Source organism: Capra hircus, chromosome 17 (genome assembly GCF_001704415.2).
Source record: "Capra hircus breed San Clemente chromosome 17, ASM170441v1, whole genome shotgun sequence".
Classification (NCBI taxonomy): Eukaryota; Metazoa; Chordata; class Mammalia; order Artiodactyla; family Bovidae; genus Capra; species Capra hircus.
In genome coordinates, this window is record NC_030824.1 from 16659002 (window position 1) to 16802816 (window position 143815).

Below are 143815 nucleotides of genomic sequence, written 5' to 3' on the forward strand. Positions count from 1 at the left end.
AAACACTGATTGAGAGGGAGAGATCCTGAGCATTTCCAATCTCGTATTTTAAAACAAGGACTTGTTAGAACTGACTAAGTAACATGACAGTCTCTAAGACCTCCTGCTCTACAAATACTAATTCATTTATAAGGCTGGAGAAGAGAAGATGATGGGAGGCAAAAAGAGCTGATCTGGTGAGTGGGCTGCAGGTGAACAAGGCCAATTGTTACAAGTGTCCTGAAGATTACACCTGAAAGCCTATGTTCTTGTCTCCTCTTTATTTAAAGCTTGTGCCTTTTCATATATGTTTAATTTTTATATGAAATCTTACTTTGACTTCACTTGACTAAATTGGGGTTTTTCTCCCCCTACAGTGAGAGGGTCCAAGCCTGGTAAGAATGTCCAGCTACAGGAGAATGAAATCAGAGGACTGTGCTTAAAGTCCCGAGAGATCTTTCTCAGTCAGCCTATCCTGCTAGAACTTGAAGCACCACTCAAGATATGTGGTAAGTTTCGGTGCACCGTTTCCTTTGGTTATGTGATTAATTGACTGAGTCAAGGGTATACATAGATGGTGTATAGATGATATTATGTTAGCCAGTAGAATCATGTACTATTTATGAATAACCTAGAATTACATTATATAATTGTAGCTTTAGAATAAATCCCTCTAATGGACCGAGTTTACTTAGATGTGCTTCAAAATTTCTTAAAATTATTTTGCTAAAGAAATACAAACATTGCAGAAGAAAGGAACGGAAACAGAATGGAGAGCTAGGAAAAGGCCTGAACCTATGTATAAGCTTAAAGCAAAGGAACATTCTCTGGCAGTATGTAGCAGGGAGACATAGAAAGCCAGATGTGTTGGTGGGTGTAGTGTGTGTGTGTGTACACCTTTGTTCACGTGGGGTCAGGGCTTGTTAAGAGTGCATCACTTCTGCTGGCACGGTCCCTAGAGACAGAGCTGTTGGACATCTGATACTGATCAGCCAGCCTGAAAGGGAAACCGTGTTACTTGGCATGAAGGCCTGCCTAACCATTAATAATCCGCTCTGCAAAATAAATTATTAATTACTTGAGTTTTGTGTGTGATTCTGATATACACTTAAAATTTTCACTAAGCTCTGTTGGACTAAATAAATACTACACAACAGTGGAAATTAGTTATGTGGGTGGTTTGAACTATACAAATGAAGACACTGTATAATAAAATTCTTGCTTCTAGGTGATATCCATGGGCAATACTATGATTTGCTTCGACTTTTTGAGTATGGTGGTTTCCCGCCAGAAAGCAATTACCTGTTTCTTGGGGACTATGTGGACAGGGGAAAACAATCACTGGAGACTATCTGCCTCTTGTTGGCTTACAAAATCAAATATCCCGAGAATTTTTTTCTTCTCAGAGGAAACCACGAATGTGCCAGCATCAATAGAATTTATGGATTTTATGATGAATGTAAGTACTTTCTACAGGAAGATTTACTTATATTGAGATAGATGGTCATAAACTGAACATGTTTCTGTTAGGATTTGTGAGAGTTTAGATGTAGTGTTGCCATTTTTCATGCTTACTATTTCGTTGACTAGTTTTTGTCCTGGCTTCTTTCTTGTGTTAAAAAAATTAACATTCATTACAGTATGATAATGCCCTGGATTCTTATATGATGTGATGATTAGATTAGGAAATAGTGATAACAGTGGTGATTTCTTTTAAGGTAATTGTTGTGAATAGTTGCTGATAATTTAATTTTTAGTACAACTCTGAGAACCTGTCCAAATAGATAGCTTTGTTTTTGATAACTTTATTGAGATAAAATTTCATCCATTGTAAGTGTACAGTTGTGTGAATTAAATTGATAGAATGACACAAGCATCACCACAGTCCTGTGTAAGCAGTAAACTACTTTCTGTCTCTGTAGGTTTGCCTTTCCTAGATGTTGCATATAAATGGAAACTGGAATGTACAGATGACTTTTGTAGTTTGTAATATAGTTCTTTTTCCTTTGGCACACCCACACCCAAGAAAAACAGTACTCACTGAAATTGTGTGCTGAAAGGAGAAAACAGGGCAGCAAGGGGAAGCTAATTAAAAATATTTGAATAATTTATACATTGTTTGGCCCATTTTGAAGGTGCACTTTGAGTTGATAATTGACAGGAACAAGATTCCTAAAGCCTTGAAAATAATCAGTTTCAGTGGAGTTTTTATTGATGCTGCTATTTAAGTAATTATAAATTAAAGAATTTTTTTTAATCCTTATCTCCATCTTCCTTTTGTATTCATCATTTCTGTGAGTGGGAGTGGTTAAGGAATTTGAATTACTAGCACTTGGCAGTATAATTACAAGACTGGTTTTGTCTCTGTGGCCGTACCCTAGACTATAATCATAACCTATAGTCTCGCAAGGTGTGGTGTTACTCCGTGTCAGTTTCACTTGGATGTGTTCATCTAGTTTATTTGTTAGAAGTACACTGCTAGAAAGGTTACCTTCATAATAAACATGGTCCTCGTACTCACAGCCTCTCCCTTGACTGTATGTATGTGTGTAGTCCAACACCCAGTTCATAAGATGAGGCGGGAGAAAATTGACTCTACTTCAGTAAAATTTAAAAAAAAAAAGAATGAAGTGGGCGAGAAAGATATTTGATATTGACAACGAGTCAGAGAAGTGCTAGTAAGGCAGTCACTATTTAGGTAATGAAATGAGAGGCAGAGAATTTTATAACATTGTGTTTTAGGAATTCATTACAGGTACTACTATTTAGAACAGTTTCCTTTTTATATAGCGGTTAGCCAATATTCTGAGGTTTTATTTGATAAAGTTCAAATTCACAGGTTCTCTTTGTTGTGATATACTTCCTAGTGTGTTGGCTACATCACTTTTGGTTTCTTTTTTATTAGAAGCCTTAATCATTGAGAAGGTCAGCATTGAATAGTATCAATTTTGACTCTTTGTCTTTAAGACTCATGTAATGAATGACCTTGTACTGCAGCTTTCCCCTCTCCCATCAGGGAGGTATAGTTTGCCACCCAGTCTGTGGGCCTGAAAGTATCCTGACATAGGTGGCTTTCAGTGGATGGTTTACCAACGTAAGAAAACTTTGATGATTTTGTTAAAATTGTACTGTATTAGAATTTTTTATTCAAATGTAGGTTTCCATGAAGGGATTTTATTTTATTTATTATTATTTTTTTCCATGAAGGGATTTTAAAGCCACTGCTGAACGTGGTACTTTTTTCCTAAGTGTAGCAGGCACTCTGTGCTACCATTTCCTCCATTCCCCCTGCCCATGTTGTGACTATAGTCCTGGAAAAGCTGAGGTATCTGTTGCTGGATAAAATGTGAATGTGTGTTACACTTTTCTGATGCCAGAGCTGTCTGGTCTGTGGTAATAGGAAACTGCATTAGGGGTTCTGGCTCAGAATCTGAGGATTTGGAAGCTTGAAGAGACCTTGGCAGTTATCCAGGAATCTTTCTGGAGCCAGATGCTCCTGGCGGTCTGAGGTGGCCTTAGTGGGGAAATGTACAGAGGAAAGAAAGCAGCAGCCCGGGACTAAGTTAATAAGATGCTCAGGCAACAGGAGGAAGAATCTTAATTTTTGATGAAGAAGCCGACAGAGTGAGTTGTGAGCTGTTTCTTGGTCGCCTTTGGAAATGGAACCCACCTATGGTTTGAGAGTGGACAGAACAGACTATATTGCAGACAGAGTTGGTGCTGTCAAATAATTAACTGTTGAGGCTTCATGATAGTCCTTAATCAGTATATCTGGAATTCTGTTTTCAGACTATTTTAAAATAGTGCATATGAAACTAAGTTGTTGCTTATAAATCATAGATCTCTTAAATATTACATATATCTAATTCTCTCTTTTTTAATAAAAGCATGGTTTTTGAATATTGCCTTGGAGGACTTATCTTGAGGGTATGTATCTGCAGAACACCAGTCTCTCTTTTAACCATCCCAAAATTTTCTCAGGTAAAAGAAGATATAACATTAAACTATGGAAAACTTTCACAGACTGCTTTAACTGTTTACCGATAGCAGCCATCGTGGATGAGAAAATATTCTGCTGTCATGGAGGTATGTGGGCTGATTTTAATTCCATGTAGATTTGGATTCTTCTAAAGGGTATACACTTTGACATTGATGAATTAACATTCGGATGACTTCCTCTGTGAGGTGACTCTCCTGTACTGCTGTGTTAAACCAGGAGTCCACTCTGGCACATCCAGGATCATCCGGATACAAGTCCAAAGTATGCAGTTGATTTGCTACAAAGACTGCTAGGCTCTGTAACAGTCTTGAAACTAGAGTAGAAAGTATTTTCGAATATAAAATAAACAATGTGCTATACCATAGACCCTGTAGGATACTGAAAATGTGAATATACTTTCCCTTGGACTGTTTTTGGTCTTTTCCTTTCAGAAATTTCTCTGACTTAGATGTTAAAAGTTATTTTGCTTGGTGATTGTACTTTATATGATGTAATTAAAATAGTAATGGCAAAGAGGATATCTTTTCATCTGTGTCAGAAGTTAGACAACCATCAAAAAGCCAACTCGACTATATTTTAATAAAACCACTATCCTTGCCCTCCTTAGGTACTTTTATACTGGTTTTGGTAGAGTTGGACATGGGATTTTTAAAGTCAGATTGAGAGCCAGTTATATCTGAGCTGGTTTGACTTTACAGTCCTTGGCCAGTGCACATTTCCTAGAAAGCTTCATCACCTGAATGTCTGCATCTTCTACACCCGGTCACTACAGTGGTCATTAGGGTGCTCTGAATGTTGAAGTAACTTTCCTTGTCCTGTTCGGGCCCACACTGTCCCACAAATTAGTGCATGTAACAAGTTCCAGTGTCCCCCACCCCCCGCCCCTTTTTAACAAAAGCTAATAGGTAAGAAAAGATAACCAAAGAATTCATGATTGAGTCTCTCTGAAGAGAAAGGGAAATATTAAAGTGCTGACTTCCCTTTTTAAATTGTGTTTTCTTCCATTTTGGTTTTTTTCCCCCTCATTTAATAGGTTTATCACCAGATCTTCAATCTATGGAGCAGATTCGGCGAATTATGCGACCAACTGATGTACCAGATCAAGGTCTTCTTTGTGATCTTTTGTGGTCTGACCCCGATAAAGATGTCTTAGGCTGGGGTGAAAATGACAGAGGAGTGTCCTTCACATTTGGTGCAGAAGTGGTTGCAAAATTTCTCCATAAGCATGATTTGGATCTTATATGTAGAGCCCATCAGGTATTGATTTTGAATTTTACATGTACACTTAAGAGCATGTGTGTGAGCACAGATTCTCCTTGTTGATTTTGGTGGGTAGGTATTGCTTATTTATACAAAATGTCTCTGGAAATGACCTACAGGATATCAGGCTCAATGGGAAACTGAAGAGTGGTTTTACTCACCTAAAGTTTGCACCCGTTCACATTGAAAACATTTTCTCTCCAAGGTGGTTGAAGATGGATATGAATTTTTTGCAAAGAGGCAGTTGGTCACTCTGTTTTCTGCACCCAATTATTGTGGAGAGTTTGACAATGCAGGTGCCATGATGAGTGTGGACGAAACACTAATGTGTTCTTTTCAGGTAGAGGATGTTTTCAGCATTATTTCCTTTTATTATGTCTGCATTTTATTGATTTTTTTAAAGTGCTAATTTCTGCCTATATTCATTTATGTGGAATAGACTGAAAAATTATTATTTTCCCTTAATTGGTGTTTGTCCTAGTTCAGTAATGAGTGAATTCCTTTTAAAAGAATGAAATGATCATAGAACTTTTGCCCCAAGTATTGAATTTAACTTTTTTCATATTATTTGAATACATTAAAATCATGAGACATTAAGTCTAAAGCTACAGTGTTCCGCTGAAATTAAACCACATGAAAGTAGCCCTCGCTGCCGTGCGCCAGGTGTGCCACATGATGACTCAGTTCTCCCTCCATGTCTCTTTCTAAAAAACCTCTAGTGATTGACCATGACATCATTTGGCCGTCACTTGGCACAAAAGAATCATTTACACATAAAGTCTGCACTTTTTTCCTCATTCAATTACTATGATTAAACTTATACGACTTCAGGCTTACCCAATCATAAACAAAAACACAGCCACTGAAGTCAAGTCATCAGTTAACTGAATTAAAACAAGTGTTTTTGACTTTTTTTATTTTTAAATTATCAGGTCTTGCAACCCCCAGAGATTATGACATGATCCCCTAGGGGTTTGAGAAACACTATTCTAAAGAACTTTATCCCCTGGGTCAGAAGGGATACCTAAAGATGTGACTTCAAAAAACTGTCATTTTATCCAGAGGCGAAACAGTTTGTCCAGATCATATATCATAGCGGTTTACCAAAATGTTTGTCAGCTTGGTTTGTGTTAATATGCCAGTGGAGCTTTCAGAGTTGTTGGGTCAATTTTAAACAAACTTTCTGAACAAAAGATTTGAGTGAAATGTAAGACTTGAGGTTAAGTGTATTTCCTAAAATACACTGTCTTGAATCTTTGCAGATTTTAAAGCCTGCAGAGAAAAAGAAGCCGAATGCCACAAGACCCGTCACACCTCCAAGGGGTATGATCACAAAGCAAGCAAAGAAATAGATGTCATTTTGATACTGCCTAGTTGGGACTTGTAACATATAGTACATAACCTTCATTTTTAAAACTGTAATGTGTATTGGTCAGCTTGCTTAAATAGTGTTTGTGGGGCTCCCCTTTCCATTTTTGACTTAATGAATGGTATTTGCTGGTTATAGCAGCAAAGGAAAGATTCTCCACTCCCAAGGAAAATGTTTTGTTTAGTTCCCTGTTCCTTTTACAGACAACGTTAATGGTGTTAAAGCTGTACACTCAGGACAGTGTCCCCTGTCTAAGGGGTGAGTGTGCAACTGATCTTTTTTTAATTCAGTACAGCCCATAAATAATGTAAATGCTCATTTTCTTTAGGATATAAAGAGAGCCCTAGGGTGCTCAATCTGTACATGTTATTGTCATAAAATGCATACTGTTGGATACAAACCACTGTGAACTTTTTTGTTTCAAAGGGATTGCTTTTTTTTTTTCATTGTCTTATGTACAAACTAGTTTTTATAGCTATCAACATTAGGAGTAACTTTCAACTTTGCCAGCATCACTGGTATGTATATTTAATTAAAGCACACTTTCCCCTACGGTATACTTAAAATGACGATTAAAGCCATTATTTTAAATGTTTGTGACTTTTTTCCTGAAGCCAAAGTTTCTGTTGAAATATATATTGACACTCCCCTAAGTAAGTACAAGGTGGCATGGTTGTGTACACCTGTCACCTTTATGGGGATTCAAAAACAGGTTTTTGAGTTTGAATAGCAGTTAGTAACATAGTGCTGTTTAAGCTATTAATAATTAAAGTTAATTACATTTTGTATGATTTCCATATAGTCTATTCATTAAGTAATCTTTTTACAGTTACATCAGGCCTGAACCCGTCCATTCAGAAAGCTTCAAATTATAGAAACAATACTGTTCTATACGAGTGACCGATTATGCATTCTTTGGCCTACATTCTTTATTCTGCGATGAAGTTGAGGCTTATAAGTCAAAACAAAGGAACTAACTTACTATCCACCAGTTTATACAGAACTCACAGTATATGACTTTTTTAAACTAAGATCTGTTAAAAAGAAATCTGTTTCAACAGATGACCGTGTACAATACCATGTGGTGAAAATTAATTCAGACTTATTAAATGATGAACTTGTTAAATCCTCTCAGTGTCAATTTATCAGCACAATACACACAGGAGAACTGTTGATGGCATATTGAATAGATTTTAATGAATAAATTGCTCTGGAAACCACACAGTTTCAATTTGGATTTGTCTTCCTTCAAATAGTCTGTTTTCCAAAGATGGATTGTAATATGGATGCTCATTCTTCAAATTCTTATTGGATATAACTAAGTTTCTGAAGTAGAGAGATGAGATTGAACTATTTAGGGAGATGTGGGACTTGGTGAGTTGTGTGACATCATCTGTATCCATATTTTTTGTCTGGGTTTATTTGAACTTGGCAATAAAATTCAAGAGCTACTTTTTGAATTATTCTAAGTCAACCACCAGTGTTTTTATACACAAACCTTTGCTCTTTTCTCTCTTCCCTAATTCATATGAAACACAATGTTGTGTCCTACATTTTTCACAAGTGTGTTGAATGCATATTCATTTCTCTGGTGCATTAAAAGTGGATGGAGAGTGTGTCATTTGAAAAGCACATTCTTCTTTCAAAAACTGGTTGTCTCTTAGGGAGCTGGAAGAGGACCACCTAGTGGGGATTGTTTGAACCAACATTTGCTTGTGGGAGAAAAGAGCATAGTTTGTACTGCAAGCCCTGGCCCTGGGGCATTGGCCGTGTCTGTGCCCCCAGTGTGCTCCTGGGTGACCTTGTGACGTCTAGCTGCTTCTCGCTCCTTCCTGCTCTACATTTGTGACAAATTCTGAGTTTCTTATTCCACTTTACGATATTCTCCCAGGTCTCTAATGGAAGAAGATGAACAAGAAGTTGTATCAGTTTCATAAATCTTTAATCTGTGCCTTGGACATTATCAATTTTATCATTTCCAGGATTTCAAAATCCTATAGGATTGTAGAATTGAGCCATTTGTAACCCATTGGGCTTGGGTTATAAAGTGTGGAGTATAGTTCCTAGCTCAAAATTCTTCTGAAAAGAAGCACAGCACTGGTTAAGTAGAGAACAAAATCAACCTTTGGTTTTAGGACATGAGATCTTAGGAGAGACTCAAATAACTTGAACTTAATATGTGAAGATACAACTTCATATTTTCCCTTGTAGATCCCCGTCTGCACTAACCTTACTCTCTCATTTGTCCTTATCACCATGTGCAGCGCAGGGAACATCTGCCTTTATACATAGTCAAGGTCCTGGCTCCTAGCTGTGTGATTTGAGTGAGTAACTTAAATGCAGTATCCCTAGCTATGAAAACAGGGACAATATCTAATATCTCTCATAGCGAATCACTGAAGTAATGAGATCTGTTCAGAAGAATGCCTGACTCAGTATTCAGTAAATGTTTACTATTTGTTACCTTATAATTAATCCTGGTTGTTTCTTATGTTTGAATATCTCAATTGGCTAAGTTCTAAGAAGTATCTGCCTTTTATGTGTAGCCCCTGTTAAGACCTGATACTGAGCCATGGCTAGCTAAGCATTTCTGAGCAGTGATTACATGCAGGATAGATATTTTCAGCAGATATGAAAGAAGTAACTAGGAAATGAAGTTCTTGCGATTATTAGTGTAATTTTTCCATTCTAGTTTCAAGTGATTATGAAGTATTTTAGCTCTCAAGATGACGACACCATTACAGAACCATTCAGATACACAGGTATTGCCATCCTTATTTAACATGATACACATTATACATGATATGATATATATCCAAATAGTTAACATAATACTATTTGAACTCATTCACAGAAATTACTGATAGGTATCTTCTGTACTATACTTGCACACATCAAACATATCGTCTTGTTTTTCAAGCCCCTTGATTTAAGACTAGAGGCTTTAAAAGGAACATACACACGTGGAGTATGAGACAGGGGAGCTGGGGGCAAATGAATGCTGCTTCATGAAGGCGCAGGATTTAGACTGATGGGAAAGGAGAGAACCTACGGTTCCCAACGTGGAGCCATGATGAAAAGTTGAAAGAAAACTCAAGTTTGTGCGAGAGTGAAGATGTATATCAGCCAGTACAACTACAGTAAGGTGGGCATCTTGGTACCCAAGTAAGACTAAAGAGCCATTGTAGGGAGGTGCTTCATGGAAAATGTTAAGGTTTATTTTGGCAGAAAGAGACCCTCCAGATAAGAGAGATCATCATATCATGAATGTAGTAGAAGAGAAGATTAAACTGGTGGAGGGCAAAGAATGCTTTGTTCATGTCTGGTTACAATAGAAGATATTAAATGCTCCTTCAAAAAATAGAGAAGGGGCCCCTAGGGCTCAGTGGTAAGGAACCTAGCTGCCAGTGCAGGGGACGTGGATTTCATCCCTGGTCTGGGAAGATCCCACATTCCCTGGAGTGACTAAGCCTGGAAACTACAGCTAGTGAGCTCACGCTAAAACTACTGAAGCTGGTCCACCTTGAGCCCATGCTCTGCCACAAGAGAAGCCCTGGCACCGCAACTAGAGAAAAATCCTCACAGCAATGAAAACCCAGCACAGCCAGAAATAAATACAATTTAAAAAAATTAAACTCATTTAAAAAAATCAGAGAGGTTTCAAGTTCTATATGCCAGCTTTGCACATCAGCTAGTTTGAATCTACAAGGGTGGTTCTTCGTTTCTTTTTTTAAAGTCATGTAAGGAAAATATGAACAGATAGAGGCAAAAGCCAGTTTTCGTTCATCTTTGCTGGATTAAGTACGTGAACTTCTGATGAGTGAAAATGAAGATGTACTATCAGTGCCTTCAGCCTCAACCCAAGAAATTGATTTACTTAAATTTTCTGCATCCATAAATTAGTACATGATTATGATTGTGTGAACAGAAAGATGACTGCTACCCATTTGATCAGCAGTTAGCTCCCATCACCCAAACAGGCATGGCATTTGGATTTATTGCAGACACTTGAGTCATTTCAAGTACAGGTAAGCATTTTAGTTGTGAGAATTATGTGTGTTGCCAGTTATTTGAATTATATGTTACAGAATAAAACTTAATTATAAGCACTTCTGTAACTAAAAAATTATAACTAAGAAACTTAGCAATAATTATGTAGGGAAATAGATTATTACCTAGGTAAGGATGAACTTTATATTTGAGCTAACATTTATAAGGCATGCAAAATATTGGAAATTAATCAGTATAGCAATCTTGTAAATGCTTTTAAAATCTTTATCTTACTGTTTTAGGGCACAGCACTCAATTTGGTTGTAGCACCAGCCAAACGACTTCCACCAGCTTCAAGTAGAAGTGAGCATCTGCTTAATACTAAACAGATGTACAGATACTGACCGTAGGAGCAGTAAAGCAGATGTTGCTGAGTATCATTCCTGCCCAGTATCTACTTTGGAAAATTCGACAATTCTAATAAAAATTTAAAACTTAGATTTTCAGGGCATAAATTTCAAATTCATTCTTAAGCCCCTAACAACCACTTCTCTAGTGGTGATTTGACTGTAACCAACTACTGAATTTTAATAATCATTTAGCCAAGATGTGTATTTGATGTAATTATAGAAAAATTACTAAGCAGCCACATGAAAAACATGCATTCCTTTTTTTCTTCTAGCCACCCAAATAGCACATTATCAAATACCGTGTTTCCCAGGGATGACCAGCCCACACACCAGTTGTTCAGGGCTGATGAATAAGAGAACAGTAACCAGTCATGTTCTGGGACAGACTGGCTGCCTGGCCTTTCCAGCAAAACCCTGGTGAGTTAGGTAGGTGCTGCAGGAGAGCGGGTGGGATTAGGGATGTTCTTGCTGAGGTTGGCAGAAGTTCACATGCCATCTGCTGGAGACGTGCTTATTCACACCCCCCCCATGAGCATTTAGTGGAGACAAATTCTATACCTTTTATTTACCAAAATAAGCCACGTCCCAGGTTTTTATGTCTCACCAACAAACACCAGCATCTTCCTTCTTATGTTTAGGTTTAATCTTTCTGAGTAGGGGAGTTGATTCTAACAGATCGTAGACTTGATTCCCCAGTTGGGAGGCTGTACAGTGTAAATAAGATGCACAGGTCCAGTGTGGTGGATCAGGGGTTTACTGGGTTTTTTGCTCACCACCTTTGCTTAGATTGACTTGAGGTCTGTTTCGCTGTTCTAGGACCATTGGGTATTTCTAATGATGGTGGACTAAGGAGAGGAAAGAAAACCAGTGATCCTAAGTTTTGCTGCAGTGCAGGTTGCTTATTGGGTGCACATTTTGGTCACCATGATTTATTTTGATAAGATTATTTTTTTAATCCATAATCTTGCTCAGGTTAACACAATTTCATTTATATAGAGAGTTAAGAAAGGTGATCTGCGTTCTCTTCCAACTCGAGGAAGCTTAGATTCCTGACAGTGCTGTTCAAACTTTTTTTTGCCAGGTGGAGCCCTTCAAACAAAAAACATCAAAGGTGGCATATGTAAAATGAATAAAATCAGAAAGGCCCTGTTAGAAGCAGAGGCTTATCATTCTACTTACAGACCTGTAAGCATGGGTAGGGTGTCAGTATAACCTGCTACTGTTAGAGGCTTTCCAACTTTGTGATGCTGTGTCTAACGTCTGATTAGCTAAGTAGGCTTTGGGTAGAGAGTCAGAAACAAGTTACGGCTTTCAGAGTGATTTAGCTGCCTTTCATTTCTTAGTGTTGCATTATGGGACACAGTAGATCAGGAAAGCATTCTGCAGATTCTAATGAAACATCGTTTAGGAGACCAGTGTATTTCCTTGAGGATGTACCAGGGCCACTTTTTTGTATCTTGAGAGAGTGTGTGTCCCAGTGTGTGTATATGATCGATCCTTCCTTTTCTTTACTGTGCATGTCCCTGAACTGTATGTTAAATTTTTGCCAGTTTTTGAACACTATTCTGTAAATGGTTTCTTTCAGCGTATTTTGTTTTAGGGATTTATCCATGTTGACATGCTTGATGCTGTTTTTTGGAGAGATGCAGTAAAGGGTTTCCCTCCTTTCTTGCTTTTTTCCGCCCTCCACTTTTTTTCTGTTTGAAGTCTTATCTTTTATAATTTATTGTTACTGTTCTTTTAGTGGTGATTCTAACAAATTTAAATTACCAGTGTTAGTAGTTATCTTTGCTCTTCTTCCCATTCTCCTTTGGGGTTTATAGCAAGATGTGTCTTAGACCTTATTTTTCCATTTAACCTCTCACCTTTTTCCATCTCTGACCCTTTGCTTTGCATTCTCAGAGATGGCTTCAGCTCTGTCTTATAGTTTACTCATTTTCTCCTCAGTCATGCCTAATCTGTCTAAAACATCCGCTGAATTTTTTATTTTAATTACTGTACTTTTATTTCAAGTTTTTTTTTGTTTTGATTTCAAAAATCTGCTTAGTTCTTCTTTGTTGTCATTTACTCCCTCCCAGTCACTTGAACTTAAGTGTGATTTATCTAAATGTGGTAAACGTTATTTTACATTTCGTCTGATTATTCCAGTATCTGAAATCTTTGGGAGTTTCTTTGTTGTTCCTACTGGTCCTATTTCTGTGTGTTTTGTGATCTTTTCATTGCAGTTGCCCATTTTACTTGCCCGTTTATCTTTACCTGTGGGAAGTCTCTGCAGGCTGAGTTGGAGTTCCCCTAGAGAAGATAAGAGTTTGCCTCTCTGGGTAGACTGGGGCAGTAACAACATAGAATCTTTAAATTCATCATTTGATGTTTTTCACATTATACAGGTATTATAAAATTAAGCTAATTATGAATTTGTAGGAAAGAGCTTTTTACTCCCCTCTAAGAGTTGACTCATTGGAAGAGACTCTGATGCTGGGAGGGATTGGGGGCAGGAGGAGAAGGGGATGACAGAGGATGAGATGGCTGGATGGCATCACGGACTCGATGGACGTGAGTCTGAGTGAACTTTGGGAGTTGGTGATGGACAGGAAGGCCTGGCGTGCTGCGATTCATGGGGTTGCAAAGAGTCAGACACAACTGAGCAAGTGAACTGAACTGAACCCAAAGCCAGGGTCATGATAGACAAGCTTCTTCGCCTTTCTGCCTAGAAAGGTATTTCCTCTTTGTTTTTAATGCCATATACCCAGCTGTAATTGAGGTCTACTATCATTAGGTTGAGTCAAGTGGGGATGCCGCCATAATTCATCAATGTTATAAAGTTCAGTTCAGTCCCTCCGTCGTGTCTGACTCTTTGTGACCCCATGAACTGCAGCACGCCAGGCCTCCCTGTCCATCACCAACTCCTGGAGTTCACCCAAACCCATGTCCATTGAGTCAGCGATGCCATCCAACCATCTCATCCTCTGTTGTCCCCTTCCCCTGCCCTCAATCTTTCCCAGCATCAGGGTCTTTTCAAATGAGTCAACTCTTCGCATTAGGTGGCCAAAGTATTGGAGTTTCAGCTTAAGCGTCAGTCCTTCCAGTAAACACCCAGGACTAATCTCCTTTGGGATGGACTGGTTGGATCTCCTTGCAGTCCAAGGGACTCTGAAGAGTCTTCTCCAACACCACAGTTCAAAAGCATCAATTCTTCGGTGCTCAGCTTTCTTTATGGTCCAACTCTCAACATCCATACCTGGCTACTGGAAAAACCATAGCTTGGACTAGACAGACCTTTGTTGACAAAGTAATGTCTCTGCTTTTTAATATACTGTCTAGGTTGGTCATAACTTTGCTTTCAAGAAGTAAGCATCTTTTAATTTCATGACTGCAGTCACCATCTGCAGTGATTTTGGAGACCCCCAAAATAAAGTCAGCCACTGTTTCCACTGTTTCCCCATCTATTTCCCATGAAGTGATGGGACCAGATGCCATGACCTTAGTTTTCTGAATGTTGAGCTTTAAACCAACTTTTTCACTCTCCTCTTTCACTTTCATCAAGAGGCTTTTTAGCTCTTCTTCACTTTCTGCCATAAGGGTGGTATTATCTGCATATCTGAGGTTATTGATATTTCTCCCAGCAATCTTGATTCCAGCTTGTATTTCTTCCAGCCCAGCGTTTCTCATTATGTACTCTGCATATAAGTTAAATAAGCAGGGTGACAATATACAGCCTTGACATACTCCTTTTCCTATTTGGAAGCAGTCTGTTGTTCCATGTCCAGTTCTAACTGTTGCTTCCTGACCTGCATACAGGTTTCTCAAAAGGCAGGTCAGGTGGTCTGGTATTCACATCTCTTTCAGAATTTTCCACAGTTTCTTGTGATCCACACAGTCAAAGGCTTTGGCATAGTCAATAAAGCAGAAATAGATGTTTTTCTGGAAATTGCTTGCTTTTTCGATGATCCAGAGGATGTTGGCAATCTGATCTCTGGTTCCTCTGCCTTTTCTAAAACCAGCTTGAACATCTGGAAGTTCACAGTTCACATATTGCTGAAGCCTGGCTTGGAGAATTTTGAGCATTACTTTACTAACGTGAGTTGAGTGCAATTGTGCTGTGCGGTAGTTTGAGCATTTTTTGGCATCGCCTTTCTTTAGGATTGGACTGAAAACTGACCTTTTCCAGTCCTATGGCCACTGCTGAGTTTTCCAAATTTGCTGGCATATTAAGTGCAGCACTTTCACAGCATCATCTTTCAGGGTTTGAAATAGCTCAACTGGAATTCCATCACCTCCACTAGCTTTGTTTGTAGTGATGCTTCCTAAGGCCCACTTGACTTCCACATTCAAGGATGTCTGGCTTGAGGTGAGTGATGTGATTATCTGGGTCATGAAGATCTTTTTTGTACAGTTCTTCCGTGTATTCTTACCACCTCTTCTTAATATCTTCTGCTTCTGTTAGTTCCATACCATTTCTGTCCTTTATCGAGCCCATCTTTGCATGAAATATTCCCTTAGTATCTCTAATTTTCTTGAAGAGATCTCTAGTCTTTCCCATTCTGTTGTTTTCCTCTATTTCTTTGCATTGATCGCTGAGGAAGGCTTTCTTATCTCTCCTTGCTATTCTTTGGAACTCTGCATTCAGATGCTTACATCTTTCCTTTTTTCCTTTGCTTTTTGCTTCTCTTCTTTTCACAGCTATTTGTAAGTCCTCCTCAGACAGCCATTTTGCCATTTTGCATGTATTTTGGGGGGGATGGTCTTGATCCCTGTCTCCTGTACAATGTCAAAAATCTCCGTCCATAGTTCATCAGGCACTCTGTCTATCAGATCTAGTCCCTTAAATCTATTTCTCACTTCCACTGTATAATCAAAGGGATTTGATTTAGGTCATACCTGAAGGGTCTAGTGGTTTCCCCACTTTCTTCAATTAGATGCCTTTAAAAAAGGGGTGGGGGGCAGCCTTCTAATAGAATAGATTCCTTTCCTTGAGTAGGTTCTGGGCTTTATCTCCTTCCCCAGCGCCCTCAGAGAGTCATAAAAACCGAAGTGGAAGGGTTTTGGGCTGTTGAAAAAGCCTTTAAGACAGGCTTCCCAGGTGGCTCAGTGGTAAGGAATCTGCCTACCAGCACAGGAGACATGGGTTTGATACCTGGGTTGGGAAGATTCCCTGGAGTAGAAAATGGCAACTTGCTCCAATGTTCTTTCCTGGAAAGCTCCATGGACAGAGGAGTGTGGCAGTCTACAGTCCATGGGACACAATTGAGCACACACGCACTGCTGAAGACAAAGCCATGTTGGTGCCCACTTGCCTCCCAAAGTTCAAGGTTCCTATTTGCACTTTGTTTAGGTATCCGTCTGCTAATCTGTTTCCTGCAGGCCCTATAATTTGTTTTAACATAGTTTTTACATTTCATTTAGCATTTTAGTTATGAGGATCTTTCAGGTTCTTTCTCCATCGTTTGTTCTCTCCAAGTCCCTTAACTCATTTCTGTTTCAGTAGTTGATCTAATTAAGTTGAATCCCTGGCATTGTTTTATGAATTCAAACATAAATATGTAAACCCAGAGACGTAAGTAGTTGGGTGCCTGTCAGATTTCTCTTTGATCCTGGATGCCATTTCAAGTGGGGTTTTTTACTTTAAAATTGTTTGAAGTTACCACCTGCAGATCCTTTTAAGATCAGAGTTTGATGTAGGAAATAATTTCCTGGGTTGGGTGTATCACTGCTGTCCTAAAGACCCTTGTTGATTTGCTGTGCCGTTTTGCTTCTATCAGAATTCATTATACACTTGGATTCCACACCAGAAAGTGAAACGACTGTGGTGGAAAGACTATAAGGACTTAGGCCAAAGAAATTGAGCAGCAAGACCAGGCAGCAGAGGTTGGTCTCACTCCATAATGCCCTAATTCAGCCTAGCAGGTTATTGATCTGGGTCTGTGAGTGCCCTGAAAGTCTATGCCGTTAAGTTACTGTGAGTGTATATGTGACTTTTTCTAAGGAAAGGATTTACAGCATCATCAAGTTTGCATAATTTAGAGGGGGTGAGTAGACCCAGGTTCTACCTCAGACTTCATTTGGCTTGAAGGTGGCCATTCTCATAATGGCTACTTGAATTCTAGAGCGTTTTTAAAATACAAAAATAATTCTCAGGCCTAGAATTTAATTCTTGCTTTTTTTTTTAACTTCATGTTTTGAAATGGTATTTATGCACTCTTGTTAGTAATTATCTCGCTCATGGTTTCTTTGCCAAGACTAACAGAAATCCCACTGGTAATAACTTTTTTATTTATGTTGAACACATCTGTGTTCATTTTGATGAAAAAACAGCAGAATCATACATCTTCCAGCCATAAGGGAACTTTCTGAGTTGTTAATAGTTTCTTTACAATATAGATGGGTGAGATTCAATTTAGGCTGTCTATTCCTTCAGGAGTCATTTGTTGCAAAGAAGTAGAAAAACTAACTCAAAATCACAAGGTTCTCTGTAAACTGCTGCTCCAGCTAGTTCTTACATAAACAGAGGTGCCCATTTCTATAATGAGTGTGTGGATGTTTGCAGAAGCCCACATAGGCAGCAGCTTGCAGCTCCTCCCCTTCCTGAGGGCTGGAGCGGCAGTGGTTAAAGAATGGACTCCGCAGCCAAGGGCCAAGATGGGAACCCTGGCTGTCACTGCCAGGTGTGTGGTCTTGATCAGGTCATTTAACCTTAGTGCCTCAGCCTTTCCCTTGCTGAAAATGGGGATGGTAACTTATATCAATGGTTGCTATGAAGATTTTAAGCAGTGATGCGTGGGAAGAATTGAGACCCAGAGCCATAAGAGCTGTATGGTAAATATGAGGTGTTACTGTTATTACTGGGTTTCCTTGATGGCTCAGATGATAAAGAATCTGCCTGCAATGTAGGAGACCTGGGTTCGATCCCTAGGTTGGGACGATAACCTGGAGAAGGGAACGGCTACCCACTCCAGTATTCTGGCCTGGGGAATCCCATGAACAGAGGAGCCTAGCAGGCTACAGTCCATGGGGTCGCAAAGAATCGGAATGACTGAGTGACTAACACTTTAACTTTCACGATTATTACTGGACTGTTCACTGCCATCAAACCAAGTAGCATTAAATGAAAGGTATAAAACAATTTAAAAATTCGGTCCACACCCCCTACCATTATAACCAAAAATGGAATTGCTTTGCAAAATGCACTGTTGTGAAATTCTGTTCTATGAAGCTCCACAAGCTGTCTGTACATCACGTGAAGCCAGCCAATTTCACAGTCTCAGCAAAGCAAATACTAGTTAATTATTTTTTACTCTGAAATGTTAAAGTTAGACCTCACATTTTCCCTGACCCTTCGGCCACCCTCCCCAGGTGAACCTATTCCTGTTTTTTGTGCACTTTTCAGGAATATGCTTGCATATGCCAGCATGTATGAGTATATATCTTACACCATCTTTTTTTTTTTATGTGAATGGTATTGGAACACTGTTTTCATTATGGTAGACTTTTTCATATTACTACATTATACAGCTACCACGTCACTTTGCCAGCAAAGTTTCATCTAGTCAAAGCTATAGTGTTTCCAGTAGTCATGTATAGATGTGAGAGTTGAACCATAAAGAAGGCTAACTGCCAAAGAATTAATGCTTTCGAGTCATGGTGCTGGAGAAGACTCTTTTTGAGAGTCCCTTGGACTGCAGGGAGATCAAACCAGTCAATCCTAAGGGAAATCAACCCTGAATATTCATTGGAAGAGCTGATGCCAAAGCTGAAGCTCCAGTACTTTGGCCACCTGATGCAAAGAGCCAACTCATTGAAAAAGACTCTGATTCTGGGAAGGATTGATGGGAATAGGAAAAGGAGGCAGCAGAGGATGAGACGGTTAGACAGCATCACCGACTCAATGGACATGAATTTGAGCAAACTCTAAGAGATAGTGGGTGACAAAGCAGCCTGATGTTCTGCAGTCCATGGGGTTGCATAGAGTCAGACACAACCTAGCGACTGAACAGCACAGCCACCACATTCTTTGAACTCAGCCCCTGATCCTAATTTTTTTAAAAGTGTATAAGAGAATATTCTTCCTCTCTTTGTTGAAAATAGAGAAGTGTGAAGTCAGAAATACAGTAGTAAATTGTGGGGAGGAAAACCCTATCACAGTCAGACACAGAGACCCTGTTTTATGCCAAGAGAACTGACAGTATTTACCTGGAAACATTTATTGTTTTTAACAAGCCACGTTCCCAGCTCTGGTTTGAAAGGTTGTTGCTGTCCCGTGGAAGACGCCGGGATTCTTGGCCTCTGGAGAAGAGGAATTCAATCCAGGGCCAGTGACGGGGCTTGATGACTCAGAGCTTTTGTGTGATAAAGTTTTATTACAGTATAAAAAAGATAGAGAAAGCTTCTGACATAGACATCAGAAGAGGGCAGAAAGAGTGCCCCCCCCACCCACCCGCTGTTATATAGCTACTAGCAGGCTGCTAATTAGAGAAAGGAAATGTCTCAAAACTCAAGAGTGGCACCAGGCCCCTCACCCACAACATGTATTTTGAGATAACATTGGCACAAGGTGAGTCATCCCGGGCCATAAAATGAATGACATGAACCTTGAAGAAAGGCAGGTTTCCAAGCAAATACATAGTCTCATTAGCATAGCTTAAGAGAATATTTGCATGAGTAAAACACACTGGTTTGTCAAGGCAGTTCTGAGTCTTAGGCAAACTGACTTTGAAGAAAGTCAGAGTCTAGGGTAAATACGTAGTTTATTAACATAGCTTAAGAAAAATATTTCCATAAGAAAAATGCATTGGTTAGCTCAAGGTTTGAGAAAAGTTCAGGTGGAACCAGGTGTTGTCATGGCAACACAATTTTAAAAGAAGCCACCTTTTGATTTTGTATAGAGAAGGGGAAAATATCTGACACTTTAGTTTGTTTGCTCCTGCCACTTCAATAGTACCTGAACCGTGAACTTCCAGATGTTCAAGCTGGATTTAGAAAAGGCAGAGGAACCAGTGAAGGAGGAAACAGAACAGGCTCCATCTTGAGAGCAGGACTCTATCTTGGGCTGGAGTGTGGACTTTGAGCTATATGCCCAGCATCTATGGAAACGACATACCAACTGGAAAACCAGACCCCCTGGATGAAAGAGCCCAAGGGCTCGTACCTAGACTCTCCGCCACCTAAAAGAATAGCCTAATTATCTGTGTAGCCGAATAGAATCATAAATTCTATTATGCTTGTTGGAGTATGACCACAGGCCTATTGATAATTGTCCACTGTTAACTACCGGACTTAAGGCATATGAATCATGGATTAACTTTGATTGTATCTTTCTTTTCCTTTGTTCAGACTAGTTTCGGGGAGTTTGGGGAGATGGGTTTGGGCATGTACACTTAGAGTATATAAGGTTTTCACAAAAACTGATCAGGGTCCTTGGCTAAGAGGAGACTGCCTTGGGCCCGCCAGTGTAATGCTCTCCACTATCTGCATTGTCCTTCTGAGTGAGTTTGTTTCCCAGAATGCATGGCTACAACACCAGAGATCAAATTGCCAACATCTGCTGGATCATCGAAAAAGCAAGAGTTCCAGAAAAACATCTACTTGATGCGAAGAACCAACTCATTGGAAAAGACTCTGATGCTGGGAAAGATTGAAGGTGGGAGGAGAAGGGGACGACAGAGGATGAGATGGTTGGATGGCATCACCGAAGTGATGGACATGAGTTTGAGTAAGTTCTAGAAGTTGGTGATGGACAGGGAAGCCTGGCGTGCTGCAGTCCATGGGGTCACAAAGAGTTGGACACGACTGAGTGAGTGAACTGAACTGAACTGCCGCTTAAGAGAGAGAAAAAAACGACTGACTCTTGCAGCCTATTTCCTCAGTTTGGAGACCCCTAGCCTTCCTGCCCGGAGAAGGCGATGGCACCCCACTCCAGTACTCTTGCCTGGAAAATCCCATGGACGGAGGAGGCTGGTAGGCTGCAGTCTGTGGGGTTGCAAAGAGTCGGACACGACTGAGCGACTTCACTTTCACTTTTCACTTTCATGCATTGGAGAAGGAAATGGCAACCCACTCCAGTGTTCTTGCCTGGAGAATCCCAGGGACGGGGGAGCCTAGTGGGCTGCCGTCTCTGGGGTCGCACAGAGTCGGACACAACTGAAGCGACTTAGCAGCAGCAGCAGCAGCAGCCTTCCTGCCTGTTACCCTCTCAGGTTCCTCAAGTGTGGGTTAAGGAGTGCCTTCTGAGTCAGTGCTGGAAGACTGAAACGAGCTCGGCGAGCCCCAGTATGGCTCTGGGATTGTGCCAGATGGAAGCAGTATGGGCTGCACCCCAAAAACCAGGTGAGGGCTGAGCGCCTCCAGATGTGGCAGCTCACCTCTAATGACAGGCCATCAGCTCCTACCCTTGTGCCCGTGGACCCTAGAGTGTCTCGTTCAGATTTTCTCGTTGGTTTTATGTAGTGAATAATGGCCCTGCCTGTGGTTAAAAAAAATTTTTTTTTTTCTGAAGGTAAAAAAAGAATAGTGAAAGGTCTCCTAAGCCTCAGTTTTCCTTCTCACAAACAACGAATGTCCAATCCTGTATATTTGTAAGTTGATCATCATTTCCTTACACTAATTTTTAACACACTTCTATGTCTTGATTGATTTAGTATATTAACCTATGGTGGTGGTTTAGTTGCTAAGTCTTGTGACCCCATGGACTGTAGCCTGCCAGGCTTCTCTGTCTGTGGGATTCTCCAGGCAAGAATACTAGAGTGGGTTGCCATTTCCTGCTCCAGAGAATCTTCCCAACCTAGGAATCAAACCTAGGTCTCCTGCATTGCAGGCAGATTCTTTACCGACTGAGCTATGAGGGAAGCCCATAGTAACCTGTAATCAATAATAAATCTTCAAGAGCATCTTATAGTATGTGTTCATATTGCTCACTTACTCTTGTTAGAGCTGTTTGTATATATATATATTTTACCATATTTGATTTAACCCACCCCCTTGTTTGCTGCTGTACTAGTGCTAAATAAACATCCTTGTCCATACTGAGGTCTACACATGTTCAGCTCAAGTACTATCTGTTGAATAGATTCCGTGAAGTCAAAGTGTTCATCAGAAGGGGAGGTCAGGTTTTTCAACTTTTCGTTCTGAAAAAAAATTTCAAATACGTAAACAGTTCGAAGAGTACTGAACCCCCGTATAGCTCTCACTCAGCCTCCACAGTCAACTTGGAGCCACACTGTGTCATTTCAACTTTACTACCCCATGGACTGCAGCCTACCAGGCACCTCCATCCATGGGATTTTCCAGGCAAGAGTACTGGAGTAGGGTGCCATTGCCTTCTCTACCTTTTGACATGAGTACTGTGGATTTCCTTGCCTTCTGCCCTGACGAGGTTCTAAGTTCATTTTGAACTTTTCTTAGTTCTCCAGAGCCATGATTTTCCTTCAGTGGGAAATCGCCTTTATTTTCAAAGTTAGGGTTGGTGTGCATTGCCACTGTTTGTAGATTTTGTCAGTGAACAAAGCTAGGAAGTTCTTAATTTTTAAGAAAAACTAAGTCATTCATTCATGCAGATATGTCTAATCCAAATTTAGGATTATATAGATTTTACTTCTTTGATTTAACATTTTGTCTGTTTTCTCTTATAACAAAAATATTAACTCCCAGCAACAGTAACATGATTATTCGCTTCATCCTATATTACATATAGTAGTTTCAGAACAATAATATGAATATTATTAACAATATGAGTACTAAGAAAAGATGCAGCAAGTGTTTGGGTGATGCCCATGGTTTGTTTGGTATAAAACCCAGTGGCTGTCCTCATGTTGGCCCTCATAGTGCCCCATACTGTGTGTGCCAGGCACCAGAGAGGTCAGTCTTCCCATGCCCAAGGTAGGTACTCAGATCCCCATTTTATTGATGAATGAGGAAACTGAAGTACCAATTGTTAGTAAGGCAAATGATGTGGGGTTTTGTGTGTTTTTTTAAATAAAGATCAGCCAGATACAGAGTAGGCAACATTTGTCAATTGAATACATGTTGCATCTTTTACCAGGGTTGCAAAAAGCTGTCACTTCATTAGTACCTTTCTTCATTCAGGGACTATAGCAGTTGCTTTGCACTGGACCCTAGGAAGGCTGGAGTCCTGCCCTCACGGAACTCACTGTCTGCTAGGAGAGACAGGCATTAAGCCAAGCACTGACCAGTGTGGATCAGTGTGCTGGGGGAGCTGCCAGGGCTTGGCCTGCTCTAGGGGCTGAGGGACTTTGCTGAGGAAGTGTCATTGCAACAGACTTGAGCACGAGCAGGCACCGGCTACACCCAGATGGCAGGCCGGTGTTTCCACAGGAGGGAGAGCCTGGTGCAGGAGAGCAAAGCTAGGCAGGGCAGCAGGAGCACAGCCAGAGGGGTGCAAATGAGGCTCAGAGGAGCAGGGCCCAGGCTAGGCAGGGAAGGCCTCCTTAGCCACAGGATTTTAATCCCAAGAGGAAGTGAAAACCAGGGAGGGTTTCTGAGCTTTGTGACTCAAGAAAAATACTTTATTCCTTAACCTGGTGATGAGGACATGGCTGTTTTCATAGTATCCTGTTTAATTTTTTAATGTCTGCGATGTTTTTTTTAACGAAGTATAATTTTGTGAAAATCACTCTCAGTACTGGGTGGGGAGAGCAGGTCTGAGAACAAGAGCGGAATTGGGAAGACTGCTGGAAGCAACAGGTGGTGCTGACATGGCCCAGGATGGCTATAGTGAGGATGAAAAAGAGGACAGGTGCCAGGGAGGAGAATAAGCAGGGAGAGAACTTCCAGAAGGTTACCAGGTTGGGGCAGGCAAGGGCGGCAAAGAGGAATCAAGACTCCTTGTATAGCATGAGTAAAAAGGTCACGTGCCCAGCATGTAGAAAGTTCTATTTTCATCTAAAGACAGAGCAGGTAGTATGGAAAGGTGCTTACTAATGGGGACTTTGGGACAGACAGGAGCTGGTTTTAAATTCACCAAACAGAGTGACTTAAGGCAGGTCAGTCAGCCGCCCTGAGCCTCCATTCCTTTCCTTAAAGATTGTCAGTGGTTGTGGGGGTTACATGGGGGTGCACATGTAAAGCATTCCCACAGCACTGTGCTGGGCACCCATGAAACAACTCGGGGGAAGGGCTCTGGCTGTTACTGGAAATCTAGACTTTTTTTTTAGCGCACTGTGCAGCATCGGGATCTTAGTTCCCCAACAAGAAATTAAACCCCTGCCCCTTGTAGGGGAGCAGTGGGAGCAGAGTCCTAACCGCTAGACCGCCAGGGAAGTCTTAAAGAGATTTAACGTCCAGGTTGGTGGCAGGATCTTTGTTGGATCCTAGGTCACCTGCTTCAGCCATTGGTTCTCAGATGGGGGTGTCACGAGAACCCCCTGGAGTACTTGACAAAGGGCAGAGTCCTGGGCTTTGCCTCCAGAGATTCTGATTTGGAAGTTGGAGCCCAGGAAAGTGCATCTTCAGTAAGTCCAGTGTCAGAGTGATGCAGATACTGGTGGTTTCTGGACCACACCTGCAGGAATTCTGCTGTGAGCCCTCCTGCTTTCCTAAAGCACACAGATACTCCCCAGCTTCTCCTAGCTGGTGATCCAAAGGGATCTGACATTTTCTTCCTCTTATTAGTTGACACTGACAGGACTACCAGTCAGACTGGCTGTAGCAAAAAAGGCATGTTTTGGCTTGTGCAACTGACATGACCAGGGTGGCTGTGAGCACACCTGGATGCAGGGCCTCGCATCATGTGAGATCAGGATGTGGCCTCCATTTTTCCATCAGATCCCTCTGACGTCCTTCTCCGTGTTGGCCTAGTCCCAGGCAGGCCTTCCCTACATGCCCACCGGTCCAGGCAAACCCACCCTTGCAAATAACCATCTCCGCAGGGGACTCCTCAGTGACGAGTGCCAGCCGGAGCCCGCTATGGAGCCCCCACTGGGGGCTGGTTGGTTGGTTTCTGAACTTGGATGGTTCAGTTTCTCAAGCCACCTGGATTGAAATTGAGGTGGCAGACATTACCTGAAGGAGGGGGACAGTGCTGAGCAGGGACTTACTAGATGGCCACCACCCTACTCTGACCAGAAATATGCCCCAGCACGAGATGTCTCACAGGTAGTGAGCTCCCTATTGATGGAGATAGTCCAGCTGTAACCAGAGAGTAAGCATTTTGTAAAATGCTACTCGGAGAAGATTTTCTTTCCTCTAGATCTCAGCTTTTACAATGTCCATCTTTCCCCGTTTCTCAACCGACTCAGCTTAATACCACTTCCCCCAAGAGGCCTGTCCGCCATCACCCTGTGGCCCTGCTTTCCTCTGTGTGACTGTAGCCACAGCTCCCTGAGACAGAGTGGGTTCGCCTCTTGTATGGCTGGGTGACCTAGGACAAGTGACTTCACCTCTCAGAGCCTTGTTTTTTCTCACGGATTACTGGCAGTTTCCCAAGTCCTCTCTTCTTCAGCAACCATAGACTTTCCAGCTGGGCACAAGGTGCCCTGAGTAAGGACTGCAGTTCCCAAGTTCCCTTGCAGCTGGGTGTCCTGGGACGAAGGCCTCCCCATGAGTTGCGAGCAGTGCCATGAAGCCGCTCTGACGAGATGGCTGGCACACAGCCATCTAGTGTCCCTTTCCTGTTTATCCTCCATCTCGCTGCCTGAAGTGCAGGTGCTGCCGTCTTTGACATGAGGAAGGTGGAGCAGCGAGCCACGAGGTGCTTTATGGAAAGGAGGCACCTCCAGCCTTTGGTGCCAGAAATAACTTCTGGCTTGTTTACAGCACTGTTACTTCGGACTTTCTCTGACAGCAGAAGCTAATCCTGAGGCATCAGCACTCCTGCCTCGTGGGGTTGCTGTAGGGGCTAAAGGAGGAGTTGTGCCCGCGCAGGGTCTGACACATTCCAGTGAGGTGTTTACAGTTGCCTCTGCAGCAGAGACCTTCCCTCTCTCTCCCTCAGCTCCTGGCCTGGGTTCCTTGGATGCAAATGAGAGAAAGCAGCTCAGGCAGACTAAAGCAGGCAGGGAGCTTATTGCGAGACAGTGAAGCACCCAGTGGAAGGAAGGGAAGGCTGGAGTACACAGGCACCCACAACCCAAGCTTCTCCACTGCAGACCCCGCCCTCTCTGTGAGCCGTCTCTCTCTCTCCCATTGGCGCCATGTGGGTCACCTGGAGCAGTTCCATCAGTCTGGACCCAACAGGTGAGTTAGTTCCCTCAACAGTAATGAACACTGAGCAGCATCCAAAACCCAACAAGTATCCAGGTATGGACAAGGGCTGGATGTTCTTGGCAGTAAGTAACAGAACTCTTCATCCAAACAGTAGTGAAATGTGTCATCTGTCAAAAGTGGAATGATGCACATGGCTGAGGGCTGAGTAGATTGGGCAACTCAGCAGCAGCATCAGGGGCCCGGTGCATTCCACCCCCTCGCTCTGCTCTCAGATGGAGGGCAAGAGTGCCCTACAGACCTTAGGTCCAGATCTGAACCAGAGGGAGGAGAAAGGAAGCAGGTTCCTCCCACGATACTCCTGAAAGGAGCAGGCTTCCCCCTCAGGGCTCGCTGGCGAGACCATTGTGTCAAATGCCGTTTCCTGAAACATACTGGCCGGGAAGGACAGCATCACCCAGATTGGTCTAGACGAATCTCCTGGGTGGAGGGAAGTTAGGAAGTCAGTCTACCTCTGGACAAACGTAGGACCCATCCATCTTGTTGAACCTTCTCCAGCCAGCCAGGAGGGCTGAATCACGTGGTCCAGAGTGGTTTCCAGGAGTAACCAGCATGTGGGACAAAACGATGCCGTGTAGATCTTTTAGTTTCAGGTCCTTCTCACCAAAGTGAGAGTCAGAAAATATTTCCAGGGTCTTCCATCCTCTTCTTCCTAGTTTTAAAAGTCTCACCCACTTCAACAGACAGGGAAGATTCTAGAGAACTGGAGAACCTGACCCCTGAACATTGGCACTCACCACTCCTGGCACAGGTGGAGAAGGAGGCCACTGAGAATCCTGTGTTCACAGCACGATTCGTGCCGCAGCTCTGCCTTTTCCCAGCTGGGAGGCCCTGTAACTCACAGTCTTCCCTGAGGAACGGGGACAGGGTGCTTAGCACATCTTCACCTGCATACAGTCGGACCTGAATAAGTGGAACTTCCTACATTCCAGGTTCCCTCTGGCGTGGGCCCTGCCAGCCCCTTGCTTTTGCCTGCTCTCTCTGCTTCCTTTTGTAAGCACCCGTTCTTCCTTGAGAAGGTCCTGTGCCTTTCCTCCGCTTCCCTTCCTCTGCTCTCTTCAGCCCACTCCTATCAGCATCGACACCATTTACTCCTCCGTCTTCCTTCCCACACTGCCCTCTTGGTTCCCAGGACCCCACACGCCCTGGCTTTTTCCTCTACCTCCCAGTTACTCTGTCTGCCTTGTGGCTTCTTCCTCACCTGATCCATCTCTAGCTCAGTCCTGGGCCTCTTTGTCTACACTCAGGACGGGGAGATCTCAGCCTGGTCCATGGTTTTGAACACCAGCTGTATCTTGATGACCCCCTAAAGGAAAAACTCCCTGTTTTTCTCTCAATACTTTGAACAGATGTGTGGGGTCTGCACACCAAGCAGTTCTGACACTAACAGCCTGGAGTTAGCTCAGACCCCACAGGTTAAGGGCCCAGCCCCACAGGCCTTACCCTCTCTCCCTCCACCCTTCAGACAACCATCACAAGGCCAGGTTGTCCCCTGTATTTCTGACTGACTAGCTATAAATCAGAGGTTCCTGTGATCCTCTCCTCATTTGATAATTTGCTAGAATGACACAGGACTCGGGAAAATGGTTTACTCTATATTAGGGTTTACCACAAATGGATACAAGTCAGGAGCAGGCAGATGGGAGAGATGCGTAACCAAGGCATTGGGGGATGCAACACACGGCTTCCACCCTCTCCAGGCACTCCATCCTCCCGGGACCTCCACAGGTTCACCAACCTGGAAACTCCAAACCCCTTCAGTTAGGATTTTTAATGGAAGCTTCATCAGGTAGCCTAAATTGGCTAAATCACTGGTCACTGATGATTAACTGTCTCTAGCCTGTCTCCCCTTCCCAGGGGAGATGGACTAAAAGTTCCAACCCTCTAACCCCTTAGTTGGCTCCCACTGGCAACAAGCCCCACATCCCTAGGGGCTTTCCAGAGTCACTTTATTAATAAACTCAGGTGTGGTTCGAAGGGGCTGATTTTAAACAGCAAGAGATGCTCCTTTAACCTTAATTGCTGGAGAATTTCAGGAGCTGGGGACAAAACCAAATATAAGAAAAGATGCACCTGTTAGAAGAGTTTTAGGCGCCCTGGCCAGGAGCCCAGAGGCAAAATCCAAAATACGTAGTTCTTCCATCACAATATCATCTCTCAGATCTCTGCCAAGTCTCAGACTCAGATCTACTACCCTCACGACACAGCCAGTTGACAGTTCAAACATCAAAAACAACTGGGATGTCCTAGTTCCTTCTCTGTCTCAGTGGTGGCACCACTGTGTACTCAGGGGCTCCAGCCTTTTGCTCACCCTCCACATCCAGTCCCTCAGTTCCTCATCTGTTCTATCTCCCAAATGGGTCCCGAGCCCCTGCCCTTTTTCCCATCCCTCTTCCCAACATACTAGTCCAAGCCAGCATCTCTCACCTGTACTTTTTGCCTTCCCTGTAATCATCTTCACCCAGCAAGCAGAGTTATCTTTGTAAAATCAAACCATATCAGTGGATGAAAAGCTAAACAGACTTCCCTGATGGTCCAGTGGCTCAGACTCTGAGCTCCTAACGCAGGGGGCCAGAGTTCAATCCCTAGTTGAGGAATTAGATCCTACATGCCACAACTAAGAGTTTGCACGCTGCAACTAAAGATTCCTCATGCTGCAACTTAAAAGACCCACATGCTGCAACTAAGACCTGGCATGGCCAAGTAAATAAAAATTTTTTAAGTTTATCTTTAAAAAGAAAAGAGAAAATGTGGTCTGTCCATACAGTGGACTATTTAGGCATAAAAGGAATGAAGTAGTGACATATGCTACAACATGGATGAACCTCAGAAACACACTGAGTGAATTAAGCCAGACACAGAAGGCCACATGTTAATTCCATTTATATGAAATGTCTAGAATAGGCAAATCCATAGAAACAGAAAGCAGATCAGCGAGTGTTTTAGGGCTGGTGGTAGGCAGTAACTGCTCAGTGGATGCATGATTTCTTTTTGAGATGATGATACAGTTCTTGAATAGTGGTGAAGGTGGAGCAGCATTATAAATACACTAAATGCTACTGATTGTACACTTCCAAATGGTTAAAATTACATATGCGTGTGTGCTAAGTTGTTTCAGTTGTGTCCAACTCTTTGTGACCCCATGGACTATAGCCTGCAAAGCTCCTCTGTCCATGGGATTCTCCAGGCAATATTAGAATGGGTTGCCATGCCCTTCTCCAGGGGATCTTCCTGACCCAGGGATCGAACCCTTATCTCTTGCGTCTCCTGCATTGGCAGGTGGGTTCTTTACCACTAGTGCCACCTAGGAAGCCCAAAGTTATGTATATTTAACTACAATAAAGTTAAAAAAAAAAAAAAAAAAAAAGCTGTGACTCTTCCCCTGCTTAGAACTCTCATAGCTTCTTTTTCTCTACTAATGATTTTATATTTCACTAATTGTGTACAGCTTTTTTTTTTTTTTTTTTTAGTTTTATTTAGTTGTTTATTTGGCTGTGTCCAGTCTTAGTTGCAGCATGCGGAATCTTTCATTGTGGCGCATAGGCTCTCTAGTTGTGGTTCTTGGGCTCAGTACTTGTGGCCAAGAGGCTTAGTTCCCCGACCAGGAATCAGACCTACAAGGCGGATGCTTAACCACTGGACCACCAGGGAGGTCATTCCCATAGGTTTCTGTACTTTGAACTCCAGCCTTCCCATTGGCGTCTGTCCTTCTCTCTGACCTTGCTTCTCACCACTTTTTTTCCCTCCTGCCACGTTTCAGTAATTCTGACAGCCCTTTGGTTTTTCATCAAGCCAGGCTCTTTCCCAAGTCAGGCCCTTTGCACATACTGCCTCCACTTAGAAAGTTGTCCCCTCTCTTTACAGTCAGCTTTCAATATTAACTTAACCATCACAGAGAGGCCTTCCCCAACTATCCAACCTTGCTGGCCTTATCTCTATTCCCACCACTATTTACCATAATCTCCTGGTCATTTCTTTAATAATCCCACAGTTTAGTCTTTGTACGTCTCCATCTAGAGTAAGTTCAATGAGAGGAGGTGGAACCTATCTCATTCGCCTCTGTATTCTGTATCTAGCACATAGCTGACACGCAGAAATTATTTGCTAAACTAATGAAAGATCACCCAGCTAACAAGGGAAAGGGTGGAGGCAGGATTTAAACCCAAGTCTCTGACGCCAACTCCTGTGTTCTTCCTAACCTTTCACGTGATTCCGAACCGTGAAAGTTAGAGCCAAGTACCACAGAAGGGGGTCAGAGATAGCCATGACCTTTTTATAAGAAGATTATTTGGGGCTGCGCCTGGGTATTTGTTGCTGCACGGGCTTTCTCTAGTTGCGGCAAGCAGGGGCTGCTCTCTAGCTGCGGTCCACAGGCTTATCATTGGCAATGGCTTCTCTTGTTGTGGAGCACCGGCTCTAGAACATGCAGGCTGCAGTAGCTGTGGCACACAGGCTTCGTTGCTCCCCAGCATATGGAATTTTCCTGGATTACGGATTGAACCAGTGTCCCCTGCATTGGCAGGTGGATTCTTAACAACTGGACCACCAGGGAAGTCCAGCCATGACCTTCTAATGCAGCTACATCATCTTACATGGTACCTGCACCTATCATACATAGGTAGGTATCCTGTGTGGCTGTCACCACTGTGGATAAGTCATATCTGCTGGAAAAGGAGACTCTTGACCCAGACAGCAGGTGTAACTCTGGGAAATCCAAACAGCCCCTACCCGGCCCTGGTAGAGTCTCTCTCCTTTCCATTTTTGTACCTTCTCCTTGAGCCAGGCTTTTCCCCTAGGAAGGGAGGTGGTCAGCTGCAGCAGCTGAAACACTGCGCTGGCGGAACCAAAACCAACAGAGACAGCTTTCTCTCTTCCTACTGGGAAAAACCAGAACTGGCACTGTCCCAGCTCTCGTGGCATAAGCTCTCCTGCACAAGCAGGCTAGACCCAAAGCTTAGAGCTTCCTCAAAATGCTCCGTGAAGATCAAAAGGCATGATACCCAGAAAGCTCCTGGGACAATGACTGACACATACTTGAGCAAGCTGGGCTTGCTACTTGATAAGAAATGTGAAGGATGGGGGCGGGGGGCTCCCTTGTGAAAGAGAACCGTGTCAGCATCACCCAAACCAGAGAACACATCCTTCCTTTAAGGCAGGAGTTTCTGATCTCTTTTGTAACCTGAGTCCTTCTCTCAGGGGAGTTTTTAAATGAGTAAAATAGAACACATCATATTACAAAGAACCCAGTTACCTTGAAATGCATGTATTTTTTCTAATGGTGATACTATATGAAATTCTTTGTTAGCACATTAAACTGTGAGAACTAAGAAGTAGTTTAAAAACTACTGTAATTTTGAAGTAGTGGTGAGTATAACTTTTTTTTTGAGATGTCTGCAAATACTCTATTGTAATGTAGACACATCTGTGAATTGACTGCAAAATCATGGGTGCTGCTACTATAACTTTAGTTTGTTACCTACATTCATAACTGAAGGAAGTGCTAAAACTAAGTTAGAGGTTAATGAAAATGAAGATGTAATCATTTGCAAAATCACTGCAGATGGTGATTGCAGTCATGAAATGAAAAGACGCTTACTCCTTGGAAGGAAAGTTATGACCAACCAAATAGCATATTAAAAAGCAGAGACATCACTTTGTCAACAAGGTCTGTCTAGTCAAGGCTATGGTTTTTCCAGTGGTCATGTATGGATGTGAGAGTTGGACTGTGAAGAAAGCTGAGCACCGAAGAATTGATGCTTTTGAACTGTGGTGTTGGAGAAGACTCTTGAGAGTCCCTTGGACTGCAAGGAGATCCAACCAGTCCATCCTAAAGGAGATCAGTTCTGGATGTTCAGTGGAAGGACTGATATTGAAGCTGAAACTCCAGTACTTTGGCCACCTGATGCGAAGAGCTGACTCATTTGAAAAGACCTTGATGCTAGGAAAGATTGAAGGCAGGAGGAGAAGGGGACGACAGGAGATGGTTGAGTTGGCATCACCGACTCAATGGACATGGGTTTGGATGGACTCTGGGAGTTGGTGATGGACAGGAAGGCCTGGCGTGCTGCGGTTCATGGGGTCGCAAAGAGTTGGACATGACTGAACTGAATCATTTGCTTATCCAAGTTTATGGACTTCTTAGATTCTTTCTGTGGACTGCAGGTGACTGTACTAAAGACTATTGGCCTCACCTCCTCAACTACTTAGATAGGAACTCAAAGAGTACAGGGCTGCTCCTTCATCTAATATTATCTAGAAAAGGCCTGCCACACAATCTGTATCCAGTGCCAAGCTACTGAGTCTCATGGATTTTCCTGATAGACAGTCACATTGATTGCAAATACTCGGTTTTCTCCTTTCAGTCTTTGTACCTCATGTTCCCCATCCTATCGCATTAGCTGGGATCTTCAGTACAATGCTGATTAGAAGCAGCGATGATGGACAGCCGTACTGTATTATGCTCAATACTCATGTGTTAATTTATGCTATTGCATAATTGGACTTCCCTGGTGGCTCAGACGGTGAAGACTCTGCCTGCAATTCGGGAGACCTGGTTTACATAATGGGATGTAAAACACCTGCTACATGCCAGACTCTCTGCTAAAGATGGTAACACAGTTGAGATCTTCTCCTCTCCAGTGAGAAGACCAAGTAGTCGAGGGATTCCAGTGAAGATAGCAGTATTGAGAACATTACTAAATCCTCCATATTTGCTCAGGATCCTGATTCCTTAAAAAAGTACGGGAATAGGTCCCTGCTGGTGGCCCCAGCCTCCAGGACATAGGTCAGGTTAGCAGCTGCAGGCTTTTCCAGCGTGGATCAACAAAGCAACACGTGATAACAGTAATGAGTGGAGCCTCCAGCAGGGGTCAGCCAGAGGGTCCAGCCAGGGGCAGCATTTGATCCTGGCCTTGGTGGGGCCTGTCTGTTCTGCCTCAAAACGGTAGTCAGGACTAGTTGTTGAAGCCAACAAAAAGAGGATTGCAGCTTTGAGGTGGGAGGCACCTTAACCTGTTCCCTCGCCCTCTTCCCTTCCCCGGCCCTCAGGGAGTGAAGACAGGCGAGGGCTGGGAAGTACAGTCCCCACACCCTCTCCACTCGGTCTAGCTGGCCCTGGGGGTGGGAAGGGAGTTTCTAATAAAATATAAAGTGGAAGTTTAGTATGGGCCAGACTACGCCCCAGGCACCAGGATGGCTCTCCTGTAGTAACAAAATGTAACTGAGAAGTCAGATCAGATTGAGCTGTTTTAAGAAAGCCTGCTCCCCGCAGGAGACAGGATTGGGAAGAGCAGAATCAACAGAGGCTACTGGAAAGAGTATCTCTGTGCTAGGCAGCACACTGAATCCTCAGAACCTGTACAGATGCTACCTTACATGGCAAAAGGACTTTGTAGACGTGATTAAGTCAAAGATCTTGAGAATATTGATTGTTCAGGTGGGCCCAGTATAATCACAAAGGTCCTTTCAAGAGGGAGGGAAAGGGTCGGATGTAGAGGAGAGATGTGATGATGAAAGCAGAGGTCAGGGTGATTAGCCAGCAGTCGAGGAATGCAAAGAAGCTGGAAAGGGCAAGGAATGGATCCCGCCCCAAACCCAGCTCAAGTTTTCAAAAGAAATACAACACAGCCCTGCCAACACCTTGACCGGCCTGGACCTCTGACCTCCAGTGCTTTGCTGTTGTGTTATTTTTGTGTTATGTTAAGCCACTAGGTTTGTGGTAACTTGTTACAGTGGCCACAGAAACCTAGTAACAGTACAATTCCAGGGAGTTGTGACTGCCCCACCACCACCACCACCTCTACCAACTAAACCAGGAGCAGGAGACGTGTAGAAGAGATGCCTTCAGGTCTTGGATGTTTGGGACTGGTGATACTTTGGGGGAAGATGGAGGCTAACAGAGTAACTGAGACCAGTGCGAACCATCCCAGAAAGGTCTGGACAGAGTCCTGGGGAAGCCTGGGAGAGGGAGGGCCCGCAGGGGAGGAATGGTGCAGCTGAGCCAGGGGCAAGGGTGCGCTCAGCCTCGAGGCCAGAAGGCTCCTCCCTCTTGTCAATACCAGCACCCCCTCTTCACCTCCAGCCTCATCCACTCCGCTAGTCCAGGGGCTTTCTGACAGCTTATAAATTGGCCACCCGCTTAGGGCATTCTGCCCACCTTCCACCCCCTGCCTACAGATACTGTGCAGGGGACACTCAGCTCACGCTTAAGTAATCAGGAATTGGGGAGAGGGATTGGAGGGAGCGAACCGCAGCCAGCCGGGCTTCACCGAGTGGGTGTTGGGGAGGGTGTGGACCCGCGGGCAATACATCCCTGTCAGAGGAAGGAAGTGGCTCCCTACTCCTGCCCCTCCCCTTAGGGTCTCCGAGGCCAGGATTCTCGAGATTCGCGATTGGCTCCCACGGACGGGACCTTTGTCCGTCTGCGGGATTGCAGGCGGCCCAGGCCAGGCTCGGGCCTGAGGAGCGGGAGGGGGCCAGGTAGGGGGAGGCCAGAGACCAGCGGGGAAACTGACAGACAGGCAAGAACGAGGGCAAGGGGGCTGAGAGCCGGGCCGGAGCTCCCCGCCGGTCGCGGACTGAGTTAGAGGGCGGGCAGCAGGAGGGGGCGGGAGGAAGAAGCGGGCGGGGCGGCCCTGCAGACACCGAGCTCGCAGTTGCTGCGGTGGCTACGGGCAGGCTGGGCGCAGAGTAAGTGCTCCGGGGCTGGCCCGGGGCGCGTGGCCCTTTTTCGAGCCCTCCCAGCCCGAGCCGAGCCTGCTGGAGACCCCCCGCGGGATCCCAAGGGTCCCCGGTTGCCCGCGGTTCTGGCGTTTCCCAGCTCAGGGCAACGCGGGCGGGCAGTGCTAACCCAGGGCCCCCCTGTAGAGGGGAAGGACAGGAAACAACGCGTGCACCTCACTTTGAAAACGAGGGTGTGGACGAAAGCTACCCTTTTGTATGGAGTGATTCCCTGGGCCAGGTGCCTTCACTTCCTCACAGGCCATGAAGCAGCAGCAACAGGTGAGCTAGGTACCATCCTTGTCTCCCTCTTACAGGTGAAGATACCAAGACTCAAGGAGGCCAAGCCACTCGCCAGGGGGTTACACCGCCCGCAGAGGCAGAGCCGGAACTCACCCAGGTCGGTGTGAACACCTAAGTTCTCTTACTCATCAGACCTGCCCTGCCTGGGTCCTACACCCTTGGGAGATGGCAGGGAGAGACCAGTGCTGGGAATAGGGGAAGAGGCCAGGGTGAGCCTACCTGCTCATCACTGCAAAAAGAACTTTGTTGACAGCAAATCCTTCACCTGGGTAGGGGGCGCCAAGGAATAAGAACAGTGCTTTGGGGCCAGGTTAAACTCCAGAACAGAGAGGAGGCATGGTGCAGCCCCCTGGTCTAGAAACTCCCAGGCCTGTGCCAGCACCCACGCTGGGCACAGGGCTCTTTGCAGGTTTAGTGATGGGACTTTGATTTTCCATGCCTCAGTTTCCTTGTCTTTTTCCTTTGCTTATCCTTGACCTCGGGATTAAGCTTGGTACCTGCCCTGGAGCCTTGTTGAGGAGACTATGTGAGATGGTTGGTGTGAAGGCCTAGCCCAGTGCTTGACTCAGGCTAGGCCCCGTCTGCACCCGTCTCTGCCCATCTGAGAACACTTCTCTGTCCTTCAACCTCAAGTCGCTCAGAGCTGTCTGAGATCTGCAGTATTTTCGGCAACCCCACCAGCAGCTGAAAGCTTCTTGAGTAAGACCAAGGCTGGAGGGCCGCGACACCTTCCTCTCTGACTTAGGAAGGAAAGGCCAGCAGGGACAGGATTTTGAAAATCTTCAGGCTGAGGCTTGCACAATTCCAGAACTGCCCTGTAGCTCCTCAGCCCCAGTTTAGCTAGAAGGAGGAAGGCCTAGGGTATTCTTATTCCAAAACCTGCTCTTTTCTTAATCCCCCCCATCTTGGCTAGCCGCAGGTCCTACGCCTCAGCGTATTGTGAATCTGGTCACTCCTCTGCATCCCCACCTTGACCCACAGACCCTCAGTACTGTCTTCTGAAATCTCGGCACAGCCGGGCCTTGAGTGATTCCTAACTCTTCTCCTCCCATGCTCATTCCTCTGCTCACTGCAGCCATACTGGAGTCCTCTTCCTTCCTTGGACATACAAAAAGCTCTCTCAGGGTCTGTGCACAGGCCCTTCCTTCTCCCGGTGATACTCATCCCTTCCATCTTCTTGTGACGTATTTCCTTGCAATTCAGAGACCACCATGAAAGTCACCTACTTGGAAGCCTTGCCTGCCCACCCCAACCTGCAGGAGCCACTCTTTGCCTGCCCTTTGTTGCATTACTGTTCTTCCTTCCAAGCGATGTTTTCTTGCTTATATGTTTCTAGGCTAAAATGTCAGTCTACCAGGGCCCAGACTTTTTCTTGTCTCTTCACTTTGGATTCCCCAGAAGCCGGGGCCATGCTTTGCACTGAGTTGTTTAGTTGCTAAGTCGTGTCTGACTCTTTGTGACCCCATGGACTGTAGCCCGCCAGAGTCCTCTGTCCGTGGATTTCTCCAGGCAAGAATACTGGAGTGGGTTGCCATTCCTTTCTATAGGGGATCTTCCTGACCCAGGGATCAAACCTGTGTCTCCTGCATTGGCAGGCGGATTCTTTACCACTGAGCCACCCGGAAAGCCCCTTGCACTGAGTAAAAGTTCTGATAACTTTGTACAATTGCAGGCAGTGTGTGCAACCATTACAGTTCTGCTTCTCATTGCTTAACAGCCTTCTTTCTACATTTCTACACAAACCTCAGAATTGTCATTCCTCCCACTGCCTTCTTCAGCTTTTCCCTACTATGGGACCTAGCCGCTATTTCCAGGTTCTAGCCATTATCCAACTTTGCTTAAAACAGTGTGATCCAAATTGCACTTTTTTTTTTCTTGCTTTCAAATTTTATTTTAACTTTATTTTATATTGGAGTATAGCCAGTTAACAATGTTGTGATAATTTCAGGTTCAAATGATTTTTGAGTCACAGTCACCAAACTGGTGTGTTCCAGTTAAGGGCCATCCTAAAGGCATACATCACTTATTACCAGGTGGCTGTTTAGAAAAATTATCCCCAGCATCGTGTGCAAGTTTCCCTACAGTCCCTTGAGCATGGGGCTTTTTTTTTTCTCGTTTTTATTTTGTCTAGTATAATGGGGAGGTCATGGCACGTTTAAATTTTCCATTGCTTGAATGAGTGAATCTGGGTGTTTTTCTGTGCATGTGCTAGTTCTGTTTCCTGTCCTGTGGAGGAAGGAAATCTCCAGGGTACCTGAATTTTTCCCTTCACCTTCACTTGTGGTGGTGGTTCCACTTGAGCCCCATCTCTTGAGAGCAGGGTGAGGGCCCCCAGGGGCTGGAACAGGAACACACCCAGGTGAGCTGTGCTGGTTGCAGAGGCTGCTCTGCCAGTCAACCAGCAAGAAACTGAGAGTCCCTTGTGCCCTGAGCACGCTACCGTGGGGAGAGAAATAACTCTTTTTTATTTTACTTTTTTAAGTCTTTGTGATTTTTTTCAAAATTTTAATATTTTTTAAGTTATAAAAGTAGTATATGACATATAGGCGCTTCCCTGGTGGCTCAGATGGTAAAGAATCCACCTTCCAATGCTGGAGACCAGGGTTTGATCCCTGGGTTGGGAAGATCCCTCGGAGAAGAAAGTGGCAACCCACTCCAGTATTCTTGCCTGGAGAAACCCATGGACAGAGGAGCCTGGTGGGCTACAGTCCATGGGGTTGCAAAGAGTCAGACACTACTGAGTGACACAACGTATAAGGTTATTCATTGAAACACTGGGGCAGCAAAAGATTGGGAAACAATCTAAATGTTGGTTGCTAGTGGGAACTACACACACTCCCTCAGGGGAATCCCGCGCAGTCAGCTAAAGGCTGCATTTGCTCTAGAATATCCTGCGAAAGTCTCTGGCTCACTGTGTTAGTCTCCTGTGGCCACTGTAACAAAGGGTCAAAAATCTGATGGCTTAAAAGAACAGCAATTTATTATCTTACAGTTCTAGGGGTCTCTCGCCCCAAATCAGTCACGGTATGGCGAGATCAAGGTCTTGGCAGAGCTCTGTTGCTTCTGGAGGCTCCTAGAGGGGAATCTGTTTCCTTGCCTTTACCAACTTCTAGAGGCTGTGCTTATTTATTTTAAAATTTTTTGATTGGAAAGCTTTGCACTGTTAGTTTGCAGTGTTCGTGTCTGCTGTACAGCAACACCAATCAGCTATGTGTATACACCTACCCACCAATTTCACTCTCCTAGGTCATCACAGAGCCCCGAACTGAGCTCCCTGTGCTACACAGCGGCTTCCCACAAGCTATCAATTATATCTTATTTTCTTTTTTACTCATAACCACGTTCCCTCAATCTTCAACACAGCATAACATCAAATCTGACTCCAGTCCCTGCTTCTGTCATCACGTCTCCTCTTCTTCTGGTTCGCTCACTCTACTTGTGAAGACCCTTCTGATCACACTGGGTCCACCTGGATAATGCCCCATCTTGACGTCCTTCATCTCCTCACACTCACAGAGTTCTTTTGCCATGTAAATGGGCACATTCACAGGTTCTGGGAATTTGGACTGGGCATCTTTGGGCAGGGCATCTTTCAGCCTCCCACACCCTAAAGGGAAATAAGCAAGATTCAGAGCAGTGTGAGAGCTCACATTTAAAGGGAAAAAATAAATAAATAAGACTGTGCTTGGGAAGACATAGAATACCTCCAAGGGCTACATGGGAAACTGCTAGGAGAGGATGTTTCTGGGAAGATCAGGAATAGAAAGACTTATCATAGTATATCTTTTTGTGTCTAATTTTTTACTGTATATGTCACCTACATTAAAAATAAGCTTTAAGAAGCCACACATAGTCATTGTAAAATTTCAGACCTTTCAGAAAGAAGCCAAGAGAGAGAAAATACCCACCATACCCTCAAATCTCCAGCAGTAACCACTGTGAAGAATTCGGCTCTATCCTGAACAGATTTTTTTTTAATGCATATATCATCTTTTCACATGGATGGGATCATATTATGCTATAAAGTGATGGGAGACTTGTTACATTCCTCACACTTTCCTCATCCACCTATGGACATTTAACAGTACCGGATATACCATAGTTGTACCGTGACTGACTTGACCAGACCCTCAGTGGTGAACGTTTAGTTAGATTCCTTGCTGCTTTCCTGAGCAGCCTCAACACTAACACGTCTGCCTGGTTCCTAATTGGAGTGAGATGCACATCAAGTTAAATTTTTTAAAAATTAAGTTTTAAAGTGAGCAGTGTCATTTAATACATTCCTGATGTAGTACACCTACCACCTCCATCAAGTTCCAGAATATTCTCGTCACCTCAAAGGGAAACCATGTCCCCATTAGGCAGTCACTCTCCTGGCCCCCTCTCCCCCAGTTCTGGGCCACCACCAGTCTGCCTTCTGTCTGTATAGATTTGCATGTTCTGGATATTACACATCAGTGGAACCATGTAATGTGTGACATTTTGTGTCTGGCTTCTTAACATAATGTTTTAGAGGTTCATTCACGTTGTAGCATGTGTCAGTACTTCATATCTTCTTTTTTATTAAGATATAATTGACATACAATGTTAATTTCAGGTGTACAACATAATGATTCTGTAATTTGTATGTATTGCAAAAGTACTTCATTTCTTTTTATGGCTGGATAACATTCCGTTATATAGATATAACATCTTTTACTTATCCATACATATGATAATGGGCATGGATTGTTTCCATCTTGTGGCTGTGAATATTTGTGTGCATGTATTTGAGTGCCTGTTTTCAGTTCTTTGGGTATATATGGTCATCCTTCTACATATGGCTTGAACTTTACTATTTACTGTTTTCAAACACTATTAAGCAAGTTAAAAATAATTTGTAAGAAAGTGTTGGAAAGCACATAGTAAGGCAAATGCTGGCAGGATGACAGATCTGGACAAATGTTTTCTTATTTTCCAGATCCTGAGAAGACAGGAAAATGGCCACGTGGAATGAAAAGGTAAATTAATTCAGGTGGGCTAGCAGAGTTAATGGAGCTCCCAGCCTTGAGAAGATAATTGTTTGATGTTTCTAACAGGATGGAGGGAAAACACGTGTTCAGGGTGCTTGCACCATACCAAAGTGTTTAAAGTCAGAGGTGAAAGCTACGGGAGGAACCTCAAGATAGCCTCAAAATCAGAAACAGACTGTTCAAAGCCCAGCTCTGCATTTTAATAGCCCTCTATCCTTTGGTCACGCCCTTTACTTCCCTGAGCCTCCAGTTTCCTTATCTGGAAAATGGAACCAAGTTACCACCCTTGCTCCTGAAGGCTCGTCCAGAGAAGCTGAGGAGACCATCGCTAGGCTGATACTGAGCTCATCAGGACTCCTCCTGCCCACTTATTTTACAGGTAGGGACACTTGGGAACAGAGAAGGAAAGCTACTTGCTCAAGATCACACAGGAAGTAGCAGAAATGGGCTTCCAACCTAGCCTGATGGCAAAGCGAATGCTCTGCCTCCTGTATTGTGTGGCTGTCCAGAGGAGGGCTAATAAATTCTGTCCTTGATATCTGGGGCGCAGGCTTGCTGGATTTGAAGAGACATTGGTTGTGAAGGGTAGGGCAAGGTGGAAAGGAGATGTTGGCTTCCATTTCAGCTGTTCTCTTGGAGTTTCTAGGGGCCTGGCTGGGTGGAGTTGTCAGGGCAGCACCAGAGGCTCAGGGTAGCAGCAGAGTAATGGGGCAGAGGACCATGGGACAATGGTGATGATCTTGCATTTTGTCAAATCAGTGGCCCCTTTAATTGTAAGAGTCTTTCTGATTTAAAGCTGTTTACAGTGTGGGAGGGGGAAGTGACCAATGGCCCTTACAACATGCTACCAATTCTGATTTCAGAAATGTTGAAATAAGGGGAAAATGTCCGTCTTTGCATTAATGAAATTCGGTGGCATTTCCAGTAGAGGATGACAATCGCCCTCCGTATTGTTGTGGCAATTCCTGATAAGATACCGTAGGCTTAGTGCCTGCCACCCAGTAACAGGCGCTCCTTGAGTTCCCGCTATGATTACTACTCACAGAAAGGCAAATGGAACGGTTTCCTTCGTTTATCGCTCCCTACTAAGCAAAACAAAAAAAGCAAGCGGAAATTCTCAGTGATGGTTATGCTGTGGTGAAACTGGCTCACTGCTGCATCTCACGAGGGGCTGGATCAACCCACACAACTGCTGGAAAAAACTTGACTGGGTGTATCAGGAGTCATGAAAATGGTCATAATCAAACCTGGTCATCTCACTTACGGGAAAGGAAGCAACCCACAGAAAGGCAAAAGTATCATTTACAGCACAGTTTAGAAACGTATGTGTTTCTTAGTCCATAAGATGCCCTTGACTGTAAATGCACCGTTATTTCATGTGCTATGAAGAAAAAAAGGGCCCGCCTGTTAACTGTGATCTAATGTGACAGAGCACTGACATTGGGCAGTTGGAGGACAGATTTCAGAAATGTTAACATGTGTAAAAATGTGGCCTTTGAATTGGTGATTAAGATGCTGAAAATGAAAAATCAGAAAATACAATAATGAGAGCACTGTCTTCTGTGGTTAAAAAAACCTTGGCCGTTAAAAAGGCATAAGTCTGATGCACATAAGTAGTAAGGGGAAAAAAGATACAAAGTTGTGTGCAGCCTTGGATTATAATTGTAAAAGATAAGAGAGTGAGATGGATAGATAGGTAGATGATAAATTTGGTGTGTTGGAATTATGAATTTGTCTTTCCTCATGTTTTCACAATAGTAATACTAAAAGAAACAGATGTGGAGTGACAGTCTGCTCATTAGGGTGAATGACAGCAGGTAAAATTTAGGGGTCTGGATGGGTCAGGAGGTCTGGCTGCAGGGACAGGGCACAGGAGTGGGGGTGAAGACATGAAACATCAGGGCAGGCAGCGTGTTGGAATGCACAACTAGGGATACACCTCAGGGGAGCCCTGGGAGTGGGAGCCTCTCTTTCATCTCACAGAGGCCAAAGCAAGGGGTGGTCCCAGCTGCATTGTTGGGCAGCTAGAGAGGATTGGCAATGGCAACCCACTCCAGTACTGTTGCCTGGAAAATCCCGTGGACCGAGGGGCCTGGTGGGCTGCAGTCCTTCGGGTCACTGAGTCGGACACGACTGAGCGACTTCACGTTCACTTTTCACTTTCATGCATTGGAGAAGGAAATGGCAACCCACTCCAGTGTTCTTGCCTGGAGAATCCCGGGGACAGGCGACCCTGGTGGGCTGCCATCTCTGGGGTCGCACAGAGTCGGACACGACTGAAGCGACTTAGCAGCAGCAGCAGGGAAGATTGGACCAGGGCCACTTGTAGCAAATAAGCCTCTTACTGGTTCTAAAACACATTCCTTTTAATAATTTACCCCAGTGAAGTTAATTATGTTTTAAAAAAATTGTTTTAATAGGATTGCATTTAGGAGCTATTTAATCATCCAGCCCCCTTTAGCTTTAGGGAGCAAAATAGCTCTGTTGTAGGAGAAATGGGTGGGGTTTTTAGCCACTGTTCACTCCTGATCTGCTGTAGGCGGCTCTAATCAGAGGGGCCCTCAACAGGCTCTGGACACCTGCCCTCCTGAGAGGCCCTCCCTGCCCCTGCCCACCTCTCTGAGCCTCCCTTTTCCCTTTTTTGTAAAATGGGAACAGTGAGGATCAAACAAGATAGTGCCTGGAGAGCATGTAGCAGTGTGCAGTCCTAATACACAGGAGCTGCTGACACCGTCATGAGGATCAAGTGGGTTTTGGGCCATCAGCTGACCCAGTCTTCAGCTCAGTCACCTGGCACCAGCCACATTGGGCAACTTGGTTGCCGGGTGTGCTTAGAAATCCTTGTGGCCCTTTGGCACCTTTCTCATAAGGTGTTTGGAGGTACCAGGTTCATTCATGATGCTGGTTCTTGACCTTGACTGCACAATGGAGATCCCAACCACCCAGGCCACTCTCAGGCCGACTGAATCACAGTCTTGGGGCCTGGGAGCCAAGCACTGGGGTTTTTTTGTTTTTAAATCATCCAAGTAGTTCCAGTGTGCAGCAGATCTGAGAGCCATTGGTTAAACTGCAGCTGCACTGGCCTCCTTCCAAGGACTGAGCCACAGTGAGGCAAGAAAGAGGGGCACCCTGAACTCTTGTTTATCTTGTCTTTTCCACAGCTGAAGCATCACTAAGATGCTGGGGGATGGGGTGGCCCAGATGATTCAGTCATACTGATGATAGGTCCTAATTTCTAGCTGGGTAACTATATATTTTTACTTCTATGCTTTCATTTCTTTCTATGCTTTCAAAACACAAATAGCAGCCTGACTTATGCTTCCCAGTTAACATGGCCAAATCACAGACTTGGGGCAGGACTGCCAGCTTTCCAACAGCTATCCTCTCCCTCCTCCAGGGAAACAGACAAAATATGTCCTACGGTACCCATGTGTTTCAGACTCAACCCATTGGTGATTCCTGAAATCCGTTAATGGGCTTCAGTCAGCCTCTTAAGAAATAGAACAAAGTGGAGAACTTTAAGTCTCTCACATATTAACTTTAATGTTGATTATAGAATGTATATATGTTAGCGTGTCCTAAGTGGCAGGGTATAAAATGTGTTTCTTATTGAGTAACACCGGGCTGAACTCCCGACTCAGTGTTGGCCTTCTTCACCAGCTGAGTCCAGAGCACGTTCAGAGGGGTCATGGAGGAGGGAGGGGATTCTGGGCCAGGCAGCCTGGCTTGGAATCTGAGCTCTGCATCTCACTGGCTGTGTGAGCTGGGGTAGGTTGCTTGGCCTCTCTGTTCTCAGTCTCCACACCTGTAAATGAAGAGGATTCCGTCTCCGCCTCATAGAGTTGTTGCTGTATGTTGCCACGGGCTTCTGCACAGAGCTCAGAAAATGGCAGGTGCTTTGGCGATAGTTTCAGTCTCTGCAGTTTGCACTACCTTAAATATTAACTCCCACATTGCCTCCCCAGCCTCATGATTGTTTTGCCAGGTCAACAGACTCTTCCATCAAGGCAGGAGTGATTCTGACCCACAGGGGATGGGGAAGAAAGTTGGAGAATGCATCTCTGGAGGCACCGGGGCTGCTGGTCAGGCTTCTCAGTCTGCAAGCAGCACCCACCCCCCACAATCTAGTCAGCCGTCATGGTGGTTATTTTCATGAACCTCAAACTTCCTCCCCACCCTAGAGAAGGAAAAGCTGCTACGCTTATTTAAAGACTTCCCTGATTTTAAAAATAGGCATTCCTCAGAACACAAATCCCTGGGGACTAGGGGGTTGGGAGGTGGTGGTAAGAGAACGTGAGCTGCTGGGGTGCAGGAGTCCCCCAGGAGGAGAGATTTGCTCGAGAGATTCGTTCCACCCTCCAGGTATGTTTGGTGGGAACCTGCAGTCTTCCAGGCATGAGGGCTGTGGAGAATGTAGCGTAAGCAGGAGCCCAGCCACCCAGGCCCCTAAGGAGGAGCTGGGGGAGGAAGCAGACTCCATTATACAAATGGGTGCATCCGTCTCTATTGCGGGAGGTGTGGGCCATGCATGAGTGCACCAGGGAAGGTACATGGTCAGCCTCCTGGAGCTTGGGTGCTTAAGAGAGACCTCCTGCAGGACACAAAGAAAAATGATAAGATGGCATTCCTGACAGAAAATCACACGTGCAAAGGGCCTGTGGTTGAAGGAACCTATTGACTACGGAGGGCTAATGGAGACCATGTGGCCAGACCAGAGACCGGAAACAGGTGAGATCAGATAAGCAGCCAGAGGTCACAGCCTGTGCAATGGCTGTAGGTCTCTGGAAGGCACTTTGGTCTTTTTTTTTTTTTTTTTTTTTTTCGCTCCTTACCATGCCACACAACTTGTGGGATCTTAGTTCCCTGACCAGGGATTGAACCCTGGGCCCTTAGCAGTGAAAGCAGAGAGTCCTGACCATTGGGATATCAGGGAGTTCCCTGTATCTTTAAGATCAGTGGGAATCCCAAGGAGAGTTTCAAATGAGGGAGTACCGTTGGGCCCCAAGATCGCTCCAGGTTCAGTGATTCAGTGGGAGGCCTCATAGGACTCAGCACACAGTTCCACTCATGGCTAAGATTTTTACAAAGGAAAAGGAAAAAGGTACATGAGGTGAAGTCCAGAGGAGATCAGACACAAGCTTGCAGATTCCTCTCCCATGGGAGTCACATAGGCCTTGCTTAATTCCTCCAGCAGGAAGCTGTGACGACTCACGTGAAATGTTATCTGCTGGGAGAGCTTGTTAAGAGACTCAGCACTCGAGGTTTTTATTTGAGAGGTGGTCACATGGGTTCCTTCTAAACTCCAGAAGTTCCAGACTACCCTGAGGAAAGCAGGTATTCAACATAAACCGCAATGTCGTCTACAGAAACAGTCCGGGCACAGTGAGCTGTTCTCACCAGAGGAGAACCCTCCCGAGATACAAGTTCCCAGATTCCAGCCAGGGGCCAGGCAGACTTTCCTAAGGCCACAGCCCCAGGCCTTTTCTGCACAGGGAGACAGGATTGTTTCAAGGAGTGCTTTCAGGCTGTTGACAAGAGTGTGAAAGCGATAGGGAGAACAGTGAGGGGCTGATACATCTTCCAAGTAAAATGTGCAGGCTGAGGCAGGGAGGTGCCCCAGCAGCGAGGCTGAGGCAGAAGATGAGAAGTAGGTGATGGATTCAAGGATTATTTAGATGCTAAAATGCACAGGGCTTTGTGATTAGGTGAGCTTTGTGGGAGAGGGAAGGAAGGCAGGGATCGGGACAGCATCTCTGACCCTGCCTGGGTGGGTGTTAAGACCCTTGGACCCAGAAGGTAAGAGATGCAAGGCCATTGGCTGTCCACTGGGTGGCGGTGATTGCCATGTGGCAAGTCCTTATTTTCCCCTACTGACGGAGGAACGCTTGCATCTCAGAACCTTGATTCCACTTCTTTCGATATCATCGTTCTTGTTGCTTTAAAAATCAGCCCTTCTGGCATGTTTTCCTCTCATTGACAGAGCGTCTCAGAAAGAACAAAGCTAGTAGAATTGAGTTCATGTGTCAGCTTTACTACTTATGTTTGTTTTCAAAAACTGTACACAGACAAGTTCTCAGTATAAGCAATTAAAACAACAAACAGGTAGATATTAGGTTGAACCACATAACTGTCCGTTTCTACCAGTTTTGATCTGCAAAAATGGTAATTTTTAAAGAAGTCTTGTTTCAGTAGTTTTCTTGAATTATATCTTGAACCATTCTGTTCCATCATTTTGGTTCTCTTATTTAGGAATGCCAGTTACGTATATATTGGATTTGTGTGTGTGTGTGTATTTTTAAAAAATTCTTCCTCCCTTTTCCCCTCACCCAAATACTTCATTCTCTGCAGGTTAGATCTGACTCCAAAAATGGCTATTTCTTATTGTTAAATCTAACAGGGAAAAAAAAAAAGTTTCTCTTCACCTTCCAACCCAGTCCTAATCCCTTTTGCTTCACAGAAGTAACGATTTGGTTTGGGTTGTTGATTTTGTTTTTAACAAACATGGAATTATACACTGTGGTCTGGTTAGAGTTAGTACTATGCCGATTTTCACTTGACCGTAGTTGAGAGAGACATTTCTGTGTCAGTCCCTGCAGCCACACTGACGTAGGGCATTCTTAACAGCTGTGTTGTATTCCATAGTGTGGGTCTGTCACAGCATATTTAACCGTGGACCTTAAGGTTGTAACAGGACTGCAGTGAGTACATGTGTGACTGTCTTTGTGCTTGTGCGTGAGTCCCTTGTGTCAGGTCAAACAATATGGACATTTAAAGTTTTGTAGAAACTAGTTTAATGCTGATCCTTCCTTTGCTCCCACACCTGGCACATTGGGGAGACTCAAATATCCTTTGAAAAGATGAAAGAAACTGCCTCATCGCCCTCCTAAGAAGGACGTACCCATTTCCATGCCCACCAGGTGGTGCAGAGACATGCCTTCCTTCCTCCACCCCTGTCACCCTGCTACAGCAGGCGACTCTGGGCAGTAGATCTCTCCTCCCTGAGCCTCAGTTTCCCCTTCTGTAGAATGGAGAGGCTGCCTCTCCCTGCCCAGCCAATTTCTCACGACTGTCAGCATCCAGTGAGAGCAAGAGGAGATGGAGGTGGCCGATATGCCGCAAGCAAAGAGAAATAAGCTTCTTCCAAGTGGTTTTGTTGACCTCCAAAGGAGCCTGCTTCATCCCAGGGGTGTGGGACCGGTGTGTGGCCCATGAATATAAAGGGGGAGAGAGAGCACTTGATCTGTGGCACCCTTGAGCTGACTCAAGTACACCCGCTCTGTCTTAGCTTCCTGGGGTTGCCATAACAAATGACCACAAACCAGATGGCTTAAAAAAACAAATTTATTCTCTCAGTCCTCAAGGTCAGAGTTCTAAAATCAGGGGCTTGGCCAGCTCAGTTCCTCTGGAGGCTCAGAGGGAGGGTCGGCTCCATTTCTCCTAGCTTCTGGTGCGAGCGTGCTAAGTTGCTTCAGTCGTGTCCGACTCTGCAACCCTATGGACTGTAGCCCACCAGGCTCCTCTGTCCATGGGATTCTCCAGGCAAGAGTACTGGAGTGGGTTGCCATGCCCTCCTCCAGGGGCCTTCCTGACCCAGGGATTGAACCCGAGTCTCCTAGTCTCCTGCATCGGCAGGCAGGCTCTTTACCACTAGCGCCACCCAGGAAGCGTAGCTTCTGGTGGTTTCTGGCACTCCTTGGTCTCCAGATGCGTCGCTCCAGTCTCTGCCTCCATCCTCCCATGGCCTTCTCCTCCAAGTGTTCCCTCCTTTTCTTTTCTTTTAAATATTTATTTATTTATTTGCCTGTGCCGAGTCTTAGTTGCAGCATGTCACTCTCTAGTTGCAGCATATGGGGTCCAGTTCCCCAACCAGGGATCAGACGTGGGCCCGCTACATTGGGAGTGCAGAGTCTTAGCCACTGGACCACCAGGGAAGTCCCCCCTCTTTTTCTTATAAGGACACCAGTCACTGGATTAAGGTCCATCCTAAATCCAGCATGGTTTTATGTCAAGATTTTTTTTTTTTTACTGCACTGTGCACTTTGTGGGATCTTAGTTCCCTGACCAATGATTGAAGCCCAGGCACTTGGCCATGAGAGCCAGGGGTCCTAACCACTGGGACCTCCAGGGAATTCCCAGCAAGATCTTGACATCTGCAAAGGCTTGTATTCTAAGCAAGGTGACATTCTGAGGTTTCAGGTAGACATGGATTTGGGACAGCTGCGTTTCAACCCACTGCACCCTCCTAGCCAGCAGATGTCTGGTCACAGCCTGCCTGGCCTTTTCTCAGCCGTGTCTTGTAACATGGGGGCCTCCGGGTGATACAGCCCAGCCCAAGGGCAAGTCCTGGTTCTGCCGTTTTCTGAGTGTGTGACTTTGGACATATCACCTTTTTCACCCAGACCCAAAATGATGACTTTGACCTCAGAGAGTTGTTAGGAATTAAAATGAAATAGTGCATTTAAGGAACTTACCAGTGTGCTGTTATAACAAATTATAAACAATCAGCAATAATAGATGTTGCTGCTCTTGTGTCTTGTTTGGAGGTGGGAGTGTTGATTAATGAGGCTTCCCAGGTGACATTATTGGTAAAAAAAAAAACTCATTTGCCAGTGCAGGAGACATAAGAGATGTGGGTTGGATTCCTGGATCAGAAGCATCCCCTGGAGGTGGGCATGGCAACCCACTCCAGTATTCTTGCCTGGAGAATACCATGGACAGAGGAACCTGGCAGACTGCAGTCTATAGGGTCACAAAGAGTCAGACCACAGCTGAAGTGATTTAGCATGCATGCACACACGTGTTTATTAATAAGCAAATGAAGTCCCCAAAAGTAGGCTCTGAGAGGGAATGGGGAAATGGGGACTTAGCAGACATTTGGCCCTGGGAATCAGCAGTCAGATGAGTTTCTTAAAAAGTACCTATTTCAGTGATTGCTGGATGACCATGAAATAGGGACTTTCCCCCTCCTACAGATGACAGCTTCAGAGTCTGAAAAATAGACATTCACAAGAACACTTTCTTCCACATCAATTGTAGATCTGTTTTTTTGTTTGTTTGTTTGTCCTCCTCTCTCCCAGGTAGTAATTTTTCTGGTATAATACCTGTCATGTCTAAACGAGAAGTAGGCAATTACCTTTGATGGGTAGCTCCTGCGGTTTTGTTGTTAAATCGTTTATTAAATATTGAGCCCCTCCCTGTGACTGAGGGAGGAACAACATCTGCCCTCCCGGGGTTCACAGACTAGTGCCGGAGACAACCTTGAGATGTCACAGTGTTCGTTAGTGGCTTGATGGGGAAGTAGAGGAAGGACCCTCACCCAACATGTGGCAGTTAAGGAAGTCCTCCCAAGGGAGGTAAAATTGATTCTATAAAATGTGAAAAAGAACTAGGGTGAGGCAGAGGGTGGGTATTCCAGGCAGGGTGTAGGGGGGTGGCTTGCAGGTCATGTGAAGTTCTGGAAGCAAGAGAGTGGTTTATTCCAGAACCACAGTGCGTTTAGTGTAACTGGAGTGTGGTGGAGGCTGGGGAAGGGACCAAGAGAGCTTTGACCTGGTCCTGAAGGCAGCAGCTGGCAGGGGGTGAGGGTGGAGGGACTGAAAGTAATGGGAAGCAGGGGAGGGAGATAGGCAAGGGCGGGGACGCAGCCAGCCCAGCATTGGAGAAAGGTGACCTGGCCACCACTGGGTGGAGAAAGGGTCAGAGGTGAGAGGCCAAATCAGGAGGTTGGTGCAAGTGTCCCCAAAAGAGGTGAGGGGGTAGGAGAGAGAAGAAGACAAGGTGCAGCAGAAATGGTGTTCAGGAGGTTAGATCGACAGGCCTGATGGAGAGAGTGATCTTTAGCTGTGGACTTGAGCGGCGGGGCGGATGTGACTCCATGACCTAGGCCATTGTGGAAGCAGAAGTGAATTTGGGGGGAAAGAAAAAAAATTAGTTCAGTTTGGATCACAGCAGACTAACGACTTGGCAGGATATCAGACGGCAGACTGGAGACTGATTGGCACCTGAGCAGCCTTGAGAACACAGATGTGCAGAGACCACCAAAGAGGGGAATCGCCCTGTACCAGGGCAAGCTCAGGGTCGGGGATCGAGGACTTGCGGTGGCGTGGGGGCAGGGACACGGTACAGGAAGAGCAGCCAGAGATGGGAGAAAAATCATGAGGAGGCAAGATTGTCAAACAGAAAGTCCACACTGTGAGAGGATACAGCCCAGTCCAGGTGGGAACCACAGTTGTGGGCTTTGATACTGAAAAGTGACCCCAGAGAGAGCAGGGCCAGAATATACTGGGACGGCAAGGGGTAATGCAGGAGCAGTGGGGACAGTTCAGGGCCAGGGACTCCACTGGTCTAGATTCTCCAGATTGCACATGATAGAAGCAACTAAATCTAGCTTCAGCCAGAAAAGGAATCTTTCAGTCCATGTGACTAAACACATGGGGCTGCAGAGGCAGACCGTTTGGGCCCAGTAACCAGTGAACCGAGATATCCACAGGTGATGAAGAAGTCGAGGGAGTGGAGGTGAGAGTGTCTGTTATTGAGGAATAATAATACCAGCGGGTGCTTACAGAGGGTCTGCTCCTGGCCAGGCACTAAGGCTGGTGGTCCCCACAACTCACTGAGTCAGTCCTTCCATCTGCCTGGGCAAGGTGGGGGGTAGGCGGGTGCTGAGAGCTGAGAGTCCAGGGTGGGTGGTGAAGTTGCCGAGGCTCACAATGTTTTCATGATCTTTGTCTTTTCTGGAACTTTGCTGCTTCTGGCATGACGGATTTTTGACTTAAAACTAGAGTTGTCTTCTGCTCTGCTGGGTGCCATATTTTCATTCCAAATTACTGAAAGTTGCTTCGTTATTAGATGCAAAGTTTCAAAAAAAGTTTTCTGTATAAAATATGAATGTGGTTTTTGTAGCACACCCTGAGGTCCCACCATGATGAGAATTAGTGCAAGAGGTTTCTATCTGTCAGATGAAGTGTTTTGGTGGAGGGGATCATGGCCACTCACCACCCAGAAAGATTCAGGTTGGCTGTGGGCCTGGTCCTTGGCCAACCTTGAGAGCCCAGCAATTGGAGGCACCAGGGCCTTCCACCAACAGGCACTTGATGAGCTTCTGCTCTAGGTCAGGTATCACGTGGTACTCTGGGGACTCAGAATCTTGGACCTGTATGTTTGTATTTTTCCATTAAGTCTGGAGATTTTTTCCAGGTGTTATTTCTCCAAATATTTTCCCTCTCTTCTCCTTTTGGTACTCCAGGGACATGTATATCAGGAACTTAATGTCCCTGAAGCTCTGTTCTTTTTTTTTTTTAGCCCTAGCCTCTTTTCTCTTCTTGCTTCCACTGGATAGTTTCAGTTTTTTATCTTTAAGTTCCCTGATCTTCTCTTCTGCAGCATCTAATCAGCTATTAAGCCCATCCAGTGATTTTTCATTTCATGTATGTGTTTTTCAATTCTAGAGTATCCATTTGGATTTTTTATAGTTTCCTTTTTTCTTTTGAGATTCTCCATTTGTTCCCTCATTAAGTTCATGTTTTCCTTGAAATCCTTGAACATATTTATAATTAACTATTTTCAAATCTTTGTTGGCCAATTTCATTATCTCCATCCCTTTTGAGCTGATAAGCTGATGTTTTATTGGTTTATGACCACGTTTTCCTGCTTATTTATCTGTCTGGTAATTTTTTATTATATGTTGGACATGATGAATGTTGTTGAGAGTATTTTGCTGTCTTCTTCAATAGAGTACTGAGTTTTGTTTCAAGAGGCAGTTAATTTACTTAGAGATAAGCATGGTCTTTTAAAAAGCCTTATTTTTAAGCTTAGTTGGGACAGGTCTAAGGTAGCCCTGACTGGAGGGCTAGATTAGGTCTATATATAAGGCATGGCTTTTCTGGAATTTCTAGTGAATACTCAAGAGTATTCAAGAAGATCTCTCTACTCTTGCTGTTTGGAACTCACAGATCTCCCAACCCAGACCTATGTAACTCTCTGGTAGTTATTCAGCTCACAGTTCCATGAGTTTTTTTATGTTTTGTTTTTTCCTGAAAGTTACATTTTGCCCTGTTTCATGGAGTCTTGCTCTGCACATGTGACGTTTAGGACTCAGCCTAAGTCCAATATTTAGAGTGTTTTCTCTCTGCACTGCTTCCTTTTCTCTGGTACCTTGTCATGCAAATTCCTGAGGAAGTAAAGTTCAATAACCCTGAACTATAATCTTTGTCTCCACAGTCCAAAAAGTACCTCCAGGCAGAAGGCTAGAGTGACTGTGGGGCTCATCTTATTTGTTTCTCTTCTTTCAAGGATCACAGTAAATTTCATACATTTTACCCAGTTTTAGAGTTAAATTTTATCTAGTCTTATGGCAGGTACTCTAACTGGTATAGTTACTTTTATGGCAGTTGCTCTAACTGGTATAGTTGTTTATACCAGTTACTGTGTCATTGGTCAGAAGCAGAAATGTCATTCTTTTGTATATTTATGCTCACATTTTCACACATTCCAAAAACAATACATGGTAGTATTTGGTAGCCATTGAGGTAGCAGGAAACTCAGAAAGTGGGATTGGAGAAGCCAATGAAGGATGTTTTTTGAAGAAAGGGAGTGATCTTTCTGTGTTCAGTACTGCTGAGGGGGTACACATGGATGTCATCAGTGATACACAGAGACATGGTTCATTCATTTTAACTGCTGTATAAAATTCCATCACGTGAATAGAGAAAACTCACTTCTCTATCTCCTACCATTTAGGTGAACATTTGCAGTGAACGTTCTTGAACATGTCACTGATTTGAGTACATGTGGGCGAGTTTCTCTTTGAAACCTATCTAGGGGTGGGATTACTAGATCATTAACTAGTATAATTTCAACTTGACAAAACAGTACCAGATTGCTTGGAAAAATAGTGGTGCCAGTGTCTGTTCCTACCTTCAGGGTTCGAGAGACCCCCATTGCTTTACATATTCACTGTTTGCTATTGGAGATTTTAAAATTCTTGCCAATCTAAGGAATGAAAAGGTGTGTGATTGTTACTTCAATTCACCTTTTCCTAAATATTAGTGAAGTTGATTGAGTGTCTTGGCTATCTGGGTTTCCTCTCACGTGACCTGACAGGTAATATCCATTAACTAGTTTTCCATGGAGTTGTCTTTTTTGGGTAAGATTTCTTTCTATATTCTGGATACTAAAATCTTTGTCTATTAAATGCATTGCAAATATTTACTCCCAGTCTGTGATGTGTCTTACTTTGTACAGGTGAGAAACAAACATTTTGAGCTTTCCTGAGTCAGGTCTGTTGATTTATTTTGTGTTTTTTGTCTTATTTAACCAATCCTTCACAGTACTGAGGTCATAAAGATACTTGTCTGTATTTTGTTTTTAGACTTTTAAATGCATTTATATAGGTTAATACAAATGAAATTTATTCTCTGTGTGGCATGAGGTAGGATTTTTTTCCCCCTTGTTGGAAAAGACAAATGTCCTAACCTTGCCAGTGTTTTCTCACTGATCTGGACTGGCATTGCCATCACATCCAGGTTCTCACAGTGAGCTGGGTCTGTTTGGGGCTCTCTTTTCCTGTTATTCTGATCATATTGCCTCTTCTCTTAGCCATACCTGAAAGTTTTCATTATTGAACTTTAGAAAACGTTTGATGTCTGGGAGGGTAAGTTGGGTAAAGGAGTGGGAATCTTATTTGCTTTTTCACTTTGAAGTCATCGGTCTTTTAAACAACTGTCTATAATTATTCAAAACAGCCCTGGCTGAACTTAGGAAAAATCCACTTGCTGCCCAGACCTTTCTAGGACCGATCAGTGGCGAGGGTGGCTTCGCTTTTGTATGAAACTCTGGGCACTTTTACTTCTGCCTTTGCCCTCCCCCTGTCCTGCCAACTCTCACCTCTGGGTTTTTAGGTTGTGATGTCTCTGCGCCAGGGGCTGCTATTGGGTCTTCCGGTATTTACATGCGGGCCTGCGGTGGGTGTTTTGCGACTGGGCGGCAGTACCTCTCCTGTTGGTTACTGCCAACCAGACCAGTGGCAGGCCTGACGGAGTCTGGGGTTTCCTGTTGCCTCACCGGTGCTGAGACCCTGGATTGCAAAAATAAATGCACGAAAAACCACTGTGACCTCACGGTCTGCACTCGCAGGGTGCTCTGAGCGCCGGACCGTCTTCACCCCGGGGCCCGGCCTAGCGGGGGCTCTGCTCCCCCGGAGACTGACGGACAGGCTGCCTGAGCACTCGCTGTCTGTCCCCCTTTCTTCAGGCAGTCACCCGCAGGGCCAGGGTGGCTCCCGCCGAGAGGATGAGCAAATTCTTGAAACACTTCACCGTCGTCGGGGACGACTACCACGCCTGGAACATCAACTACAAGAAGTGGGAGAATGAGGAGGAGGAGGAGGAGGAAGAGCAGCCGCCGCCCACTGCCGCCTCAGCCTCGGCCGAGGAGGGCAGAGCCACTGACCCCACCCCGGCCCCGGCCCCTGTGCCCAGGCCCCGCCTAGACTTCAGGACCACTTTGAGGAAGCTCTTCAGCGCCCACAGGTTTCAGGTAGGTGGGCAGAGGCCCAAAATGCCTTGGGTGGGGCAGAAACATCAGCCCCAAGTCACGAGGTCAGGTAGGGGCCCATCTCTGTCACCAGTTCCTTCACCCCGCAGATGCCTACCCAGCACGGATCCTGTGCAGGGCAGGTCCCCTGATGTCAGGGGCAGAGTAAGTCCTAATCCAAAAGTCAATTAAAAATTCATCACCTGATGAATCCATTAAACAAAAGTGCTCCATCCCTACTCAGCTGCAGAGAGGAATGGAGCATTGACGTGTGCTGTAGTGTGGATGCCCCTTGACAACACAATCCTAAGTGGAAGAAGCCGACACAGAAGGCCACGTGTCTCGCAATTCCATTCACGTGCAATGTCTCGAATGCATACATCCGCAGAGACAGCAGAGTAGAGGGAATGGAGGGGGGAGTGACCGCTCAGTGGATGTAGTTTCCGGTTGAGATAACGAAAATGTTCTAGAACTAGATACAGTAATGGTTGAACAACCTTGTGAATGTACTTAAGGCCTGTGAACTTTATGCCAACTGTAAAGGAGTGAAAATGTTAAGTTTTGCAATGTTAAATGTTAAGTTATGCAAAATTTACCCCCTACACACACAAAGGAAATGAAAGGATAAATTGGGGGGTGGGCGCAGTCTCTACTTTTCTGAAGTGATGCTGAAAATATCTGCCTGGCGTAACCAACCCACCACCAATCTCTAGGTGTGGTTATGGGGAGACCCTGAGAGGGAGACACAGGCTTCAAAGAGTAGCAGAAGGAATAGGACTTCCTACAGGGTTCAGGGTCAGTCCCAACGTGAGTGGAGTCTGGCCAGCCCTGTCTGAACCCCATCCCGCCACCCCAGCGTGGGTGAGCAGGTGTCTGGAAGCATGTTCTGAGACCCAGCAGAAAGCGGGAGGCTCCTTGTCAGCCCAGTCTGTCAGTTCCCAGAATGGAACTCTTTGAGGGCCCCTGCTGCAGGTTACCCCCCTTCAGCCATGATAACCCAGCTCCTCCCTGGAGCTGGTGCCCCTTCTGAAAGTAGAGAGAAGCAGCCCTTGCCTCTCCCATCACTGACTTTGTTCCAGAGTAAAAGAGAAGGAATTATTTTGGTCTTTTTTTTTTTTTCCCACTCTTGTGTGACTTACAAAGCAGGCAACCAAGCACTCCTGGCAGCTCAGCACTTTCCTCTGTAGCTCTGACAGAAGAGGAAACGTGGTATTATGTTGTTGGGGTTGAAATCCCAAACCCTCAATTTCAGGAGCAGAAGGAAGGAGCCAGCTTCCTCCCAGCTGCAAGAGGAGCCCTGGGGAGGTCCCCCCTCTCCTGACTGGGCCCCCCAGGCCACGTGGCTCTGGGGAAAAGCATAGGAGAGGTGTTTATTCATTCACTCAACAGTCACTTTTTAGCTTCTGCTATGCACCAGGGTCACGGCGGTGAGCGTAGTGGACACATCCCTGCCCTCACTTGCAGAGGATGGATGCTCCGTGGAGAGATGGGCATTCCAGAAATCAGACAGATGCTGGATACAAGTGGAGGGAAGCCCTCGTCAGGGAAACAGAGGGGGGTGGCTCTGAGAGATCCTCGGGGTTGGGGAGACCCGATCGAGGATGTGAGGCAGAGCAGGTGATACTTCACCTGACACCACGAGGCTGGGCAGGAGTGAGGTCTCTGGATGGGAAGGGAGGTGCTTCCCAGGCAGAGGGGCCGTGTTTGCAAAGGGCCTGAGGGAGGAAAGAGTCTTCAGCATTGCAGGAATTGAGAAGGGTCCATGAGCCTTGTGCGTATCCAGTAGTGGGAACGGAGGCTCTGGAAGTCCACCCACCAGCAGTGGGCAGCCATCAGAGTCCAAGTGTGCGGTGGGGAGGCAGCGACATGAGCAGTTTGGAGAGGAGCCCAGAGTGGAAGCAGGGAGGCTACCTCGGGGTAGGGAGTAAGGATTCAAGGGTTTGATCTCTGCAGATAGAATCCGCATGCAAGAAGATTCTGGAATCCCCTCTCTTGGGTGCAGTTTCCACCTGTTCCCATGGTTTGAGGTGACCAAGGTGACATGATATATAGTTGACTGTTGTCACTTCTCACAGGATGGCACAACTAACCAAAGGAGAGAACTTGGGGTGAGTCAGGCCTCTGTGGTAGGCACAGACAGGCAGGGGAGCATGGCCAGGAAGGCCGGGAGGAGCCTCACTTTTATCACCTGCTGACCGTGGCCAGGCCGTCTGCTGAGCGCACCTCACACTTTATCTCACTCGATGCTGCCATTGTCAGTCGGGGTGGAAAATGCAGCAAAGTCCCATCTCCCCCGGCAGGACACTGAAGCTTGTTAGAGTTAACGCCAAGGCACAGCAGAGCTGAGAGCTGTACCCAAGGTCCAGGCTAACAGGGGAGCCGGCTCAGGACTGGCTGCCCCACAGCCCGCTACACCCTGCACCTCTGGGTGCTGCTGCTAGGGATGGCTGTCTTCCAGTGAGGATTTGGAATTAACCCACTTCCCTGAGTTCTCAGCCTTTTCACTTGTGATGTGGGTCCCCTCAGAACTTGTCCTGCCTTGTGAACTGGTGGATTCAGAGCCTTAGGGGTCAGTTCATAGAGTCCGGGGTTGGGACCCAGGCACTGTAGTTTTGTGACCTTGGGTCTGTCTCTCGAACACTTTTTAAACCTGAGGTGAAATTAAAATTAATTAAATAATTTTATGATCAAATTAATCATTGCAAAGTGGATAATTCAGTAGCATTTATTTAGTACATTCATGATGTTGTGCAGCCATCACCACTATCTAGTTCCAGAACACTTCCATCACCCCCAAAGAGACCCAGTACCCAGTAACCCCCAGTCCCCAACAAACCCTAATCTACCTTCTGCCTGTACCGAGCATTTCATGTAAATGGAACCCTACCATGTATGCGATCTTTTGTGTTTGGCTTCTCTCACTTGGCATCATGCTTTCTAGGTTCATCCACACTGTAGCGTCCGTCAGTGCTTCATTCCTTTTTACGGCTGAGTATCCAGTCTGTTTTTAGTATCTCTGTGCCTTGCTTCTAGACTAGATAAGCTCTTAGATCCCTTTACCTCCAACATGAAACCAAAGAGGGAGGGAGGGAGGGAGGAAAGAAGGAAAGATGCTGTCTGAGGCTTGAGTCTTCATTAAGCTACTGAATTCGGATTTGTGTGAATATCTCATTACAGAGCACTTTGCCATACAATTTTCAGCAGTAAACCATGTCATCAAATACTTTAATTAGTGACATAATTGTTACAGGTCAAAATGGTAAAAAAAAAAAAAAGTTTAATAGTCCATTCTTTATAGGCCTGAACTGGTTCAATTGCGACCTGAAACTGCAGAAACTGCCAAGATAACGGCAGACTAATTCTCAGAGGTCAAGATCTATCTGCCTGACAGTGTAAGAGGCAAGGCCCCCGGGGAAGTAAGTGACAGTCCAGTATGTTCAGGGGAAGAAAGAGGTCACACAAGTGTCAAGGGAAAGAAGAGGAGCCCCCAACCCTGGGGTTCCTCCTGTTGCTGCCACTTCCACCACTCCCACCTCATCCCTGTGGTCTTCCCAGAGGCCATCACCTCCACCTCCACCTTCACTATCCGATTCACCATCATCACTGCCTCCGTCACCATGACCACCCGCACCGCCATCGGTGAGACCACCCACTCACTTCACCCTGGTCCCCCCTCCCTCAGCTCCCCGCTCCAGCAGGTCACAAATCCCATGAGACTGTCTTTCCCTCAGCAGCTCCTCTGTTTCCCAGGACACCCAGAACTCCCTGCCCCCTCCCCCACAGTGAGCACATGGGGTTGGGGTGGGCACCTCAGGTCTCCAGTCTGAAGCTGTTTGACAGGCACAGTGGACGTCACCCTAACCCAGCTGCCTGGAGGAGGCGTCCCTAGGGATCCTCCCACAGCTTGGGTCTCTGAGGTTGGATGTTTTATTTATTGAGCCCTGGCAAGAGCAATTCCCAGAACTAGAAACACAAAAGCTTTTAAAAAAATTACTACTCATTTTTTGCCATCTAGGCATTAGCAGTTTGGTTCAAGAGATACTGAGAAGCAGTGAACTTCCAAGTTAAGAGAAAGACCAGTGGTGACCGAGGTTCAGTCAGTGAGCTGCACGGAGGCTTTAGGAGGACAGGCACGGCCCCGGGCTAGAAGGACGGGCTCCTGTGAGAGGAGCCAGCCCCCAGCAGGCCTCCTGTGAGGTGCTGGAGCTGCTGTGGGCAACTGGCCTCCCATCCTTGACCTCCAGGTGTTAACAGCCCTTAGAGATGGAAGGAAGGTCCCTGTTTAGGTCTCATGGTTTCTTGCTTCTTGCGTTGGCCCACAGGTTATCATCATCTGCCTGGTCGTCCTGGACGCCCTCCTGGTGCTTGCCGAGCTTGTTCTGGACCTGAGGATCATCCAGCCCGACAAGAATAACTATGCCCCCAGGGTAGTGTGTCCACAGCCCTTTAACATGGTTCACTCTCGTTACCTGCACTGAGGCTGGGCGGAGGGGGCAGCACCCACAGAGAATCAACCAGGGCTTCTCTGAGAGTAGTTTGATGGGGTGCTTTCAGTCAAAGAGCAGAGCACGTCTTCCTTTCCCAGTTGTAGATATGAGTTCCCTACAAGCAGGAGACCTCAGGTCACTTGATGGCTTGCAGGCTTGCATCCTGAGCTGTCCAAGACACTGAGCTGGAGTCTGTCACTGATTCTCAAACCAGGAGAATGATTCCTTCCCATTCCCCAGAGGAGGACGGGCTGTTTGTCCTCCTGTCAACATGCTGACGTGGTCCCTGTACTGGAGCCACTGGGGGGACATGCCCACCATTCATTCCCTGATTCACAGTTACTGCCTGGCCCATCCCGGACAGTCATCCAGAGGGCAGTGGGTGCATTCTGTGACCCTATCACCAGTAACTGGGAGGAGGCCAGGGGCTAAAAAACATCTCCCCACACCCTTTGAAAAAAAATTCAGTGGACTGTGCATAAGTGTCTTTTCAACTGGCAAAAGGGCAGGAAGAAAACATTAAACCTCCTTCCTACTCGTGGCCCCTTTGACCAAGGCAGTCGTTAACGTTCTCTTCTGTGACACTTGAGTCCTCCCGTAGATGGGTAATCTTTTCTCCCTCTACTGTTTAATAGAATCAGTAACTTACCACCTATGCTCACTGTCTTGTGCCTTTTTTCTTTACTTTTTATTATGAAAAATGGCAAACATACATTTTTCTGTATTTGCTTTCTTTATATACATACCCACAAGCATGCCCATATATTTTTGACCATTTGAAAGTCAGACATCATGACACTTCATCGCTGAGTACTTCAACAATGCCTAAGAATGAGGTTTTTCTCCTATGGAACCATAATAGCATTATTATACCTAAAATTATAATTCCATAATATCTAATAACCAGTTTTCATTGAAATTTCCTCTTTCATAGTGCTTTTTTTCCCCAAACTTGATTTCTGACATTATATTTGAGCTCTTTTAAAGTTAAATTCACTCAGTTGTGTCCAGCTCTTTGTGCCCCAAGGACAATACAGTCCATGGAATTCTCCAGGCCAGAATACTGGAGTGGGTAGCCTTTTCCTTCTCCAGGGGATCTTCCCAACCCAGGGATCAAACCCAGGTCTCCCGCATTGCAGGTGGATTCTTTACCATCTGAACCACCCTATTCCTTTATTCTGTTTCCTGTATAACACAGGTTAGGTCAAGAGGCTTAAAAAGCAAGAGTTCTTCAAGGGTGGACTATTTTTTCTCTATTTTTAAATCTCACGGCCGCTTGGGCCAGGGACCCACTACTAGTCTGGTCACTTGGTTCAGGTTGTAAACGCTGAGCTGTGGCACTGTCCAGGGGCACTTTTCCCTTTGCAGTCGTAAATAATCCACATGGAGACATTTTTATGTCATACAGACTTCTTCCCCAGTTGGCATCCACTGGTGATCATTGTGTGAGTCTGTGAACACACTGGCTTGCAAACCAGTGATTTCTAATAATGCCTTTCCTTCTACATTGACTAATCAGTATCCTTTTATCAGTTCAGTTCAGTTGCTCAATGTTGTCTGACTCTGCAACCCCATGGACTGCAGCACGCCAGGCTTCCCTATCCATCACCAACTCCCAGAGTTTACTCAAACTCTGTCCATTGAGTCAGTGATGCCATCCAACCATCTCATCCTCTGTTGTCCCCTTCTCCTCCTGCCTTCAACCTTTCCCAGCATCAGGGCCTTATGAAGTCAACTTTTTGCATCAGGTGGCCAAAATATTGGGAGTTTCAGCTGCAGCATCAGTCCTTCCAGTGAATACTCAGGACTGATCTCCTTTAGGGTGGACTGGTTGGATCTCCTTGCAGTCCAAGGGACTCTCAAGAGTCTTCTCCAACACCACAGTTCAAAAGCATCAATTCTCTGGCATTCAAATTTCTTTATAGTCCAACTCTCACATCCCTACATGACTACTGGAAAAACCATAGCTTTGACGAGATAGGTCTTTGTTGGCAAAGTAATGTCTCTGCTTTTTAGTATGCTGTCTAGGTTGGTCATAGCTTTTCTTCCAAGGAGCAAGTGTCTTTTAATTTCATGGCCACAGTCACCATCTGCAGTGATTTTGGAGCCCCCCAAAATAAAGTCTGCCACTGTTTCCATTGTTTCCCCATCTATTTGCCATGAAGTAGTAGGACCGGATGCCATAATCTTTGTTTTCTGAATGTTGAGCTTTAAGCCAACTTTTTCACTCTTCTCTTTCACTGTCATCAAGAGGCTCTTTAGTTCTTCGCTTTCTGCTGTAAAGGTGGTAACATCTGCATATCTGAGGTTACTGATATTTCTCCCGGCAATCTTGATTCCAGCTTGTGCTTCATCCAGCCTGGCATTTCGTATGATGCACTCTGCATATAAGTTGAATAAGCAGGGTGACAATATACAGCCTTGATGTACTCCTTTTCCTATCTGGAACCAGTCTGTTGTTCCATGTCAGGTTCTAACTATTGCCTCTTGACCTGAATACAGATATCTCAGGAGGCAGGTCAGGTGGTCTTGTATTCCCATCTCTTTAAGAATTTTCCACAGTTTGTTGTGATCCACACAGTCAAAGGCTTTAGCATAGTCAATAAAGCAGAAGTAGATGTTTTTCTGGAACTTTCATGCTTTTTCAATGGTCCAATGGATGTTTGGCAATTTGATCTCTGGTTCCTCTGCCATTTCTAGATCCAGCTTGATCATCTGGAAATTCGCAGTTCATGTACTGTTGAAGCCTGTCTTGGAGAATTTTGAGCATTACTCTACTAGCGTGTGAGATGACTGCAGTCGTGCGGTAGTTTGAGCATTCTTTGGCGTTGCCTTTCTTAGTGTGTATCACAAGAACACAGTCATTCTTTTCAGTGTTCAGTTTCAAATGGTCCCAGATTTGGTCACTATGAGCCTCTTTGGGCCAGGATGATGTCTCAGCTCTCTTCATATTTTCCCTGCCCCAGAATGGAAATGGTTATTTTAGTGAAGACTAGTATTTATAAATCTAGATCTGGGAACTCTCTTCATTTATCATCCACCTTGGTGATCATTTCTAGTAAATACTTATGGATTAGCCTTGGTCTTTTGAACAACTGTGTAGTACTCCACGAGGAGGTACCGAAATGCTTTTAAAAGGACCCTAGTCTAATGAACATTGCGGGGGTCGCTCCGCAGAGAGACGCAGTGGAACTTCCCTCAGCAAAGCTGAGGGGTCCCGAGGAGATGTGAGCTTGCTGTCCGCCAACCCAGCCCCTCAGCGAGCGACAGACAATCACACACCACACGGTTTGTCTAAGCAGTTCTACTTTATTGCCGCAAACTCTTGGTTTATATAGGCAAGCAAGGGGGATTTGGGGAGGGAATTTCCATAGTTGCACCAATCACGTTAAAGGTCAAATTGTAATATGCCATAGTTGCACCAATCACATTAAAGGTCAAATCTTAATATACCATAGTTGCACCAATCACATTAAAGGTCAAGTCATCATGCTCTTCATTATAACAGGAGTCTATGGTGATCACGTGCTGTCCACGTGCTGGAAATCAAGAGAGCCAATCAAAAGTTTTGACAAACAACTTCCGCTGCGCCCTCATCTCTTCTGCCAGGCGCTATCTTAGCTCTAAATGGCAAAGCTAGCCGTTCTTTTTTAAGGTTTCCCATGGCCCCACAGAACATTTCTGTTGTTCTACAAACAATGAAGAAAATCGTCTGTTCTGCAAATAGTGCTGCAGTAAATATCCTTACTGTCTTTGTGCCCGTGTGAACTTAACTGTATGATAAATTCCCAACAGCGTAGCCGCTGGGCCAAAGGGCATGGTGGATGTTTTCAGTTCTGCCATTGCCTCATTGCCCTGCAGGGAGCAATGTCTCTGCTGTTCCCAGCTACAGTTGGAGCCTGAAACCAGTGCGTGGTGCTGGCAGGAATGCGGGATTGGTGAAGGGAATGGATTCTCTCTGGTGACTGGGCAGGTACATTCAAAGCTGGCTCATCCGTGTGAACCAGCTCAGCCCGTGATCAGCCTGTGTCTACACTCATGTGTCTCCTTGTCCCCTTCAGGTGTTCCACTATATGAGCCTTGCTATACTGACCTTTTTCATGACGGAGATTTTCTTTAAAATATTGGTCTTCCGCTTGGAGTTCTTTCACCACAAGTTTGAGATCCTGGACGCCATCGTGGTGGTCATTTCCTTCATCCTCGACATCGTCCTCCTGTTCCGGGAGCATGAATTCGAGGCTCTGGGACTGCTGATCCTGCTCCGGCTGTGGCGGGTAGCCCGGATCATCAATGGTATGTCCCCTGCATGCCTGAGCCGGGGAGCTGGGGTTGGGGGGTGGGACAGTGGGTAGAGCCTGGAAGGGGCGCAGAGCCCCCGGTCCTTCTCCTGGCAGCCAAGAGAAACATGAAACGGTCTGCTCTGGTGTCCCACTGCCACCTCTGTGGTTACAAATTGACACCAGCACATGTGCTCTGAGAGGAAGGGCCCTTCTCCTTTAGGCTCTATTTTCATGATTAATGAAAATGTTAATAAAAAGGGTTATAGACCAATCCCTGATCTGTTGCCAAAGTACTTTTGTTTCTCACGAGGTGTTTCCTGAAGAGTGTTTTATCAAACCCCATCCCACCCTGGGAGGGAAGCCATCAGGGAAGGGAGCAAGGAAGCTGAGAAACACTGTACATTAGATTCTGCTGGCTTGGAGAAAATCACAACACGAGCGAGCACGATGAAGGCTCTGAGAACCGTAGTTGTTTTCCAAGTTGACACTGGGAGGAAATAACACCTGTCAGCCTGCTGTAGACTCTGGCTCTGGAGAACACGCTGGGGGAAACACCACTTTCTCGGATTTTAGGCACAGGTCCTGTTCCTTACACACTCCCTGCTGGTGTGGGGAGCCTGTTTCAGAGCAGCTGTTTGTGTTGTGATTTGATGTGGACTCAGTGACTGGTCAGTGGTTCAGCTGTTAGTGAATGCCCGTCTGTGGACCTGCCGCGTCAGAATCACTCTCAGCGCTCTAAGTGGCAAGTCTGGTGTGGAGGAGCCCAGGCGGGGTGTCTGTTCGTGAAGCACTCCCAGGTGATTGGTGTCCAGCAGGTTTGGGAATCCCTGGACTAGGGCCCAAGCCGATGGGCTGTGGGTGGTTGTCAGGAGACCAAGTGAGCAACAGTGAGGCCTGCTGGAGGCAGGCTTGTCCCCTGCCAGGCGCAGTGAGTCCCAAGGCACCTTCTGTGTTGGGTGCCACCCAGCAGGGTAAGGGCCTGTGCAGCGGCTCTGTCGGGCACGTGGGCTTTGGAACCTGCCAGTTCAGATCTAGTGATTTAGAGTAAAGCCTATTAAGAACATTTATTTGGGTTCTGTCAAAGGAGATAAAGGAAGTTTTTCGGATAATGTGGAAGATGCTTATGCTGACTGATTTTTTTTGGACAGAAACATACTGTGTGCAAAGGTTATGTGAGGTAGCTAGACTCTGACAGGCTATAAATGACTCGTGAACCAGCTACTACCCAGCACTCTTCACATTCACAGTTATGAAAAGTGTTCATTTTGTCTTTAAAAAAAAAATGGCTGCGAGGTGTAGGAGGACTAGCTACTGCCCATTATTACACTGCTATCAGATTTCAGCATGACTGAACATAGGCTAAACCAGACTCGGTGGGACAGCCAGGAACACTGTGAACCACGAATGGCTGCTTCCAGGCCTAGTGGGCACCACATACATGGGTGATGGTCCAGACTCGGTCACTCACACTTGGAAGGGGGCAGAATAGCCCCACTGCAGCACAGGCTTTAAGGCCTCATCCCCACTGTGGTGTGGGCATCAGGGAGCTCTGTCCCCACTGTGGTGTGGGCATCGGGGAGCTCTGTCCCCCCTGTGGTGTGGGCATCGGGGAAGCTCTGTGCCCCCTGTGGTGTGGGCATTGGGGAGCTCTGTCCCCACTGTGGTGTGGGCATCAGGGTGCCCTGCCCCAACCAGGGTTCAGGTTAGTGCCTGACAACTAAACTGGCCATAGCCCTGGAGGCAGAAAGTGGGGAGAGTGACAACCCCAAGCTTGAGCATTTCCAGACTTGTACTTAGTGCCTCCTGAGCAACTGCTGCTAAGTAGCAGAACTGTTATGAACAAGGTCCCTTAAGGAGCTTAACCCTCATCTGGTCAGTGATTATTTTTAAGGATTTTTCACACCAGGCAAGCTGAAGAAGTATGTCTCAGCTGGGTACTGAGTAGCTCAGAAATGAAAAACCTGACCCTCCTAGTTATGATGCCTTTAAGCCATGATTGTTTTACTTGTCACTGCTCTTCCCAACTGTATACATTTATAAGGAATACAGGGTTTTTTCCCAGGTGGTTAAATCAGAAACTGGTATCATGGAGACCCTCACCATTATTTTTCAGGGATAATTATCTCGGTTAAGACACGTTCAGAACGGCAACTGTTAAGGTTAAAACAGATAAACATACAACTGGCCACCAAGATACAGCACCTTGAATTCAGCTGCTCTGAGAAGGTAAGAAGGCGCTTGGGAAAACACCGTCTGTTTACAGATTGTTCTCTCCCAGCCAGGCCTCTGCTCTCGTGGGGCCGTTAGCCCAGAGCCCCGCCTTCCCTGGGTCAGGCTTCCTTGTCCTTTCAGATTCAGCTCAGGCACTACCTCCACCGCTGCAGGTTCGTCAGGAAACCCCCTCCTCTAGTGTCTCTCCTCTCTGCTGTCACTATTGGGCCCCGACTAAGTGATTTCCATGAGGAGTGTGGTTTTCATTCAGCTCTGTGGCCCAGTATGTGCCTGGGGAGGCTCAGAAGGTAAATTTGGTTATTTGTCTGCTTTTGTAATAACAGGAACAAGAAATTGAGAGACTTAACAAGCTATTGAGACAGCATGGACTTCTCGGGGAGGTGAATTAGACGCACACCTTCTCCAGCTCAAAGGGAAGACCTGCCTCATGGGCTTGTGACAAGGAAGACAGCCGCCCCTCTGGGGCCATGTTGGGGAGAGCTCTGGTTTGATGGCTTTGCCTCACTGCTGCCGGCTCGGATCCTGGGGGACACAGCCTTTTACAGGCTCTATTTCTTCCTTGGTGTGACTGAGAATGTCCCACCCCACACTGTGTAACAAATGTATCATAAACTATATTTTTTCTCATGTTGGAACACTTTACTCTTGCTTGAAAATGAACAAGCTGGACAATTACTAGTTGTATATAAAATTTAATCTCATCAAACGTACAGTTTTCACTTTTCACATGTATATTGAGGGATCAGTACATCCTTTCATATGAGCACTCTGAAAAACAAAAAAGAAAGCTATCTTAGCTATCAGCACTTTCTAGAAGTCTTTTACATGTCCAAGCTGTTCTAAATAGCTAACCACAATTTCCCCCAAGGAGGCCATTCTCGAGTACCCAGCCCCCTCCTCTGCATCCTCCAGCTTTTAGCTGGCTCCACCTAGTTCTGCCACCTGACAACATTTTCCTCAGTTACTGTACAATTAATGTATAAAATAAACTCTCTCCTTCCCTCGGGCCCTCCTACTAGATCCTTCCAGCTTCAACTGCTGGGAATCACTTGGTGGCATCCCAGACCAGCCCACTAACTGGAGAGCAAGCTAGCTCCGGTGCCTGGTACAGAAGTGGCAATTAGACCCAAGATGCCACTGTAATTAACATGACATTTGGGGGAAGATCCCCTTGTGAGGCCTTGTCCTCTACTCGCATGATTTTAAACAATTTTCTATTTTTGTACACATTTCAGCAGGACCTGAAAAGGAAGAAAACCTGAATGAAAAATAATATTTTAAAAATAACTCACATTTAAAGCAGGGGATGAATAAACTGGATAAACCCTCAACGCCTGCACTACTTGAAGGTCTGTCCTCGTGTCTTCTCAAAGGTGCAACTTGGTTTCCACATATGACCTATGTGTTGAGAGTACTGGAACTGGCTAAGACCAGATGATGCCCCCTTCTAATGTCAGACCAACTAGAAGGACATTCCCGAAGGGAGACGAGAGGAGGGAAGTGAGTGGAAAGGAAGTGTGCTGGTCTGGGGGCAATCTCAAGGGTTATAATAAAGTGGAATGTCTCCAAGGGACCGTGGGCCCCACACGTGCTGAATTCTGCAGATACGGTGTAGTTTCCTTATTTAACGACTTACATCAAACAAATGGGAAGAAGAAATTAAAGGGCAGCCTGGCGTTGATGGTTGGCCGAGCTCTGAAGCCTGCCTCTGCAGGGGCAGACACATCCACAAAAGTAACCGCAGTGGAAATAAGAATCGTCCTTTCATTTCCTGAGTTGGTCTGTAATACAAAATCAGAGTAATGCAAGCCCTGCCCTCCAGTGTGCTATCAGGATAACAAAGATGGGACAAGCTTCCATGCCCTTCCTCACCCAATAGCTGTCAGTTCATGAATCTGATAGGTACATGGAGGGCTCATCAGTCAGTAACTCAGAGGAGAGAGACAGTTTTCACTCAGGTTGTCCCTCACACACTGATGTCATGCATAACTCAATTCTGACAAGAATTTTAAAGATCAAATCTAAACAAGAATGCAAATGTGAACAAAACCATTTTGTTCAGTGGAGGCTTTTCCTCTAAGTAAACGATGACTGCTAGATTGTTCTAAGAATCCAGATTGTTTAAATTTTAATTATTTTTTACAAAATAATAAATTTCACCTATCACAATTGAGTTTTGTCTGGCCTTGAGTCTTGTATCTTTAAAATTAGGCCTACCTCAGGAAAGGAAGATGAAATTAGATTTGCAGTTACATTGACTATTTTGGCCTGTGGGTTCAATAAGGATCCGTATTTAGTCCACTTCACTTCTACCGTCAAAGCCACTGGGAGCTGGCAGGATTCCTGTACAATAATATGCCATTAATCAATTTGAGTATTATACAACCTTAAGTCAAACTTAATCTGCAGTTCAGAGTTTTAATTATAAAATGTTTCCCATATTACAAAATGTTCTGAACAAGAGAATGAATAGACTCTCGAAGTTCAGATAAAAACAACTTAGAAGCAGCATGTATTTTAAAAGTACTCAATGCTCCAAAAAAATTTTAACACCTAAAGCATAATTCTTCCAGCCCTTCCTGTTTCTAAAGAGACCAGCATTACCTGGGAGTTGTACCCCCAACTATGGACCCTCCAGGGCCGACAGGTCTAACTGCACCCACCCATTTACATCTACCTCAGAGATTGTTTAGGAAAGGAGTTGGCATGGGGGGAGGAGGAAAGGGAATATAGTATTATTAAGTCAGAAATTAAACCTGACTGCATATCATGTTAAAATGTACTTAGAGGAAATTCAAGTCCTTCCTTTTCACTTATCTGATTTCACTGGTTGGCAATTAAGATGTTACATCGGGGTATACAGGCGCTGTCTTAAGTTTTCAAAGAAGTTAACTCTCACTCATAGTCAAGGGCACTGGTGCCACAATGGAACTGCCCAGTGCAGGCCTGGACACTGGGGGCTGGGCCTGAGACCTCTGCCCCAGGATCTTTGTTTGCTCAGCCCTACGGGGAACATGTGAAGGGGGCCTTCCAGACCTCTTTCCTGTCTTTACAGTTTCTTCAGTTGGCAAATGTGTTAAAGCTGCCTGATAAGGAGATGGAATTCCACTGGAGTATTCTACTTTTTATCTATGTATGTGTGAAATTTTTCCACAATGAAAAGTTTTTTAAAATACATTTCTTTGGGGCATGCAAAGCTAGCATACCTGCTAAATCTGGTGCCGGCTGAAAAGGCAAGGGTGGAATGCCTTGGCTTAGCACTGTCTCTTAAGAAATTTGCAGGCTCAAAAATCCTTGAGAATATCCTGTCATTAGAAGATGCAACGCGCAGCTGGTGTCAACTGAGCCCAGCAGATGCCCTCGTGTTGGCTCTGCCTAGAGGCTGGGATGAAACCTGCTCTGGGCCCTCTAAGCTCCCGACTGGCACAGACCCCGACAGTGCTTGCATCCATGCTGCTGCCTCTCCCGCCACAACTTGTGTCTTCCCTTCTGAGGCAGAAGTTAACAACTGGACATCTTAAACCATCTGCAAGAAGCTGGGAGCAAACTGCCTGGTTCACTGAGGCAGCAGAGCTGAGCCAAGACTTAGCTGAACCGCAGGGACTGAGTAAACATGGGTCTCTGCTGGGGACTCAGTGGGGATGGTGGGATTGGAGCTAGTGAGCTAGTCCTCACCCCATTGTCCCCATGCTATAAATGTGCTAAGCAGATAATGAGAGGCCTGAAGAAACGGTGACATGAAAAAGCCGGGCAATTAAAGGATAAAGATGGAGAGCACGCCTCCGCTGACGGGGCCAGCCCACACTCTGACTGCTGAGACAAAAGAAAAAGGTGGGCAGGAGAACCACATGTGATCTGGAACCTATTTGTAGGATGTCAATTTCCATTAAACTCTTCTGGGAACTTTAGAATTGAAAGCTCTCATGGGTGGAGTGCTTTTATAGACCAGGGAACAATGGATAGGACAGCTCTGCAGATGGGAAGAAGTCTTACTGAAACAGTCCTAACACTTCACCTATCATATCATGATACCTAGAGAAACCTTGCATAACACCAACAAGGAACAGGATGGTGACTGGTAGTGGTCCCCATTTATAGAGAGACCACTAGGCACCATTAATATTACCCGATTTTAACTCTCAACAAGCCCTGAGGGCAGTAATACAGCTATGAGGAAAAAGAGGCTCAAACCGGTAAGATCGCTGGCTGAATCACTGCTAACTAGGGGCAAAATCAGTATTCAAGATCCAGGTCCATCTGATAACAAAGTCCAAACTCCCACCCACAGCCACTCACCCTCTTAACAGGTGCCCCCTGCCTCCGTCTCCCCACAGAGAGGGGCAGGTGCACGCTGGAGACCACTAGCAAGTGGCCTTCAGCTTCTCCCCCTTTACCTTCACATGTGACGTCTGGGTGATGAAATAGACGGGCACCCAGTCCAGCACATCCTGGGCCTGGGAATTTCCAAAAGGGGCCACATAGTCTGGGAAGCCCTGACCCTTTAGCAGGCTCTTCATCTTCTGCGCCAACAGCTGACATGTGAGAGCTTTGGTCAGTCTTTTGGGAAGAAGAATGAGGTCAAATGAGGTGATTGTTCAAACCTACAGTCTTTTCTTAATAAATGTCAAGGTCGTGTAATTATGACATTTCTCTAGCACAAAAAAGTACTAAAAATAATAAACAAGGGCATCTGTCTCAGGTATTAGACATCTTTATGTTACATCTGCCAAATACCTCACTTTAATACAGTGTTCAGTTCAGTCGCTCAGTCGTGTCTCACTCTTTGCGACCTCATGAATCACAGCACGCCAGGCCTCCCTGTCCATCACCAACTCCCAGAGTTCACTCAAACTCATGTCCATTGAGTCAGTGATGCCATCCAGCCATCTCATCCTCGGTCGTCCCCTTCTCCTCCTGCCCCCAATCCCTCCCAGCATCAGGGTCTTTTCCAATGAGTCAACTCTTCACATGAGGTAGCCAAAGTATTGGAGTTTCAGCTTCAACATCAGTCCTTCCAGTGAACACCCAGGACTGATCTCCTTTAGGATGGACTGGTTGGATCTCCTTGCAGTCCAAGGGACTCTCAAGAGTCTTCTCCAACACCACAGTTCAAAAGCATCAATTCTTCGGTGCTCAGCTTTCATCACAGTCCAACTCTCACATCCATACATGACCACTGGAAAAACCATAGCCTTGACTAGACGGACCTTTATTGGCAAAGTAATATCTCTGCTTTTCAATATGCTATCTAGGTTGGTCATAACTTTCCTTCCAAGGAGTAGGCATCCTTTAATTTCATGGCTGCAATCACCATCTGCAGTGATTTTGGAGCCCTCAAAAATAAAGTCTGACACTGTTTCCACTGTTTCCCCATCTATTTGCCATGCAGTGATGGGACCAGATGCCATGATCTTAGTTTTCTGAATGTTGAGCTTTAAGCCAACTTTTTCACTCTCCTCTATCACTTTCATCAAGAACAGTGTTAGTACCCATAATATCTCTGATTACAGAATACTGTACCTGCAGTGTTTTTTTTTTTAATTTTTACATTCCTCAATAATACACATATTCTCTCTAGTTTCTTTTCTCACTCTCCAAAAAGGGGATTATTTGAAGTTAAAGTGTCTCTCACTTTGTGAAATTTTGGTTAGCCAGGGAGATGAATCCAAAACAAAGTTTCCCAAACTATATTCCATGGAGAAGCTCTGTATAAGAAGGGTTCCATGGCCAAACACTTGAGAAATATTACATACCCATGTCCCCGTTGAAGTACACTGACATTACTAAAGACTCTGAGAAGTGCTTACTTAGTAAGGAATCATGTTTTGAACTTTAATTTGGTGTTTCCCAAAATATTAAACCACAGACTTACCCCTGCTGACATTATAGAAATGTATCCCCACAGAACCTCCTTTCAGAAATGCTAATCTAACACGATCAGAATAATGTAAATGGTGAATTCTGGTCTAACCAAAATAATGATGTAGATACCCTGGGGAGATATAAGGATGGGAAGCAAGTCGCTTGTGGGGTAGGGGACCAAAAGAGAAAGAGCCAAATCTTCATCTCCCATAGTGGGAACTCAAATAAATAGTCATAAGAAAATAAACAAGGATTTGCTGTTGCAGCTGCTGCTGCTAGGTCGCTTCAGTCGTGTCTGACTCTGTGCAACCCCCAGAGATGGCAGCCCACCAGGCTCCCCCATCCCTGGGATTCTCCAGGCAAGAACACTGGAGTGGGCTGCCACTGCCTTCTCCAATGCATGAAAGTGGAAAGTGAAAGTGAAGTCGCTCAGTTGTGTCTGACTCTTAGCGATACCATGAACTGCAGCCTACCAGGCTCCACCGTCCAGGCAAGAGTACTAGAGTAGGGGTGCCATTGCCTTCTCTGATAATAACCTATAATGGAAAAGAATCTAAAAAGAATATAACTGAATAACTTTGCTTTACACCTGAAACACTATAAATCAACTTTATACCTGAATAAAAAAATAAAAACAAAAGTCATAAAACCAGAAAAATGAAGAAGCAGCATTATATATGGGTTATTTAAAAATTTGGGGACAAATTTTCAAAAACTCAACCATAAGAGTTGAAAGTGATTGCCTCTGGGATTCTGGGATAGGGAAAATGAAGGTTAAGAAGTGCTGTCTTTAGAACAAGCCACACAGAGCTGTTCAACATTTTACATTATGTTTGACAATAAAAAGATAAAACATACAAAGCCTTGATATTTTTACTCTGCCATATCTGATAAGCAAAAAGGGTTTTAACAATTTTCCTTTGAATCATGACAAATAGTTTATGGTTATGAGAATTAAAATTAGAAAACCAGAAACCGCATCATTGTAAAATAAATTATTGTTACTATTGCTGCTACCCACTAATAATATGCTAATGAGCTTGTCCGCTGATGCAGAGTTTTGATTAAAATGAGAAGGGCTAGATAACTAACAAGGACCTACTGTATAGCACAGGGAATTCTAATCAATACTCTGTAATGACCTATATGGGAAAATTAAAAAGTTGGGATATATGTATAATGACTCACTTTGCTGTATACCTGAAACTAACACAACATTGTAAATTAACTATACTCCAATAAAGATTACATATATAGGTACAGTGGGAGAACACAGTGAAAACAATGGGAAGAGTAAGAATGTTTTTGTGTTTTTTTGATCAATGAAAATAGGATCCAACAGAAGCAAGTTACTCTCTTACCTGAGTTTACAGCCAGACTGCATGTTGTAACCAAATAATACCGGGGCCCGGATCCCCTCTACTGCTAAGCAGTCTTGCTCAGTTGTGCTACGAAGAAGAGTAAATTGTCCATATCTATTCGTGGTCTGAATGATCCCAGACATTCACAGAAGGTTAAGGGAGTGGCCCGGTACTGAAGCAGCAGATTCTTAGGAGATGGTGTCACGTGTGTGACACCCTCAGAGACCCCATGGACTGTAGCCTTCCAGGCTCCTCCGTCCATGGGATTTTCCAGGGAAGAGTACTGGAGTGGGGTGCCATTGCCTCCTCTGACAAGATCTGAGTGAGACCCAAATATCCCTTCTCTAGGCCTTGGGGATTTTGACAGTTATTTCCCAGGAGAAGGAAAAATAGTTGTAACTGTTTTCCTTGATTAGGAGAAGCTCAGAAGAAAAATTCTCAGAAACTGGCCCTTCAAAATTAATTCCACATTTTCAAAACCACTAATTTAACAGTCTCAGTTTAAGTGTAAAATCAAATACCTCTAAACGTCTGTCAACTCTTCTGTCTGAAGGCTTTCACTGTAAGACACTGCCAGTCCCCTGGGCCATGCTGTCCCACCCCCTCAGGCTCCACACAGCCCTGCCTGCTGTGCAGGCCAAGCCCCCCGAAGGCAGCTCTGGCCGAGACCAGCCTCTCCAGCCCTTAGGACCCTCAGCAATCAGGAGAAGTGCAGCCCACATGCACGGACAGGGAAATGAAGCTTCTCTATAGATCCAAAAAGGATACCCCTTCTGAGGCTGGAATCCGGCAACTAACGGGAGCCCCACCACATAACCAGGGTTTCCACTGAGAGGAACTGGCTTTGTGTTTTGCTGAAAGAGAGTGCAGAAATGCCCCCAAGTAATTCTCATTTTAATAAGGAAATGGCAGAGGGAAAATGAAATGGTTTTCATAATGAAATCTGGGATTACCAGCCAATGAAAGAATTTCTCCCCCTACTCAGAACTATAAATTTATCTCTGGAGTGTAGGCGTACATCATGCTGTATAAGAACAAGCTCACAGGGAGGAGAAGCTTACTCCCAAGTGGAAAAGACACAAGGACTCTGGCTGGATTTTGTGACAAGCTACCACCGGCTACATGTGAGCCCTTTGTTCCAAACAAATGGTTGTAGTAATACTTCTAATTTGAGATTTTTTTTTCACTAATTCATGATTTCTTTATACTTGGCAATTATTGATACTTATATGAAAACTGATCAAACTTACCTGAATAAAATAAACTTCAAACTTTTGCTGGAGTGGAACCATTGCACTGCTCACTGCTCCCAGAAGAAGAAAGAGATCAGCTTTTATTACCTCACCTGCATCTGTATATGTGAGGCTGTATGTCACCTAAAAACAAAAGGATACTTCAGATACATCTGTTCCCGATATGTTTCCATAGCTGTATTAATAACTCACATTAAAAATATATACATCTAGGAGGCTATCCCTTCCCACTTCTCATGCAGAGAGAGAAGCGTGTCTCTCCTGTCCAACCGGATTATGGGAGGTATTAGCTCAGTACCAGCCCCCACTGACAGGGGCATCTGAGCCTTTCCATGCCCAATCATAGAAGGTACAAGTCAGCTGGCCTGAGCAGAATGTAAGCAGCCTATCTCTGCAGATAAATGTGTTAAAACAACAGCAGTAGCAACAAATTATGATGTATGCTTATAAGTTATGAGGTTTGTGGAGAAAATCACATGTGATTACTTCAGGGACAAAGAAGTAACCTCTGATGAGACAGAATAAAGGCAAGCAGGAGGCCAAGACAAGAAAAGCAATACCATCGGATGGGCCAGAGGGTGGCCAGTTACCCCTCAGGACCACACCTGGCTTGAGCCGGCCACAGACAGTGAACTTTCAAAGCCAAACTGGGTGCCTACCTCAAGAACGACGTTAGTGCAGATTTCAACAGGCCCCGCCTCAACAACACCCTGCTTTGATACCCTCAGTATTTCCGTGTCTTCCAGTCGGGTTAGTGTTTTATTTAGAGATCGAATGACGATGGACTGAACCGTGATAGGGACCTGCAAAGTACAGTCCTGGGTTACCAAACACACACCTGAACAGAGGAAGTTAATGGGTAAAAATAGTGTAAAACTTGAAACACACCTCCAGATACACTGCCAAGGAGGGAAAAGCATGGTATAGAACAATATGCATACTAGAATTCCACACTTGCAAAAACACAAATATTTATTTATATGTAAATACATGCACACATTCACATAGAAAATATCTGAGATGGATGTAACCAAAATGTTAAGTGACTACCCCTGAAAACGTTCACACAAAAACATGCACACAAATGTTCACAGCAGCATTCATAACAGCCCCAAACTGAAAATAACCCCAATGTCCATCAACTGATGAATGAACAAATAAAAGGTGGTCTAGCCCTACAAAAGGATATTGTCCACAAAAAGAATCACCCATAAAAAGGAATGACGCACTAACACATGCAACAACATAGATGAATCCTGAGAACACGGTGCTAAGTGAAAGAAGCCAGATACAAAGGGCCACGTACTGTATGATCCCATCTGTATGGAATGTCCAGAACAGGCAAATCCATAGAGACAGAAAGTACAAACAGTGGTTGCCAGGGGCAGGGGGAGAAGGCTGGGGTAGAATGAAGAGTGACAGCTAATGAGCACAGGGTTTCTTTCCGGGGTGGTGAGAATGTTCTGGAATTAGATAATGGTGATGACTGCATAACCTTGCTAATATACCAAAACCCATTGACTTGTACACTTTAAAATGGTAAGTTTTATGGTAAGTGAATTATATCCCAAACACACACACCTCCCATCATGCCATCAAAGGCACACGTACACTCTCGCCTCCAACCACAGCTCCTACTGATAGATGCACTTGCTCTCTACACGCATGTACACATTCTTCACAGAGTCCCAGAATCCATCCTCCTAAACCCCCACCACCTCTCTGAATATATGCTTGACCCAGTTTATACACAACTTCTACACACACATACTCGTGGTGGGGTCATGAGGAAGAAAAACAGAAACAACTTTTTTAAGCAGAATCAAGAAAGCCTGGTTAGATCAACGCTACTAAAGGACATTTTTCACTTAGGCCATCGCCAGTGGAGTGACGGAGCACCAAGCAATCCTTTCAATGGCTTGAACCTCTGGATATTTTGGCCTCTTTGTATCATGAGACAAGTCTGACGTTTGCTCTTAATCTCTGCTCTTAGAAACCACTGTTTAGGAGGGAACCTAACTTGCGTCCGTTTGTTTATATTGCTTTGAACTTTGCCCTCAACCATGTACTATGCTGATTATAATTCAAAATTACTAAGTATTTAAGCTGTCATTTTATAAACAGGTAGTTCTTATGTCTCTGTTCCCATGACCAAGAAGACCTGCAACTGTCCCTTGACAGTCAAACCTCTAATAACAAGAACATGATATTGTTCAAAAGCAAAGGTGAGCTGTCATGCGACAGAGTTGCAGGTTGGCAACTCCAGTCACCACAAAGAAAGTCCTCTGAATAACAGGAGTTCCACACTACCGGTTAATTAGCTATAGGGTAATTAGCTCTTAAGAAAGTCATCAAAAGATAACCATGGATTCCTTTATCTGAAATGCCCTGATTCAGCAATGATATACTGTGTTCCAAGCAAGCGCACACCTTGGAAGGCCAAGCAAGCGCCATCCCCGTGGAATGTGGGTGTGACTGGCAGAAAGCGAAGGGCTCGGTTTAAACTAGCTTTGTAAAGACTGAGAGAAGAGTGTAAGCGGCAAGAACTGCGCGAGGCTGTCACCGTGCATTCAGTCATGAGAACAAAAATGGGAGGGCTGCTCTGGTTTCCTGAATGTCCTATTCAATCATATCCCATTCCCAAACTAACCACTGGCAAAGAACTAAAGCCCACTTAGCAACAAAACTACAGGGCCATGACAATCTTTTGTTGATGGTTCAACAAATACTGACAACAATTCCAAGCAGTCACAATGAGCTTTGATTAGTGGGAAGACTGGATCCAACTTTTATATTCCTGATCCTCTAACAGACTTTGGAAGCTGCATTAAAAAAAAAAAAAATTAGACACATCTATGATATTAGGTGACGTCCTTCGGAGCTTTGATGCCACAGAGATCGGAGCTGGAAGTCCCAGACTGCTTTGGCTTGACTGCGTGGTCACAGGATACAAAAAAAGAATGTGTGAGAAACTTTTTAACTTGGGGCTTGGCACACGGTACAGCTGGTCCAGTCATCGCTAAGAATAATGTCTCTGGAGCCAGATAGCGTGGCTTCTTATCCCAGCTCTGTACTCCCCCGCTGTGTAGCCTCGGGCAAACTAATTCATCTCTCTGTGACCCACATGCCAGACAGTGCCAACAACAGGACCTGCCTCCTAGGATCACTGGGACAACCAAAGGACTGCAGACACACAGGGCACGTGGGGCAGCACTTGGCACACAGCACGTGCCTTTGAGTAAAGTCCCATTATTCCTCACAATAGGTCTTCCCTACTTGACTGAACCAGTCCTTAGTCATTCAATTAACACCCAACCCATGAAGGGCCCAGTACCTTCCAGGCACGCCCTAGTACCAACGCTGTATGGTGGACAGGGCAGCTGCCCCCAGAGACAGTTCAACTCTGAATGGTATAATAAATGCACTTTTTAGGACTTCCCTGGTAGAATCCGCCTGCCAATACAGAAAACACGGGTTCAGTCCCTGGTCCAGGAAGATTCCGCATGCCATGGGGCAACTAAGCCCATGTACTGCAACTCTTGGGCCCGTGCTCTAGAGCCCAGGAGCCACAACAAGAAGCCACTGCAATGAGAAGCCCTCCACACCACAACTAGAGAGTAGCTCCTGCTTGCTGCAACTAGAGAAAGCCCATGTAAGGCAATGAGGACCCAGCACAGACAAAAATTTTAAAATATAAATAACTTTTTAAAAAGTACTTTCTTAGTGATCAGAGGTATTTGAGAGCTAGTCTATTACACGATTCTCAAACTGGGTCCCTGGGAGCTGTAGTGTTCCTCACAAGGGACCAGAAAGGAGAAAAATGGGGAAGTGGGGCAGGTAAAGGGTTTCTGACCCGCCTCTGCTCCAACCAGGGGCTTTGGATTCAATCATATTACATACTAGGTAGGCTCTGCTTAAGATTTCACTTGAAGAAGCACTGTAACTAAAATAAGTTTGAAAGCACCTTCACAGATGAGGAGATCCAGGGCCACACACAGTAGTGTGGAGTCCAAGGTCAGACGACTATCCCTTTCCAAACATCTACCCCACAAGTTTGTGTCCAGAGACGTAATGAACTCAGTCACAGCAGGTACCATGGTCCGCAGTACTTCCTGCCCAACAGACGCCTTACCCAGAGCCGGACCTCACATTATGCGCGTTCTCTCCCTCCAGCCTTACATCAAGCCTCTGGGGCAGACACTACCATCCACCCACTTGCAACTGGGGAGACTGAGGCAGGTGTCATATGAGAAAATAACAGCAAAGCTGAGTTTTGAACCAAGGCCAACCAATTCCACAGGCTCTGGAAGCCAAGGGCAATGCTTTGGCCTCCTTGGGGACTGTGGTATTCACAGGGAGGAGCAGGGTACAACCCCAAGAACAAGAACAACCCCACCATCTTTCTCTCTGACATTGCTGCAGAGAGACCGCAGCCTCCTGACCACGGCTCTCCAGGGCCATCGGCTGGGGCCACGGCTTTGACTAGAACCTACCTACAACTCAACCCTGGAAGCTATACTGACTGCTCATCTCCCACACAGGTGTGTACGTTCACTAGGCACAAGATTTCTTTCTATCTTCTACACTGGACAGACAGCATCCTGGGAGCTAGCCAGCCCTCGCAACAAGAGGCCAAGAAGATATCAAGGGATGCCCGGAAGGCACAGAGGCCAATCACACCCCTTGTCAGTCAAGACACCTAGGCCATTTAAACATGAACAAGTGTGGACTACAGAAACTAAAGGAATTGGAAAGTCTGACCCTTTCGTGATAATGAAAGAATGGTCTACCTAAGGAATTTCCCTATTTCATTTCTGCTTGCGTTTTGGCAAATGTTTTTGTTACTGGCAGTAAGGTACCCTTCCAGCTGTAAGTGTATTCATTTCAAAGGGCTCTAAAGTAAGACAATAAGTCCATTATGTATTCTTACCTCTATTCCTGAACCAGGCACCTAGATAAAAAAGAACAAATTTTGTTATGTACAACAAAAAGAAGCACTGTTGTTGCTTTTTCAGATGGTGCATTAAAGGGCATATTCCTCTTATTAAAGACTTCTCAAAGAGAAAAACAGAATTTCCTTAATTAAGGCTTGCCACCCATATATTTTTGTATCTGTGTCATCATAAAAGAGGTAACTTTACATTTTCCTTCTATATTCATTTCCTTCAGACTGGGAGCTCAATAACACAGCCCAACAGAGAGTGTCTCAGGAAGCCTCCATGCTCCAGTGTAATTATCCGATATTTTTCACATTACCATCAGTGACATAACACTGTAGAGAAGACAAGCTTCCCTCCTTCTGGTCACTTGTGCTGTGCCTGTCCTCATGGCAAGGACACCATCGCCTGCCCAGGTGGCTCCACAGTCTCCTGGTCTTCCTGTCTCTAGCCCGAGCCCCGTGGAGGCCAGGCTCCTGACTCGCCAGCATGGCCGGGGCTCTCTTCCTGAAGGGCTCTGCCGCCCTCCATTCCTGTCCCTACACCCCCAATCCCACTTTTCCAACCACAAGAGGCCCTATGAGGCCAATGGGAGCCTTTGGGGAAGGGGTTGAGTAGACATGTCTTGGGGTAGGGGCTCTGAGATGAAAGAGAATTGTGCCTGCATGCCTGGGGGACTGTTTACAGGACAACTGCTAGGGGTCACATGAGCTGGAAGAATTCACAGGCATAGATGGCTGACTTCAAGGAAAGAAAGAGGGAAAGGGTGGGAAGAGGAAAAAATTAAACTTGATTCTGAAAAGTGAAGTTCAGATGAATACAGATGCCATGGAACCCCTGACCCCCTGCCACCATCACCACACTCCCCTCTCAGGAGAAGGAAATCAGAAGGGGATGGGGGCTTTCACAATATCATATGATTTTTAATCACTGAGAAATGTCTTCTCCCCTTGCGACCCTCCATGTCACCCACCAAGTGGGCCAGTGGCCTCTCCCATCTATTCAGTTCAGGCTTCAGTCACCACAACCAGGAATAAAGGGCTGCTTCTCTTTCTCCAGCAAACCTATCTCCTGTCCTTTCCTGGGTATTTATCTGCCAATCAGAAATATAACTTTTTGGTGCTAGTATGATCATTTCTGTGACAGACATCATTAGATGTTTTTATAATTGTGAAAGTTTTGGTTATTAATAAAGGTTTTTTTTAAATTCAGGAGATAGACATTAGTGGTTACCATCAAAATCAATGAATGCAAAAAAGAAAAAAATGAAAGCAAATTATGAGCTAAGTATATAAAAATAAAAATTATTTTAAGTGATTATTTCAATATCTTTGGTATCAGTACACCAAAGAACTGGAGAAGAAAAATTCTGAGTGTCAATCATGTACTGAAACGATTCTCTACTTGTCATATTTTAAAAGGGTACAAAAAACAGAAAATAAACCCAATGAATCGAGTTTTACCTCAAAATAATTCTTACCCTCAAAATTCTAGGGCTGCTGTAATAAGCCATGCTCAGGGTTTCCATTTCTTCACAATATTCCAGATTTATCCTCCTGGTGCACTTAACAGCTTGGTTAACCAGAAATGCTGGAAATCATAACATTCCCAAGGGAAAAGGAAAAAAAAATTAAAAAGAAGAAAAATTTCTAACTAAGAAATTGTAATCTAAGTAAAACTGCAAAGTGATGACATGTATACAATTATGCTTCAGATAGAGTAAAAAAATTATTTTTCAAATATGTAACACAGTCACATGATTCAAAATTCAGAAAAAGATTTGAGGAGTTGTCTTCCTCCAACCCCTAACCCCCAGCAACCACCAGTCCCCTTCCCCAGAGAGTCTGCATGAAGTTTCTTGTGTATCTTTCTGGGAATGTCCTATGATATTTTCAGAAAGTGTGTGTGTGTGTGTGTGTGTCTGTGTCTGTGTGTGTATACACACACACTTTTTTTTAAAGTATTTCTTTCCCCTTTTGGCAACAAACTCACAACATATATTCTGCCCTTTGTCTTTTACACTGAGCAAGGTATCTTGGAGTTCAGTCTATCTCAATGTGAAGAGCTTCCTCCTCCCCTTTTTAGGGATAACTCGTATTCTATTACAGACACACCATAATCTATCCAACCAGTTCCCCACTCATGGCAGTTGTCTCCAGGTTTGCTCTAACAATGCTGCAATCTGCCATTTTGCATGTGGGCCAGAGCTTCTGTAGGACCAACTTCTAGAAGTAGAGCAGCTAAGTTATAAAGGGCATATCTGTCTGCAATTTTGATGTACGTTGCCCAAGTGCCCTTCACCAAGGCTGTACCAATTTTCAGTCCCACCAGCGATATAAACAAGCGCCTACTTCTCCACAGCATTAAATTTCTTTACGCTTTGCAATCCATTAGGTGGAAATGGTAACTCAGTTTGGTTCTAAATTACACTGCTCCTATTGTGTGAGCAAGGTTAAGCCTCTTCAACAGAACACATTTTTCTTCATGTAGCAAGTGTTGCTTCCTTAGACCACACGCTATCATCCACAGCTTAGCAGGCTTCTGCATAGTGAGGCTGGCTAAGGATGGGAGAGCCAGGCCTATTGCCTTCTGCTGCCAAGACCGGTTACTCCAGAGTCTACGATGCTCCTGAAGGAGAAGCAGGACCCATGGGAGGCAGCTGCGTGGGCTGCATCCCTGCTTCACCACTGCCTGAGTAAGAAATTGATCTCATTTTCTCAGTTTCCTCATCTAAAAAATGAAGATAACCCTCCCTGAGAGGATCATCGTGAGGATCAATGGGAAAACACATGCAAGCGCTTAACACAACACCCAGCACACAGTTAATCAATGTTACCTATTGACAAACTTTTGCTCCAGTGACAAAAGAAAAGAACTTTCCAACACCTCAAGAGTTAAAGAACTGAGTGGGCTGGTTACAGGTAGTGAGTTCCCCATCATTACGAATGCTCAAGCAGTGACCACAAGTGGCAGAAAAGATTCTGGCACTGGGCAGGGGTGAAGGGGAGGGACTGAACTATACAATCTCTGGAGTGTCTTTCAACTCTAAGACTCTGTTTCTAGTTACGAAGTTTGTTTATTATGATTGCTATAAATTTAAACTAAGAGCGAAAAAAAAATAAATAAATAAATAAAAAAAAAATAAACTAAGAGCGAACTCTGTTTGCAGAGAAAAAGAAAAATGCCCACTCTCTTACCTGCAGGGTTATTATCAGTGCACAGAGATGATGTAAGGGGAGAAGGAAATCTCAAAAATGAATCTGAAGTCTGCAGATAAACCCCATACTGCAAAACAGAACAACCAACAGCTGTCAGGGTGCTACTAAGGCATCCGTTCAACACTCACTACACAGCTACTACATGATGAGCAGCACTGCAGGGATGATTAAAAAACAGATGTGGTCCCTGCCCGCAGGGAGCAAACCTCTAGCTGCCCGACCCTTTACCTTTTAAGGCTGTGTGTTTCTGTGTATGCATGTTACAGAATTTGCAGGCTTTTTTATTCTAGGCTATTCTACTTCTATCCCACTGGAATGTTATCTAAAAGGCTGACACAGGTGCCAGCAAGCAGGGAACAAGCCCTCTCCTTCACTAGAGCTGAGAGAATAAACTCCTGCAGTCTTTCTGGAGGGCAAGCTGGTATTGGTATTTTAAATTTCCATTCATTTTGACTAAGTTAACCCATTTATAGGAACATACTTATGGATTTAATCAGACAAAAAAATATCTATAAGAATTTTTATTGTGGATTAGTTATAATGGCAAAAACTTGAAATGAATGTCTATTAGATAGTGGAATGGCTCAGTAATAAATAATGACACATCCCTGGAAGGAATACTCTGTATCAGTAAAATGCAGCTCCAACACTAGCTCCTTCCTATACCTATGTTTTCCTCAACACTTAAATGGGGACTTCACTTAAAGTGAAGTATCCTTCCCAGGGCTGTGTACAGTGATGTCTGAAGAGCTCTGCCCAGTGCCTGGCAGGTGGGAAATGCTCCAGAAATGGCCACTTTTATAGTGACATGGGAAGATGCATAAAATTGATCGTGAATAAAAAAGGAAATTTATAGCACAATGTGGATAACTAGAAATTTCATTTCTGTGCAATATTATATGTATATTTTAGTAGATGCACTAAAAAACCGGGAATATACACCCATCTGTTAACAGTGATTTTCAGTGTACACTGTTTATTTGTTTTTGGCCAAGGAAAATCCCATGGGTGGAGGAGCCTGGTGGGCTGTAGTCTATGGGGTCGCTAAGAGTCGGACACGACTGAGAGACTTCCCTTTCACTTTTCACTTTCATGCACTGGAAAAGGAAATGGCAACCCACTCTTGCCTGGAGAATCCCAGGGACAGAGGAGCCTGATGGGCTGCCGTCTATGGGGTCGCACAGAGTCGGACATGACTGAAGTGACTTAGCAGCACATAGTTTACAGGATCTTACTTGCCCAACCAAGGACTGAACTTGGGCCATCTGCAGTGGAAACGTTGAGACCCAACCACTGGCCCACCAGGGAATTTCCTTGCAGTGTGCTTTGGTTTTAATCGGAGATGAGGACCTTTCCATTTTTACTTCTCTGCTTCTATACCTTCACCTTTTAGAACTAGCACAGGTTGTTTTATACTTCTCTTTTAAAAAGATGCTTCCAAAAATTATGACATTTAGTCAAATTTAACACACAACATATTTAAAGGCTTATGGAGGGATGGATAACAAATACCACACATCTTCCCAAAGTCTGTAAAACTACACACAACTCTGAGAAGAGGCGCCGGCCTCCAGCCCATCCACTCTGTTTCCAGCAGCATCTCTCAACCACTTGGCTGCATCTTTTGAGGTAGAGAAGAAAAAATTCTGCAGAGATAAATGAAAGCTTACCAGAGAATATATGCCTCAAAACTCTATGTTAGAATTCAACTACTCAATTTTAATTTTCATGATTTTTGATCTACAGGCATAAACATTGTTTCCTGGTTTATAATATCAATTATGTGTCTCAGGGAAGCTAGCTTACTGGGAACATCCTTATAAAGACAAGATATTTATGATGGGATGAGTGGACTTAAGTTCCTGGCTCACCTCATATTTTGCAGTTTGGGGAGCATCCAGTCTGGTTGAAACATCTGATTCTGCATTCAGTGAAAAACCATCAGGTGCTTTCATCAATTTATCAAAACTGCTTTCATCAGTCACTTCTGGATTAATAAAGGATAATGCAGGTTTATCTGTTTTTAGAAAAAGTATTTTAAATCAGTATAAAATATAACAGGTATAGCATATACAGTATACATAGTATTTAGGAAACAATCTTTAGTAGCAGTAAGGCTGCTGTAAAAATTTAAATGTCCCTAAATATTCACTTCCCCCAAGATTTCTGGAATCTTATTAAACAGACTCCCCAGGCATGGCCTCTTTCTCTACTGTGGAAGCAAGAGTTTCTAAGGCCTGCAGGTAAACAGCACAACAGAAGCCAATAACGATCAATCTCTTTCTCCAGTCCATGGACTCATAAACTGCATAAACCTCTCAGGGGCAACTCTCTCCAGATGGCTAGGGGAATGAAAAATCCTGTTTCTACCCTCACACAGCCACCTCCAAAGCCCAGGACGATGATGCGCTCTGTACGTGAGAAGTGGGAGGAGGAGGGAACAGGCTGGCTATGTTCACTGGGCCTGTTACAGTGACTGACCAGCCATTACTGCAGATTACAAACCACAGAGCATCCACCTGAATTTTTAAGTGCAAGGGGACAAAGCCAAAATATAAAGACATTCGGAAAAGATGATAAAGCTTAATTGATAAAACCATGAATGTGTCTCTGATCTTGATAATGTCTTATACTTTGGAACTAGACATCTAATTGAGCTAAATGTTCAGATAAAAATAAAGATCCTGTTTTCATGCAAATACCCTTAGTAAAAATAAAAGAGAAAAAAGGAAATTGAAACCAAAGCTGAACCTGACTCTCAACCATTAAATCAGGAGGAAATGGACACACACACACACAAATAAATCTAGATTCTTAGGCATGTCTACATTTTACAAACACCTTTGAAATAAAATATGAGAATTAAGCACGAGATTTCAAAAGACAACCACAAAAGCACACTCAAAGAAATTGTGCATAGCCACAGGTTTATAAAGTCCCTTGCAGCTGTCTGTGGAATGGCCTCAGAATAACCTCTAGCCAAACCATAGAATAACTGTTTTAAATCTAATTTGATGTGACATTTTCCCATAAAACAACTTTTAAAAGAAAAAACTTTCCAGAGTTTCACACAGTATACCAATATCAAATACTTACAGTTTGTAATATGAACACAGAAAATAGATGGGTTGATCTGGTCGACAAGTTTAAATACTCTCTGAGGGGGGTCTGCTGTTAAATTCAATGAATAGACAGCTGCTTTTTGACTACAAAAGTGACTATCACCCCTGAAAATTAAAAAAAATAATAATAAGACAAAGTTTTAAGGCACAAGCACACAATCTTAGCAAGACTATTTTAGAGCTGTCAGATGCTTGCACTGCACTAAGTTAACAACTACATGGAGGCTATTTATGAAAGTGTGATGTTAGAATTGAATCCACTTTTACTTAGTTTATTCAGTGTTAAAATGTTCGGCGCTTTAAACTTTCTCCTCTAACAGTGAAAATATTAAGACAACTAGAATAACCTTTAAGGAAATCTTGTCAAGTATGGAATACAGATGAGAAATGATTTTGATGTAAATGAACCGTGCAAACTCTGATGGAATATTCAATTATATAAAATTCTGCAGAACTTCAGACTGTTTATAAGTACCCAGAATGGATCCAAAATTCCTTGTCTTTAGAATAAAGCTGTCTTCAATGAATGAATGTGAAAATGAGAAAAAGTAACATCATCTGGAAGTTTGGGGGCTTAGAAACTGTGGTACAGTCAAGTCTTCAACCAATCCCAGGCTTAACAAACCTAATCCATTTGATATAGATACAGACATGGTTTAAGGAGATACAACAAAAATGAGATCATATTACATACCACTTTAAGGCCTTTTCCCACTTAATATAGAGTGCCCAATAGTTCCCATATCATCAAATGTTTTTGTATTATTATATGGTTTCACTGTATACCAATTTCTTAAGCTTTTCCCAATTTTTTTTAACCAATCCTCTACCACTGACCTAGGCTGTTTATAACTTCTGATTATATATAATGGTTTAGTGACACCCTTGTACATACATTTGTATTAATGTCTCCAGTTATTTCCTAAGGCAATATCTCCTGAAATGGAATTGCTGGGTCAAAAGGTAGGTACAAAATTTGAGGCTTTTGAGACTTGCTACCAGACTGCCTTCCAGAAAGGCAAGATGCCACCTCATGAACACTGCAGTAACAACAGCACCTATGTTGCTGTACCCTTGCCAAGACCGCATGTTACCAGTTTACCGTTCGCTAATTTCATGGGCAAAAGCCTGTTATCTCATTGTTTTAATCTGAATTTTCTCTTTTACTAGTAAGGTTAAATATTTTTCCATATGGTTATTGCTCACTGGTATTTCTTCATGAGTTGATTAATTTTTATGAGAACGTTTGTCTTCTTGACTTTTTTTTTATCTTCTTGACTTCTAAGAACTCATATTATGAATCCCTTCTGAGTGTTAGAAATATTTCTTCCTAGTTTGTTAACCTTTCAGTTTTATAGTGTTTTTTTGGTCACACAGAAGTTTTTTTTTTTTTTTAATGATCATTCCCCTTTTAATTGAGGTATGATTAACTGATTTTTTTAAAAATAATGAAGTTGTCAACCTTTTCTTTTATAGACTGCCTTTGGGTTTATCTTAAAAGACATTACCCGGGACTTCCCTGGCAGTCTAGCAGTTAAGACTCTCCACTTCCATTGCAAGAGGCATGCATTCAATCCCTGTCGGGAAACTAAGATCCCACAGGCTGTACAGAGTGGCCAAAAAAAAAAAAAAAAAAAAAAGACATTTCCCTAACCCAAGATTAATAAATTTCACACATATTCTTCATTCATGAATTTTTTATGAAAAAAATTACCTGTTGGTAATTTACTTCAGTGTAGCTCTATGAAGCAGGAATCTAATGTTAGTTTTTCAATAATCATCCTGCATCATTTACTGAATGATCCAACCTTTACTCCACAGATGTGAAATACCATGTTTACAATACCATGTTTACATTAAATACTTATGTAGAAAAAAATACTTTAAGAAAATTGGCTGGTGTAGAATCAGTACACACAACCGATTTTTGGCCTTTCTATTCTCTTTCAATGACCTACTTATCCATAATAAATTAATACACATTATATTCAATATTATAGTGTTACAAATGCTTTAAACCTAGTAGTTTGCTCTTCTTATTCAATAACGTCTTGGCTATTCTCATCTGTTTATTCTCCCAGATGAATTTTAGAATCATTTTGACACATTATCCCTCTCCCATCTGACTGGAATTACATTCTAATAAATTGAAATGTATAAGTAAGTAATGATTCTACCCATCCTACTACACAGATTAAATCTCTCCATTTATTCAAGTGTTTTATGTCTCATTATATCTTGAGGTTTTCTTCACATAAATTCTGAATAGTTAAGTTTAATTCTATGATGTTATATTTCTATTGGTGTTATGATTAGAATCCATTTCCACTATATTTCTGGAATGGGTATTGCTGGGGGATTGATTTATTTTGTAACTGGCCTCTTTTCCAAATGCTCTGTATAGTTCTAATGGTAAATGAGTTGCTATCATGGGCATACAGAGTATTTTGGAAAAACCATGAGTAGTATAAATAAGAAAAGATCCAGCACTGAAAATCTACTAGTCACACTGGGCCTTAAACGATGAGGAGGAGTCAGACAGAGGGAATGGGAGGCTAATCCAAGTGCAGGAAAGGCACTGGCCAAGGACAGGTACTGTACTGACAGGTACTGTATGGTACACCAAAGCTGCACTGGCCGAAGGATTCCAGATGGGGATGCTAGGAAATAAGATGTGAGAGAGGCTGGGATGGATATGAACTCAGGTTATGGATTCTATAGGTAATGAGCGTTTTCGAAGGTTCTTTAGAAAGGGAGTGACAAGATGAGGCGCGAGCTTATGAGGAGGAAGGGAGCAGGAACGGACAGACGTGAGGGCAGTCATGGAGGAAGATTCAGCGGAATGGGACTCTTGACCCCCTTTCCAGTCAGTAGCGCTCTAACCTGTGCAGCCAATCAACATTGCATCCGTACACTTCTCTCTAGTCCCACCGTCATAGCCTTCTGGGTGAGAGGGGGACACTTATTAATCCTCATTTGCCATAGCTTCCTTCTTGGTTCCCTGCCACCAGGCCTGGCCCCTGGGAGCCACTGTCCATGCTGCTGCAGAATTTACTAAATTGGGGATCTGATCCCCTCACTCCCCAGCCTGCTGAAGAAGCCAGGAGAAATCCAAACCCCTCAGCATACACACAAGGCCCCTCAGGACTTGACCCCTGCCCTTCCCCACACTCCTCTGGCTCCACCCTTCCTCAGCCATGCTGAGCAACCTGCAGTTAAGGCAACAGGCTATACTCCTTCAGCCCCAGGAATCTGCCACGTGGCTCCCTCGGACAGGAATGCCCTTCCTGATTCCATGCTGACCAACTTCACTTGTCCTTCAGGACTCGGCTCAGCTACTTTTCTAGAAAGACCTCCCTCGTCCAGCTGCCTGGGTTAGAGCCCACTCCTCTCAGTTCTCCCAGAGTTTGGTGCAGAAACTGCCATCCACTAGTTTGTCTCCTTTACTCAATGAGCTCTTTGAAGACAGGACCGTGTCTCCCTCGTCTTTAAATCCCTGGCACTGGCACACGAGAGGTGCTCAAGAAAGGTATGGTGAACTGCAAGAGACAGCTTAGCGTGAGAAGGCAAGGAAGAGGCACAAGTCAGGGGAGCCTCTAGGTTTCCAACATGGGTTTCTGCCTGAAACAACAATGGTAGAGAAAGTCAAAGAGACACTCGAGGGTCAGTTAAGGGTAGAGCAGAGAAATTCATTCGTCCATTCAACTCACTTTTAATGAAGGCCAACTACATGGTAGGAGCTATCCTAGGCACTAGGGATAAATGATATAAGATAATTCTTACTCTCAAGAAGCTTACATCTAATGAGGGGGAAAAGACACTAATCCAATAATCTTAATGATAAATTTACAATTTTTTGAATGGTAAGACTTGTTTATGACAGTTCATATATATAAATAAATCTTCTATGAACTGGACTCTATAACAAGAACACCTAACTAATTAGGATTGTTCAGTTCAGTTCAGTCGCTCAGTCTCTTTGTGACCCCATGAATCGCAGTACGCCAGGCCTCCCTGTCCATCACCAACTCCCAGAGTTCACTCAGACTCACGTCCTTCGAGTCCGTGATGCCATCCAGCCATCACATCCTCTGTCGTCCCCTTCTCCTCCTGCCCCCAATCCCTCCCAGCATCAGAGTCTTTTCCAATGAGTCAACTCTTCGCATGAGGTGGCCAAAGTACTGGAGTTTCAGCTTTTGCATCATTCCTTCCAAAGAAATCCCAGGGTTGATCTCCTTCAGAATGGACTGGTTGGATCTCCTTGCAGTCCAAGAGACTCGCAAGAGTCTTCTCCAACACCACAGTTCAAAAGCATCAATTCTTTGGCGCTCAGCCTTCTTCACAGTCCAACTCTCACATCCACACATGACTACTGGAAAAACCATAGCCTTGACTAGACGGACCTTAGTCGGCAAAGTAATGTCTCTGCTTTTTAATATGCTATCTAGGTTGGTCATAACTTTTCTTCCAAGGAGTAAGCGTCTTTTAATTTCATGGCTGCAGTCACCATCTGCAGTGATTTTGGAGCCCCCAAAAATAAAGTCTGACAATGTTTCCACTGTTTCCCCATCTATTTCCCATGAAGTATGGGACCGGATGCCATGATCTTTGTTTTCTGAATGTTGAGCTTTAAGCCAACTTTTTCACTCTCCTCTTTCACTTTCATCAAGAGGCTTTTTAGTTCCTCTTCACTTTCTGCCATAACGGTGGTGTCATCTCATATCTGAGGTTATTGATGTTTCTCCCGGCAATCTTGATTCCAGCTTGTGTTTCTTCCAGTCCAGCATTTCTCATGATGTACGCTGCATATAAGTTAAATAAGCAGGGTGACAATATACAGCCTTGACGCACTCCTTTGCCTATTTGGAACCAGTCTGTTGTTCCATGTCCAGTTCTAACTGTTGCTTTCTGACCTGCATACAGATTTCTCAAGAGGCAGGTTAGGTGGTCTGGTATTCCCATCTCTCTCAGAATTTTCCAGTTTATTGGATCCACATAGTCAAAGGCTTGGCATAGTCAATAAAGCAGAAGTAGATGTTTTTTTGGAACTCTCTTGCTTTTTCCATGATCCAGCGGATGTTGGCAATTTGATCTCTGGTTCCTCTGCCTTTTCTAAAACCAGCTTGAACATCTTGAAGTTCACGGTTCACATATTGCTGAAGCCTGGCTTGGAGAATTTCGAGCATTACTTTACTAGCATGTGAGATGAGTGCAATTGTGTGGTAGTTTGAGCATTCTTTGGCATTGCCTTTCTTTGGGACTGGAATGAAAACTGACCTTTTCCAGTCCTGTGGCCACTGCTGAGTTTTCCAAACTTGCTGGCATACTGAGTGCACCACTTTCACAGCATCATCTTTCAGGATTTGAAATAGCTCAACTGGAATTCCATCACCTCCACTAGCTTTGTTCGTAGCAATGCTTTCCAAGGCCCACTTGACTTCACATTCCAGGATGTCTGGCTCTAGATTAGTGATCGCACCATCATGATTATCTGGGTCGTGAAGATCTTTTTTGTAAAGCTCTTCTGTATATTCTTGCCACCTCTTCTTAATATCTTCTGCTTCTGTTAGGTCCATACCATTTCTGTCCTTTATCGAGCCCATCTTTGCATGAAATGTTCCCTTGGTATCTCTAATTTTCTTGAAGAGATCTCTAGTCTTTCCCATTCTGTTCTTTTCCTCTATTTCTTTGCATTGATCGCTGAAGAAGGCTTTCTTATCTCTTCTTGCTATTCTCTGGAACTCTGTGTTCAGATGCTTATATCTTTCCTTTCTCCTTTGCTTTTCGCCTGTCTTCTTTTCACAGCTATTTGTAAGGCCTCCCCAGACAGCCATTTTGCTTTTTTGCATTTCTTTTCCATGGGGATGGTCTTGATCCCTGTCTCCTGTACAATGTCACGAACCTCAGTCCATAGTTCATCAGGCACTCTATCTATCAGATCTAGGCCCTTAAATCTATTTCTCACTTCCACTGTATAATCATAAAGGATTTGATTTAAGTCATACCTGAATGGTCTAGCGGTTTTCCCTACTTTCTTCAATTTGAATCTGAATTTGGTAATAAGGAGTTCATGATCTGAGCCACAGTCAGCTCCTGGTCTTGTTTTTATTGACTGTATAGAGCTTCTCCATCTTTGGCTGCAAAGAATATAATCAATCTGATTTTGGTGTTGACCATCTGGTGATGTCCATGTGTAGAGTCTTCTCTTGTGTTGTTGGAAGAGGGTGTTTGCTATGACCAGTGCATTTTCTTGGCAAAACTCTATTAGTCTGTGCCCTGCTTCATTCCGTATTCCAAGGCCAAATTTGCCTGTTACCCCAGGTGTTTCTTGACTTCCTACTTTTGCATTCCAGTCCCCTATAATGAAAAGGACATCTTTTTTGGGTGTTAGTTCTAAAAGGTCTTGTAGGTTTTCATAGAACCGTTCAACTTCAGCTTCTTCAGCGTTACTGGTTGGGCATAGACTTGGATTACCGTGATATTGAATGGTTTGCCTTGGAGACGAACAGAGATCATTGTGTCGTTTTTGAGATTAGGACTGTTAGTTTTCATTATTTCTATACTTCATATTTAGTAGAAGGTCACAAGCAAAACTAACTCAAAAAAAACCTCAAGTTCTTTCCTGAGGGCACTACGAATTCAGTTCTAATTTCTAACCCATGGTGCCACAAACTACACTTAATCTTGTAAATAAGTTTTACTGAAATGTAGTCACGCCCATTCATTACATGCCTGCTTTTGCTCAAGTGGCAGAGTTGAAAAGCTGCAACAGAGCCCACACAGCCTGCAGAGCTTCAAGTGTTCACTATGTGGCCTTTTACAGAAAAAGTTGGCTGACCACCATTCTAAATAGTCTATATCTAAAATTACAGTACTGGCTATTTCTTAAGAACTACATTCTAAATAATGACCGCAAATCAGAACAGATATCTCACTCTCAAGCACCTGGAACTTACTAACGCAGGAAAACAGAATGATTTTCAACAAAGACTGAACCACAGTATAGTTCAGGGAGCCAGAAAAATAATCTGACTACAACACCCCATGCTCCAGGCATTTTAACAACATCAGAAGTAGACTGGATTTCCTATTGGTCAATAAAATAGTTTCTCATGGGAAAAACACACTGTGCTTCCAAAAAAGCATTCAACCTATCAAATTTCAACTGCTAAAACTTCGTACAAGACTGAATTTAAATTGGCTATCTCTGAATAATAAACTGGTCTCATCCTGAATAAATTAACTTCTTATAAGTGCTATTATTTTATCAAAAAGCTTTGAAATCAGAATTACGAAAACCAGGTAACTGAGAAGAAACTGTTTATCTTGCAATCGACTGGGAATGTCATTTTCCATTATTCTCCTACACGATGTGAACTGTGAGAATTCCTCGTAGATTCATCTACTAGAAAGGTATAAACAAAGTTTTCCTTTCTAATTTTCGTTAGAAAATTATTTCCACAACAAAAGCTGTAAAATTAAACTGCACTTTTCACCCTAGGCTATACCTGAGACTAATTCACAAATACAAAAACGTGACACCTTATTTGTTTACAAATCAAAGTGAAACGTAATTCAATCTCTGAACACAGAGATTTCATTATAACCTTTGTGAAAAGTACACTCTCACTTCTCTTTTGCCTGCACTATCATCTGGCTGAATGCAAATAAGGGATAGATACTGTTCTACACAGGCTTTCCAGATGGCTCAGTGGTAAAGCACCCATCCGCGGATGCAGGAGTTTGATCCCTGTGTCAGAAGATTCCCTGGAGAAGGAAATGGCAACCCACTCCTATCTTCTTGCCTGGGAAACCCCATAGAGAGGAGCCTGATGGGCTACAGTCCATGGGGTCACAAAAGAGTTGGACACGAGGGCTTCCCTGGTGGCTCAGTCAGTAAAGAGCTGGACACGACTTAGCGACTAAACAATAACTCTTCAATACACTGATTTCAACAGCATGGCTTCTGAAAGATGCAGAATTCAGGAAATCAGCCTGGGGTGATCTGGGTTTTTTCAGCCTGGAGGAGTTTTCACTGTCTGTCCCCAAATTTTATAATCTTGGTCCAATTTTATCAAAACTTCATGTTACAGACTTACGTGACAACTGGAATTGAGCAGGCAGAAAAGACACTGAAATCCACGGAGCTGCAATCAGGATCACAACAGCAGTTGACGTCACACTGTGCTGGAGACAAGTCACAGACACACAGAGCAGCAACTACAGAAACAAGAGAGGTGGGGCACAGAGCGTCACAATCTGCAGGTAGTGACTGCCCCCTGCCACTGCATAGTACCAAAAGTCCGTCTCATACAAAGGTCCATTTTATTCTTCCTATTGCACTTTGGGGGAAATCTGTGAAGTGAAATGAGTCAGTTTGAGCACTCCGCCATCTGAGATTTTCCCAAAGTGGCCAATCATCTGACTCACTTGGAAAGTTCTGTTTGCACTCTCCCTACAAAGACTCTGATTTGGTAAGCTAACTGTGAAACCCACACACCTGGTCCTTTCAAACACTTTCCAGGTGATGCTGATAATTAAAATAGGTTTAAGAATCAACACAGTAAATCACTTGCCTGACCATAAGAACCATCGGTTTAATATTGCAGATTTCTAAGCTCCTCTGGAGATTCCAATTCAGAGGAATGGCCCACTTAAGGCTACCAAGAATCAAAATTCTCAATTTTGTTCCTCTCCTCAGATGTCACCTGCAGCTTTGAAGCTGAGTCCATGTTCACAGGCTACTGGCCAAGAATAACGCTGGCTCAGGTTCCTTGCACTTGGGGTTCTAGAAATATCTTTGGTAATTCAGACAGTAAAAACATGGGAAGAGGTAGAAGCCCCACTTAGCAAGTTTTAATTTTTAATAATGATAACCATCTGGATTTTTAATTCCCTGTTTCAGGCTGTCAAACGGGGAGGTGTGGAGGTGAGGGGAAACTTAAATAGCAGAGCATGAGAATGATAAACACTGAACTCATGGTAGTTTAATTATTGCTGGAAGGAGGAAGTAAGATCAGTGCTTCACCCTTACCTGTAACGTCGTTTCTTATTTTTGAAAAAGGATTTCATGCAAAAAATAAATTTTAAAAAGGGATCTCAAGCAAATGCTGGTAGACAATCCATACAACATTCTTATTAGCATTTATGAATTATTTTATAATAAAAATAAGCTTTAGAAGGAATTCCCTGGCAGTTCAGTGATTAGGACTCAGTGCTCACTATCAAGGCGGTTCAATCCCAGGTCAGGGAACTCCAGACTCCACAGTCTGCGAGGTATGGCAAAAAAAAAAAAAAAAAACCTTTAGAAAATATATACCTCAAAAAAGGTACAATAATAAACTCTGGGAAGATGAATGTCAGAAGAGGAAATTTTTGTCAGTAAATATACAATCCATTCTTAGAGACACAAAAGTTTCCACCCTACAGTTTACATGTTTCTCTCTAGCCAAGGACTCCCTTATGTCCTTAGAAAACTGTAACACCTCTCATGTACACTAAAGAGTAAAAAATAAAGTGTTGAGACACCCTGCCTTATGTGTTTGAAATTAATTTTGATTTATTTTACAAAACCTAAAACCCTTATTAGGTCCCTAGTAGCTGTAAGACTACTAGGGACAAAGCAATAGTGTTTAATAACTCTACTTAGGAAAGAAAAAAGGGTGAGCGTACTTAATCAGCCAACAAGTATCTGCTGAGTACTTGTAGGGTCTGAGTAGCACTCAGCTGCTCTTCCAAGCCTCTTCACAGCTACAGGGTACTAACGAACAGAGCTCAGATTCCAGATGAAAGTTATCCTTCTCTTGCACCTGTAACCCATTCTGCAAAGGGTGCTCCAGTTCTCCACTCAGTCTCCTGCTACAACCTGTACCTAGGTTGTGACCTAAAATGAGGCAAGTAATTCATAAACCTAAAAAATGGCAATAACCCAGGGACTTCCCTGGTAGTCCAGCGGTTAAGACTCTACCTTCCAATGCAGGAGGCATGGGTTCTAAGCTCCTACATGCTGTGCAGTGCAGCCAAAAAAAAAGTTAAAGAAAATGTTGAAAACAATTTTTTTAAGTTAAACATTAAAAAGTTATAAAAGAAAAAGTTAAAGAAAATGGTGACAACCTAACATCATAAGACTGTTAGGAGGATTAGATGAGACACACCACAGATGAAATCCTTAGCACAGAGCTTGCTACACAGGAAGTAGTTAATAAATGTCAGCTGTCATTTATTACCATTACTTGCACAGATCTAACTAGAGGCCCTTTAAAAAGACAAAGGAAAAGTGCAAATTCATCCTCTCATACTGGAAAAACAGCCCTGAACACATGACCTATTAATGATGGTTCAAGAATAGCTTCATTTGGGGGATAAAGTGCATTAACAAATGAAATACTTACATGGATAAAAGGCAACTCAGCCCAAAAAATCTTAAGAGAATTTCAGATATTGAATACTCTGCTATATTTTGTTCCAAATTATCACTTAACTTCCCTGCTAAATCAACAATTTCAATATAAAACAAAGTTTTTATATTAAAATAGCAAATATGTTTCCTGTATTTTTTCTGACAGACTATACAATTTATAAAGGAGAAATAATGGTTCAGTAACTTAAGTTCTAGAGTTCAGAAGGTCAGCCAATGATTTTTTTATTTACTAATACTGAGCCTGACTCAATTTAAGAAAGATCTTTCTTAAGAAGGGATTAAAAAAGAAAAACACTGCATATCTATTGGGGTTACAGAGGACTTAAAAGGGATTTTTTTTTTGAGATCATAAACCCATTTGACAAACTACCACTGCTATGAACCTTCACCCCAGAAAAATGCATATTTATAGAAGTTAGCTCGATTTTGGAGTCAGATATCCCCTGAAGTCACCCATGTTAAATCAGATTACAAAAGTCACTAGCTGTGTAACTCAAGGATTAGATCATTTTCTGAGAAATATGCTAATTATCCTTAAAGATGAATCTTAAGAAGTGGGCATAACCCCTCACCCCATAACTCCCTACATTCAACTCAACACAGGAGGACTTGACCTAGTCATTTTCTGTAAACTAGATTTTTTGCATCTCTTTTTCATAATTGAAAAGTTCAACGTATCCTATGCACTTAATTCCCACAATTTCCTAGAAACTTTCAATTTCAACTGAAAAGCTGCAAGTATTCGTTCATTAACACTTTTGGCATTAGTGTCGTCCAGGACCACTGCAAGCACTTCTAAAGATTTTTATATTGTCTCACTTGGCTCTCTGAGCTTCGGTTTTCTCATCTGTATGACAGTGATAACATCTACCTCTAAGGGTTGTTGAGAGAATTAATACCTATGAAACACTTAACAATGACTGCACACTTTAAGTGGTCAATAAACGTTAACTATCGCTATTATTACATCCTCACCCGGGCTACCAACCCCCGCAGGTTGAACCACTGTAGATCCCCAGGAATTGATACTTGGTTACCCACCGTCTGTGATCGGGGCGGGTCTGGGGCCGGAGAAGGGCCTGGAAGCCCTGGGGATCTCAGGGGACTTAGAAGATAAAACAGGTCGGAGAGTCGTCGGGACTGGTTTGGTGGAGTTGAGGCCCTCCGTCGCTACCACCAGGGTGGTCCCGGCCGGGATGGTCCCGGCCTGGGCGCTCACGGAGGCCCAGCACTCTAGGAGAACAAGCAGGAGCCGCAGAAAGGCCCGCGGCCCCATTGCTCAGCCGCAAGCCGAGCGGCCAGTGGCTGGGTGGCTGGGAGACCGCGCGTTACCTAGCAACCGCGGCGGCTGGGCGCGGGGCATCACGGGAAGGGTCACCCGAGGCCTGGAGAGACGTAGGGACAGAGGGCGGGGCCTGGGCGAGGCGGGCGGGGCCTGGGCGAGGCGGGCCAAAAGAGGAGGGGACAAGGGGCGGGGACCTGTCCTGCTTGTGAATTCCCCACGTGGTTTCCAAGAAGACTGCAGTGCTTGTTTTAAAAATGTAGATTTCCAGGTTCCATCTCAGGGGATTCTGATTCAGTCCAAGGGCAGGGTTCAGGGAGCAATATTTTTAACAAATGCAAAACCAGTACATTTAGGACAACACACACATCTAACACACAACTAACACAATCAGTGCATTTGGGACAACTAACACAATCAGTGGAGGGAGAGAAATCTTGGGACCCACTCTCCTAAAGCTACTAAATAGGGTTTTTTGAAGCACAGAGATCATATCATTATCCTTGAATTTTTCTCTATCTCATATGTGTCTACACTTGCTTTACCGATATGGTTTTAGTTCCCTCAAGGCTATGGTTTTTCCTGTGGTCATGTATGGATGTGAGAGTTGGACTGTGAAGAAAGCTGAGCGCCGAAGAATTGATGCTTTTGAACTGTGGTGTTGGAGAAGACTCTTGAGAGTCCCTTGGACTGCAAGGAGATCCAACCAGTCCATTCTGAAGGAGATCAACCCTGGGATTTCTTTGGAAGGAATGATGCTAAAGCTGAAACTCCAGTACTTTGGCCACCTCATGGGAAGAGTTGACTCATTGGAAAAAACTCTGATGCTGGGAGGGATTGAGGGCAGGAGGAGAAGGGGACAACCGAGGATGAGATGGCTGGATGGCATCACGGACCCGATAGACATGAGTCTGAGTGAACTCCGGGAGTCGGTGATGAACAGGGAGGCCTGGCGTGCTGCGATTCATGGGGTCACAAAGAGTCGGACACGACTGAGTGACTGAACTGAACTGAACTGAACTAGGATCTCTGAGCTACAGTTTTATGTCAGGAATGATATCTACCTCTAAGGGTTGTATACCAGGAGGTCGCCAGATAACTTCTGGTCGCTGTGTTGTGATTGTGATAAGAGAAACAGATGAACACTGAATAACTTTTTTATAGTCCAAAAAATGACAAAAATTAAATAGAATGATTTATAGGCCTTAAAAAAAAAAAAGCAAATCTAGTTTATCTGTACAAAAGGACTTGAAGACCACAAGACTCAGGGAAGCCCCTCAGTTATAAACTGCTGTATTTATAGAAGTATTCCAGACCAGGGATGTTGGTTATTACACCTTTGATACTTTATCTCCTTACAATTCCGAAGTAAATGTGAAAATACTTAAACATATCATGGTAATTACTCAAGAAACACATTTTTCAATTCAGAAGAATGTAAAACAATATATATATACCTAGATTATTAAATTTATATATTAATAGCAAAGCTAAATCATCAAAATGACATCTTTAGTACCTTCCAATGACATTGCAGAGAAAGTATCTAAAATATAACTGGATCAAATATGTAATACAGATATTTCCAATTCTTTCCTACTGAGTATTGCTTTAACAACTACCTGAAATTCTGAATTTGATGCCTTTGAACTGTGATGTTGGCGAAGACTATTGAGAGTCCCTTGGACTGCAAGGAGATCCAACCGTATATCCTAAAGGAAATCAGTCCTGAATATTCATTGGAAGGACTGATGTTGAAGCTGAAACTCTATACTTTGGCCACCTGATGCAAAGAACTGACTCATTTGAAAAGACCCTGATGCTGGGTAAATTGAAGGCAGGACAATCTTAGAAGGGGACAGCAGAGGATGAGATGGTTGGATGGCATCACTGACTCAATGGACATGAGTTTGAGTAAGCTCTGGGAGTTGGTGATGGACAGGGAAGCCTGGCGTGGTGCAGTCCATGGGGTTGCAAAGAGTCGGATGGACTGAGCGACTGAGCTGAACTGAACTGAAATTCTGGACCACTTTTAATAACTGATGTAAAGTGATGTAATGCTTCTGTGTTGTTTTGGCCGTGCCATTCGGCATGTGAGATCTTCGCTCCTTTGCCAGGAATCAGTCCCATGCTCTCTGCATTTGGAAGCACAGTCTTAACTACTGGACCACCAGGGAAGTCCCAATACTTCCCTTAAAAAAACAACAACAAAAAAGGTTTTCCAAATCTTCATCTTCAGTTCAGTTCAGTTGCTCAGTCGTGTCGGACTCTTTGTGACCCCATGAATCACAGCACACCAGGCCTCCCTGTCCATCACCAACTCCCAGAGTTCACTCAGACTCATGTCCATTGAGTCCGTGATGCCATCCAGCCATCTCATCCTCTGTCGTCCCCTTCTCCTCCTGCCCCCAATCCCTCCCAGCATCAGAGTTTTTCCCAATGAGTCAACTCGTCCCATGAGGTGGCCAAAGTACTGGAGTTTCAGCTTTAGCATCATTCCTTCCAACGAATATTCAGGACTGATCTCCTTTAGGATGGACTGGTTGGATCTCCTTGCAGTCCAAGAGACTCGCAAGAGTCTTCTCCAACACCACAGTTCAAAAGCATCTATTCTTCCGCGCTCAGCTTTCTTCACAGTCCAACTCTCACATCCATACATGACCACAGGAAAAACCATAGCCTTGACTAGACGGACCTTTGTTGGCAAAGTAATGTCTCTGCTGTTCAATATGTTATCTAGGTTGGTCATAACTTTTCTTCCAAGGAGTAAGCGTCTTTAATTTCATGGCTAAAGTCACCATCTGCAGTGATTTTGGAGCCCCCCAAAATAAAGTCTGACACTGTTTCCACTGTTTCCCCATCTATTTCCCATGAAGTGATGGGACCGGATGCCACGCTGTTAGTTTTCTGAATGTTGAGCTTTAAGCCAACTTTTTCACTCTCCTCTTTCACTTTCATCAAGAGGCTTTTCAGTTCCTCTTCACTTTCTGCCATAAGGGTGGTGTCATCTGCATATCTGAGGTTACTGATATTTCTCCCGGCAATCTTGATTCCAGCTTGTGTTTCTTCCAGTCCAGCGTTTCTCATGATGTACTCTGCATATAAGTTAAATAAGCAGGGTGACAATATACAGCCTTGACGCACTCCTTTTCCTATTTGGAACCAGTCTGTTGTTCCATGTCCAGTTCTAACTGTTGCTTCCTGACCTGCATATAGGTTTCTCAAGAGGAAGGTCAGGTGGTCTGGTATTCCCATCGCTCTCAGAATCTTCCACAGTTTCTTGTGATCCACACAGTCAGGGCTTTGGCATAGTCAATAAAGCAGAAATAGATGTTTTTCTGGAACTCTCTTGCTTTTTCCATAATCCAGCGGATGTTGGCAATTTGATCTCTGGTTCCTCTGCCTTTTCTAAAACCAGCTTGAACATCTGGAAGTTCACAGTTCATGTATTGCTGCAGCCTGGCTTGGAGAATTTTGAGCATTACTTTGCTAGCGTGTGAGATGAGTGCAACTGTGCGGTAGTTTGACTTCTAAATCCAGGATGACTTGTTTTTAAATCTTCTCTTGACTTCCAGGTCTCCACTTTCTTTTCTATTCCTTAATATCTGTCAATCACATTGTCCTATTTGCTGCTTTGAATTTTTAGGCTGTTGGATTAAATTTTGATAAAGTGCCCTTCAGTTCTAACATTCTTGTGTGTATTGCTTGGGAAATGATCTCACCATCCCCTTTCAAACAAAAACACTCTATAGGTGGTTCAGAAGTAATTTTATGACATCTTACACAGTCAAAATGAGGGCTGTGTCAACTGAGATCCATTTTGCAAACCTTGAAAACACTGAAACTTTTCATTTCGCAGGTGACCCATTTCTGCCAGTTTTTTTTCATCTTTCAACCTAAAGGATCCTTTCTCCCTCCCTTCTCCCATGGTCTTGGCAGGTTCCCTCATTAAGATAGAAGGACACAAAGAAGGGCCAAGATCTATTTCCATATTTTGTCCCAAACTGCAGCTTTTGGGTTGTGCGTAAATGTTTGTGATTTAAAATGTCCATCTGTTTCCCTAGAATTATTGGCATTCTCAATTCCTTATAGTCTGTGCCAATGTTGGGAGGATTGAAGACAATTTCAGCTTTTTGGAATTCTGCACTTGGAAGCTGCCACATATGAGAAGCCTGAAAAAACAAAGATAGGAGTAGCTCAATGGAAAAATAGCTGAGGCTAACTTCATATAGCAGGGATAACCCCTCTGTCTTGGTCTTCAGTGTGGTTTCGGGTGAATTGACTCATTATTTTTGCTAAAGTCATGGCTTCTAATCTGTCTAAAATTAAGTATCCATTTTTGCGTATATTAAGTATATCCACCCATCTTTATTCATCTGAGCCAAATATTTTACAAATAGGGGTGCAGAATCATTAATTCTTATAAAGGGATTTCTTAGAACAACACAAGATCAAGGCTGTGTGTTGACAAAGGACTTACTCTATTGTTTTTGACCGAAGTGAACAGCTCAAGTAATTCATTTCTAAATTAACATCCAGAAGAAAAGAAATCTCGCTTCTCTCCTCCTCCTGTTCCCACGTGCCTTGTGAACCACCAGATACTATTCTTATTCTTCAAATGTTTTCTGAAACATTATGGGGGCAGAAGGGCTGCTTGAGCAGGCTCCACATTCTTGAAAAGTCTCAAATTTACAAGTTTGACCTTTTCTGAAAATGAAATAATAAATACGGTCACAGACATACACTGACAAAAATGAAACAATTCTTTGTTTACCAGACAACTGTAAACTTGCATCCTATTGTTGGACCATACTGCAGTTTTAAGAAGTTAATCGGCTTTTTAAGAATACCTTTAAAAATTTTTAGATTGAAACGTTTCAATCACAATAAAAACATTTCTTTCAATCACAATAAAAACATTTCAATCACAATAAAAACACTTTAATCACAAGACCACTATACACTGCACCAAGCTCAGATTTGACATTTTCCTACATTTACTCCACATTTCTTTTTAGTAAGTTTTTTTTAACTAATTAATTTTAATTGGGGAATAATTACGTTACAGTATTGTGGTGGTTTTTGCCATACATCGACCTGAATCAGCCACAGGTGCTCATGTGTTCCCCCATCCTGAACTCTCCTCCCACCTCCCTCCCCACACCATCCCTCTGGGTTGTCCCAGAGCACCAGTTGAGTGCCCTGCTTTAGCATAAAACTTGCACTGGTCATCTATTTTACATATGGTAATATACATGTTTCAATGCTATTCTCTCAAATCATCCCACCCTCACCTTCTCCCACATAGTCCTTTAGACAGTTTTATTGAGCAATAATTTATATGCAGTTTTTTATATACAGGTTTTCTCATGCATCAGTATACAGTTTTTTTGGTTTACAGTTTTCTGGTTTTTAACTAACACATACAGTCATGTAACAACCACAATTGAGAAAATATTTGTATATGACACAAGGTAAGGGTCTAATTTCATTCTTTTGCATGTAGATATCCAGTTTTCCCAACACCATTTATTGAAGAGACTATCTTTTCCCCATTATATAGTCCTGGTTCCATTGTTAAAAAATAATTTGGCCAGGGGTTCTTTCAATTCATTCCTTTCTGTTGCTAACATGTATTTCATACTGGGGGCTTCCCGGTGGCTCAGATGGTAATAGGTAGCGAATCTGCCTGCAGTGTGGGAAGCCTGCGTTCGATCTCTGGGTTGGGAGGATCCCCTGGAGGAGGGCATGGCAACCCACTCTAGTATTCTTGCCTAGAGAATTTCATGGATAGAGTGAGATTCCTGGGTTGTCTGGTGAGTAGATATTTAATTTTACAAGAAACTGCCCAACTTTTTCCTAGAGTGACTACATTCTGCATGCCCACGAAAGCAAAGTTTGAGATTTCCATTTACTCCCCAGGCTCCTGACAACTTGGTATGATCAGTTTTGTTTTCAATTTCATTTTTAGTTGTTCTAAGAATTATGAGGCGGTATCTCATTGAAGTTTTATTAGTTGACTTTTAATAAATACAGTCATCTTGTAATGACACATTTACATGGCATTTTAACCATGGGGTGTAAAAAGAAATTGTTAAATATTAAATGAAGAACTGAATTCTTCAATTTTTTGTAAACAAAGAGCCTCAAAAAATGGAAGTGAGCTGACCTCTTGGCACCACTTAGGGACACTTCTCTCTCCTCCCCCACTTCTGTTTCTGTTTCCGTGTTGTGAACATGTTTTCATTGTCCTCCCCAGGATCTGTAGGTAGTTCCCTTTTCATCCACCCCTTATTGGCAGCCTGTGAGTAAATTCTTCTTGAGCCCTGAACCTGCTTCATTTTGCCCCATCATGGGGTCAGGCGTTTTCTGCTACAGCTTGTTTAAAGCTTTTACCTCATGTTAACCCGAATTTGTTGGCAAGAACATGGAGACCAAAGAAAAGCAAATACAAGATTGGGTAAGTCTGTGTCAAAATCACCAACCTCACACTGTTAGAGTATGTTTTCCATGCCCCAAATCAGAACCTGTGGCCTGACAAGTGTGCACATAGTTAGGAAGACAATTTAAAAATTGGAATGTCCTAGAAACGTCAGAATTATTGTAGTCATACGTGCTGTGTTAAGTCAGTTGTGTCCGACTCTTTGTGACACCGTATACTGTAGCCCGCCAGGCTCCTCTGTCCATGGTGATTCTCCAGGCAAGAATACTTCAGTAGGTTGCCATGCCCTCCTCCAGGGGATCTTCCCAACCCAGGGGTCGAACCCAGGTCTGCCAAATTGCAGGAGGATTCTTTACTGTCTGAGCCACCAGGGAATCCCCAAAATACTGGAGTGGGTAGCCTATCCCTTCTCCAGGGGAATTTCCTGACCCAGGAATCAAACCGGGGTCTCCTGCATCGCAGGTGAATTCTTTGCCATCTGAGCTACCAAGGAAGCCCAACTATTGTAGTCACAGTTATGAAAAATCTGGATGAAATTTAACCCTAAATTCAAACTCCCAGAATCTCCATCTCTACATTGTAGGCAGTTTATTTAGAGGGAAAGGAAAGATAGCCAGATGAGAAAAGATGAAGTTTAACTAGGTCAGTTTGGACAAAGACTCAGACTGATACCTCTTTTAGTAGAGAGGGCTTCCCTGATGGCTCAGACAGAATTTGCCTGCATTGCAAAAGACCTGGGTTCAATCCCTGGGTCAGGAAGATTCCCCTGGAGAAGAAAATGGCAATGCGCTCCAGTATTCTTGCCTGGAGAATTCCATGGAGAGAAGAGCCTGGTGGGCTACAGTCCATGGGTTTGCAAAGATTTGGACATGACTAAGCGACAAACATCTTTAGTAGAGATCCTTTGTGAATTCCTTAAAACAAATAATGAAAGTCCATCCAATATAAATCCAGCTGCAGGTTCTCCCTCAGAGGGCAACTGCTTACCCTAGTAAGATAATAAAAGATCAGTCATATTTTAATTCCTGTCTCCTTCTAACATGAATCAACCTAAAATTTTCCTCTTAAAATGTTCTCTGCAAGACCTAAGAAGCTGGTAATTATAACACTTTCTGGGGAAGAGGAGGAAAAGAGAGTTAATCTTTGATCTATTTTGCATGTATTGCTTTTCACTTAATAACTAAAATGTGGGGGGCCATGCTTCAAGGCTTGCAGGATCTTTGTTTCCCAACCAGGGACTGAACCCCAGGCCCCACCAGTGACAGCAATGAATCCTAACCACTGGACCACCAGGGAATTCCCAATAACTTATTTTCAAATTAAATGAGCACAACAATAAAACAAATTTAAAAACATGTTCTCTCTCTTAATCACATCATCCCTATATTCCATTAGGTTGAGCATTTGGAAAATAAGGCACAAATCCTTTCCTCCTGCCAGGCTTGCCCAGCACCCACTGCTCAGACTAGACTTGAAAGCACATTTTAAATCTTGTGAACATTTTTCAAGTCTTAAAAAAAAATCAGACTCTAACGAATTGTGTAGTCTTCAGTCTGTGGAGTTGCAAAGAGTTGGACGTGACTGAGCAACTTCGCTTTCCATTGCTTTACTGTAAGAGCTGCTTACTTTGAGGCATCAGTGAAAATACATTTCACCTTCCTTGAAATTTTTTAAAGGGATGGCACAGGGAAACAAGTTGGTCTGCCTTGGTGATGTCTGTTGGTCAGTTGATCATACTGACCTCGGGTTTTGACATTTCAGAAAGAAACTCTTTCCAGGTCAGCCCAGGATTCTCGGGAAATAGCAAGCAGATTGTCCATTGATCAAGAGAAATCCATTTATTGCTCTTACTTAATCTTCAAATTTCACCTCCTCCAAGAGGCCCTCCTACTTGATCCACCAAGGAGGCAGACCTTCACACAGTTAGTTTCAAGACCAGGCTGTTATTCTTGTTCCATCCTTTGTGAGCTGGGTGACCTTGAGCAAGCTAAATAACCTCTATGACAAAATCCATCATACTGATGTTTCCAATTGAAATCAAGACTAGAGGGCTTTTAACTATAAAAACGATAAAAAACTATAAACCACGATCTTCAGGTTCAAATCCCTAGTTTTGCCAGCTTCTGTGTAACTCAGTCATACTTTCTGTGCTTAGATTCCTCGTGTATAAAATGGAGATAGTGGTGAAGTGAAAGTTGCTCAGTCGTGTCTGACTCTTTCCATGGACTATGTATGGAATTCTCCAGGCAAGAATACTGGAGCGGGTAGCCTTTGCCTTCTCCAGGGGATCTTCCCAACCCAGGGATTGAACCCAGGTATCCCACATTGCGGGCAGATTCTTTACCAGCTGAGCCATAAGGGAAGCCCAAGAATACTGAAGTGGGTAGCCCATCCCTTCTCCAGTGGATCTCCCTGACTCAGGAATTGAATTGGGGTCTCCTGCAAGCAGGCGGAGTCTTTACCAACTGAGTTATCAGGGAAGCCCAGAGATAGTGGTACCTACTGCAAAAACTGTGTGTGAGGGATGGCCCTGGGAACTTATTAAGCACTCCAAAGGCTTTAAATGTTATTAAAGAAAGGGTACAGGTTTCCACAATCAGAAAGAGCAAAATGACATTGATTAATTCTGCCTTAAACGAAAGGAGAAAAAATTGATTCTCTCCTAATCCTGCCTGGAAGTTGACAGTATTTTCCTCAGGATTTAGCAGTTCTGAATCTTGCAGTTTCATTTTTTTCCCTGCAGGTGGCAGCCTTCATCATCAAAACTTTGTTCCTCATATAGAGCTGACCCTGAGGGGAAAACAAACCCTCTACCTTCAGTGTTTCATTGGATCTATCATTCAATCAACAAATATATTATTGAGCATCTACCATGTGCCAGGAACCAGGGGAAAAGCAGTGGTCAGGTGCACACTATTGTTGCCTTTTCAAAACTTGCTGTTTGCAACAGCTGTAGAACTTAATTTCAAAGAAGCTGAGTGGACATCCCAAGAAAACTTTCCATATAAATGTACTACTACTATAGGTAAAACCTTAACTCTGAGACAGAGTGCTCTGTTGAACAAAATGACTCTGTAAAGGAGGTTTTCATAAACTCCACTATCAAAGAAATGGGTTGGGAGGCAAACGGGCATTGAGATCAGTCACCAGTGCACAAAGAGGGTATTGGGGTGTTCAAGTGGGTAGATGGAAGAGCTTAGGAATTACAGGCCAGAGATGACAACTCTCCTATTGTCCCCAATTTTTAAGCCAAACATCTTTTTTTAAAGAAAAATTAGCCATAATTTGCAAATAAGACCAAGATAGGGCAGTGTAGTTCTTGCCATGTCATGGAGGACATTGTTTAACAAGCTCACCCCAGGATTAATTCTCTAGAAGGAGCTGGCAAACTTTTTCTGTAAAGGTCTAAGATAGTAAATATTTTAGGCTTTGGGGCTATATACTCTCCATCAATGACTTAGCTCTGTCGTCATAGTACTGCAAAAGCAGCCTTACACAGTCAGTTCGGTTCAGTCACTCAGTCATGTCCGACTCTTTGTGACCCTATGCACTGCAGCACACCAGGCTTCCCTGTCCATCACCAACTCCCAGAGCTTACTCAAACTCATGTCCATTGAGTCGGTGATGCTATCCAACCATCTCACCCACTGTTGTCCCCTTCTTGTCCTGTCTTCAATCTTTCCCAGCATCAGGGTCTTTTCAAATGAGTCAGTTCTTCGCATCAGGTGGCCAAAATATTGGCATTTGAGCTTCAGCATCAGTTCTTCCAATGAAGATTCAGGATTGATCTCCTTTAGGGTGGACCGTCTGGATCTCCTTGCAGTATAAGGGACCTTCAAGAGTCTTCTCCAACATCACAGTTCAAAAGCATCAGTTTTTCGGTACTCAATTTTCTTTATGGTCCAACTCTCACATCCATACATGACTACTGGAAAAACCATAGCTTTGATTAGACAGACCTTTGTTGGCAAAGTAATGTCTCTGCTTTTAAATATGCTGTCTAGGTTGGTCATAGCTTTTCTTCCAAGGAGCAAGCCTTACACAATAGGTAAGCAAATGAACGTGGTTGTGGTCCAATAAAACTTACTATAAATGCAAGCAACAGAGTCAGATTTGGCCCACTGGCCATATATGCAAACCAAGGAATGTATCTTTGTTTTCTTCGCTATTTACTTTTTATTAAAGGCTCAGATTTTTGACTGTTTTAAATTCCAAAGTATTTCTTTCCAGCATGAAGAAGGACCAGAGATTAATCAGTTTAGCATTTAAGACTCCTCCTTCTTCAAATATCTACTTCCTCAAAATGCTCTCTGAACCAGCTTTTCCATCTTACTGTTTCCTCTTTAACAAGTTGAATAAATTTTTGGCATGTGATTGCCCTCTATTTGAATAAGTCATGTTTCAACGTTGTTGTTTGTTGTACTTTTGTTGTTCCCTAGTAATTAGCAATAAAACCTGTTACCTAAGAGCGCTGTGTTACCATGGAGAGTAGCAAGGAAAGAAAGAATTTAGGAGCTGCATCTCATCTTGTGGCCAAACTCAGAAGACAGAGGAGGGAAACCCCCTACAAATGGGAACAGAGTTTTTGAGCCTTTAGTGCTTGTGTGCTTAGTTGCTTAGCCATGTCCAACTCTTTGAGACCTTAGGTACTGTAACCCACCAGGCTCCTCTGTCCATGGGATTATTTCAGGCAAGAATACTGGAGTGGGTTGCCATTTTCCTCCTCCGGGGGATCTTCCCCACCCAGGGACTGAACCCAAGCCTCCTATGAATTTCTTGCATCGCAGGAGAATTCTTTACCTGAGGGTCTAGCAGGGAAGCCCTTTTGAGCCTCTGGCAAAGAATTAAGAGCCAAGATAACTTCCTCCCAAATCCCTCTCCCCTCAGCCCAAATAAGGCTTAATTCTTCATACTTCCAAAAATGGACTATGGGAGGAATCCTTCTGTCTTATCCAGTCTCAGAGTTGATCTCCAGGATTTCACTTCCACATATCAGTACTGAAGTCCTGGCCTCCTCAAACTGACATTTTTATTTTCTGTTTTTGTCCCTGAACCTTGAGGGAATCTTAATTCCTTGACCAGTGATCAGTCCTATGTCCCCCAAAAAAGAAACACACAGTCCTGCCTGTTGAACTGCCAGGGAATTCCCTCAAACTGACTTTCTAAAACAAGCCCCACCCTGAGGTGTTATGGACTGAATGCTGGTGTCCCTCCAAATTTGAATGTTGCAGATGAACCTATTTGCAAAGCAGAAACAGACACACAGACATAGAGAACAAACGTATAGACACCAAGGTGCGAAAAGAGGGATAGGATGAATTGTGAGCTTGGGATTGATTGTCAATATTGGGATTGATTGTTGTTTTAGTCACTAAATCAGGTCTGACTCTTTGCAACCCCACCAGGCTCCTCTGTCCATGGGATTTCCCAGGCAAGAATACTGGAGTGAGTCGCCATTTCCTTCTCCAGGGGATCTTCCCGACTTGGCAATCAAACCACATCTCCTGCATTTGCAGGCAGATTTTATAAAATAGATAAATAATGAGAACCTACCATATAGCACAGGGAACTCTATAAATGCTCTGTGGTGACAAAGAGGGGATATATATATCAGTTCAGTTCAGTTCAGTTCAGTCGCTCAGTCGTGTCCGACTCTTTGCGACCGCATGAACCGCAGCACGCCAGGCCTCCCTGTCCATCACCAACTCCCGGAGTTCACTCAGACTCACGTCCATCTAGTCAGTGATGCCATCCAGCCATCTCATCCTCAGTCATCCCCTTCTCCTCCTGCCCTCAATCTCTCCCAGCATCAGAGTCTTTTCCAATGAGTCAATTCTTCACATGAAGTAGCCAAAGTACTGGAGTTTCAGCTTTAGCACCATTCCTTCCAAAGAAATCCCAGGGCTGATCTCCTTCAGAATGGACTGGTTGGATCTCCTTGCAGTCCAAGGGACTCTCAAGAGTCTTCTCCAACAGCACAGTTCAAAACCATCAATTCTTTGGCGCTCAGCCTTCTTCACAGTCCAATTCTCACATCCATACATGACTACTGGAAAAACCATAGCCTTGACTAGACGGACCTTAGTCGGCAAAGTAATGTCTCTGCTTTTCAATATGCTATCTAGGTTGGTCATAACTTTTCTTCCAAGGAGTAAGCATCTTTTAATTTCATGGCTGCAATCACCATCTGCAGTGATTTTGGAGCCCTCCCAAAATAAAATCTCTCAGTGTTTCCACTGTTTCCCCATCTATTTCCCATGAAGTGATGGAACCAGATGCCATGATCTTCGTTTTCTGAATGTCGAGCTTTAAGCCAACTTTTTCACTCTCCTCTTTCACTTTCATCAAGAGGCTTTTGAGTTCCTCTTCACTTTCTGCCATAAGGGTGGTGTCATCTGCATATCTGAGGTTATTGATATTTCTCCCGGCAATCATGATGCCAGCTTGTGTTTCTTCCAGTCCAGCATTTCTCATGATGTACTCTGCATGTAAGTTGAATAAGCAGGGTGACAATATACAGCCTTGACGTACTCCTTTTCCTATTTGGAACCAGTCTGTTGCTCCATGTCCAGTTCTAACTGTTGCTTCCTGACCTGCATACAGATTTCTCAAGAGGCAGGTTAGGTGGTCTGGTATTCCCATCGCTCTCAGAATTTTCCAGTTTCTTGTGATCCACACAGTCAAAGGCTTTGGCATAGTCAATAAAGCAGAAATAGATGTTTTTCTGGAACTCTCTTGCTTTTTCCATGATCCAGCGGATGTTGGCAATTTGATCTCTGGTTCCTCTGCCTTTTCTAAAACCAGCTTGAACATCTGGAAGTTCATGGTTCATGTATTGCTGCAGCCTGGCTTGGAGAATTTTGAGCATTACTTTACTAGCATGTGAGATGAGTGCAATTGTGCGATAGTATGAGCATTCTTTGGCATTGCCTTTCTTTGCGATTGGAATGAAAACTGACCTTTACCAGTCCTGTAGCCACTGCTGAGTTTTCCAAATTTGCTGGCATATTGAGTGCAGCACTTTCACAGCATCATCTTTCAGGGTTTGAAATAGCTCAACTGGAATTCCATCACCTCCACTAGCTTTGTTCGTAGTGATGCTTTCTAAGGCCCATTTGACTTCACATTCCAGGATGTCTGGCTCTAGGTGAGTGATCACACCATAGTGATTATCCGGGTCATGAAGATCTTTTTTGTACAGTTCTTCTGTGTATTCTTGCCACCTTTTCTTAATATCTTCTACTTCTGTTAAGTCCGTACCATTTCTGTCCTTTATCGAGCCCATCTTTGCATGAAATGTTCCCTTGGTATCTCTAATTTTCTTGAAGAGATCTCTAGTCTTTCCCATTCTGTTGTTTTCCTTTATTTCTTTGCATTGATTGCTGAGGAAGGCTTTCTTATCTCTCCTTGCTATTCTTTGGAACTCTGCATTCAGATGCTTATATCTTTCCTTTTCTCCTTTGCATATAGCTGATTCACTTTGCTGTAGAGCAGATCCTAACACAACATTGTAAAACAACTGCTGCTGCTGCTAAGTTGCTTCAGTCGTGTCCGACTCTGTGCGACCCCATAGATGGCAGCCCACCAGGCTCCCCCGTCCCTGGGATTCTCCAGCCTAGAACACTGGAGTGGGTTGCCATTTCCTTCTCCAATGCATGAAAGTGAAAAGCGAAAGGGAAATCGCTCAGTCGTGTCCGACCTTCAGCCACCCCATGGACTGCAGCCTTCCAGGCTCCTCCATCCATGGGATTTTCCAGACGAGTACTGGAGTGGGGTGCCATTGCCTTCTCCGCGTAAACAACTAAACACCAATAAAATAAAAGAAATTAATATATTTAAGCCCTCACCCCAGTGTGATTGTAATCAGTGGTAAGGCTTTGGGAATGCCATTGAAATTAAATGAGGTTATAATGATGTGGCTCTAATCTGATAGGGCTGTGTTCCTTATAAAAAGAGGGCTGTGTGCCAGGTGAACACACGGTGAGTGAGAAGGTAGCCAGCTGTCTGCAAGCCAGTAAGAGAGCTCTCATCAGAACCCAAGCATACTGGCACCCTGTTCTCAGACATTTTTCTTCCAGAACTGAGAAAATTGTTGTTTAAGCCACCCAGTCTATGGTATTTTCTTATGGCAGCCTGGGGTAAGACATCTCCAAACTTATTCCAGCCCAGCACATTTGCATTTGCTCTGCCCTCTGCATGGAATGGGCTTCCCTGATGGTTCAGATTGTAAAAAATCTGCCTGCCATACAGGAGACCCAGGTTTGATCCCTGGGTGGGAACATCCCCTGGAGAAGGCAACAGCAACCCACTCCAGTATTCTTGCCTGGAGAATCCCATGGACAGAGGAGCCTGGCTGGCTACAGTCCATAGGGTCACAAAGAGTCAGACACGACTGAGCGACTAACACACACACCGGCCTGAATGCCCTTCCTCCAGAACTTTACATGGCTGGCTGTTCTTCTCAAATTTTCACTTAAGTCTCTTTCCTGCATTGGGAAGCAAAGTCTTAACCACTGATCACTAGCAAAATCTCTTTCAGTATTTTTTTAATAGTGTCTTTTACTGTGCAGACACTCTAATCATTGCTTAAAAATGTTAATTGTGGTAAAATATGCATGACATAAAATTTAAGACAGCATTTTAAAAAGTGTACGGTTCAGTGCCATTAAGTACATTCACACTGTTGTGCAACCATTACAATCATCCATCTCCAGAACTGTTTTCATCTTGCAAAACTGAAACTCTGTACACATTAAACAAGAACTCTCTATTCCCTCTGCCCTCCAGCTCCAGGAAATCACCATTCCACTTTCTGTCTCTATAAATCTGACTCCTCTAGCTTGCTGCCTCATAAAAGTACAATCATATAGCATTTGTCTTTTTTTGGTTCTGGCTTATTTCACTTACCATAATGCCCTCAAAATTCATCCATGTTATAACATGGGTCAGGATTTCCTTCCTTCTTAAAAAAGAATAATATTCCACCATGCTGCTAAGTCGCTTCAGTCGTGTCCGACTCTGTGCGACCCCAAGGACGGCAGCCCACCAGGCTCCCCTGTCCCCGGGATTCTCCAGGCAAGAACACTGGAGTGGGTTGCCATTTCCTTCTCCAATGCATGAAAGTGAAAAGTCAACGTGAATTCGCTCAGTCGTGTCCGACTCTTAGCAACCCCATGGACTGCAGCCTACCAGGCTCCTCTGTCCATGGGATTTTCCAGGCAAGAGTACTGGAGTGGGGTGCCATCGCCTTCTCCAAATATTCCACCATATGTATTAACAAATTTTTGTTTATCAGTTCACCCATCAGGGGAAGATTGGGTTGCTTCCACCTTTTGACTATTGTGAATTATGTTGTTATGAATATAGGTATATAAATATCTGCTTGAATCCCAGCTTTCAATTCCTTCAGGTATATATATATATACAAAAGTGGAGTTGTTATATCACATGGTAATTCTGCTTCAACTGAGGAACTAGCATACTTATTTCCACAGAGTCTGAACCATTTTACATTCCCACCAACAGTGCACAAAGAGTTCCAGTTTTCCCACAGCCTTGATAACATTTGCTATTTTCTGGGGGGTTTTTGTTTTTTAAAATAGTAACCATTATAATGGAGAAAGACTCTTGAGAGTCCCTTGGACTGCAAGGTTATTAAACCAGTCAATCCTACAGGAAATCAATCCTGAATATTCACTGGAAGGACTGATGCTGAAGCTGAAGCTCTAACACTTTGGCCACCTGATGCGAAGAGTTAACTCATTAGAAAAGACCCTGATGTTGGGAAAGATTGAAGGCAGGAGGAGAAGAGGACGACAGAGGGTGAGGTGGTTGGATGGCATCACCGACTCGATGGACATGAAGGGAGACGGTGAAGGACAGGGAAGCCTGGTGTGCTGCAGTACATGTGGTCGAAAGGAATCAGACACCACTGAGCAACTGAACAACAACAATCCATCTTAATGGGTGAGAGGTGATATCTCTTTGTGATTTTGATTTGCATTTCCCTAACAATTAGTGATGTCAAGCATCTTTTTCCTATGTTTGTTGGCCATTTGTATATATTCTTTGGAGAAATGTCTAGTCAAATCCTTTCTCTGTTTTTAAATCTTTTTTATTGTTCTTGAGTTATCGAAAAAGCAAGAGAGTTCCAGAGAAACATCTACTTTTGCTTTATTGACTATGCCAAAGCCTTTGACTGTGTGGACCACAACAAACTCTGGAAAATTCTTCAAGAGCTGGGAATACCAGACCACCTGACCTGCCTCTTGAGAAATCTGTATGCAGGTCAGGAAGCAACAGTTAGAACTGGACATAGAACAACAGACTGGTTCCAAATAAGAAAAGGAGTACATCAAGGCTGTATATTGTCACCCTGCTTATTCAACTTATATGCAGAGTACATCATGAGAAACGCTGGACTGGAAGAAACACAAGGTGGCATCATGATTGCCAGGAGAAATATCAATAACCTCAGATATGCAGATGACACCACCGTTATGGCAGAAAGCAAAGAAGAACTAAAGAGCCTCTTGATGAAAGTGAAAGAGGAGAGTGAAAAAGTTGGCTTAAAGCTCAACATTCAGAAAATGAAGATCATGGCATGCGGTCCCAACACTTCATGGCAAATAGATGGGGAAACAGTGGAAACACTGAGAGATTTTATTTTGGGAGGGCTCCAAAATCACTGCAGATGGTGACTGTGGCCATGAAATTAAAAGACGCCTACTCCTTGGAAGAAAAATTATGACCAACCTAGATAGCATATTCAAAAGCAGAGACATTACTTTGCCAACAAAGGTCCATCTAGTCAAAGCTGTGGTTTTTCCAGTAGTCATGTATGGATGTAAAAGTTGGACTATAAAGAAAGCTGAGTGCTGAAGAATTGATGCTTTTGAACTGTGGTGTTGGAGAAGACTCTTGAAGGTCCCTTATACTGCAAGGAGATCCAACCAGTCCATCCTAAAGGAAATCATTTCTGAATATACATTGGAAGGACTGATGCTGAAGCTGAAACTCCAAAATTTTGGCCATCTGATGCAAATAGCTGACTCATTTGAAAAGACCCTGATGCTGGGAAAGATTGAAGGTGGGAGGAGAAGGGGACGACAGAGGATGAGACGGTTGGATGGCATCACTGGTTCAATGGACATGAGTTTGAGTAAACTCTGGGAGTTGGCGATGGACAGGGAGGCCTGGCGTGTTGCAGTCCATGGGGTCGCAAAGAGTCAGACAACACTGAGCAAGTGAACTGAGCTGAACTGAATTATAGGAGTTTTTATATATTCTGGATGCATGTGTGCTGAGTCATAGCCAACTGTTTGCAACCCCATAGAATTTACCAGTCAAGAATACTGGAGCAGGTTGCCATTTCCTCCTTCAGGGGATCTTCCTGACCCAGGGAGCAAACTCTTGTCTCCTGCCTCTCTTGCACTGGCAGGCAGATTCTTTTACCACTAGGGCCAACAGGAAAGCCTATATATTCTGGATGTATGCCCCTTATCAGATATATCATTTGTGTATATTTCCTCCCATTCCATGGGCTGCCTTTTCAGCCTGTTGGTAATGTTCTTTGATGAACAGAAGTAGTTTTTTTTTTTTATAAATTTATTTATTTTAATTGGAGGTTAATTTGATGAACAGAAGTTTTAAATGTTGATGTAGTCTAGTATATCTATGTTTTTCTTTTGTTGCCTGTCCTTTTAGCAGTCGATATAGGAAGTCAAAGCCAATAAAATGAAGCTTTCACCTATGTTTTCTTCTAGGAGTCTTAAAGTTCTAACTCTCATGCTTAGGTCTTTGATCCATTGTGAGAGAGTTTCAACTTTTAATGGAGTCAAATCCATTAAAATTTTCCCTAATAGCTTGTGCCATCATTTCTTATCAAAATATTCTATATTTTCTTCTAAAAGTTTTAAATACGTGCCCTTGCTATTGGCTTCTAGAATTTACTCTTGAGTATGGTGTGAGAGGGATCCAATTTAATTTTTTTTCCCCAGAGGGATGGATTATCAATGTCCTTCCACCATTTAAAAATAATTTCTTCCCACAAATCTGTAATATTACCTCCATTCCCTCTGAAGATGGCACATGGGCATGAGTCTATTCACCCTTTCAATTTCTAATTAGATGAGCCTTCAAAATATCATTTCCTATGAATACTCTGGTGATCGAATGGTTAGGACTCCACGGTTCCACTGCTGGGGACCCAAGTTCAATCCCTGGTCAGGGAGTTAGGGAAATAAGATCCTGAAAGCGGTAAGGCACAGCCAAAGTAGAGGAAGGAGAGTTAAAATTCTTTTAAAACTCATTTCCCTTTCATATCTGTATGGTCTGTCTACTAAAATCATAGTGTTAGCTTTTATAAATCTCTGATCTTTGAGGAGAGTAATCAGGGTGAAGATGGGAGCAAGGTGGAAGGGAAGACAGCTGAGCCCACAGAGAAAAGATCTCACGGGGCACAGGAAACCTGGGTGAAGTCAATTATACCAGCATTGAAAGAAAATTCCCAACAAAAGCAAGCAGTTTAAGGAGTACAAACATCCCCCACACCCCAGCCAATTCTTCTTCTGGAACCAAGGATTTCATGGCCCAGAGTGGGCAACAGATGGGAGAAGATTTAAATCTGCCGTTACTTCTGCCTGTCTCAGCTTCACATCTATGTGTCTGTTTCTCTTTAGTGTGATTGAAAATCCTGTTTTTTTTTTTTTTTAAATCCTTGCCTTCCTCAATTTAGTCAGCCAGTCTTCCTTTATTTGTCTTCTACGCTCCTACTAGTTCTGTTTTGGTAGCACGACAGAAGCTTTTTTTTTTTTAAGTGATATATTGGGGATTTCCCTGGTGGTCCAGTGGCTAGGACTCCATGCTCCCAAAGCAAGGAGCCTGGGTTCAAACCCTGGTCGGGGAACTGGATCCTGAGTATTGCAACTAAGACCTGGTGCAGCCAAATAAATAAATTAAATAAAAAATTTTTAATTGGTATATTGGAGGTATATTTCACATATTAATTTCAAAATAATTTGCTATTTGTATATATTGCCAAATGATCACTACAATAAGTCTAGTTAACACCCAGCATCACACATGCTTACCAAAACAAAGTTTCTTGTGATGAGGGGTTTTAAGGTCCACTCTCAGCAACTGTCAACTATGTATGATGGAATCATATTTTTGAAAACAACCTCGTTCTTCCTTGATTCCCTGAGCAAACCTGTTTCCCAGAGACAAAGTCTTCTGGGCATAAGCTTCTTGAGCTGCCTTTTCAGCTTTTGGATTTTCATTAGTTTTCTCTACCTCAACCCACAAAGAAGCATATCTCCTGTATAAGGGTGCTGTTCTATTAATTTGTTTTCTCTAATACAGTGCACCCCCATTCTGCAGGGCAACTCAGCCTGGGCTCCCCAATCCAAAGCCATGATCAAGGCTTATGCAATAGACAAATCAGAACAAACGTGGGCTCCCAGGAGTGGGGTGAACCTTACCAGCATGTACCAAACGGAGTCAAGAGATGAGTTCCTTCATCCCTTCACAGGTTCTGCTCATGACCCTGAATGAAGTTCAAAATGACCTATAGAAGAACAGCTTCGCAGATTCCACCTACTCCCTGGGTTCACGCTGTAAAAAGGCTACAATCTCACCAACAAGAGCTCCCTTCACTCTGTACAATTTCATCACCTTTGCTATTTAAAATCCAGCCCGAAGCTTTGCCGAAAGACATAATACAAGAAGCAAAAATCGTCTACCCAAGAGAGCAAAGCTAAAGCTCTGTCCTCTTTAAAGTAAGCCTTCCCTGGAACAGACAGGCTGTTTTCCCAGTAACGTAATCCCTGTCCCAGCCACCCACTGAGGTCAAAGCTATACTCACAGGGGTTAGGTCAAGGCCTGCCTGCCCCAGAGGCTCTCGTATTCAGGTCCCCACTACAACCGTAACTGTCCAGGTCAAGAATCCACTTGACCTACAATTACCTTTCAGCCTAAAGTCCTGACTACACCAGAAATCTGATCTCCATGTGTTATTTCAGCCCCCACATGTCAGCTTTCCTGCCCACCTCTGAAGTGTTCTGATGAGAAAATAACATGTTGGGAGTTTACGGGGCGATAATTAATTGCTCCCTTCTTGGCCCTTCCACATTCTAAACCCACTGAGACGTCAATGCATGAATCAGGCAGCCAGAGGTACAAGGTATCATCTTTATTGACGAGGCTGACTGGAGTACACCGTTTCATTGCGCCCACAGTTCAGTTCAGTTCAATTCAGTCGCTCAGTCGTGTCCGAGTCTTTGCGACCCCATGAACCGCAGCACGCCAGGCCTCCCTGTCCATCACCAACTCCCAGAGTTCATTCAGACTCACGTCCATCAAGTCAGTGATGCCATCCAGCCATCTCATCCCCTGTCGTCCCCGTCTCCTCCTGCCTCCAATCCCTCCCAGCATCAGAGTCTTTTCCAGTGGGTCAACTCTTCGCATGAGGTGGCCAAAGTATTGGAGTTTCAGCTTTAGCATCATTGCCTTCAAAGAAATCCCAGGGCTGATCTCCTTCAGAATGGACTGGTTGGATCTCCTTGCAGTCCAAGGGACTTTCAAGAGTCTTCTCCAACACCACAGTTCAAAAGCATCAATTCTTCGGCGCTCAGCCTTCTTCACAGTCCAACTCTCACATCCATACATGACCACAGGAAAAACCATAGCCTTGACTAGACGGACCTTAGTCGGCAAAGTAATATCTCTGCTTTTGAATATGCTATCTAGGTTGGTCATAACTTTTCTTCCAAGGAGTAAGCGTCTTTTAATTTCATGGCTGCAATCACCATCTGCAGTGATTTTGGAGGCCCCCCAAAATAAAGTCTGACACTATTTCCACTGTTTTTCCATCTATTTCCCATGAAGTGATGGGACCGGATGCCATGATCTTCGTTTTCTGAATGTTGAGCTTTAAGCCAACTTTTTCACTCTCCACTTTCATCAAGAGGCTTTTTAGTTCCTCTTCACTTTCTGCCATAAGGGTGGTGTCATCTGCATATCTGAGGTTATTGATATTTCTCCTGGCAATCTTGATTCCAGCTTGTGTTTCTTCCAGTCCAGCGTTTCTCATGATGTACTCTGCATAGAAGTTAAATAAGCGGGGTGACAACATACAGCCTTGACGTACTGCTATTCCTATTTGGAACCACAGTTCCCATCTAAATTACACTGATTTACTTGGTCATAGACTGCAGGCCTCCTTCAGAGGAACAGGCTCCCCATGGCAGAGGGGGAAACACGGGTATCTGATGGACAGACCACAGCAAAAAAGAAAAAAGAGAAAGGACTGGTGACATGCTCATTGAGACTGAGTTACCCTGAAATGGAGGTCCCCTGCCTCTTTTATGATTAACCTCTCTATCCAAAACTTTATTCCTTTCTTGTCCCACTCCTGTTCCCCTCAGGACTGAGGAACACCGAAGAAAAAATGGAATGAAACTGAGCAGGACTCTGGGGGGCCTTTCTGGGTACAAGCCCCTCAGTGTTCCCCACTTCTTGTTTGATCTTCCCCATTCCAAACAGCAGACTCTGGCAGTTAATGATTAGAACAGTAGGGTCTCAGGATTCTGAGTTCTTTCTGAAGGGATATAGACAAGAATCTGACATGTATCTGAGTGTTCTGCAGAAATTAAGACTCCCCACCGCCCCACTACCACCCACCACCCTGCCTTGCACCCAGGTGGAGAATGGTGGCAACATTTTGACCACAAACACACAGACCCCAGACTGGCTGGAACCAGAAAGCTAATGAAGATTTACGAAACATCACCCTGTTACCTCACCCCCAATCAATCAGAAAAATGTTCATGACCTGATCATGCACCCTGCAACTCTCACCATCAATGTTGCCTTTAAAAACCTTGGCCTGAAAGCCATCAGGAAATTTTTAATTCTTTTGAGCACTAGCTGTCTGTTCTTCTTGCTTAGTGCCCTGTACTTTTCTTTACCACAACCCCCTGTCAGTAGACTGACTTTACTGAGCATCAGGCAAGGGAGTTGAGTTCAGTGACATCAGCATCTTCTTCTGAACCCACTAGTCAGACCCAATTCTCCTCTCATGGAAGTAGTAAAGAAATAAATCAGATGTTTTATTTCAGTAATTTTTCTACTGAGGCGTGGCAGTTCCCTCTCCTCTATGTAAACAGGCAGAGAAGTTCTCTTCTAAAAACTGCCTTTGGTTTAGTAACTTATTCCTGATTCAATAATTGTAGTCATGGTGTCAGGATCACCTGATCTGTCAGAATTCACTTCACTGCAAGTCAAATTCAAAGTTGCTTAAATAAAAGAGGGAATTAATATGACTTCAGGGACTGATGACTTCAGGCAAAGCTGGATTCAGGGGTTTAATCGATATCACAAATTCTCTTGTTGTTCACCATCTCTAGGCTCTGCTTCTCTCTAAATTCCCTTCATTCTCAAGCTGGCTCTTCCCAAGCAGTGGCAAAAATGGCCATCAGCAGTTCTAAGCTTGCATCTTATGGGTTTAGAAAACGCTAGTGAGAATGTCTCCTTAATGCTTTCAGCAAAATCCCATAGTGGAGTTTCATTGGTCTAGCTTGGGTCATGTGCTTTCCTATTGGACCAATCACTGTGACCAAGAGAATGCAATGCACTGATTGGTCAGGCCTGGATAATGTGCCCTCCTGAAATCTAGTTCCTTCCAAACCACATAAACCAACATAGATTATTCCCCCAAGGAATCAAAATACTGTTATCAGAGACTGGACGGCAACGGATTCTAGATGGGAGAAAACATGACCATCACACACAATGCAAAGTTCAGTGGAAAGAGCAGCTTGTGGCTAGTGCCTTCAAAGAGCCTTCTAAAAGGCTTTGCAGGGCAGGGACCAAGACTCTCCCGGAGGGCTCTCCAGTTAACCTAGCTCCACCGATAAAATTCCTATGGGAGGAACCTGTTACTTACCCTTCCCTTTTCTCAGTTGTGAAACGAGTTGCTTGTTCTATATGACCTCTAATGTTCTCTTAGTCAACAGCATTCACTTCTTAGGTATTTATTTATTACCTAGTGTATGCTAGGCAGTGTTCCAGACACTTGAGATAAAGGATAAAATACACAAAATCCCCTACTCTTATGGAACTTACATTTTAGTCAGGGAGGAGACAAACAATAAACAGAATAAATGAGTCCCACGTGAAGCATAGACAGGACTGTTGGGTGTTTTCATGCTTAAATAGGTGGTCAGTGCAGGTCATGCAGGTAATGCACAGGGAAGTTCTTAATCCATGGTATCTTTCGCTCTCATTCTCATCACTATTCTTGCTTTATTATCTTATAATATTATTTATTGTTATTTTATTATTATTGGCACATTTAGAGCATTTAGTGAACCCCCGCCTTGTTCTTTCCAGCATTAAGCACCCTCAGCTTAGCATACAAGACCCTCTGCTTTAAGTCCTAAACTACTTTTTTTTTTTTAGTGGAGATATTCACACACCATAACATTCACTCCTTTAAAGTGTCCAGTTCATTGTTTTTTAGTACATATAAAATGTTATGCAACCATTACTACTAATTCCAGAACATTTTCATTACCCCAAAAAAGAACTCCAAACCCATTAGCAATCATTTCCCTTTCCCCTTCCTCCCAGTCTCTGGCAACTAGTAACCTGGGTTCTGTCTCTATGGGTTTTTCTGTTCTGGACATTTCATATAAATAGCATCATACAATGTGTGGTCTTTGGGGACTGGTTTCTTTAACTTAGTATAATGTTTTTAAGGTTCCTCTATGTTGAAGCATGTATCAGTACTTCATTCCTTTTTATGCAAAGTAGTTTCTAAACTATTTTCCCAGCTCCATTTCTCATTATTCCTCATGCAAACCCTAAGGTTGAGCAGCACTGGACGACTTGCTCTTCTTCAATCACACTCTGCATTTGCTGATTTCCCATTTCTTTCTCTTGGGATGATTATATCTCCTCCTCAGACCTCTGTCCATGCTCTTGCCATTGCTTGTGCTCAGTTGCTAAGTCGTGCCTGACTCTTTGCAACCCCAAGGACTGTAACCCACCAGGCTCCTCTGTCCATGGGATTTTCCAAGCAAGAATACTGGAGTGGATTGCCATTTCCTCCTCCAGGGGATCTTCCTGACCCAGGAAATGAACCTGTGTCTCCTGCGTCTCCACATTGCAGGCAGATTCTTTACCACTGAGCCACCTGGGAAGTCCCTGTCCATGCTGGCCTCTCACAAATGTTACTTCTCCATAAAGTGCCCTGACTGTTCTTCCATCCCAGTGGGTCCTCTTTCTCCTCCTTACATGCCTGTATTTTAACTGATGGTGCTTATTTTCTCTATACACTTACTTAATTTTAACCCTCTTTGTCAATACTATAACTGCTATTAAGGCATCAATGTTTTTTAATCCTTAACACAGAGCCTCAGACTTAGCAAGTGCTTCCCAAATATTTGTTCACTTGCAAGGCATTGGTATAACTCAGTGGTTCTGAACTAGAGGCAATTTTGCCCCCTAGGGGCATTTGCCAACATCTGGAGACATTTTTGGTTGCCCCAACTAGGGAGTGAGTGTGCTATTAGCATCTAGTAGGTTCAGATCAGGGATGCTGCTAAACACAATTCAATGTGTAGGACCGAGCCCTCCCGCAAAGAATTATGTGTATCCCAAAGGTGAATAGTACCAAGCCTGAGAAATCTTGCCATAAACTAATTAATTCTCTTTTTGAATAGGTTAACAAAAAGAAATCAGAGATCAGTGTACCAGTCTGGCAGAAAATCTCATTAGGGAATTCATGCCTTTTTTTTTTTTTTCCTTTCTTTCTTTTTTTAGGAGCTGGGGGTGACTCCAGTGCAAAGCTCTTTCCTAATGCCATAGAGGTGCCCTGGGAACACAGATGGTATTTTCACCACTTGCTCGCTTCTGAGAGTGACAACTGACCTCCCAGGAATCCTTGAAGTGCTAGGAATGTAACTCTGTTAAGGAAGAAAACTCTTAGGGCTTTTAAAGTCTAGCAAAATGTCACAAGTGAATTGTGCTCCCAGGGAGGGCAGGGGAAGGTGTATTTTTTTTTTTCTCCAAGTACCCTGTCCTGGCTTCGCCACTATAGTGAGACTTTTCAGAACTGGCTCTGGAATAAATGATTCAAGGAAACCTGATGCCCTGTCTCTTCTTTCCAAAAAGAGCAAAGGAGCTTTGAGTAAGGATTCTGTTCACACTGTGCTCCGAAAAGCAACTCATTTGCAGGAAACTCAAGGCACCGGTATCATTTAACTGTGAAAACAGTAGCCCCAACAGAGCAGAGGTTACCCAGCATGAAAGTCACATCTTATGTTCCTACTTATCTCATCCAACTGGTTCCTGTGAGTGACATGGAAATGAGGTAATATATGTCCTGAAAATGAAAAGATAGTAGCAGTCGGAGGGAGTCTGATGAGGCAAGGAATAAGGGTTGACATGCTATTTTAAAAAGTTTGTCCTTGGGGTGGAATTACCTGACATCCTGGCTGGGATTTGGTAGTGTTATGTGCTTAAAAGAACAACCTTTAGCACGGCTGGCACAGACATAAATGCCAAGCTGAGGATCCACAAGATTCCACCCTCTTCTTCTGGGCACTCTCTAATTCTTGTGGGCCATTAAAAAATAGAAAGGTGTGACTGCATGCCTAGAATCACTCTATCTTTTATCCGGTAAATGAATCTTTTTTTGTCTACACATTTGACAAAAGACCACTCATTGTGTGAAGTGGTTTGTTCAGTCCAATTTTGATGAAAACCCTTAAGGACAGAAACATATAGAGTACTTAGCACACCGTGAACCACAAAAGTATTTAATGATGACAGTAATTGGGATAACGGAATGTGCTTTGAGTGGATGGTTGGCACGTCTTTAGATATACTTTAAAAGGTGTAAAAGAGATTCGTTTGTAGATTGAGACAGGAATCCCCAGAGAAACTATCAGTCAGTCAGTTCAGTCGCTCAGTCGTGTCTGACTCTGCGACCCCATGAATCGCAGCACGCCGGGCCTCCCTGTCCTTCACCAACTCCGGGACAAAAAGCTGGAAAAGGACGAATGCTTCTGGGTGATAGCAAAAACTATTTCAGATTAGATCATTTGCCTCAAATCTGTTTTCTTTTATTTCTGAATCCATTCATTTAATCATTCCTTTATTTGACAAATGCTATATTTTATTAATATTTATGGTTCCTATTCAATTATCCTTTCTTTTGTTCAATAGTTTATAAATTGTATCAGTTGTAATAATATAGTGGCAAATGATCCTTGCCTTTAGGGTGCTTAGGATCTAGTGAAATATGCATTCATTCATTTATTAAAGTGTTTATCATGTGCCCATATGTTCTGGGGATACACTAAGAAAGAGCACAGGACACTCAAGAAATGGAATTAGATTCACGTGGATGGAAGGGGGCTTCCCATGGTGGTTCAGTGGTTAGGACTCCATGCTTCCACTGCAGGGGTGTGGGTTCAATCCCTGGTGGAGGATCTAAGGTCCTAGTCACTCTGGAGTGCAGCCAAAAAAAAAAAAAAAACACAGTGGGTGGAAGGAAGAGCAAAAGCAAAGGCCTTGAGGCACCTATGAGCATGAGGAGCCAAGGTCCTATTCACTGTGAAGTGCAGCCAAAAAAAAAAATACATATATATATATATATATATAATGAAAATAAATACGCAGTGAGTGCAAGGAGGAGCAAAAGCAAAGGCCTTGAGGCACCTGTGAACATGGCTACAGTCCAGTTAGTGGACTAAACCCGTCCCTAAACCCTTCCAATATACAAATGCTAGAGGTGTTACTAGATTTGTGTACTTCAGTTTAATATATATGTTACAGAAAAATCATACGTGACCCGATTAATTTTTCCAGGTTTTTTTTTTTTTTAAGGAACAGTGGCGTTTTCTCTTCACTGAAAGCAGGGGAGAAAACTTTCAAACAACCCACTTGCAATTCTCCGCATTTTAACTTCGGTCTCGCGTCTGGGAACTCCTCCTAGGTCCTTGAAGCAAGGCAGTGAAGTAAAAGAAGCGACTACAACCTCCTGACTACAACTCCCAGGAGACATTGTGACCACATCCTCTGCGCAAGCTCGACCTCTGTGACTGCATAGGGCACCGAGCCGAGGAGGAGGAGGCTTGGTCCTAAGCCGCGGGCCGTGGGCGGGGCTATAGGCGTGGTCATAAGGGGGGCGGTGCTGCCGGCGCGGCCCGGAACACGCTAGTGGAGCGGAAGATGGCGGCGGCAGCGGTGGCTGCAGCCGGGACCCTAGTCGGGTTGAGGCGGAGGAGCCGCCGGTTCTGACCTCGCTCTGGCTCCAGTGCGCGCGGCGGAGCGTGTGCGAGGCCCCGCGCGTCGGGCAAGGGCGGCGGCGGTAACTGCACGCCGCCTTGAGGAGCGTCCCGGCGGCGGCTCGGCTGCGGCTGAGGAGAGAGCCGGCTCCGGGCCTCCGCGTCCTCCTGTTCCCCGGGCCCCCCGCCTCCTCGGGGGGGCGGCGGCGGCAATGTTCTCGGTCCTCTCGTACGGGCGACTGGTGGCCCGCGCCGTGCTCGGCGGCCTCTCGCAGACCGACCCCAGGGCCGGAGGCGGCGGCGGCGGCGGCGGCGGCGGCGACTACGGGCTGGTGACGGCCGGCTGCGGCTTCGGCAAGGACTTCCGTAAGGGCCTCCTCAAGAAGGGCGCTTGCTATGGGGACGACGCGTGCTTCGTAGCCCGGCACCGCTCAGCAGACGTGCTTGGTGAGTGCCCGGCCGGGTCCCCCCTCCCCAGCCCCGGATCCGCCTCCTGGGGACTCCCCTGCTCGGGGCTTTTCCAGCTCCTCCAGGCGGTAAGAGGAGCCAGTGAGCCAGTAGTAGCTCATTGTACGGAGCGCTTACTAGGTGCCAGGCGCCGTGCCAAGCGCTTGAAGGTGCGTTTTCCACTTGATCAACCCCCATTTTAGAGATGAGGAAACTGAGGTGCTGAGCGGTGGAGCCACATGCTCAAGGTCACACACCCTGAGAATGTGACCAGTTTGTCTGAGTCCGGAACCGCACTGTTAGTCACTTGGCAGTGCCAGCCCCAGACGACCTCGTTCCCTTCCCCGGCGACACCTGCAGGCTCCGAACCTCGCTCTCACTCCCTCGCTCCCTTCCTCCTCCCTCTGCGTGCCCTGGGGATCCCTGCTTCTTCGAGCTCCTGACGCCTTGGCCCGGCTATGGGTTGCGGGCTCCCGGGCAGACTGGCTGTCGTAAGCCCTGCACAGCTCAGCCGCATTCTTTCGTCGCCTCGATCCAAGACCAGATCTCCATCCTTGTCGGAGTCTTGCAGCAGAGGCCGCTGGCCTGGTAAAAAATCACTCGCAGTGCATTCTTCCAACTGATCTTGGCCACTTGAGGTCACTTAGGGTGGAAGAGAGTCTCCTTGACCCAAAATAGAATGGTCAAACCCTCTTCTCCACTGCGGCCAAGAAAGCCTTGAGAATTGGTTAAAGCCATTTCAGGCCACAGGTGCTTCAGAGGGCCTAGTCCAGTTACATCTTAGGGGTTGGGAGTCTTTAGAGTTAGAGCTTGCAGAAATGGCTAAATAGAATTCAGAAGCGATCAGAAACTTCATCATCATGCATGTCTTTGGAGGCAGTGCGTGTGCTACAGACTCCTATGCCATTTAAATCTCTCAATAAATGGAGCACTTCCTGTGAAAATGAAGGACACGTTGTCATTGAACTCAAGTTCAAATGTCGCTTTGTTTTCACTTCTCAGGTGAGATTGAGTAATTTGACTACTTTAAATTGCATATACTGAGCCAAAGCTTGGCATTGGAACACAAGGTCCTGTAATTTTATAATGATAATTACTTTTTAATTTGCTCTCAGAATAAGTCTATTATCTTTGCTTTTACTCATGTACTGTGTATGAAGATAGCACTAGAAAAGTTGTTTTCATTTTAATTTATGAAAGACTCCTTTAGGTAGGTTGGAAAAAATCATTTAGTGTTTAGGCAAAGACTCCTTAGAAGGGAACTTGCAAGTTTTAAAAAAAATTTTTATTGGATTATAGTCGATTTACAATGTTGTTAGTTTCTGCTGTACAAAAGTGAATCAGATACACATATATCCGCTTGTTTCTAGATTCTTTTCCCATGTAGGTCATTATAGAGTACTGAGTAGAGTTCCCTGGGGGAACTTGAAAATTGAAGTCATACAAATCACTCTAAAGTCAGCTCGACCCTGACTAAGAGTTTAGTTATTTATTTAATTTCTATTTGACTGTGCTGGGTCTTCCTTGCTGCACGCAGGCTTTCTCTAGTTGCCGCAGGCAGGGGCTTCTCTTGTTGAGCATGTACTCTGGGCATACTGGCTTCAGTAGTTGTGGTGCATGGGCTTGGTAGTTGTGATGCAGAGGCTTAGTTGCTCGGTGGCATGTGGGATCTTCCTGAACGAAGGATTGAACCCATGTCTTCTGCATTGGCAGGCAGATTCTTAACCACTGGGGAAGCACCGATATCTCTTTTTTTTAAAAGGTCGGTCAGTGGTTCTTTTTTCATTACAGTCGAGGCACTTCACAGTTAAAAGCTTGTGACCTGTACTGCTTTTTCAAGTTGCTGGTATAGTGCAATAGGATAGAGGATATTGAGCCACTAAGGTTTCCCCTTAAAAATCTGCTGTGTGCTGGCTTATGTGAAAGATCTGTGATTTGATTAATGATTCAGGGGATAGTTTAATGTGTCAGATGCCTATGCTGAAATTTGATTTGAAGTTTTTTGAAGGCTACCTTCTTAATGGAGTGGGGTATTCATAAGGATATGTGAAACTTTGGTCAAACCCATTTTGAAAAATGTATAAACATACCATCCTGGCATAAACCCAGCCTGGTTTGGCACTCAGCTTTTCCACTCTCTGATCTGTGGTTTTGGGCAAGAGCCTCTCAGCTCATTTTCCTCCTCTAGACTAGAGGATGAGGGAAGTGGACTACCTGATCCTCAAAAACTTGTGACCATCATATATTTTCTTTTTGTTTTGAAAAGATAGCACTCTTTGTTATTTTTCATCTCAAATAGTGGACATTACTTCCCATTTTATTCACATGGCCACCTTCAGTAGATATTTTGTTTTATATCTGGCGCTGAAACCAGTGGTTCTTAACTTTGCTTGGTTCACTGTCCAAAGACTTTCTCTCTTCAGAAATGTGCATAGAGACAGAATTTTGCATAGGCCTTTGGAGACTTCAGAGACCCCGTGAAGTACATAGAATCCACCTATGGGCCACCTAGAGGTCCATCTAGAGGTCCTTTTGGGTGGTACCAGATTAAGAACTACAGCTCTGTAGCCCCTCTTGAAGGGAATGTTCCTAGACATAACCAGACAGATGATGGCTTATGTGAGCTAGGGATGGTCTTTGGCCATATTTGACAAAGAGCTGTTTTGAGAGAGAATTGTATGCAAATCAGGGAACACAGGTTCTCTAGGACTGTCTGTGTTGGAGCAGTTCTTCCAGAAAGCCATCTTGAGAGCCACCTGATACAATTTCTGAGTTGGCCTCATTTGATCTTTGGTTTCCACAAACCAATTCATATGATGATGACTCCTCTGTTTTAGTGACACCATCCCCCCCATTATAGGCAGATCTGGTTATCTCTTGCTATGGAAGAGGTAATGAACCTCAGTGAGTTTTTAATACTGCTTTTTACTCTGAAAGTTGGAGTTGTAAACTGAATTGCATTAAAGACTATGTTGTGGGAGTTCCCTGGTGGCCTAGTGGTTAGGACTCAGTGCTTTCACTGCTGAGGCCCAGGTTTGATGGTGGCTCAGTCAGTAAAGAATCTGCCTGCAGTGTGGGAGATGTGGGTTTGACCCCTGGGTTGGGAAGATCCCCTGGAGAAGAAAATGGCAACCCACTTCAGTGGATTCTTGCCTGGGGAATTCCATGGACAGAGGAGCCTGGAGGGCTACAGTCCATGGGGTCCCCAAAGAGTCGGACACAACTGAGCAACTAAGCACAGCACACCACAAGGGAACTGAGATCCCACAAGCAACATGGAGCAGCCAAAAAAAAAGAGGCTGTGTTGAATAATGTTATGTTGAACCTCAGTGCTTTGAACCTTCTAGTTCTATAGATAATTAGTTTTCTTTGGGTTGACGCTATTTATTGCTGAGTTATCTGTGTAACTCACTGTGGTTATCTAGGACTCTTTGGAATGAAAGCTGTTTATTTCTTTTTGTATTAGAAAGAGAAAGCTATTTTATTTCTTCAATTTAGAATTATCTGTCCTGTTAGTCATGCAGTGACTAAAAGTACTTGCTGCTTTACAACATTTTTGTAGAGTCCCACTGGATTTCTTTTAGGAAAAACCAACTATGGTGGGTGTGGTGAGACATAGGAACCACTCCTATCCCCTGGAAAATTGGCAAAGGTGCTTTCTCTTTATTAGGTCCAACAGGAGTAAACCAGTACCAGCAGGAGCTATGTGCACTTTTCTTTTTCCTTCTTCCCTGTGACTAATACTGGGTTCTCTTGTTACTCAGTGCGGCGTGGTTGCCTAAGTACATAAAAATATGGGAGCTGCCTAGTGTGTAATTGCTGGGCCTCTCACAGCCCTAAGCTACTTAACAATAGAATCAAAGACTGTTGAGGGTTGTAAGATTTAGAAACCTTGGAATCCGATTCTTTCATTTTACTGAAGAGAAGACAGAAGTCTGCAGAGGGTCAAATGACTTTACCAAGGTTACTTCATTAGGAGTAACGCCACAAGGTTACTTTGCCAAGGTTAATGGCAGAATTAGGACTAGCACCAAGATTCCCTGTTCCAGTCCTCTTTCTGTTACACCACTGGTTAAGTGTTCTTGACAAGATAGGTGAGTTCAGAACTGGTGTGTCTTTTGGTACCGTTAAATCATTCTGGTAATGCTTTTCTCCCTTAAGGGTGTGTGTGTGTGTGTGTATGTACTTCTTTATTCATTCTATGACTCATAATTGAAGTGCAGCAAAACTCCTTTGTATACTAAACCACAGTTTATTCAAAAAAAGATAGCATGGTGTAGGCCATCTAAGTTCTGGCTTTGAGTTGTATTGAGTTTTACAGTAATTCTTGTAAAACTGGACAATGTTTATTTAAGCTTGATTAACTTGAAACCTTAAGAGACTTAAATTGAAGAAAGTAGGGAAAACCACTAGACCATTCAGGTATGACCTAAATCAAATCCCTTATGATTATACAGTGGAAGTGAGAAATAGATTTAAGGGACTAGATCTGATAGACAGAGTACCTGATGAACTACGGATGGAGGTTCCTGACATTGTACAGGAGACAGCGATTAAGACCATCCTATGGAAAAGAAATGCAAAAAAGCAAAATGGCTGTCTGAGGAGGTCTTACAAATAGCTCTGAAAAGAAGAGAAGTGAAAAACAAAGGAGAAAAGGAAGGATATTCCCATTTGAATGTAGAGTTCCAAAGAATAGCAAAGAGAGGTAAGAAAGCCTTCCTCAGCAATCAATGCAAAGAAATAGAGGAAAACAACAGAGTGGGAAAGACTAGAGATCTCTTCAAGAAAATTACAGATACCAAGGGAACATTTCATGCAAAGGTGGGCTCGATAAAGGACAGAAATGGTATGGACCTAACAGAAGCAGAAGATATTAAGAAGAGGTGGCAAGAATACACAGAAGAACTGTACAAAAAAGATCTTCATGACCCAGATAATCACGATGGTGTGATCACTCACCTAGAGCCAGACATCCTGGAATGTGAAGTCATGTGGGCCTTAGAAAGCATCACTACGAACAAAGCTAGTGGAGGTGATGGAATTCCAGTTGAGCTATTTCAAATCCTGAAAGATGATGCTGTGAAAGTGCTGCACTCAATATGCCAGCAAATTTGGAAAACTAAGCAGTGGCCACAGGACTGGAAAAGGTCAGTTTTCATTCCAATCCCAAAGAAAGGCAATGCCAAAGAATGCTTAAACTATCGCACAATTGCACTCATCTCACATGCTAGTAAAGTAATGCTCAAAATTCTCCAAGCCAGGCTTCAGCAATATGTGAACCGTGAACTTCCAGATGTTCAAGCTGGTTTTAGGAAAGGCAGAGGAACCAGAGATCAAATTGCCAGCGTCCGCTGGATCATGGAAAAAGCAAGAGAGTTCCAGAATAACATCTATTTCTGCTTTATTGACTATGCCAAAGCCTCTGACTGTGTGGATCACAATAAACTGTGGAAAATTCTGAAAGAGATGGGAATACCAGACCACCTGACTTGCCTCTTGAGAAATCTGTATGCAGGTCAGAAAACAATAGTTAAAACTGGACTTGGAACAACAGACTGGTTCCAAATAGGCAAAGGAGTGCGTCAAGGCTGTATATTGTCACCCTGCTTATTTAACTTATATGCAGAGTATATCATGAGAAACGCTGGGCTGGAAGAAGCACAAGCTGGAATCATGATTGCTGGGAGAAATATCAATAACCTCAGATATGCAGAGGACACCACCCTTATGGCAGAAAGTGAAGAGGAACTCAAAAGCCTCTTGATGAAAGTGAAAGAGGAGAGTGAAAAAGTTGGCTTAAAGCTCAGCATTCAGAAAACTAACAGCGTGGCATCCGGTCCCATCACTTCATGGGAAATAGATGGGGAAACAGTGGAAACAGTGTCAGACTTTATTTTTGGGGGCTCCAAAATCACTGCAGATGGCAGATTGCAGCCATGAAATTAAAAAACGCTTACACCTTGGAAGGAAAGTTATGACCAATCTAGATAGCATATTAAAAACCAGAGATTTTACTTTGCCCACAAAGGTCCGTCTAGTCAAGGCTATGGTTTTTCCTGTGGTCATGTGTGGATGTGAGAGTTGGACTGAAAGAAAGCTGAGCGCTGAAGAAGTGATACTTTTGAACTCTGGTGCTGGAGAAGACTCTTGCGAGTCCCTTGAACTGCAAGGAGATCCAACCAGTCCATCCTAAAGGAGACCAGTCCTGGGTGTTCATGAAGGACTGATGCTGAAGCTGAAACTCCAATACTTCGGCTACCTCATGCGAAGAGTTGACTCATTGCAAAAGACCCTGATGCTGGGAGGGATTGGGGGCAGGAGGAGAAGGGGACAACAGAAGATGAGATGGCTGGATGGCATCACCGACTCGATGCACATGAGTTTGGGTGAACTCTGGGAGTTGGTGATGGACAGGGAGGCCTGGTGTGCTGCAGTCCATGGGGTCACAAAGAGTTGGACATGACTGAGCGACTGAACTGAACTTGAAACCTTAAACAGAAATAAAAGTGTACCTTCTAGATAAAATTTTGATTGTGGCCAGGAATGTGAAATGTTTCTGTGAGTTGTGCCAGTCTTAAAAGTAGTTTGTCTTGGGACTTCCTGGCAGTCCAGTGGTTAGGCCTCCACACTTCCACTGCACAGGGTACAAAGTTTGATACCTGGTCAGGGAACTAGGATCCTGTAAATCCCTCAGCATGACCACACACAAAAAAATTTTTTTAATAAAAAGTAGTTGTCTTAAAGTATGAGGATTACTTGAACAATATAAAGATCAAAGTTTTATATAGAAAGTGAACTGGTTAGGTAGAATTTGATGTTTTCCGACAGTCATAGTAATTTTGATATACTTGATCAAATAAAAGCTCTATATCTGAAAGTGAGTTGCCCTTGTAACAAAGTACTAGTCACCTTGGAGGAGTGTGTATGTGTGCTAATTCCAGCCTTTCAAGAAGCCCTCATTTGAATTTCCCTTATCTAGATTTCAAGCTGTGTCAGGAAACCAGTCTCATCATTTATATAGTCACAATTTTCTGAAAGTCAGAATTCAACCTGACCTACCTGTCAACATTCAGCCAACATGACCCTGACTGAATTTTTTTAAATATACAATTCACCTGCCATGACATTCACTGTTTAAAGTGAAAAGTTCAGTAACACAACATTCATAAGGTTGTGCAACCACTGCCGCTAACTAGTTCCAGAACATATTCATCACTCTGCGAGAAAACCCCTAATGATTAGTCACTTCCCAACTCCCCTCCCTCAGCCCCTGGCAACAGAAAGTAGATTCTGATACTACAGATGTGTCTATTTTGGGCATTTCAGGTGAATGAAATCATGTAGTACGTGGTCTTTGGTGTCTGACTTTTTTTCACTCAGCATAAGATTTTTAAAATTTACCCATATTGGGACTTCCTGGCAGTCCAGCGGTTAGGACTTTGCCTTCCAATGCAGAAGATGCCAGTTCAGGCCCTGGTCAGGGAGCCAAGATCCCACATGCTTCATGGCCAAAAAACCCCCAAAATATAAAGCAGAAGCAGTACTAGAAGATTTATTTACACTGTAGTGTATATTCCTTTTCATGGCCGAATGCGATTCTGATATGGGTATGCCTCATTTGAAAATATCTGTTAATGGACCCTGTGTTGTTTCTACTTTGGGGCTGTTGTGAATAGAGCTGCTATGACACATTTATGTATAAGTTTTTTTGTAAACATATTTTCTATTCTCTTGGGTATATACCAAGAAATGAAATTGCTAGTCATATTGTAACTCTGTAACTGTGAGCAATATAGTTGTCTTTATATATCTATTTTATATCATTCTAATATAATTATTACTAGAGGGGGAATATTTTTTAAATGTCAGCAATCAGATATATAAGTTCTGAGATCAATCAGTACTTTAAATATGCTGGATTTTATAATAATCTATTTGCTTTCGAGAGAAAATTGTGGAATGTTAAGGAAGTATGAGAATTGTTGGCTCAGTAAAAGAGCCTTCCAGGACTCGTAGAAACAGCAGGGTTTAAGAAGCTACTGACGGAAAAAATAGCTGCTGATTAGTTGCTCTCCGACTCTTCATGGTATTCTCTCATTCTGTAATAGATTACAGGGTTAACGGATAGAGGAGTTTTGCTGTTTGTTTCTTAAATCCTGTTCACTGATATTTTTCTCATTTTGCTACATAGGTATATTATTCTTTTCATAAGGTATAAGGCATGTTATTTTTAAAGTCATTGTCTCATTTGTTACACTGTCAGAGAGAGCTGCTTTTCTTTTAGTCAGTCTTTAGGAATTCTCAAGCTTAGGTTTTAAATTTTCCTAACTTCCAGCTTCTCTCTGTTTGTTAATAATCTCCTTAAAGGAATCTGGATGAATTTTTTTTTTAATAGAGCAAGTAATTGCATTTTAAATGCATGACAGTACTTATTAGAAAATATACTTTTGTTAAAAGGTTTTAAATTGTAGAAGAAGGTAAGAGGTAGATATTAGCTGCTTGTGCTGTGGGTGTTTTGGGGGGAGAGGAGTTGAGGGAACCTGGATTAGAGGAGGCTGTTCCTGAACTTTAGCCCTGCTTTCTGAAACTGCCCAATACATGACCTGAATGGTTGCAACAGTGTCCAAACGGAGTTTGTACCCCTGTGACTCAAGAACCACTACACCAGGTCAGAGTATTTGACCTACAACCATGTCCTTTGAATAAACGCTTATGTCAAGTTCAAGCTAAATGTCAAATTCATTTTATAAAGGTCCCTGTGCCTTTTAGAGAGGCCTTAACTGGGACTTTAAGTCAGAATTTTCAGGAAAATGCTTTGGAAGAGTAAGTTGACAGTTTGTTCTGTCTAAAGAAGTTTTACTTTTCTGTCAGTTGAAGAATGATGTGCTTTCTAAGTTTGCCTTTCAAAGCTAGTGTTAACTTTTGGTCTCATTTTAAGAACTGGTTACCTATATCCTAATTTTTGTCATTTGTATTAAATTCAGTGATCTGTCTTGTTTGAGAGTTGTCAAATATTTTTAAAATCTATTAGTTTTCTATCTCTCTGAGATATAAAAGCATTTGTTTCCTGTTATTAAACAGTTCACACAGTTCACAGAATTGCATCATAAATCAAGACATTTTTTGCAGAAACTGACGCATTGCAAAAGGCATTGGGCTGATAACACACACTTACTCATTTAAACTTGAGTTGACAAGTGGCACCGATCTTCCAGTTTAAAATTTTAAAGAAAATGCTAAACACTTTTGAATGGGATCCCAAACTGAATTTTAAGGGAATGCTGTGGTGGTGGGGGTGGGGCAGTGAAGGAGCAGAAACTTTTCTTTAAAGATACTTCATTCTGTTTTCTCCTAAGCCTTTGTTCAATATCTGACACAAAGTATGATTCAACTTACCAGTGCTTTATTCAGTGCTTTAGATTTTACAGTGTATTTTTATGTTTTACCTTATTTAATCTTTTAACTATGAGATAGTTTCTCTTACCTCTGCTTAATCTGTGTCTGTTTCCTCATCTATAAAGTTGACTCATCAGTAAGGTTAGTATAGCTAGTATCAGAGCTGGGACTTGAACCTAAGTTTTCTCTTTCGAATCTAGTGCTTTTAAATAAATGATTTTGTTTTGTGCTTATAAAAAGTAACACGTTAACAAAAGCACAGTATGAAATACTTGTAACTTATAACTCAGTTACAGTCAGTGTGGTTTCCGCTAACTTTTGTGTATATACAATTGTATGTATACAAATTAACAAATAAGATCAGGTTACTATATATTCTGCTCTGTAATGTTATTAATAAGTAATGTAAATTGAGCATATTTCCATACTAATAATCTTAGGTATATTTTACTGCATATATAGCCCATGAAGTCCTCTATTTTTAGTTATTTAGATTATTTCCAATTTTCTGTTACAAGTAACACTAGAGTAAATATCTGTACATTTGAATATTTCTTTAGGATAAATTCCTTGAAGAGGAGTTCCTGAGTCTAAGGCTATGAACTTTTGAAAGGCTTCTGATTTAAATAGTAGTGTAGGTCCTTCCAAAAAAGTTGTTCAAATTCATACCTTTCCATTGGTTATGAAATTACTCTCATCAGTAAGCTTATTGTTGGAACCTCCCTGGTGGTGCATTGGATGGGAATTTGTCTGCCAGTACAAGGAACACAGGTTCGATCCCTGGTCCAGGAAGATACCACGTGCTGCGGAGCAAATAAGCCCCTGCGCCACAGCCACTGAGCTTGAGCTCTAGAGCCCTCAACTGCAATTACCGAGCCCCGCTGTCAAAACTACTGCAGCCTGAGTGCCTAGAGCCCGTGCTCTGCAACATGAGAAGCCTGCACACTGCAACTAGAGTTGCCCCCGTGCAAAGCAACGAAGACCCAGAGCAACAAAAATAAATAAGGAAAAATTAAAATATATATATATAAGCTTATTGTTGATCTTGAGTCTGTCATATTTAACAATTTATGAATTTACTAGGTTCTTAAACAGTTATTTTTGAGGTGAATAAGTTTATAGCTGGTGAATAGTTCTAGAATTGATTGAATTGTTGGTATGAATCCCACGGACTACAAAATGACTGCAAAAACTTTGCCAGAGACTACAAAAGTGACTTGCTACAAAGAGTGCTTTCTGCTTAGCGACTGAGTACTATTTTGACTCAAGCCAGTTCCAACACATTTTTGCACTGATTTTTCTTTTACTCATTTCTTTTTGCTCATTCCCTCATCATCATGGAACTTCTTTCTTTTTGTACTACTGTGACTGTACATTTTGATCTTTGAAGGATGCTGTCCCTAGTAGGTTTTTGACTTATCAAAGTGGTCTGTGCCGTCATTTGAGGCAGATGCAAAAGGTTAGCTATGCTGAATGAAGCAAACAAAGAGTGCTTCTGTTTTTACATCAGTGTTTGGGTAGCAGTTTTGAATTAGAAAATAGATTTAAACTATTTACACAAGAAAACTGTTCATGGCCTCTAGGTTGAATGCTAATTGGCAATATGGTCATCAGTGTTGCTATGAAATGAGAAAATATAAACAGAGATGTCTTATTTTAAAAATCCACTTCTTAATTCTTGAGAAGCCACATTCATCTTAGTTTTCTTGTTCCTGTACACTGAATTCACTGAACAATTAATGGTCTTTGATGTGTTTTGTGAATAAATTCTACACATATATACTAAATCATTTACAGATTGCCTGAATTCAGTGAAGCCAGTTAATCTATAGCTATCTTTTATTTTATCAGAATTTCAAATTGAAAAATGGTTGGCCTTCCTTTTTGTCAGTGGCCTAAAGGAGAAAACCCTGGAGAAGGAAATGGCAACCCACTCCAGTATTCTTGCCTGGAGAATCCCATGGACAGAGGAGCTTGGTGGGCTACAGTCCACAGGTGGCAAAGAGTCGGACACGACTGAGCGACTTCACTTTCACTTTCACTAAAGGAGAGAAAACTTCCTCAACATTCTAGTCAGATGGTTAAAACTGAAGTAAAAGGATATGGGACATTGTTTTTTTAAATCATTATTGAAATTCTCTGAAAACATACATGAGGTGGTATACTAATGGGAAAGGATAAATTGAGAAGCCTACAATGGAATGTTTGTTTCAAAAGTAAATGTAATATTCTTCATACAGTAAATGTGATATTCTTTTCAGGTGGCGCTAGTTATAAAGCACCCACCTGCCATTTCAGGAGACATAAGAGATATGAGTTTGATCCCTGGGTCGGGAAGATCCCCTGGAGAAGGACATGGCAGCGCACTCCGGTATTCTTGCCTGGAGAATCCTGTGGACAGAGGAGCCTGACGGGCTACCATCCATAGGGTTGCAAAGAGTTGGACATGGCTAAAGTGACTTAGTACGTGCCTATTAACTTTTATTTTATAGAGTTTCTAAAACAGGCTCCCTTGTCTTGCATTGTGACTTCAGTTCAGTTCAGTCACTCAGTCATGTCCGACTCTTTGCGACCCCGTGAACTGCAGCACTCCAGGCCTCCTTGTCCATCACCAACTCCCGGAGTCCACCCAAACCCATGTCCGTCGAGTTGGTGATGCCATCCAACTGTCTCATCCTCTGTTGTCCCCTTCTGCCCTCAATCTTTCCCAGCATCAGGGTCTTTTCAAATGAGTCAGCTCTTCTCATCAGGTGGCAAAAGTTTTGGAGTTTCTGCTTCATTGTCAGTCCTTTCAATGAACACCCAGGACTGGTCTCCTTTAGGATGGACTGGTTGGATCTCCTTGCAGTCCAAGGGACTCACAAGAGTCTTCTCTAGCACCATAGTTCAAAAGCATCAATTTTTTGGCTCTCAGCTTTCTTTATAGTCCAACCCTCACATCCATACAAGACCACTGGAAAAATCATAGCCTTGACTGGATGAACTTTTGTTGGCAAAGTAATGTCTCTGTTTTTTAATATGCTGTCCAGGCAAGAATACTGGAGTGGGTTGCCATTTCCTTCTCCAGGGGATCTTCCCAACCCAGGGATCAAACCCGGGTCTCCCGCATTGGAGGCAGACTCTTTAACCTCTGAGCCACCAGGGAAGCTCCAGTATGCTGTCTAGGTTGGTCATAATTTTTCTTCCGAGGAGTAAGCATCTTATAATTTCATGGCTGCAATCACCATCTGCAGTGATTTTGGAGCCCAGAACAATAAAGTCAGTCACTGTTTCCACTGTTTCCCCATCTGTTTCCCATGAAGTCATGGGACCAGATACCATGATCTTAGTTTTCTGAATGTTGAGCTTTAAGCCAACTTTTTCACTCTCCTCTTTCACTTTCATCAAAAGGCTCTTAGTTCCTCTTTCACTTTCTGCCATAAGGGTGGTGTCATCTGCATATCTGAGGTTATTGATGTTTCTCCCGGCAGTCTTGATTCCAGCTTGTGCTTCTTCCAGCCCAGCGTTTCTCATGATGTACTCTGCATATATGTTAAATAAGCAGGGTGACAATATACAGCCTTGACGTACTCCTTTTCCTGTTTGGAACCAGTCTGTTGTTCCATGTCCAGTTCTAACTGTTGCTTCCTGACCTGCATACAGGTTTCTCAAGAGGCAAGTCAGGTGGTCTGGTATTCCCATCTCTTTCAGAATTTTCCAGTTTATTGTGATCCAGACATTGTGACTTAGAATCTTAGAAACTCTGCAGAGAATTTGTCCTCCTGCCCTTTATTTCACAGTTGAGAAAACTAAAGTTTAGAGAAGTTATTTGGTCAGTGTCCTACAGCCAGTTAGTGGCTAAGAATGCTGGGTGCTGTGTCATCTCCAAGACTCCTTTTCAAGTGTCTTTCCATTCAGGCTTAGGTTAACGTTGTAAGAGGAGGGCACGACACCTTGTGCACCTGTAGGATGAGGTAATGGGCTCATTTCCTCCCTCTCTCTTTGTTTTTAAAAATTTTCTTTGGAATAAAGTTGATTTACAATGTAGTTTTAGGTGTACAGCAAAGTATCACTTATATATATATATCCGCTCTTTCTTTAGATTCTTTTCTCATGTAGGCCATTGCAAAGTATTGAGTAGAGTTCCCTGTGCTATACAGTAAGTTCTTAGTAAGTTCTTATTAGTTATCTATTTTAGTAGTGTATATATGTCAATCCCAGTCTCCCAGTTTATCCCTCTCCCCCACCCCCAATGGATTTCTCTTTTTGAAGTGCTCAGGTGAAAGTTGGTATACAAGAATTCAGTATTCTAACTTACCAGTACAATCACTGAATTCATTGTTTACTGGTTGTTTCCTGTTAGTCCCTGATAGATGCTGTGGAAAAGACCCAAGAACAAAACAGATTTAGGCTCTGACGTTTCATAGCCCCATGGAGAAGTTCACATATGCACAGGAACAGTATAAAAGAATGCATACACTTTTTGAGATGTGGAAACATGGAGTCGGGCTTCCAGAGATCGGTTTTTCAATAAATTGAGTGAAGTGAAGGGATTGGTAAGGCTCTCCAGATTGAGTGATCAGCAGAGGCACAGAAGACTTCCCAAATACAGCTGTTTTCAGGCTAGAGAGTAGTTTGGGCTGGCAAGGTGGAGATGGAAGGATGCCTGAGAATTGATGTTAAAAAGCAGATTAAGACCAAGTTGTCAAAGGTCACAGTTGCCATATTGGGTGTCGTTTTGTTTTTCGGTTTTGGTAGAAAGCTATAGAAGGTGTATTTGCTTTTGTTGTTTTGGATTTAGTTTGATTGTTTTTTGAAGAAGCAACACACTTGAATGGTACAGAATGCAGAAGGTATTGAGAATTCAAAAGTATGCATACAGTAAGGTTTCCCTTGTCTCCTAGCTGCAGAAGTTCCTCTCCCAGAAGCAACCAGTGATAACAGTTTTTTATATATTCTTCTAGAGAATGTTCTTAGAAATACAAGTAAATAAGTGTATATACATGGAAGGTATTTGACGAGAAATATAATATGGACGTAGCAGTCTTGTTTAAAAAAAAAGGTAGAGAGGATATAATGAGAGCTCAGAAGGCAAAAGACCAATTAGGAAGCTCCTGAAATGGTCTGAGCTAGAATGGGGTTTAACTAGGGACACTGGGAAGTAGCTGGGCTTCAGGCACAACGCAGACATAGAATCACCAGGACTTAATGATAATTGGACAAAGAGGGTGAAGGAGAAAGAGAAATTGAAGTTAATTTTGAGGTTTTACCTTCTAGAAGCTTCTTTAAGGTTTCAAGCCTGCAAGTGTGGCTGGGTTTGGCTGCCTGTAATTGGGTTAGGAAATGCAAGAGTCGACTTTGGAAATTGAAAACGGAATTGATTGGTAGAAGAGGCATTTCAGAGGCACAATCGTTTGGCTTGGGCATGCACGTGTCCATCTGGTCTTTATGGAGTCCTTACTGTGTGGAAGAAGCTGAGTCTTGTTAGAATCTCTTGCACAGTTTGGATTTTTAAACTTTGTTACGAGGCCCAGGCTTATCCTGGGCCTACTGGCTCCGTAGGTGGGGTTTGGGTTCCACAGGTCATCTCAGTGTGCAGCAGGAATTCAGAACTGTTGGGATGGGAACCCTGCTAGCACTCGGGGATGAAAGATGTTACCAGTATGAGAAAGTCTCAGCCCTTGAAGGGGGTCACAATAAGGAGAGGAATGTTATGATAGAGGTGTTGCTGTTACCATAGTAGGCTCAGGAGATCGTTAGGTCTACTAACATCTATGTGTTAGTAGTAGTTATAAGAGTCCCCACTTAAAACGATAAATTTCAAAGTGTGAACTTTGGCACATTGTATACAGCAGGTGCTTAAGAGATATTTGTTAAATAAGCTTACTTCAGAGTCATTTCTGGAATAAGAAAGCTAGTTTATTTCCTCAAGATGCAGGTGAATCTTTTTATTTGTGTATTTTTTGGAGACAAATACAGATTTGTTCCTTGGTGCTTGAAAATGTTGCTGTTAAATGTTTAATGGAATATTGAATGGTGGTGGATGTGTGACCAGGAAAGCTGAATGGACCACTCATCTTTTAGATGTTATTCATGAGTGGGAATTGTCTTTTGATTGAAACCATAGTCCAGTGTTTGTCAAGCTTGCAGCCGACACTGACCAAAGAACTCTTTTTTTCTGATCGCTGCAGAGTCTGTATACACAGTCTATAACTTGGCCTTTTTAAAGAGAGGCATAACACTCATTTACTGCGTGTTGGCCATGAGCTGAGCAGTGTAATGAGGCAATCTTTACACCATTATCCCTGTTCCCTCACACCAGGACTTGATGTTCATGAGTTGATTCCCATTTACAGGTGAAGATAATGAGGCTCAAAGTGTTACCCAGGGTGCCCTTAGGACACCTCATCCAAGTCCTGGAGCTGGAATTTGAACCCAGATCTGACTCCAAAGCCTGTGCCCTTGCCCAGTGTGTTTATAATGACTTCGATGCCACAGACGATTCACTTAGAGGCCTGGCGTTTTGCAATTCATGGGATCGCAAAGAGTCAGACATGACTGAGCGACTGAACTGAACTGAACTGGTGGTTCAGATGGTAAAGCGTCTGCCTGCAATGCAGGAGACCCAGGTTCGATCCTTGAGTCAGGAAGATCCCCTGGAGAAGGAAATGGCAACCCACTCCAGCTCTTGCCTGGAAAATTCCATGGACGGAGGAGCCTGGTAGGCTACAGTCCATGGGGTTGCAAAGAGTCGGACACGTGTTTTACTGAGATAATCTTTGTTGGGTCTAAGTACTGTTTTTTTTTGAAAGTCGCTCAGTCATGTGTGACTCTTTGTGATCCCATGAATTATACAGTCCGTGGAATTCTCCAGGCCAGAATACTGGAGTGGGTAGCCTTTCCCTTCTGCAGGGGCTCTTCCCAACCCAGAGATCAAACCCAGGTCTCCCACATTGCAGGCAGATTCTTTACCAGCGGAGCCACAAGGGAAGCCCTTCATTGTTAAGTTGCTCAGTCATGTCCAGCTCTCTGTGACCCCATGGACTGCAGCACGCCAGGCTTCCCTGACTTTCACCATCTCTGGGAGTTTGCGCAAACTCATATCCATTGAGTGGGTGATACCATCCATCCGTCTCATCCCCTGTCGCCCCCCTTCTCCTGCTTTCAATCTTTCCCAGCATCTGAGTCTTTTCCAATGAGTTCCCTCTTTGCATCAGGTGGCCAAAGTATTGGAGCTTCAGCATCGGTCTCCAGTGAATATGCAAGGTTGATTTCCTTTAAGATTAACTTGTTTGATCTTCTTGCTGTCCAACGGACTGTCAAAAGTCTTCTCAAGCACCACAGTTCAAAAGCATCAGTTAGTTATAACTATTCCTAGGCTAATAATTGAGCAAAGCCCCCTGATTAAAACAGAGAAAGACCTCAGTGAGCCTTGCTGAACTGTTAGTAGGCCTCTGGAACTTTGTTGGCATCAGGCCAGCCCTTTGCTTCTGAGGGACCTCCCAGATGCCTTAACTCCCACAGTGCATTGTTTGGCTAATTGCAGGTTAGAGGTTCGTGGTAGGGGGATGATAGGTGTTTACCTGAAGGTGAGATTTCTCTGCTCTTAGAGCTGTAACCTCACCTTTATTACTTGTACTTTATTCATATTAGTAAAAATCACAGGGAGCTGTCTGAAATGCCTCTCTCCTCAGCCTCCTCTTGAACAACTTGTATTTTCATCTTTCCAGGCTCAAATCAGACACCTCTCCCTTAATACTTTGCTGATTTCTTCAGCCGGATGTAATCTGATCTTCCTTAGTTTTGGTTTTAGTGGTGCATATTTATTTATTTATTTATTTTTATAGCCAGTTATCTTAAGCCTCTCAACCCTACTCCCCCATCACAGCACTTGATTTTAAGTTCCTCTGGCCAGGAAATCTTTTACTATATGTAAATCCCTTTGGCTCCCTTTCACCACAATGTTTTACATATAGGAAATACTCAATAAAATGTTGACTAGCTTTACTATTTAATGTAAGTGTAAAATGCAGTTCTCACTGAATTTGTATGGTTTATCATTTCTCCCTTAAAGGTAACATGTACTCATTACTGAAAAAATGAGAAAGGATGGAAAATAAAAAGAAGAAAAAAAATTACTTGTTTTGCCACCTGAAGGTCATTACTTAATTGAACAATATGTTGAAAACATAATTAGTATTCAGAAATTAAGGGTCAGTTCCTCATTTGGCCTTAATCAAAGGAATTGTTTTCACTTGTTAATTAAAAAAAAAGCATTTATTGACAGGGTTGCATGTGACTTGACCTCTCCCAGAGGGTGGTATTTTAGTAAAAAACAGCTGTTATTTTTATAGAGGGGTGAAGAAAGTAGGGGGTAAAATAGTATCCTCTTTGGGTGTTGTTTAGTTCCTAAGTCATGTCTGATTCTTTGCAACCCCGTGGACTGTAGCCCACAGGCTTCTCTGTCCATGGGATTTCCCAGGCAAAAACAGTGGAGTGGGTTGCCACCTCTTTCTCCAGGGAATCTTCCTAACCCAGGGATTGAACACTCCCCCGCCCCCGGCCCCCCCCCCCCCCCCGCCCTGTCTCCTGCATTGGCAGACACATTCTTTACCACTGAGCCACCAGAGAAGCCCTATGTTAATTGTTATGAATATTAAGCCAACCTTTAAGACCAAAATTCTAGATCTCATAAATGGAAGGAAATTTCTTCTGTTTACTTAAAGGGCCAGTATAAGGCACATATCAGATGGCTGAACTTTCATTGTTGTTACTTTCTTATTTAAATATTATTAGGCATTGTGTAACATTTCCTAATATCTAGAAATGGAAAATCCTCAGCTTTAATAGAAGCCATTAATTCTGTAACACACTAAGGGCCCTGTGTCTACTCTTTTTAACTTAAAATCAGTGTGACCCCCTACACCCAGATGATTTGTCTGTTGCTTCCTCCTGTCCAAAAAGCATTGCCAACAGCATTTAGCATTTGAATAAGATACTGTTGCAGCTCAGAAA

General features: G+C 43.6%; 4 protein-coding genes and 1 long non-coding RNA gene across 10 annotated transcripts in view; 3 read left to right on the forward strand and 2 right to left on the reverse strand.

The window, feature by feature from the left end:
• The window catches only part of PPP1CC (protein phosphatase 1 catalytic subunit gamma), an 18243-nt gene extending 10172 nt beyond the window's left edge, over positions 1-8071 (forward strand). The window contains exons 2-8 of the mRNA XM_018061256.1: positions 357-488; positions 1208-1438; positions 3961-4065; positions 5013-5236; positions 5445-5579; positions 6502-6562; positions 7438-8071. Coding sequence (XP_017916745.1) covers positions 357-488; positions 1208-1438; positions 3961-4065; positions 5013-5236; positions 5445-5579; positions 6502-6562; positions 7438-7508 — 959 coding nt within the window. The 3' untranslated portion in view covers positions 7509-8071. The remainder of the gene's footprint in view (positions 1-356; positions 489-1207; positions 1439-3960; positions 4066-5012; positions 5237-5444; positions 5580-6501; positions 6563-7437) is intronic.
• On the forward strand, positions 34580-66422 carry HVCN1 (hydrogen voltage gated channel 1). Of its 4 annotated transcripts, XM_018061261.1 has the most exons (9): positions 34580-34696; positions 35254-35336; positions 40200-40239; positions 40550-40630; positions 54502-54786; positions 59106-59210; positions 63332-63563; positions 65664-65776; positions 66106-66422. In XM_018061261.1, exons 5-9 carry the CDS (start codon positions 54541-54543, stop codon positions 66169-66171), a joined length of 762 nt encoding a protein of 253 aa, XP_017916750.1. In that variant the 5' UTR covers positions 34580-34696; positions 35254-35336; positions 40200-40239; positions 40550-40630; positions 54502-54540; the 3' UTR covers positions 66172-66422. The 4 variants fall into 4 exon arrangements, with proteins under 4 accessions (XP_017916750.1, XP_005691497.2, XP_017916747.1 ...); XM_005691440.3 differs by lacking the exon at positions 40550-40630; XM_018061258.1 differs by lacking the exons at positions 34580-34696; positions 40550-40630 and adding an exon at positions 34855-34906.
• TCTN1 (tectonic family member 1) lies at positions 66459-97311 on the reverse strand. 3 transcript variants are annotated; one of them, XM_005691442.3, is made up of 15 exons: positions 96997-97310; positions 93635-93755; positions 85510-85640; positions 84285-84430; positions 82393-82480; positions 80676-80785; positions 79189-79209; positions 74918-75061; positions 74256-74381; positions 73774-73859; positions 73006-73146; positions 70177-70339; positions 68000-68125; positions 67419-67563; positions 66459-66550 (listed from the first exon to the last, which is right to left on the reverse strand). In XM_005691442.3, exons 1-14 carry the CDS (start codon positions 97229-97231, stop codon positions 67420-67422), a joined length of 1782 nt encoding a protein of 593 aa, XP_005691499.2. In that variant the 5' UTR covers positions 97232-97310; the 3' UTR covers positions 66459-66550; position 67419. The 3 variants fall into 3 exon arrangements, with proteins under 3 accessions (XP_005691499.2, XP_013826117.2, XP_017916746.1); XM_013970663.2 differs by lacking the exon at positions 66459-66550 and adding an exon at positions 66880-67023; XM_018061257.1 differs by lacking the exon at positions 66459-66550 and having other exon boundaries at positions 67030-67563; positions 73006-73092; positions 96997-97311.
• On the reverse strand, positions 100703-117447 carry LOC106503026. The gene is made up of 3 exons (XR_001296708.2): positions 117161-117447; positions 101718-101944; positions 100703-101409 (listed from the first exon to the last, which is right to left on the reverse strand). It is a non-coding gene; the product is annotated as an uncharacterized LOC106503026 (long non-coding RNA).
• PPTC7 (PTC7 protein phosphatase homolog) overlaps positions 124834-143815 on the forward strand; it is a 42400-nt gene continuing 23418 nt past the window's right edge. Inside the window, exon 1 of the mRNA XM_013970669.2 lies at positions 124834-125422. Coding sequence (XP_013826123.2) covers positions 125188-125422 — 235 coding nt within the window. The 5' untranslated portion in view covers positions 124834-125187. The remainder of the gene's footprint in view (positions 125423-143815) is intronic.

Bases quoted from the DNA above. Each gene is read 5' to 3' on its own strand.
- HVCN1 (XM_005691440.3), top strand. From the start codon at position 40,219: ATGGCCACGTGGAATGAAAAG. The intron at 63,564-65,663 runs GTATGTCCCCTG...ATTATTTTTCAG, and splicing joins GGTAGCCCGGATCATCAATG to GGATAATTATCTCGGTTAAG. The intron at 65,777-66,105 runs GTAAGAAGGCGC...TTGTAATAACAG, and splicing joins AATTCAGCTGCTCTGAGAAG to GAACAAGAAATTGAGAGACT.
- TCTN1 (XM_005691442.3), bottom strand. From the start codon at position 97,231: ATGGGGCCGCGGGCCTTTCTGCGGCTCCTGCTTGTTCTCCTAGAGTGC. The intron at 79,210-80,675 runs GTAAGAATTATT...TTTTTTATCTAG, and splicing joins GCAGCCCTAGAATTTTGAGG to GTGCCTGGTTCAGGAATAGA. The intron at 67,564-67,999 runs GTAGGCCTAATT...TTTGTATTACAG, and splicing joins TTTCATCTTCCTTTCCTGAG to ACCAACTCAGGAAATGAAAG.